This window comes from Panthera pardus, unplaced genomic scaffold, assembly GCF_024362965.1.
Source record: "Panthera pardus isolate Hobbes unplaced genomic scaffold, ASM2436296v1 HiC_scaffold_17, whole genome shotgun sequence".
Taxonomy (NCBI): Eukaryota; Metazoa; Chordata; class Mammalia; order Carnivora; family Felidae; genus Panthera; species Panthera pardus.
In genome coordinates, this window is record NW_026526732.1 from 37,139,396 (window position 1) to 37,283,574 (window position 144,179).

Sequence of the window (144,179 nt, forward strand, 5' to 3'; positions counted from 1 at the left end):
CTGGCCTATTCTCAGGACTAAGAGATTGGTTCCCTTAGTTACTCCTTAGATGAGCAATCTACCAACTCAGGAGAGGTTCAAACCTGCTTATGCTGGGAGTCCCAAGGTGTTAAAATATTTCATAATATTACCCAAATTCTTGAACAGATTTCCCAAGGTCCCTGAGATCACTGACGCCTTTTTACGGCTATGGACTGGATTTCAGGCCTACAGAATTATTACAGGATTTGCTACTTTAATCTGGATTAGATGTGCAATTTCTGGTTTGCAACAGATATTGCAGATAATTTCTGGTAGAGCCCTACCCGTGTCATTTAGTATATTAGCTATCCAGGCAGTTAGCCTCCTCATCATGAACTCTGAAGCTATGGCATCACAAAGTAGATTGTAGGGTAAACCCTGATAGTTGTGTTTTATTTTTCTTTTTTGTAATGTAAGTGCCTGACCTAAGCTTTGATTGAGGAAGCATCCACTTCAAGTAGGGATACCTCCAGCTAGACAACTAGGTAATACATCAGGCCCCCTACCCCCACTGAACCTCCTTTCTTTTAGTAGAGATCTTGGTTGATTTCAATAACTGACCATGTGGGCCTCTTGTTTTTGTTTTTTTCTTTTCTTTTCCCATGCTTTAAATTCTCTCTTAACTTTTTTTTCACCAATAAGGAGTGATCCAGTGAAACCCCTAGGTCTCCATCCTTGATCTCAGTAAAACTATAACCCCAGGTCTGTGACTTCTTTCCGTCCCCCCCCCCCCCCAATCTCTCTCTCTCTCTCTCCCTCCTTCCCCACAACCTCACCATGTGTCCCCAGGCATGCCATGTGCTATCCAGGACTTATGAGTAATAAAGTTTTTCCCCCCAAAGTTTCCTGACAGTTATTATCGAAGGGCATCTTGCAATCGTAGTAAGAAATACAGGGCTGGTCCAGCCACACATTGGTTATTGATAGGCTGGGACTGGCACAAGACAACTGGTTAATCAGGAGAGAGGAGAGGAGCCTAGGAGTTGCACTGAATGCTGTATGTATGTATGTATGTATGTATGTATGTATGTATGTATTTGAGTTTATTTATGAGAGAAGAGAGAGAGAGAGAGACAGAGAGAGAGAGAGAGAGAGAGAGTGTGCACGTACATGTGCACAAGCAAGGAGGGGCAGAGAGAAAGAGAGAGAGAGAATTCCAAGCAGACTCCATGGTATTAGCACAGAGACTGACATAGGGCTCGAATCCACAAACCATGAGATCATGACCTGAGCCAAAATAAAGAGTCAGATTCTTAATCCAGTGAGCCACTGAAGCACCCCCAGCTGAATGCTTTAAATGGCAGAGAGGATTTGGACAAAATCTTTAATAGTCCACTGCTACTGGATTCCTGGAGCTGCCTTCTTCCCTCCTTTCTTGTATTCTGATTTTTCCGTTTGATTTTCTGAGATATGTTCATTGTCTTCCAACAAACTCTCTGGTTTGCTTATTCTAGTCAGAATTGGTTCCTGCTGCTCCCAGCCAAAAGAAACTTATGTATGATGTTACAATTGAGATAACTTGATGTAAAAGAAAGATACATTCCTTGGAGGTTGCACGGTAGAATTAACATTCTCTATTTTTCAGTGGAAGCTTGAGCCAGTCATTGTGTACTATTCTATTGGAATATTTTGATTGTTTCACTATCAGATCCCTCACTAGACCAGTAGCCTCATGAAGAAATGGAAGATTACTGATTTGCACACCAATAAATCCCATGCACTTAGCATGAGGCCTGACATTTACTAGCTGTGCCAATCTTGTTGAATAAAGCAGTTAATAAACTAGATACCTTGTCATCCTTACCACATTACATTGGGCTAAGTTCATTTTATATTGCACCATATAACTACTATTTTATCTTTATTAAAAAATTTTTAATGTTTATTTATTTTTGAGAGAGAGACAGAGAGAGACAGACAGACAGACAGAGCAGGAGCTGGGGAGTGGCAGAGAGAGAGGGAGACACAGAATCTAAAGCAGGCTCCAGGCTCTGAGTTGTCAGCACAGAACCCAATGCAAGCAAGGCTTGAATTCCTGAGCCGTGAGATCATGACCTGAGACGAAGTCAGATGCTTAACTAACTGACTAAGCCACCCAGGCGCCCCTATTTTATCTTTATAATTTTAGGGCTTCCATTTATATCGTCTTACAATTTTCTTCTAATAAATCTTAAACCTAAGCCAACTCCTTTGTTTCATAAGGCTAAATTCATTCTGAACCCATTATTGTGAGCATAAGATCAGGACTTTACTCAGAAGCTGAGTTTCAAACATGAAAAATGAAGAAAATAAAGTGTAGGTTAACAAAAATAATGAAAATGTAACTTGAACTACAGCCAATCCAACAAATTATTCCCTCTGGTCTATTCCTCCATGTGAAAAAGAAGGGAGGACCCTCTGCATCTGAACCTCTCAGTCTGTGGGAAACCAGTTGTCTGTTGGAAGGCATCTAGTATAATTAATGCAGTTCGCAAAGTATTAGAATCAGTAATCTCACATCATCATGGGCTTGGCTGAAAGGCATCAGTGAGGTTTTTGTCTGGTGAGTGATGTGGGTCTGTATTACAACAGCTGTGGAGTGACTGGATCCTTCTTTGCTTATGTATAAATGTCTCTTTCCTTCCAAGATATAACATATGTAAATATCTGAACTAAGGATAAGGGTTCTGAATGTGAGTGATGGTAAATGTTTACAACTGCTTTTTGGTTGGTGAATGAAGAGACAAAAATGAACACCCTGATTGTAATATTTGCTGATTTCCATTTTGTACATTGTTTCAATCATGGACATTTTCCAGATATCAATATGATATCAACTAGCTCATAAAACTACTGACTATTAATCAATTAGCTCTCATAAACTCCAGCACACCACTGTTTCTCCTCACAGAGTGTTTATCACATATCTCAGCCCATTATGGAGTTTGGTTTCATTTACCAACACATGCATACTTCTATCCATTTATAAAACTAACATTTATGAAGTGTCTTGTGACACAAATTGGACACAAAAAGATTAACCCTACCCTCTAAAGGTTAATAGTCTAAAAAATGGAACAATATCCCATGCTCTTGCATAGGAAGGAAAACTATTTTTAAAATGTCAATACTACCCAAGGCAATCTACAAATTCTATGCCATACCTATAAAATAACACCAGCATTCTTCACAGAGCTAGAACAAACAATCCTAAAATTTGCATGGAACCAGAAAAGACCCCGAATAGCCAAAGCAATTTGGAAAAAGAAAACCAAAGCTGAAGGCATCACAATCCCAGACTTCAAGCTGTATTACAAAGCTGTCATCATCAAGACACTATGGTACTGGCACAAAAACAGACACTCAGATCAATGGAACAGAATAGAGAACCCAGAAATGGACCCATAAACGTATGGCCAACTAATCTTTGACAAAGCAGGAAAGAATATCCAATGGAATAAAGACAGTCTTTTCAGCATGTGGTGCTGGGAAAACTGGACAGCGACATGCAGAAGAATGAACGTGGACCACTTTCTTACACCATACATAAAAATAAACTCAAAATGGAAGAAAGACCTCAATGTAAGACAGGAAGCCTTCAAAATCCTCGAGGAAAAAGCAGGCAAAAACCTCTTTGACCTTGGCCGCAGCAACTTCTTACTCAACACGTCTCCAAAGGCAAGGGAAACAAAAGCAAAAATGAACTATTGGGACCTCATCAAAATAAAAAGCTTCTTTGCACAGTGAAGGAAACAATCAGCAAAACTTAAAGGCAACATTGGAATGAGAGAAGATATTTGCAAATGACATATCAGATAAAGGGTTAATATCCAATGACATATCAGATAAAGGGTTAATATCCAAAATCTATAAAGCACTTTTCAAACTCAACATGCAGAAAACAAATAATCCAGTGAAGAAATGGGCAAAAGACATGAATAGACCCTTCTCCAAAGAAGACATCCAGATGGCCAACCGACACATGAAAAAATGCTCAACATCACTCATCATCAGGGAAATATAAATCAAAACCACAATGAGATACCACCTCACACCTGTCAGAATGGCTAATATTAACAAGTCAGGCAACAACAGATGTTGGCGAGGATGCGGATAAAGAGGAGGTCTTTTGCACTGCTGGTGGCAATGCAAACTGGTGCAGCCACTCTGGAAAACAGTATAGGGGTTCTTCAAAAAAATTAAAAAATAAAACTATCCTACGACCCAGCAATTGCACCAGTTAGTATTTATCCAAGGGATACAGGTATGCTGTTTCGAGGGGACACACACACCCCAATATTTATAGCAGCACTATCAACAATAGCCGAAGTATGGAAAGAGCCCAGATGTCCATTGATGGATGAATGGATAAAGAAGATGTGGTATATGTATACAATGGAGTATTACTCGGCAATCAAAAAGAATGAAATCTTGCCATTTGCAACTACATGGATGGAACTGGAAGGTATTATGCTAAGCAAAATTAGTCAGAGAAAGACAAGTATGATATGACTTCACTCATATGAAGACTTTAAGATACAAAACAGGTGAACATAATGGAATGGAAGGAAAAATAATATAAAAACAGGGAGGGGGACAAAACACAAGAGACTCTTAAATATGGAGAACAGAGGGTTACTGGAGGGGTTGTGGGTGTGGGAGATGGGCTAAATGGGTAAGGGGCATTAAGGAATCTACTCCTGAAATCATTGTTGCACTATATGCTAACTAACGTGGATATAAATTAAAAATAAATAAATAAATAAAATAAAATAAAATAAAATAAAAAGGGGAAAAACAATGCATTAAAAAAATAAAGATTAATATTATAACAGAGACATATTTTGTGGGTGTGTATGTGTGTGTGTGTTTAATTCCAGTATAATTAACATACAGTGATATCTCTTATGTGGATCCTGAGAATCCACATAAGGTTGGGGTTAATGGGGGGGTGGGAGGGAGGGGAGGATAGGTGATGGGCATTGAAGAGGGCATCTTTTGGGATGAGCATTGGGTGTTGTATGGAAACTAATTTGACAGCAAATTTCATATAATAAATAAATAAATAAATAAATAGATAAATTCAACAATGCAACAACAAAAAAACATACAGTGATATATTAGTTTCAGGTGTAGACTATATTGATTTAACAGTTCTATATATTACTCTGTGCTCATTATGATAAGTGTACTCTTAATCCCTTTCACCTATTTCACCCATCCCCCCCACCTCCCATCTGGTGACCACCAGTTTCTTCTTTATATTTGGTTTGGGTTTTTTTGTTTGTCTCTCTTTTGTTTGTTTATTTTGTTTCTTAAATTGCACAGGGAGTGAAACAATACGTTGTTTGAGTGAATATGAGCAAAACAATATTTGTCTGATTGACTTATTTCCCTTAGTGTTATACACTCTGGATCTATCCATGTCATTGCAAATGGCAAGAGTTCATTCTTTTTTATGGCTGAGTAATATTCCATTATATATCTGGATATAGATATAGATAGATATCACTTCTGTACCTATTTATCTATCGATGAACACTTAGTTCACTTCCATAATTTGGCTATTATAAATAATGTTGCAATAAATATAGGGGTGCATATATATTTTTAAGTTATCATTTTCATATTCTTTAGGTAAATACCCAGTAGTAGAATTACTGGATTATATGGTAATCCTATTTTTAATATCTTGAGGATCCTCCATTCTGTTTTCCAGAGTGACTGTACCAGTTTGCATTCCCACCAACAGTGCATTCCCCTTTCTCTACATCCTTGCCATCACCTGTTGTTTCTTGTGTTTTTTATTTTAGCCATTCTGACAAGTATGAGGTGGCATTTCACATATTTGATTTGCATTTCCCTGATAATGAGTGATGTTGAACATCTTTTCATATGTCTGTTGGCCATTTGCATGTCTTCTTTAGAAAGATGTCTGCCCATGCCTTCTGCCCATATTTTAATTGGATTGAGTTTTGGGCAGTGAGTTCTATATTCTTTATATATTTTGGATACTAACCCTTTATTGGATATATCATTTGCAAATATCTTCTCCCATTCCATAGGTTGAATTTTGTTTTGTTGATTGTTTCCTTCTCTGTGCAGAAGATTTTCATTTTGGTGCAGTCCCAATAGCTTATTTTTTTTCTTTCCCTTGCTTCAAGCAATACATCTGGAAAAATATTGATATGGCCAATGTCAAAGAAGTTACTGCCTGTGTTCTCTTTTAGGATTTTTATGGTCTCAGTTCTCATATTTAGGCCTCTAATACATTTTGAATTCATCTGGGGGGATGGTGTAAGAAAGTCATCCAGTTTCATTCTCCTGCATGTTGCTGTCCAATTTTCCCAACACCATTTGTTGAAGAGATTGTCTTTTTCCCAATGCATATTCTTTCCTGCTTTGTCGAAGATTAATTGACCATAAATTACGGGTTGATTATGGGTTTTCTATTGTATTCTGTTGATCTATATGTCAATTTCATTGTGCCAGTACCATAATGTTTTGGTTACTACAGCTTTGAAATATAATGCTAAGTGAAATAAGTCAGTCACAGAAAGAAAAATACCATATGATTTCACTCATATGTGGGATTTAAGAAACAAAACGCAAAGGGGAAAAAAAGAGACAGAGAGAGGCAAACCAAGAAACAGACTCTTAACTATGGAGAACAAACTGGTGGTTACCAAAGGGGAGGAGGTGGAGGATATGAGTGAAATAGATGGTGGGGATTGGGAGTGTACTTGTGATGATGAGCACTGGGTGATGTGTGGAAGTGTTGAATCACTTTATTGTGCACTGGAAACTAATATTACACTGTATGTTCACTGACTGGAATTTAAACAAAGACTTTTAAAAAAAACCCTCAAATTAATGTGCCAGGTAGGAGAAATAGTTGTTGCCTCAACGCTACGGGCAAGATCAGTTTAGTTCAATCAAAAATAAGTACTTTGTTATATAGAAGCCATCTTCAGCCCTGGGGCTACAAAGTTCACTCTTACAGAGGCTCAGTCTCTGAAGAGTTTGCAGATACTTATATGGTCAACTTGCTTCCCGGTGGAGGTATGCTCTGTTGTGTTTTTCTTACACATATATATTAAACACTACAGGTAGCAAGAAACTCTCCTTTCTCTACCATTCCCACTTGTATTTCTACACTTATCCATCCTTGGGAAAATTATACCCAAAAAGTGTACATTAGTATCTTTTATTAGTCTTTGTTAAAAAAGAATTATAAAAGGTTACCAATAGCCAAGAGAGAAAATTATGTTTTTGTGGTCATTATTATCTCATTTGTAAGTTTTTATCTTGATAATGGTTCCACTCCTTCATCATTGCAAAATGTACATATTTTACAATGAACTATGATGATTTATTTCTAGGCAACAAGTATTTATTAAGAGCCTACGATATCCAAATTTGTACTAGATATTATGTATTTAACAAAGTGATTAATAAATATGTTCAAAACAGTCAAGATGAAAAGCAAACAAAACGCACAATTTGAATATCATTCTACATGCAATGGTCTGTGATAGACGCAAGATAGAGAAGTTTCTGCGTACATATTAAGTAAAATTTCAGGGCACAACTTGGCATTAGTCTGACAGTGTAGCATTTCAATGGACAGTGAAAACATGGTAGACTTCTCTGTGTGGAAGAACAGGATGAGCAGAGATTGTGCAGGAAAGAGGAAAGAAAGGGAGTGGTCTCCCTGAGAAGTATATCATGGAATGAGGAATCATGAGCCACTATAAACCAGGCAAGAGGGATGGAGGAGAGTGGGTACTAGCATTACACAGTGGTTAACAGCCTCAGTTCCGCAGCCATGTAACTTAAGTTAAAGTCTTGGAGGCTAAAAAAAAAAAAAGACCCTGAACTTCAGGCTTCTGAAAGATCATAAAGGATAATATTTCACTTAATTAATTTTCAAAGAGGGTGGCAGTTATATTTTCTGTTTCTGTCCTGCTGTCTAACACATAAGTTTTTACTACATTTACCTAGACAAAAGCACTTGGTGAATAATTTAAAGGCAGATGGCAGACATATTTTCCCTACAAATATGGCTTTTTTCCGGGTATGATATTTTCTTTTCTGAAATTCAATTTTTGAAGATTTCACAAGAAGCATTTCTAAAATATAAATGATGAGAAATAAAACACCCATGTTTCATCATATTGATCTCTGAGCTCTATTCTAAAAGTAAATGAGTTCTAGTTGCTTATGGCTTGTGTGCCCAAATATGATCTAGCCACAAGGTCAAGAGACCATGTAGTACTCGTGTGAGGAGTCAGTAGCTGCTTATGCAATGTTCCTTCAGGGATAACAGGAAGGATGCCTGTCACCTAAATCAACTCCTTTATCTAGACTGACTCCTGATACCCTGACAGAGGAAGAAGACTTTTATTTTAAAAGAAAGAAAGAAAGAAGGAAAGAAAGAAGAGAAAGAAAGAAAGAAAGAAAGAAAGAAAGAAAGAAAGAAAGAAAAAGAAAGAAAGAATTTAAATGAAGATGCTTTGTGCAACATACGGAGTTGGTTTAAGTTTACTTCAAGGTATAAATGAATGAGGTTGATTCAGCCATGCCAGTTAATACTCTCTTTGCCCAGGGAAAGTCTGCATAGTATATGTCAGTGTGGAATAGCAATAAATCACAGGATCACTCAAATTCTCAAGATTATAGTCTCTGGCCTTTAATAAGCATCATTTCTTAGATATCAAGGATTTCATGCTGTATAGGAAGAGAAAATGTCATATAAGGAAGAATCTAAAATGGATTGACTTTTAGATTCGATGTCTACTGCTGCAAAAGTTAATTATAGGTGGTATCTAAAACCACACAGGTTTCAAACATATCCCATATGGAACCATTAGTAGACTCCTTTAGGCAAAAGAAACCAGGGGGCAGTTCAATAGAAGTAGCAGAAGGAGGATATGATAAGTTATGATAACAATAATACCTGTATATTAATCAATTTGGCAACTATTTATCATATTTAACACATTTAACACACATATAGTGTATATTTTATGGGCAACACTTGTAGTTTAAGTAACAAATATCATATGCCTTTAAAACTTATTCATGACCTTTGGACACTTTTAGCAATCTAAGGAACTTATTAGAGATCTTTTAAAAAGATAGTATGGATATTTTTTACTCTTAAGATTTTAATTTTACTCTTAAGAGCAAAAGCTCACTCTACAAGAGAATGATTAAATAAATCATGCCATTTTCACATTATAAAATATTGTGAGGCCAACAATCATGTTCTGAAAACTTTTAAATATTATTTTTAAAGGTTATGATTTAATGTTAAATTTTTGAAAAATGAGTATTTTACATATGTGACCATTAAGGTTTGTAAAAAACAAAAATCAAATGATAGTATTGCAGTTCTTTAAATTTTCCACTGCCAGACAACAATGGCTTCTATATTTATTGATGGATCAACATTAATACTATTCATTTAGGTCACACAGAGCAAATCTATTTGAACTTCTCTGCCATTCAAATATTTGAAATGAGTACAGAGAGCTACCAGATGATCTGCCTATTCATCCTCAACCCTATCAAAATGTCAATCTTCTCCAAGTTAAACATTCCTGGTCCCACTAGTCATTTCCTATGTGACATATTCTATTATTTATTTAATGTGTATTTACATTTAATGTTTGCTATCTGCAGGCCTGTTGTTTGTGCTTTACAATGGTAAGTTGAAACAGCCCCTAAAGTATTTGGTGGTCTGGGTTATCAAGAGATTTGGGTTTTAAGGACAGGACAGAAAAAACAAATAACACCTGGAATCGTTTCAGGTAGAAAATTAAATTGGAGTCCTGCCCTCCCTCTCTCACACAAAACTGTGGTCTTTGGAGGGCAATGCTTTCTGTAAAATGATAAATGAGGCCAAATTTGTACAGTCAGAAACTGTATCTATCTTAACTGTGCTATGAGTCAGGAAAAATTCTCCCTTGAGAATTTGTAAACACAGGCATGATTTGAGTAGTCTTAGGAATTTAAGTTAAACCACTTATGTGGCATAGGAAGTGCCAAGCTGAGAAATAAATTACAGCTGTCCCCACTGGCAGAGCTCTGGGTACCTGGCAGAATATTCTCCCTAAAGGGCTTAACTTTAAGCTCTCTGAAGCCTAAAAAACAAGCATATCAAACCGGCCAAACATGGGAACTTACATCTCAGAATTATAAAACTCACAAAATTAGAATGTTTAAATGCTTGAAGAAATAGAAAGAAATAAAAACTAAGCAATTAACCAGATATTTTGCTTCCAAATATTGGCAGATTTGAAAAGTAAACCAACAGAAGTTGTAGAAAACATGTAATCATTGAATTTAAGCATTCAATGTGGTTTAAAGAACAGATTAGATGTAACTTATAAGAAAAATTGGGGAACTAGAAGACAGATTCAAATTAATTTTCTAAAAGATTTTACACTAAAATTTCACACAGAAGAATGAATATGAGAGAGATTAAGGCACATGAAGAATCAAATGAAAAAATATATGTATGTAAGAATATATACACATGTACATGTATATGTGTGTTACGTATATTATATACATACATATATACATATACACATTTATATATATGGATTTATATGGTGTTCTAGAAGAAAGAAGCAAATAGAAAAAGGAAGAGGAAATATTTGAAGAGATAATAGTTAACAAAATTTTATAATTAATAAAAGAAAAACCTCATCATCAGAATAAATAAAGGAATATTCTTCTACAGTATATCATAGTAAAAGTAAAGAAAAGCAAAAACAAAGAGATGATATTGGAAACGGTGAGAAGAAAAAGATTACCTACAAAGAAATAACAATTAGATTCACCGCAGACTTCTCAATTTCAACAATGGAAACCAGAAAATTTTCAAAGTACTGCCACAGATTAATTTCAACCTGTGATTATATACATAGATAAACTACTATTCAGGAATGTGAACAAAATAAAAACATTTTAGAACAACAACCAATAGACCCTCAATAAAGGAAATTCCAAAGTATATTTCAAAAAAAAGGAAAACAGTCTCACAAAAATGGTTCCAGATAAGGGAAGGAGTCATGATGAAGAAACTAATAAAAATAAAGGAGAGGATAAATCTGTCTTAAAAAAAATTGCATAAAACGATAACGTCTAACTTGGAGCAAGAAAAGATGATATAGCAAAATAAGTGGACAATTATATGGTAAAAGTTAATCAGAGCTAGCTATATGTAACATTTATTATAATAAAAAAAAGAGAGGGGCGCCTGGGTGGCTCAGTCGGTTGAGCGTCCGACTTCAGCTCAGGTCACAATCTCGTGGTCCGTGAGTTCGAGCCCCGCGTCAGGCTCTGGGCAGATGGCTCGGAGCCTGGAGCCTGCTTCCGATTCTGTGTCTCCCTCTCTCTCTGTCCCTCCCCCATTCATGCTCTGTCTCTCTCTGTCTCAAAAATAAATAAACGTTAAAAAAAAAAAAAAAAAGAGAAATAGAATTTAGAATTTCCAAGTCAGCAGGGAGGGAAAAACAAAAGAAGTTTTTTAAAAACTACAGTAATCCAAAAGAAATTCAGAATGGTGAAAAAAAGAGAAACATAAAAATCAAGACATACAGAAAGCAGAATATAGGAAAAATTTCATATGAAAACCAGTGAAGGACAGAATAAGAATGGAAATCTGGCCTTTCATGAATCATAGATGCAAAAATCACTGTGGAAGTATCAGGAAACTGAATAAGCAATGTATTTAAAAATTTATATGTCGTGATCTAATTGAATTAATCCCAGACAAGAATGCAAGAACACTTTAGCACTGGGAAATTTACTAATAGAGTTTAGCATGTTAATGTATTGAAGGAAAAAAGTTATCTGATCATCTCTTTAAATGGAGAAAAAAGCATTAGGGAAATCCAACGTTTATTATCACAATTCATAGCAACTTAGGAACAGAAGAAAACTTCTTTCCTGATAAAAGGAATCTACCATAAGCTTACAGAAATTTACCACACCTGATAGTGAAGTGTCAGGTTAATTCACATTAAAATCAGGATTGAGACAACTATGCTCACTATCATTACTATATTGAATAACATAAAGAAAACCATAGTAGTGCAGTTAGACAAATGAAAGAAATAAAGGGAAAATTAAACAAATTGTGGGGCACCGGGGTGGCTCAGTCGGTTGGGTGTCCAACTCTTGATTTCTGGCTCAGGTCATGATCTCATGGTTCATAGGACTGAGCCCTCATTGGACTTGGCACTGACAGCATGGAGCCTGCTTGGGATTCTCTCTCTTCTTCTCGCTCTGCTCCTCCCCCATTTGTGCGTGCACTCTCTCTCTCAAAATAAACATTAAAAAAAATGAACCAAATCATCATATTTGAAAATGTTTGTATAAAAAAAAAATCCACTGAAAATTATTTGATTTGATCAGATAAAAGCACAGTAACTGGATATGAGAGTATATATAGTCTTTAATATATAATTATTATATATTATTATAAGTATATACTTAATATACATTAATATTAAATTTAATATTAATTAATTAAGAACACTTTATTGGAAGATATTTAAAAAAAATTTTTTTTTTCCAACGTTTTTTATTTATTTTTGGGACAGAGAGAGACAGAGCATGAACGGGGGAGGGGCAGAGAGAGAGGGAGACACAGAATCGGAAACAGGCTCCACGCTCCGAGCCATCAGCCCAGAGCCTGACGCGGGGCTCGAACTCACGGATGGCGAGATCGTGACCTGGCTGAAGTCGGAAGCTTAACCGACTGCGCCACCCAGGGGCCCCATATTGGAAGATATTAAAGAAATAAATCAAGTACACGAGGAAGAGACTCTGATATACTAAAGCTGTTTATTTTTAAGTGAACTCTACCCATAACATGGAGCTTGAACTTACGACCTTGATATTAGGAGTTGGATGCTCTACCAACTAAGCCAGCCAGGTGTTTCAGCATAGATGATTAGTGCATATCCTAACCTACACATTTAATGTGAACTCCTTTCAAAATCATACCCAAGTTTGTTATGCAACTTCACAAACTGGTGTGAAAATGTATATGTAGCAGCTAATGGCAAGAACAGCCAAGATAAATTTGAAAAAAAAAAAAACACAAAAAAAAACCAGGATGGAAGGATTTGCCCAATTATAAACAATGCTTATTATAAAGCAATAATAATTGAGACAATATTGTGTGGCCTCAGAAGGAAACAAAAGACCAGAGGAACAGAAGAGTAAGCCTAGAAACAGAACCACACATAAACACAAACTTCATATATGACAAATGTCATTGCTAATCAATAGAGACAATATAGACAATTCAATAAATGGTGCTATACAATTGGTTACAAATATGGAAAAATAAGTTATGTCCACATGTCATATAAACTCCTAAATATGATAAGGAAAAGCATAAGGATTTTAAGAATGATAAGAGACTACTTTATGACTTTGGGACAAAAAAGAATGTTTAAAGAAGTTTGACTTATTTAAGGAATGAAAAAATAAACCACACACAGGGACAAGACATTTTCAGCGTAAGAGGAGCCCAGGTCCTGGTTAAAACCCTATGTGTGATTATTCAGGCCTGACCACAGGCAATTACCAAGACTTTTCCTGACAGGCCTCATGGAGAAGCCTGCCTTCCCCATACCAGATATGTGCACCTAGCTCATTGTGGCCTCTGAAGGGAGCTGCAGTCAAGCACTCAGGCCCCGCTGAGTGGAGCTCCCTGAATATTTGCCTTCATTCCTAGGTCTCAGTATCCGAGGCACTGGGTGGAGGACTTCTTCAGGTGCTTCTGCTGAGTCACCTTGTCAGGGAGAGGAGGGGAAACCTCCTCTCCCTGGGAGAGGAGGGGAACAAGAAGACACTTGTTCTAGCTCTTCACCATAAGCCTCTGTCCATCCCAAGATTCATAAAACTGCTGGAGCCTTTGTTTGATTCTCTCTCCACAGGAGGACAACACCCATGTCTAGGTGGATCTACCTGACCCTTAACTGATGCACTTTTGTCTGGGAAAAAATAGAAGGTGAGTGAGGAGTCAGTGCTTTCTCCAGTTGTAATCCCTTGCTTATATCACAGCAGTAAGTCACTAAATGCCCATCTTTCTCATTTTGGGGTTCTTGTTTTAATTGGCTACTCTGATATCTGATAGTTCAGCTCACTCTCTCTCCGAGCTCAGCTGAGCTCCTGACAATACATAACTGATAAATGGTTAGTACCCAGAATATAAAATGCTTACCTACAAAGCAGTAAAAGAAAAAATTAGGAAATGGGGAAAGAATACAAAACAGTTGACAGAAAGAAGAATGGGCTGTAAACATATTAAAGATATTTAAAATTTTCACAACTATGAGATACACAAAAGTTAGAATTTGATAATATAAAGTGTTGGCAAGGATGTGGATAAGTAAGAAGCCAATATGCTGATGGTAGAAGTGTAAATATGTACTAAGACTTTGGAGGACAAGAATCCTAGGTGGTCCAAGGTACAACATAAGCACCAACCAACATCACAAATCTTGTAAATAGTGCACTCTCAGTTACATGGCAATTTGAAGAAGTAATTTATGATTAATCAAAAGAAAACCTCACAAATGCTAAGTTTGTGCTGCCAGGAAATCTCATCAATCCTTATTTGTTTGGTTTATTTTCTTATTTCTCCTCCACTTAAGGCATTGTGGTTATCAGTTTAATTTGCTATAAAATACAATTAATGTTTCTATGCTTAATTTGGTTTAAGTCGAAGGAGGGGTAATCAGAGGCTTTTTACTTTTCATTGTAATTTTATTAAAGTAACCTAAAATTATTGCTCAGAACTCTTTATCTTTCAACAAAGATCATCCTATAATCACCTAAGCGTTTGGTATTGCCATTAGTTTACTTAATTCATTATAAAGAGATGCTTCTTGGATATGGATTTCAAATTTGATTATCAATGTATTATCATCTAACTTTCAGTGTTCCAGGTTTCAAAGTGTAGGAATGAGCATTAAAAATTTAATAAAAATACTTGAATTCCTACTGAATAGAAGGAAGTTTGAGCTACAAAGAATCTATATCAGAGTTTTTCCAAATTTTACTATAAACACCCAAACAGATGGGTTTTTCATAAATGATATATTAAATGAATATAATTTCTTAAGCAGAATTGATTGCATAATTAGCAAGGAGGAAGAAATTAAAGGAAATTGCATTTAGTGGGATGAAGACAGTCATTCTTTGTTGATGAAATTCACAATGAACAGTGTGTGTGTTTATCAGTTATGGAGTAATCTGCATGTACTAAAAAATACTGCATCAAAACATACGATATCAAAACTATTTTAATTGAGGGGCACTTAGGTGGCTCAGTTGATTAAACATCTGACTCTTGATTTTGGCTCAGGTTATAATCTCACGGTTTGTGAGTTCAAGCCCGTTTGGGCTTTGTGCTGACAGTACGGAGCCTGCTTGGGATTCTCTCTCCCCCTCTCTCCTTGTCGCTCCCCTGCTCATGCTCATTCTATCTCTCTCTCTCTCAAAATAAATGGATAAACTTTAAAAATTTTTTTAAATATTAAAAAAAACTATTTTAATTGAAAGGAAAAATTACCCAAACACTATACTAAGAAAATATAAACATACTTTTCAGTCTTTGTTGGATGAAGTAGACAGAAATTAGAACTGTAGATATTCTGATAATATAATTAATAAAATTTATTAATTTCCCCAAAATTGCACCCTACCAATAATCTACTCATTTTTTAATAACCATGGAAAATTTAGAAAAATTGATTACTGGGCCACAAAGGAAGTTTCAAATTACAAAAAACATAAATGGCATAGGCCATATTCTCTGAATACGATGCAATAAAACCAATGTAATAATAAAAATATGAACAAAAAGTATCACTTAAAAATTGTAAACTCTGAAGATTCATAACATTTTTCATCCAAGAAGAAACAAAACTTGCACTTAAAAATTAACAATAGAGGGGCGCCTGGGTGGCTCAGTCGGTTAAGCGGCCGACTTCGGCTCAGGTCACGATCTTGCGGTCCGTGAGTTTGAGCCCCGCGTCGGGCTCTGTGCTGACAGCTCAGAGCCTGGAGCCCTTTCAGATTCTGTGTCTCCCTCTCTCTCTGCCCCTCCCCTGTTCATGCTCTGTCTCTCTCTGTCTCAAAAATAAATAAACGTTAAAAAAAATTAAAAAAAAAAATTAACAATAGAGAGCAAACCGAGGGTCGATGGAGGGTGGTGGGTGGGGGATGGGCTAGATGGATGATGGGTATTAAGGAAGGCACTTGTTATAATGAGCACTGGGTGTTGTATGTAAGTGATGAGTCACTGAATTCTACTTCTGAAGCTAATATTGCCATGTATGTTAACTAACTAGAATTTAAATAAAAATTTAAGAATAAAATTAAAATTAAAAGTTGTGATTCTTTATGAACATACATTCTTAAACCCTTAAATAAAAATTACGCAAAATGAATTCAGTCACATGCCAAAAGTAATACACTTATTATTTTAAGTGGCTCTAATTAAGAAATACTAGATTAATATTAGAATGTATATTCATATAATTAATTCAATCAATAAATCAAAGCCAAAAATATATAATTATCTCACTACAAATCTAACAAAATTCAGTAAAGTTCAATACCCATTCTGATGAAACTCTTCACAATAAAATAAAAAGTTATCTTCTGTATATATTTATTAGTATCTATATAGCATTCCCATATCTGGTATTAGCAAAGTATTTTATTGTAGACTAGCCCTCTTACTAAGAACAGCTAGAAAAGCTGGTTAAAAATACAAAGTGCATGAGAGATATGCGGTACAATGATACTGCTGAGTTATTTGGCTCTGGGTTGTGAGGTGAGCTCACCTGAGTTCCCTTCTGAATCCCACCCAGACACTCTGCATGATGGCCACAAGTCTCTCCACTCAGATAAGAGGAAATGTAAGGCATGTACTTCACTGAAGTAAAGCAGCGCACACTCCCCTCCGCCCACTGTGCTCAAGAGAGGGGCAAGAAAAATGTTCACCCCATAATCTGAAGACATTTCAAGATGCCAGAATAAACCCAAGCCTGCCACACAGATCTGAGACAGATCGAGTCACAAGTCTCGTACAATGGAAACTGATATTCACCACTGTCAGCAGTACATTTTAAAAAATTACCTAAATATTCTAGATAGAACATCTGGAAAGTTTCCTCTGATCTGTAAAATGCATGCTATATCTAAATTTCTTTCTTTTTTTTTACTTTTAGGCATTGCTGCATAAAACTGCCAGTGTTATTAATGCATCTCCCTCTGTTATTCCTTGCTTTACTAAATATGGGAAGATTAGAGACACAGGTCTTTAAAAGAAGCAAATGTTACTGTTGAAGGATGAACAGTTCTGCCTTTCCCTTTCCTAATGCGGCGGGTGCCACAGGCTTTCCACAGAGGAATATGTGCAAAAGGATGAAAGAAACAAACAAGAGCTAGGCCCATTGAATGTTCAAAAAACCAATGTACAGAACAAACAAAACAACACAAAAACTTTCTCCAAATTTTAGGAAATATTTTACCCTAATCAAGAGCTCTTGGGGAGCCTGGGTGGCTCAGTCGGTTAACTGTCTGTTAATTTCAGTTCAGGTTATGATCTCATGAACCGTGGGTTCAGGTCATGATCTCATGAACCGTGAGATTGAGCCCCCATCAGGCGCCACACACTAACAGTGCAGAGCCTGCTTGCGAGATTTTCTCTTTCCCTTTTTCTCTGCCCCTCCCCCTGCTTGCACACACATGCTCTCTCTTGCTCTTTCTCTCAAAATAAACTTAAAAAAAATTCTCAAAGTATGTGGCGATCGTAGACTGAAATTTTCATACTGTTCAACTGTGTGTCTTTTGTCTTCCTAAACCATTCTGGTATGTAAAGTTTTTAAGTTATTTATGTTTTTCCCCACATCGTCTTTCATGTCCAAAAGCCATAAATAAGTTGGAAATAACAAGTGTACGTGGATCCAGAAGTTTTATATTTGTCATCTTCACACGGACTGCCTACTTGATGAACCCAAATGCTGTTTGTACCCCCACCCCCACTGCATTGTAGGCTGTCCTTACCTGTGTTCCTGTTTCTGTCTCATGGTTCTGAGGCAAATGGGACTGGGGCTTCCTTGTTTTGTTTTAACAGTCCTTATTCACTTCTTTCATGTTTACATCATCCTGATAAGTGACAGCTTTTAGATTTATATCTTTTTTTCTTCTTCCCTTCTTCTTTCTCCCCTTCCCTCCTTTCTTTCCCTTCCTGCTTCCATCCTTCCTTCCTTCCCCTTCCTTCTTTCCTTCTTTCCTTCCTTCCTTCCTTCCAGCCATTAACTATATCACCTGGGCCCAGTGCTGAGCTTTTTTATTTTTCTTTTGTGTCAATTCCTCAACATCATTGTTTAAATTCCACCAAAAAAAAAAAAAGAAAAAAAAAAAAAAAAGATGAGCATTGAAAATGGAGACACAGCAGTGTTGTTTAATGGCCTACATATTGCTCCAGTATGTGATCTGAAGAGACTTGAAATTAAAAGCATGATAAGCTCAAGCACATATTAAATTAGGATAGCTTGTTCTTCATAAAATCTAACCACAAGTAAAAATAGAAAACCTATGAGAAATTTGACAGTGACATATTGAGGGGATGAAAGTTTTTAGGTTAAGATGCAATGACTTCATAAGTGAAGATCAATTGAACGTCCTAACCAATTTTTGAAAGGAATTTAATTTAGTTTGATCTATGTTTATAGAAGGAAATAAATGCTTCGTACATTGGATGTGTAAATTAAGGAGCATAGAGTTGGCAAAATCAATACACTATACATTATCATTAATTTAGAGTAGAAGTGGAAAGATGGAGCAGGAGATGGAGCAGGAGATGGAGTGGAGATGGACAGGAAGAAAAGCAAAAAGAAGAGGAGAAAAAGAATACTAGATAAACAAAAACAGAAACGGAGGCAGGATAGGGTAGGGAAAGAATGAGGGCAAGTATTTTGTTGAGCTGTCTAAATCAGGCACTCTGTTGGTGCTTTGTTTGTTTTAATGTAACCCTCATAGAACCCTGAGAAGTGGGCATTATTAATTAGGCATTTTTATAGATAGAAATGATCTTATGGGTAAAGTTGAGAGTGGGATCTAGATATGGATATTTCACCCTCCCCATCCTTCTGCCTTTGGGATCTGCCCACCAAAGACAGCCATTCTGCTCTTCTGGGTCTGGCAGAGTTTCAAGAAAAAGGCTCAGCCTCTGTGTACCAAATGTGCTGTAGCTGAATCAGAACCATGTGATTCTGAGGTCTGTATCATGAAGCCAGTGTTCAAATACTCGTAAGCCTCATCCTTCAAAGTAGAATTTTCATAATAAAGGAGATATTTGCTCTCTCTATCTGAATGATTGCTCTTCCGTCCTCCTTCACTTTCTCACTCCCTTCCCGGGCACTACCGTACTCCTTCTCTCTCAATTGATTCTGAAATGAGGCTGCAAAAAAGAGGTGTTATGGATGGATCGCTCTGCATCCATGGATACAGGATGGATACTACTGCAACAACACTGCATAAAAAAGAACCACAAAATCTCAGTGGCATACAGCAATGAGCAGTTATTTCACTCCTGGATTCACTGGTCAGATGGTATGGCTCTGCTCCCTGAGTTCATTTTGAAGTCTAGGCAAAAGAGTCAGCAGCTGCCCACAGGAAGATCTTATCCCATGTCTTTTGAGATTCAAAAGGGCAAACCCTCCTTCTCAAGTACATTTCAAGTTCCTGCCTGCTTTACATCTACTCTCATCCCATTGGTCAAGGTAAAGGAGATGGGGGGAAAGGCATAATGAGCAGGGGAGGGGCAGAGAGAGAGGGAAAGAGAATCCCAAGCAGGCTCCCCACTGTCAGTGTGTGACTGTCAGTGCTTAACTGACTGAGCCACCCAGGCATCCCTTGAATATATATATATATATATATATATATATATATATATACACACACACACACACACATATATGTATATATATATGTATATATATATACGTATGTACATATATACATATATATAAACGTATATATATTCAAGGAAATAGCAAGGAGGTGGGTGCAGGGAGAGATAAAGAATAGGGTCACTAATTCAATCTACCACACTCTAAAATCCTTACAGTCGCCATCAAGAAAAACAGAGAAATGCATGCAGTTTGGTAGGCATTGAAGTGTCTTTTAATTCTCCCTGCTTCAGCTATACAGCTTCATTTCCACTTCTCTGCATGAACCATACTACGGGATACTTCATAGTATGATACTTTGTACATTCTCTTCCCTATCTGAAATACCTTTCTCTCCACTCCTTAACCTAGTAAAATATGACTACCCTTCAAGACTCAGACTCACATGATACCCCCAAATTTAAGTATTCCATGATTTCCTACCTTGGGATAATTTGTAATTATAAATCTACTTCCTTTACTACATTTATAGTTCCTCAAGGCCAAGGACTATATATGTAAATCATGTTTTTGCCTGTATCAAGCATTATGGTGTTTTAAAAGAAAACAAAATGTTTAGTCAGAGTTTTTGAGATAACTAAATGTCCATTATATTCTGCTGTTCATTTTGGCTGTGGGTATCAAAGTTGGTTAGTCTGGAAAGTAACGAATTTTGAAACAGCTTTTTTATTCATGTGGTAAATATTTATTCTGCCCTCAAGATGCCCAGATCCGATGGGCAAGATGCCCACCTCCAATGGGAGGTGACAGATGCTTTGAGGAGAGAAAAACTTGATGGCACATCTTATTCATTCATTCATTCATTCATTCATTCAACAAATAATTATTAAACCCCTTTTATCTGGCAATTACTGAAATATAGGGGTGAAGGAGACAGACATGGTCTCTGCCCTTATGAGACTTAGACTTTGGCTAAGAAGACAATTATTAAATATACATTCCCAAGTGCACTGAGCTTCATAAGGAAGTCTAAAGCATTTTGGGTGTGTGTCAAGATCTAATCAGGAAAACAAAAACCACCTGAATTCTTTTTCAACTTACTACAGTTCATGCTCAATGTTACTTTAGTTCCAGGTGTACAACACAGGGAGTGATTCAACAACTCGATATGTTATGCTATGCGTACCACAAGTGTAGTAGCTACCATCGGACACCATAATACAATGTTGTTATAATACCATGGGCTCTACTCCTTATTCTGTGCATTTTATCTCCTTGACTTATTCTTGCAGAACTAGAAGCCTGTGTCTCCCGCTCCCCTCACCCATTTTACCCATGCCCACACAGCTCTCCCCTCTAGCAACCATCAGTTGGTTCTCCGTATTTATGAGTCCATTTCTGCTTTTGGTTTGCTTATTCATTTGCTTTTTTTTTTTAGGCTCCACATGTAAGTGAAATCATATGAAAAACCACCTGAGTTTTTAAAACATCAGGATTAAAAAAAACGTTTATTTAGTTTTGAGAGGGAGAAAGAGCACACAGTGGAAGGGCAAAGAGAATCCCAAGCGGGCTCTGCACTGACAGTGGCAAGTCCAATGCGGGGCTCAAACTCACAAACTATGAGATCATGACCTGATCTGAAGCCAGATACTCAACCAACTGAGCCACCTAGGCTCCCCTAAAACAGCAGGATTTTGTTGCGGGGGCACGGTTACACAGGTGATGAAAGACTGAGAACCCCAACAGGACACCCAGGGCATCCAGAGGCTAGCAACAATAGCAAACCATTATCTCCCCTATCCCAGCCTGAAGGGACAAAAGCAGAAGGCAGCATTATCAGAGCACAGGGGCCAGTGTGGAACCACATCAGGCTACCAGTCAAGGCACTGCTGTTGAGGGGATGGCACAAAGTTTGCCTTCCATCTTCCCCTCACCCTTCAGTTCTCCCCAGGATTTGACCCTGGCAATAAACCAACTGGCAGGGGAATTCTTTCTTCTGTAAACTAGAGCCAGACCAAGAAAGGAATTTGAGGACAAATTGGCCCAGGACCTTTATAAGGAATATAAAATAGGAATTAAGAGTATCTAAAGTAATGCTGGGAATATCAGTTTTGAAACCTCCACTCACTTCCTACCTCTTCATCAGCCTGGCTGTCTAGCCACACAGTCAGAAATGTTTGCTGGCAGTCTTAAAATACCCTTTCTTCTTTTCACTCAGACATAAATCTGAGCAAAGAAAATAAAGTGAGGTAGAAGAAACTCTCAAAGTGGTATAAGAAATCAAATGAATTTTTTTTAAAGTATATCTTAGTATTCCATATAGATACGCAGAAGAAACATAGGCTTTACTGAAGCACTGTGTAGAAAACAACCCACAAGATTTTGGTTCAAATGATAACTTTTACATTTAGAAGCTGGGAGGCCATAGGCAATTTATTTAATCAATCTGACCTCAGTTTCCTTATCTATAAAATGAAGTCAGTAATATCTCCCTTGAGATGTGTTGTGAGGATTTCCAAAGAGACTTAGAGGTTATGGCGGGGGGGGGGGGGGGGGGGGGAAGGGGGAGGGTGGGCTTATACTCAAGTTTGCACGAGAAGCAGCCATTGCCCACTTTGCTACTGTCACCAATTAGAATTAATGTATGTTAACCACTTGGGGACACAGTAGGTGCTCAGTGAACAGTTACTTTTCTTATGTTGATAAATCATTAAGTAAACCTTTGTGTGTAGTTTATTCATTTGGAATTAGGTAGATGTTGAAAGGAAAATTATTTGTATTGTCATCTTAATCTTCACATTCATCTATTTACTATTAAACTAAAAAGTTACGTAGGAAAAAAATCCCCGACTCCTTGGTTTAGTCTGTCATGTCCTCCTTCTAGACAACTTGGTTCAGTTTGTCATATCCTCCTCCTAGACAATTGCAATCATGTCTTTTTTCACCACTGGATTCTCAGTGGTCAGGATAGAGCCTCCTAGGACATGAAAGGCGCTAAAATCGTGTTGAGATACTGGCTTCACTTTAGTAATTGATTGCTCAACAGATAATTCTGAAATAATTAAGTTGCTGATAGCTACAGTTCAAAATTTAACAATTGCTTCCCAACATGCCTTTATAGACGAAAGACTGAAGCTACCATCTCCAAATTAGAGCAAAGGCTTTATGCAAACAGAATGTTCACTGGGTGACTGGTCAACTCTCAACTGAATTCCTCAGGTGACAGTCTAATTCTACTGAATAGGAGCTTACTATAAAATTCAAAAAGTTATCATTCCAATAGGCAAATCTTAAAATAATAGTTGACACTAAATAAGAATTTCTTCTTGGCTATGTTTCTTCTGTGTGAATCAGAAAGACTAAAATTTTAATACTAAATGAAACATTATATCTTTGTGTCAAATGTTGAAATAATTTCTACATGTAATGCATAATTTTGAAAATTATGTCTTCCTTTCCAGATCTCCCAGTTACAAAACATCCCATATCATCTTTTTGTAACTCTAATACTAGGCTGAGAATTCTGTCTTTGACCTCTTGCCATTACAAGAATTTCATAAGATCAAAAATGACTCATCAGAAAGCCTTGTTTTATAATTCCTCAAGCTCCCTATTTCCAAAACCTTTTATCTCCATTTTATTTCAGTCTGTCTGATAGCTCTGAATTTCTCCACTTTGAAGACTAAATCTCAAGGCTTTACCTCTATGTAGATTCTTTCTTCCAGCTCTGTTTCCTCCCACATTTGTTGCACTTAAGCCTTGCCATCAGATAACCACTGGTTTCCCTTTCCCTTTTGGTGTCTTTCAACACATTGGAGTGTACTTTGGCTTTTTTTTTTTTTTTTTTTTTTAATCTCTCTGGTTAGTCTAATTCCATGCTCCTTTCAGCTCTGCTCTTCTGTCTAGCATCTTTGAGTCCCTAGGCTCTTTAATCTTCCACTCACTTACAAAATCAATTCATAACCCTTGATTATTGTCATACTTGCACTCTTCACTTCTTTTCCTTACAACGTCTAATGTTACTGGATGCCAAGATTGTGCTGACTGGATCTATTCAAATTCTTGTAATTTTCATCTCAATTTCAGGAAACTTTTAATTCATTTCTTGTGGACACATAATCATGTTCCCTATAGAAACCTTAAAAAGTGTTTTTCTCTCCCTCCCTAAGTCTCCCAGTCCCACAATGGCCTCAGTGGAAACTTTATCTCATTTAACTTCTGTGGTCTTTAACACGCTGAGTCTATTAATTCCTGGGGCATCTTTATGACATGTCTATATGCGACTTTTCTCAATACTGCGTGATCAGAGGTGATCAGAATTTGCGGTAGTGGCTGAGGAGAGAAGAGCACAGGTGAACTGATTTGAGAAACTCCCTTGTGTGGTAGGCATTGTTGATGCCAGAGAGAAACAAGGAAAGAGATACCTAAGAAAATCAATCTGGGGTCAGAGCAATCATCATAAACTGCCTTCAGAACCACCTCTAAAATGAGGCCCAGCTTTAATCGTGTCAAAACTGTGTAGCAATTTATGTCCGAGGGAATGGTAAAAACAATACAGTGGATCAGCTAGCAATGAAAGGAGTCAAACATCTAAGTGTGATCAAAGAAAGAGGCAGTCAAAGAAAGCCCTTCTAAAACCATTTTCATTCCAGGTAACCACAAAAGATGTGACCTCTCAGGAGCAACATCAGAGGCTTTAAACTAAAATAGTGCGACCAGTAGTTAAATAAACAAGCAAACTACAATAATAAGCACCAAATGGGTAGGGGAGAATCATATCCAGAGTTGCTACAATATATTATATAAAATTAAAAAAAAATTATACATATGATATGCAAAGAAATAAGAAAGTTGCCCACACACAGTTTAAAAAAAAAAAAAAAAAAAAAAAAAAGCAAGCAATAGAACTTTGAGGGGGCCCAGATGTTGACCATAGCAGACAAAGACTTCAAAGCAGCTATCATAAATATATCCAAAGAACGAAAGGAAACTATGTTTAAAAATTTAAAGAAAGCATGATGATAATGTCTCATCAAAGAGACAATATCAAAAAGGAGAAAGACATTATTTAAAAAAAAAAAAAAAAAAGATGGAAATTCTAAAGTTGCAAGTAAAATAACCAAGAAAAAAAAATCACTACAGAGCTCAACCAGCTGAACTGGTAGAAGAAAGAATCAGCAAATATAAAGAAAAGCTGATAGATTACACAATTAAAAAAAAAATGAGAGAACAAAAAGAATGAAGGAAAAGTGAACAGAGCCTCAGAGTAATGTATGACACATTAATCTCACCAACATACTTGTATTGGAATTACCAGGAGAGGGGAGAGGAAAAAGCAAGCAAACAAAACCACAAAAACTTGTTCTAAAAAATAATGCCCAAATTTCCCATATCTGATGAAGAACATTAATCAACACATCCAAAAGGCTCAACAAACTGCAGGTAGGGAAAACACAAAGAGAGGTATACCCAGAAACACCAGAGTCAAACGCTGAAAGACGTTTTTGTCTAAAAGACATCTTTATCTAAAGAGGAAATATGAAGTAGCACAATGAAGCTTAAATAAAGGCAATGTCAGATAAATAGAAATTGAAAGAATTCACTGTAAGAGAACCCAACTATCAAGAAATACTTAAAGAAATTCTTCAGGCTGAAAACAAGTGATCTCAGACAGTAATTCGAAACCATATGAAAAATAGCAAAGACGTAGAGTACTGGTGAAATAATTATGTAATTATAAAACTTTGCATACATGTATATTACTTCTCCTTTCTCTTCTTAATTGATTTAAAAGGTAGTGATATAAAATTATATATAAGTGTGTGTGTGTGTGTATTGTTGGGCCGATTACATATAGAAATGTAATACATTTGCTGATAACAGCAAAGAGGAGATTGGGGAATAAAGTTGTATTGGAGTAAGGTTATGACTTTTCTTCTCCCAGCTTCTCTAAAAGGCATACAATTATGTAAATTAACACTTATAACAATGTATTGTTGGGTTTGTAACATTTATAGATGTAATATGTATAATAATGGCACCACAAGGCAGGAAAAAGAACTATATAAGAGTAATATATCTATATGGTACTGGAATTAAGTTTGTATAAATCTGCAGTAGACTCTGATAAGTTAAAATATATATGGCAAACCCTAGAGCAACTACTAAGGAAATAACCCCAAAACAAACAAACCAAAAAATTAAGAGGATTTTTGCTTTTACCAAAAAAGGGTGAAAGGTAAAAATGGCATTCAGCATTGGTTTTACAGCGAGCCTCCTAGAGGAAGCATGCGGTCTGAGCAGTCAGAGTCACACTGCCAAGCTCTGTCCCTGGGAACCACACTCAGCATCTTAGCGTCCAACTGCTATCTTTGAACCGTATCTGTGAATACCTGATGTGGGGCATGAGCAAACGGTCAAGACAGAATTATTGAGACATTTTTGGTGCAAAATAAAAAGGTGCTTTTATTACAGCACAGGGACAGGACCCGTGAGCAGAAAAAGCTGCATTTTTGCTATATGAATCTGATGGTTATATACGCAGTGCTCAAGGGGCAGGGGACATGCGCAGGGAGTATTAGATAATAGATATCTTGTTCGAATTTCTACTCATAAAACTACTTTTGCAAGATTTCTCTGGTGCTTTATCATTCAGCTCGATATGAACTATTGGTGAGATGTACAGGCAGTCATGAGAGAATGTAACAACCAGTACATATTTGATTCTTATTGGACCTATATTGTCAGGCTATATAGGTCAGTCTTCTATGCTACAGGTGAACATTTTTCTGCTTCTTTTCTTCATCATTTCCTCCCTGATCAATTTTTTAGTCCTTACATCTTTAAGATTGTTGAAAGGCAAAGGGTTCATCTTTTGTAACTTCGTCAAGTTGATAGGGGTTGTAGAGATGTCCCTACCCAGGGACTGAAATTAGTTACTCTCTTACCCTACAAGAAACTGTTATGGTGGGCCATTACTGTAGAGCCCAGAGGGGACATCGGGATGAATTTGTTTTGAGTAGGATCGAAGGAGTCAGGAACTGCTTGCTTGGCAATAGGAGAGAACCAAGCAAAAGAGACAACACATTAGAATTATTATTAAAATGAAAAATAAGAGGAGCAATGAGGTGGATGATAGCCCACCTCCTGACCAGGAATGTAACCAATTATCAAGTGACAATGCAGTCATTAGGAGCACCAATTTGATTCTTTGTATCAGTAAGTAAACCTGTTACATTTTAGTTATAATCTAGAATACAGACACAATATTCTTCTTTAACAATGGCAGATGTTCCTCCTCATGCTGCTGTTAAGATATCTAATGTCATTCTATTTTGTAGAATCGATTTATGCATTAGAGTTACTTTAGTGTTTAATAACATAATGCTATATTGAGAGTCATTTAAGGCCTTAATGTGTATTTATCAAGGGCCTCCATGTGCCGTATGACATCTTCTAAATGTACTGATGGAAGAAAAATAGATGTCAGATGGTCACACCAATGGAACGTGGATCTTGTCCAGCATTGTCGTGAGCCCATCTGTGGGTTGGCATTTTCAGTTAAAATTTTGATAGTTTGAGGATAAGAAAAAGGACTCTTATGGCCTGGAGAGTCCCATGTAACATTTATCACAGGTCAGCAAGAAACACTTTTTTTTTTTTTTTTTTTTTAGTAATAGAAATATCCTTTTATGTCCTGGTATTGGAGTGATCTGTCATATTGGCTACGTATTGATATAAATAAGGCCAATCTATACCTTGTAATGCAGAAACCCACCAAGGGAGGTCTGAAGTGCTTGATGTGTGCAATAAGCCACAAATCTAGCATGAAGACTGGTTTTGTAGCTTACCATGATGTGTCCACTGTAAAGAGTTACCATTTATATATGGTATACATGTGGGCTAAAACTTTGGATACATTAGCAGAGTCATCTGGGATATATACACATTTAGTCTCAATATTAGCATAATAACTTTTTCTTTGACTTGCATTCAGAATATCAAGGGCCATTAAGTTTTGGAGGGCCACTTTTCGAATTTGTGGCTGACTTCATTTTGGGTTTGGATAAAGGTGGCCGCTATATGTTTGGCTTTAGCCTCTACTTGTAATTTTACATCAACAGAGGTGGCTCTCAGGACAGATATGATTAAAGGATAAAACCAGTGAGAAGGCTTCTTTCTCTGATGTCTAACCTTAACAATATTCTAATTATGAGGAATCACGGGCAAGTGGGAGATGATCTGTTCCAGGAGATAAGGACATCCCCAAGTGTATTATCCAATCCAAATATAAGGAGGCTGGGGTCATCTATTTTTTCCAAAGTCCATAGTTAACCCAGTGGAGTGGGGTATGCTCTGGCTTTTAAGGAGCGATTTTGTTATCCCAGCCACATAGAATTAATCAAGGTGACAGCGAAGTTACCCAATTGTTGGAGAGTCCATCCCATTGTCCAGCTATTTAAATAACCACATGCCCATGGGGTCCCTTTTATTATCCCCACAGAGTAACAAGCAGGAAGACTATCTATATATGAGCTATTATGGCAATCTCTGAAGTTTACCTCAAGTTGTCTAGCTTATGCTATTTAATCAAAACTAGAATCTAACATTCATAAGGATGTGTTATTGGAACACTTTTCTCTAAATTTACCCTTATTTCCCGAGATAACCAAATCAAAACTAATTTGTAAAACAAATCCACTTTAAATTTTTTAAATGTTTATTTATATTTGATAGACAGAGACAGAGACAGAGACAGAGAGAGAGAGAGAGAGAAAGCACAAGTGGGGGATGGGCAGAGAGAAAGGGAGACAGAATCTGAAGCAGGCTCCAGGCTCCAAGCTGTCAGCACATAGCCTGATGTGGGGCTCGAACCCCCAAGCTGCAAGATCATGATCTGAGCCCAAGTTGGATGCTCAACCAACTGAGCCACCCAGGCACCCCAAAACAAGTCCACTTTTAACAAACTTGACCTAATTATTTACATAAGCTCAGGAATAATAGTGGTTGATCAGACAGATCCTTTAAAATATGTATTGCTGGGAATCTTTTATAAGGAATCTCTAGATTGAACTTTCAATAGACTCCTAAGGCCAGAGCCAAGCCAAATACTTGTCAAACTTGTCTGCAATACCTATAGATTTGGGTGTATTCATTCCTTTTCTTGAGGTCCCCTAAATATCTTGAGGTTTCTGCACCTGCCAGGAAGTGCCATTCTTTACTCCCCTGGTAAGGCTCCCAGGAACTCTGTAAGTAAGGTATCAGGCTGACATTTCAAAGGGGGTTCTATTGGCTCCACAAAGTCACCCTTAGTTCCTTAAGGCTGCCTGGTCATATCTGAGTCTACGCATGTCTCTCTCAAATATGACATTCCTGTCAAAGCCTCGGTAATATAACCAATGTTTCCAAATGGTGTCCTGTTACTAGGAGAGTAGATTCTCACTGAACTTATGCAAATAATTGTAATTGCCACAGAAGAAAGAATACTCACTGAGAGTTTCTGAATTCTGGAGGGTTCATGTAGGGAGACAAGTTAGAGGTTTCAATTTGTTTGCAAAGGAATATTTTATCATATTTCTATACGTCACAGGTATCATAAGAGAAAACTTCCTTATTCTGGAAGAGAATACATTAGAGAAACAGCAATGTTTCAAACAAGAGTCATAAAAACTATAATCATCTTTCTCAATTCATTTAGTCTTATGTTAGTAATTTTTGTTCAGTTTGCATGTAGCTGTCCTATTAGTTCAGGAAATTTAACCCAGTTCAGTTTTATTATGTTAAACATATCAAATACCTATACTAAAAAAAAAAAAAAAGTCATTTACATGAGTCTCCTTGAAGACAAAACTCACTGGGCAGGAGCATCAGGGCAATAACTATAAATGACAAAAGAACCTCAGAAATGGACATGGCTAAAGACTGATATGAAGAGTTCATTATAATGCAGCTGACAGAAATATGGTTCTGTGATACATAAGACTTCAATAATCAGAATATCAAGTGATGACCTTATGTTAGGACATATTAAAACTTCAGGAATTTTATATATTTTCTTGAATAGTTATAGCATTTACCTATACAATATAACCAATGGTTTATCATCATTGGCTTGATAGTGCTTAACACACCAAGTAAGACTAATTAGTCAAAAAGACTCTATTTACCATTTAATCTTAGGAAGTTTGTTAAAAAACTCAAAGTTTTAAAGCACATGCCTAAATAGGATTACAGATCATTATAAATTTAATATTTATATTTTTAACGATGGTGGCAATAAGGGATTCTACAGAAAGTTATATAGTTGTTAGCAAAACTTAGCTCCTTTAACACTGAGAAGTTTTAACTTTCCTAAGTAACCAAAGACCTGAAAAGACAAAACACAGAAGCTTTAGCTTTCTAGGCAGATAGAGGGGAGAGAGAGAGGGAACAAAAATCTAGGTGCTTAATTTCAATTTATTTTGTGCATCTATTAACAAGATGTGTTCTAGGTATCAGAAAAGGCTATAAAAGAGGTTATTTTTGGGGTCTGGGGATGCTAAAACTTTTTTCACAAATTAATGGTATTGTCATTTTGGCTTATGAAAGGTTTCATGATAAAGCTCTATTTTTTTGTTGTTGTTGTTATTTAAAAGCTTTATTTTGAGACAGAAAGCATGAGCAGGGGAGGGACAGAGAGAGAGGGAGAGAGAGAATTCCAAGCAGGCTCTGTTCTGAGCCCAACACAGGGCTCAAACTCATGAACCTTGAGATTATGACTTGAGCCTAAATGAAGAGTCAGAGGCTTAACCCACTGGGCCACCCAGACACCATGGTAAAGGTGTTTTTAGATAGTGGGTAATTATCTGTACTAAAAGTATTGATTGTAAAACATGATATGGGGCAAAGGGAAGAAAACAGTTTAACAGTCAAGTGGAGGGGAAGAATAACTGGATATGTATTTTATGAAAACAGATGACTAAATAAATTATCATCCAATATTTGTTGGTTGAGCCAGCAGTTAGAAAAATAACTAGGTACTGACATGCTAATATTACAGGACACTACATTTTTGTTAGTGGTTTGGTAAAACCATTGTTGTAGTGAAATGTATGTTTACACTAAGTTGTGCATGCAAGTACACTGAAATGCTATACATACTGATGAGCAATCAGAATACTACTGGAAAATAAAAAAAAAAAAATGAGGAAGACTAAACCTTGAGGTAGAAAACTTTGCCTTTTTTATAGGATATGGGAAGCAAGTACAGATATTTTGGTCTCAGCTCTCCCAGCTCCCACCTTCCTGTCCTGTCAGGACACTGAAATAACTTCTTTTTTTGTAGTTTAGCCTCAAAGTAGATTCCAATTTATCAGGGCCAATCACAAATGTACACATACGGGTATGTACCTATTACTGTCACCAGCTACACCCCAAGACTTGGCCTTTACTGCTCACCTGATTGTACTCACTAACCTTTGTTTTATATTTTCCCCTAAGCTCTTCTTTGCAGCTTTCCTCTTTACTCAGGCAAATGAAGCATGAAACCACCCCCAGGTGATGGCGACTGCCCTGACCTCCCACTGGCCCAGACCACCCAGACCATTTAAGCTAAATCTGACTCAGCCGCCTCAGAAGGACCGTGAGATGATCTCTCTGGAATGACCCACAATCGCCTTTACCTCATTATAATACTAAAATCTCCACCCAAGGAAGAGTCTTAATTTCATTTACATAACATAAAAGGATCCTTGTAATGCAAGCCTCCTTTCCTTAAGGCACAAGTTTGACCTTAGGCTTCCCTATCTAAATATTCATTTTAACCCTAAACAAAAGGAATCCGTTCACTCTATCTTGGGGAGGTACAGCTTTGGAAGCCCTTCCCCACGATCTCTTGATTCCCTGCAAATAAAAGCTTTCTTTGTGTCACAACTCAACCTGGTGCAGTTTCTGACTCACCAAAGAGCAAACTCCTATTGGCTCAATTACACTACCAAACAACACTGGACACCTGGCTGCAAATTCCCATTTTCTTCTATTACACTCCTGTAGCTGTGGGTAAAAAAGCACTACCTAATCACAGTCAGAAAACAGAAAGGCTGTTTTACTTGTTAGCATATTAGTCATTGGTACTGAAAGTGCATAGATGCCATCTTTTTATGCCATCTTCCTTGAATCTTCACTAGTTGCCAACCTTTTTTTCCCTCCTCCAAATTCCCAAGGTTTAAAAACTTTAAATCATTCTTATCTCAACTTGTTGGTAAATTCTGAGAAATGGCAAGTGACTAAATGGTTGGCAAAAAGATAAGGCATGAGATAGTATCATCCCTCAAAGCACATTTGTTTTAACTTAAGAAAGATACCATCAGTGAATCTATACAGAAATGTCCAGAGGCCAAACCTCTTAGCCACAGCTGCCAGCCTTGGAAGGCTGCAGTACCATGCATCCATATACAGAACTTGGGCAGTACCACATACCCACATGCACATTTATGGCATAAACAGTGAGAGGCCTGAGAAAATTAAAACTTAAAAGCTTAAGTTACGGGAAACTGAAACCTAACCAAGCTTAACCAGCTTGTTCCGCTTCTGTACAATTGCTTGGCGCGCCCATGTATTCCTGATCAATCATTGTTGCCTGGCACATCCGTGTATTCCTGATCAATCATTGTGATACCCGTACCCCTGGTGGTGGTCTGACCTAAAGGCAGGAACCAATCGAATACTGTTAAGTGTCCAACTTTAAACACCAACCAATCGCAGCTCTGTAACTGTGGAAAATTCCTGATTTCCCCATGACTTGTTTGTACCTGTCTATAAAAGGGGTGTAAAAACCTCTCTCAGGGCCTCTTGGCGTCACCGGCAACGGGGGCGCAGAGGTCCAGGTTCGAACCTGCAATAAATGACCCTTGCTGCTTAGCTTTGACTCTGGACTCTGGTGGTTCGTTTTTGGGGGTCTCTTAGACTCTGGGCATTTCATTAGCACCTATATCTAATATCTAATTATCCCCACTCTACAAACTATTTCTTCCTAATCACCATTTAATCAAGCAAATCTCCTGTTCGACAAAGTGCAATGGCTTAGGTTGCTCATTTCATATTAAACTGGAGTTAAATACTTTCAGTATTTGGACTTCTTCCCATCAGTCCAAACCTGGGTTCCCACTTCTTCCCTACCTCCACATCTCCATACCTTAAAACTTGCTTATCTTCTCGGCTTCTTGGTACATTCTGTTCCGTTCACCAGACTGTTCCCTTATTTTACTAAGATCTACCTTCAGTTCCTCCTGTTTGACAAAATGATCCCCATCCGGGTGAAAAATGACTTTCCTTTTAAGGTGTCTTCCAAAGAACATCCTGTCTGGGCCATATGACAGGTAATAGCACAGAATGCTAAATTTGTTGAGCTTTATGAAGGCCATGTCACGAGCAGGGCATATGTTGAGTATTCATTAAAAAAAAAAAAACCAGAAACGTTTTCCCCGCTCAATAACCCATAAAAGTTGTTTAAGAAGTAACACCTTTTGGTACCATCCTCTCTCTCCCCTTCTTTCCAAATTCCCTAAACCGGCTTTCTTTCTCTTCTACTCTTCCCATGCATGCCTACGGGGAGACTGAAAACGTGGAGTGGAGTTTGTGGGCTGCACCAACTTTTTTTTTTTTTTAATTTTTTCAAGGTTTATTATTTTTCAAAGACAGAACGTGAGCAGGGGAGGAGCAGAGGAAGAGGGTGACAGAATCTGAAACAGGCTCCAGGCTCTGAGCGGTCAGCACAAAGCCCGACACGGGACTCGAATTCACAGAGGACGAGATCATGACCCGAGCTGAAGTCGGTCGCTTAACCGACTGAGCCACCGGGCGCCCCTCGGCTGCACCAACTCTTAACGCTGTGTCTCGGAACCGAAAGCGCGTAGCAGGCCCATTAACCTCCGGCTCGCTCAGGACCTAAGAGAGGGCCCACTCAAGCCCGCCACCACGCCGGGAAAATGGGGCGCTTCCTGGCGGGGCGGGATTCTCCCGCAGGAGAAAGGAAAAAGGCGCGCGTGAGAGAGAAGGGATGCGGAAGAATCTAAAGAAAACGAGAAGAGGTAGGACGGTGAGAGAAGGGATGCGGAAGAATCTAAAGAAAACGAGAAGAGGTAGGACGGTGAGAGAAGGGATGCGGAAGAATCTAAAGAAAACGAGAAGAGGTAGGACGGCGGTAACGGGAGGGCCTGAGGCGGAACCAAGGGGAGGTTCCGGCAAGAGGGAAAGGGTCGCGGGGGAGCGGATAAAAGGGGGCGGGAAGCGGAAGAGGGTCGTGGGGGAGCGGAAAAGGAGGTTGCCTGCTTCGAGGCGTACTGCACTGCGTGGCTGTAGGGGCTGCCCTTTAAGTGTCATCTAGGACAGGACTCTAGCTTGTCGCTGAGTCATGGGCTTTAACGCTTCTCCGTACGAATTACAAGCGGGGACCCGCCCGGGCTCACTGGCGCGTGCCTAGTGACGCCATTGCGGAGGTCCACTGCCCTCTGCTGGGCGTGGGGACGCAGTGCCGAGCGCCGCTGACGGACTGCGAGGTGAAGGAGGGCACTTGGGAAAAGAGTAAAACTTTACTAAGGGTTGTGGCAAAATAGCCTACATTAGCGTTTTCAAAAGAACGGGGAGACATGATTTCAACGCACTAGTTTAAATTCTAAATACTTTTCAGGCATAGACAGGGTGGGTGATGTTCCCTAGGACTTCTGGATTTGTCCTGTGTATTAAATTATTTTGCTTAATTAAGACATTATTTGTTTCGTCCAGCCGACTTTTCAATAACAACAGAAAAATGTCCAAATCATTTTTGGTAAGGGTTCTTTAATTCTAAAATACTTTTGAGCCTCGAGAATCCTTTTAATGCTACACCACACACAAGGGTCACAAATGTAGGGGATTAAAACCACTGGTTACTTAAGTAACTTAAGTAACTTAAGTAACCAGTATGGGACCTTGAGAAAAAAAGTGTATCGACCCCGCCAGCTCCCTTTCTTTTCCAACTCTGAGAACCTCCTGTTTACCAACTGTTGGCTCTAGGTGCTAGAGATATAGAGATAAACGGCCTGGGCAAGAATAACAGAGGACCCCTTTTGTGAAACTTTGCACTCTATTGGAGGAAATAAGCTTTGGGGGAAGATGTAATTGTGACGTCTACTGGGAGAGGGAGGAGCATAGCAAGAAAACAGCTGATCCTTTCTTGATCTCCCCTTCCCGGATCTGAAAGAGAAGTAGTTAATAGTTGCATTTCAGGAAGAGAAACCAGCTTGTAAGAATGGAGTTGAAACAGGGTGAGTGACGGGAATAAGAAAGTGGATAGTTCTTTTGTGGACAGATTCTTAAGCCTCCTAAGGCATTATGGATTCTTAATACTTGTTTGCCAAATTATTATTGTCTTACATTATTTGTCAAAACCATTCTAAGCGTTGCAAAGGCCTTGCTTTCCAAAATCCCGTGGCAACGTCGGTTAAACGAGTAATTACGTGGGGGGGAAAAAAGAATATAAATGCTGTGCAAGCAAACAGTATTTTATGTAGCCTAAGTATTAAAGGAGATGACTAGGAGTTACTCTGCGGAAGTGAAAAAAGAATATAAATGCTGTGCAAGCAAACAGTATTTTATGTAGCCTAAGTATTAAAGGAGATGACTAGGAGTTACTCTGCGGAAGTGAAAAGTGTAACAGGTGAGGGATCACATATATAGACGTGAGGAACAAAGAGAAAAACCTGAAGGATTTGAGAAACTAAAAGTTCATTTTGGCTGTATGAAGAGGTGTGTGTATGGTGGCATGTGATAAAGCTCAAAAGGTATATAATGACAGTCTCAAGTGAAACCAAAACTTGAAAAACAAGTCATGTTTGGACAGTCTTAAATAGAATCTTTCTGACTTTTTTGTTGTTTACCACCTCCCTCGGGCTAATTGTTTTCTTATTAAGTATGCATTTGTGTTAATTTTCTGTATTCAATAAATGCAGCAGATGGTAAAACGGGTTACAGATGGCTTTTAAGAGAAAAGCTAGCTTATTTCCTGTGCAGGGAGGGGAACTATTTGATCCTTTGCAGAACTTTAAAAAACAGTTGGAGAGAGTAACACATTTGATCTTGGACGTCAGGACCTTTCTTCTCTTTGCCTTTTCCAGCGGCTTGGTTGTGAGCTCATTCCACTGGTCTAACTCTGGCAGGACAGCAAAATATCCTTTACAACAAGTTTTAAACATACGTTTTGTCATGAATAAAGTTTATAAAATCGTAAATTCCTCAGAACTTTTCCATTGCCTTATGATTCTGGAACAGATCCAAAATGCTGACTGTTTAACTGCATCCTTACACAGAACCTGAATCTCAACCCTTGTTCGTACACATATACTTTCAGACACTATAGTATTTTCATAGTGGCTGATAATTTATCATCTCCTTAGCACTGAACTCTTGTCTAATTTGGTCTTAGAATTTAGAATTGGGATGATGTATACATAATAGGCTATTACCAAATTTCTAGAATATGATTTCTAAACTTGAGGTCAGCAAACCTAGTAGGCTTAAGCAGTGCCCTCAAGTTTTTGTGTTACTCTTCTGTGGCACAGACAAGGAAATATGAAGAGAGGAGAGAAAATAAGGGAGAGTTAGGAGTGGAAGAAGGATAGGAATGGGGAAGGAGAGAAAAAATGTTAGTCATATGTATGTTTAATTTTGTAATGATTTAAAGTAAGGAGGTAATAGATCTCATGGCATCTATGTCAATTGCCTTTGTGTTGTTAGATATTGGAGAGGTAATAGATGAGGATAGAACAGGCTCCTTACAAGAGAGAAGATGATATATTGTTTATTGATTTTATTATCCCACAAGAATAATTAAAAATGCTAATGGTTTTGTAAGCCTTATTCCTTATTTTCTAGTTTAACTCTTTGTTCTTTTCCCTAAACAGAATATTGTGGAAAATACAGGCAAATTTAGTTTTTGAAAATAGCCATTGAAGTCCTTATCAAGTTTTGGGGGGCACTTTTTTAAATGCTGAAGTCATGGTAAATATGGAAAAGATCAGGACCTTTGCCTCAGTTGAATTTGCCATTGGGTTTCTGTTCTGTATCTGACATCCCCAGGAGCAAAGCATGCATAGAGCAAACTGGATATATTGTATTTGACTCTGACTGTCTTATGTAGGCCTTTCAGTTTTGTGAACTGACCTGACAAGTGATCTTATGAGCTTATTTTCCCTAGACTGGAGGCAGGCCCAAGGAACCCTGAGCCCTACTGTATTTGATCTTCTTCAAATGGGACAAGATAAAGGCAAAATCCCAGGTTCCTTTTATCACATAAACCTCTTAGAGAGAGAGAGAGAGAGAGAGAGAGAGAGAGCGCGAGCGCGAGAGCGTGAGCGTGCTCAAGAGAGAGGGCGCAGGGTGCTTGTGTGTGCAAAAGAAGGGAGAATAGAAAGAACTAAGCAAATCCAAAATAGCAGTCCCAGGGCGGATAGTTTCACTTTGGTTGCCTAGTACACAGAGCTATAGAACACTGAAAACCAATATTCTCCTTTGGAAGGTGAAGAAGGGAAGGTGAGGCAAAATAGGTCAAATCTCAGGTTCCCCATTTAAGTTTGCCACAAATAGTTACTAAGTATTCACTTCAGTATCACTGTGTAAATTGCCTCTCATCCTGAGAAAGAGAATGTAACAGGCCAAGCCCGCCTTAAGATTCTTCTTGTGAGAGAAATCTTGTTACATAGTTAAAGAACGAAGACTGTTACTAACCAGCTCCTTGTAAGATACGTATTACCAACTGCCCATACTATTGATAGGTAATGTCTTACTATTCATTACTTAACTTCACTTATTAAAAAGTGTTAATATTTTTAATGAAACAATAGAAATTGTGTTGTATGCAAACCCATTTTGTAAACATGAAAAGAAAATCATACCTTTGTGCATTTGTAACTACATATCCTGGACTTGGCATTTCCTAGAAAACCAACAGTGAAATAAACTTTTTCTATTTTGCAGACAGAGATCTTATATTTAGTTTAGAAAATGATGGTTAGGTACTGTCATCCCTTCACAGTAATAACCACATTAGGGGTCATTTAGTTCCACAAATATTAAATATATAGCCTCTGTGTGCTAAAGGCTATGAATAATATGCAGTCCTGCCCATAAGAATTTTTTTATTTACTGGAGGCAGGAGCTGCATTTCTAACTCTTTATTATGTAGTTTCTGGTTATACATTGATTTTTAAGAAATATCACTATCTTTAATAAGGACTCTTTATTAATTGCCAAACCGGCCAGAGACCAGGTACACCTATGTGGTCGCTCATGCAATACTTGTGTTCCTTGTGTAGTATCTTCTATGTAAAGAACTAGAGTATTTAAGAAACTAGTTTTGAAATTGGCAGTTTAGAAGATTGGGAGAAATTACTGGTAAAACCAGAGACAGCCCCAAAGTTTGGAATGATATCCTTCAGTTAAAAAAGTTTATTGAGAAATGTAGCATACATGCATATAGTGAAAAATACATAAAAAGAGTTTAAAGAACAACAACAGAAGATGGATACCTACGTACCCATTACCTAGGTTAAGAAAAAAAAACCCATGTTCTGAGACCTAATGTGTTAGGTGACTCAGGCAATAGCTTTCTTCATTTTTAATGTTTTCATTTATTTTTACTCTTACCAACTATAATACAACTTGAATTTCAAATCATGAAACAAAAATAATCTTTTATGGAAATAACATGAACAAAATTGCTGCACAATTTCATAACCATCTCATAAATATTTGATTTAATCAGATAGCCTATATATAAAATATGTTCTTGTCCATTCAAAAGGCTTGTGTTTCTATCTATGGAGTTACATGAAATAATGTCTCAAGTTTTAAAGGTTTTTATAAATTGACAATTCATTAAAAAATGTATATGTATTTGGAACAAAAGTAGAGAGTGAGAACTTTGAGAACTTTTGTGTTGTTTTCAAAATTTGACAAAAGGTAAACTTTAATTGTGAAAAGGAAACGTGGGCCCTGTTTTGTTTTTTTCTAGATTTGTTTTGCGGAGAGAAGAGGAACTATACAATTTTTATGCTAACAGTTTAGTAATAACATAATCTTCTGAAGAAATGATACTCTGAAAATATGTAAAATGAGAGTATTTTAAAGGTGGCTCCCCTGTCAATATTTCGGCCATAAGACACTGCAAAGAAAAGCTGGTTTATATTTTCTTTTGGTTACTCCCCAGCAAAATTAGGATATTGCCTGATTTCTGCTGTGCTTCTGCTTAGAATTTTAAAACTTAGAATGAAGTGAAATAAAATATCATAATATTTTATATTTAATATTTTTTGATCCATTTTTGCCTATAGAAAATCCTTATATTTCATACTAAAAGTTTACTGGTGAAGAAGAAAAACTCTTTTATGAAGTTAAGACTATATTTTAAGTTTGATGTAAATCTCTAATAGAGCTTAATGAAAAGAGGGACTTTGTTCTGTTTTCAATTAGATAGTTGAATTATTTTTGCTTTTTATGTGCATATTTTGTTTCTTTGATAAAACTAAAAAATTTTTGAGGGTAATGTTATGCCCAGAATTCGTGATCCCCAAAGACCACTAGGGAGCCGAGTCCGATGCAAAAGCAAAAGAACCATTATTCGAGCTAGCTCGAGCTCAATCCCCTACCTGCACCGACGCAGCGGTGAGATACCAGGGAGAGAGAGCGAGTTTCAAAAGCACAAAGGTTTTATAGGGGTCTAGGGGCAGTTGGTGAGGTAATGGCTGTGGCCTCAGCCGATTGGCTGGGGAAGGGTCGTGGCCTCGGCCGATTGGCTGGGGAAGGGTTACTGGGCGTGTTTTGATCAGGAAGTTTGAATGGGTGAGCGGGAGGTTACTCAAGGGGAGGAGGCGCCGTCTGAGGTGTCTGTGATTTTCCCGGAAAAGGGGTCATGTCGGGGACATAGTCATTCAAGGTGGAGAACACAGAACAAGATGGAGTCGGCCGGCGTAGGCCCGCCCTTTCAGGTAAAGTTACTTTTTTTCTCTTTGAAACAGTTAGCAAAGGGGAAGTCATTAGTAACTCAGTAAATACCCATTTAATCATTACTAATTATACTTTACCAAATGCTTTTATCATATGTAGGTGTTTATACATTAGGATTCCAGTCTATGAATTTCTTTTTGTTTTAATTTTTAATTTTTTTTTTTAAGTTCATTTATTTATTTTGAGAGAGAAAGAGAGTTCTGTGCATGTTCAGGGGAGGGGCAGAGAAAGAGGGAGAGAGTGAGAACCTCAAGCAGGCCGATGCTGTCTGTGCAGTGCCTGACGTGGGGCTCGATCCCATGAACTGAGACCATGACCTGAGCCGAAATCAAGAATTGGATGCTTAACTAAGTTACCCAGGTGTCCTAACTTAGGTTTTTATTTAAGTAATCTCTACACCCAACAATAGGGCTTGAACTCATGACCCTGAAACTTGGAGGTCAAGAGTTGCATGCTGTTCTGACTAAGCCAGCCAGGTACCCTCCCCACCCCCACCAATCTATGAACTTCTTGGCCACTAAAACCTTCACATGGAAAAAAAAAAAAAACAAAAAAAACAAACAAAAAACCTTCACATGAGTGTGGTTTCCTTAATGGCCCTCATTGCAACGAAACTATTCAACTACTGCCCACCCCCGCCCCCACTCTGGCCTTTTTTTTTTCTTTTTCTTTTTTTTTTTTTAGAGTAGGCTCCATGCTCTTTGTGGGGCTTGAACTCATGACCCTGAGATTCAGAGTTACATGCTTTATGTGCCCCTAACCCTTTTTTTATTTTTTATCTACTTTAAATCTGGAAAAGAATACTATCTTGGTTTAAGATATCTTAATTGCTAATCTTGTCGAAACTTGTCTTTAGGAAAGCAAAGAACGCCTCACAACTTTTTTTCTTTTGCATTCTTGAGATTTTTTTTTTCTTTCTTTTCTTTTATACTTACCATGCCCTAAATTCATAGAGAATATGTTCCAGCAGCTCAGGCTCCTTTTCACTGGTTCTCACCAAATGTGCTTCTCTGAGTGGAGCAGGCTAGCCCTTGAGTTGAACCCAAGTACCTTTCCCTTTGGCTTCCTTCTTTTTCTGATCATTTTCCTTCACATGCCTTAGGAAGTTATTTTGGCTTTTTTTTTTTTTTTTTTAAATGTTTATTTCTGAGGCAGAGAGAGAGCATGAGTGGGGGAGGGGCAGAGAAAGAGGGAGACACAGAATCAGAAGCAGGCTCCAGTCTCTGAGCTGTCAGCACTCAGCCTGATGCCAGTCTTGAACTCATGAGCCACAAGATCATGACTTAAGCCAAAGTTGGACACTTAACCGACTGAGCCACCCAGGTGACCCGGAATTTGGTTTTTCTACAAGTACCACTGGCCTCTAGACTTATACCTGGATTGTGGTGTTCTTTTCTTTAAAAAAAATTTTTTTTTAATGTTTATTTACTTTTGAGAGAAGGAGATAGAGCGTGAAGGGGAGAGGGACAGAGAGAGAGAGGGAGACACAGAATTGGAAGCAGTCTCCAGGCTCTGAGCTGTCAGCACAGAGCCTGATACGAGGCTCGAACCTACAAGCTGTGAGATCATGTACCTGATCAAGATCATGACCTGAGCCGAAGTTGGAAGCTTAACTGACTGAGCTACCCAGGCTATTTGCCCAATAATTTTATTGCAGTGTTTAGCAATCAGTATAAGTCAGCTGCAGCCCAACCAAATAATTCCATTTTTAGATATAGCCAACAGAATGCATACATTAGAATAGATAGATTGAGGTGTATTCATATAAAATACAAAGAGTAATGGACTGTTTAGACTGTAAATACATATAATAATAATGGATGTCACAAACATAGTTGAAAAGGCACAAAATAATATATGCTATTGAATATATATAAAATTCAAAAATAGAAAAATGAATTTAGGGTATTAGAAGTCAGGATAGTTGTTATCTTTGTTTGGAGTTGGACTGAGAGAGGACACAACAGACCTGAGTTTCATGTTCTGTTTCTTGGTCTGGGTATTATTGACTTAAGTGTTTTTACCTTATGAAACTTATGATTTGAGCTGTATCCTATGACTTGTTTACTGTTCTGAATGTATGTTTTAGGTCAACAAAAATGCTTACATAGGGCAAAAAAACCTATGGGCTAAGGTGAGATTGCCCAGGATGTATATATAAAGTGAGAAGAGTGACAGAATGCTGAGGAGCAAAGAAACCATGCACATATTCCTATTTCTTTCCCCATTTTCCTCAGTTTTTCCTATGAAAGCTTTGCATAAGGTAAGGATAATGCTAAGAATGAAACTTCTGTGAGAGAATGGGATTGCCCTTGTAGCATTTCTGCATAGAGACTGTTTCCAAGGAGACACTGGACAATTTATTCTTAGATTTTGCAAAAGTCAAAGAGTTGGAGGAAGAACTACTATCATGAGAAAGACTTACCAGGAAGCAGGAGATGGTGCTAAACACAGAACAGCAACATTTTTCTAAATCTTCCTAGTGTATTGGATCCCAGTCAGTGCACTGTAATTATATCATCATCTCTCAGTGATATACTGAAATGATATACTTTGTGAATTATTTGGTTTGAGGAGACAAAACAGAAGGATTTCCATACCGACCATCTCCTCGGAGTGCTTTTACGAGTGGGAAAGTACTCCCAATTAAACAGAAAGGTCTATCACTAAAACCTATTAACATACAATATTGGAAAAGTGTTCATCTGGACCACTGCGTACTTCTTTCTGTTTTCCAGAAATGGCAAGAAGTCTTTTGAAGACATCATCTTTATCTGTGAGGACAAAATTACTACATCAAACGGGATTGTCACTTTATAATACATCCCATGGCTTCCATGAAGAAGAAGTAAAAAAAAAACTTGAGCAGTTTCCTGGTGGATCCATTGACCTTCAGAAGGAAGATAGTGGTATTGGCATTCTTACCCTGAACAATCCAAGTAAAATGAATGCCTTCTCAGGTATAGAGATCTTTCTTTTGCTAAAGAATGACACTAAATCTAAGCTGCTATCACATATTTTTATCTCTAGTGACAATTCTTGAATGTTGTGGTACTCTTGGAACACATACACTCACACTGAAAACGCTAACCATCACTTGAACCAGGAACATTTTTTATTAATTGTGAATATTTTAATCTTTTTAAAAAATCCATGAATACAGATGTTGATAAAAAGGAAACTTGGAACTTAATCTTGCACTTGGCAATGTATTGCATCATTTCCTAACTCTTAGATACTGGTAAGTACCTTCTGTTTGCCAAGCAGCATTCTTGGGCATGTAAGAATTTCCTGTTTAAGGGACCTGAAAGTCCAGGATGTGGTAATTTGTAACTTTGTGCCAAAGCTCAAATTTGAACTATGCTATTGTGATGTTATGCAAGAGCTGAGTAACACTGCTGACTCTAGCATTTCTCCCTGTTTCAAGATGATTTTGGCAATTTTTGTCTGTCAGTGATGTACCTTGTGTTCCTTGTGGGTTGTTAAGAGCTAATAAATAACCTTGCTGACTACCCAGTCAAGGTGACTTCGGCAATTTGTCTGTTATGCCCGTCATGGAGGGTAAATTATATTCTGTAGTATTTGAAATACTGAGCTTAAAAATACCTCTATAAATTTTCATACCTTGAGACCTAATTTAGTAGACTGTAAACTTTGTAAGTTAGTCATGGTGGGTCTTTAAAACACAAGATAACTTTTCTTTTCTCTTATCATAATTCAGAGATGTCTCTCTCTCTCTCTCTCTCTCTCTCTCTCTCTTAGTGCTATCCAGTAGAAGTATACACAGATGTGAACCACATATGTAAATTTAAATTTTCTTGTACCATATTTTTAAAAAGTAAAAGGAAACAGGTGAAATTAGTTTTAATAAAGTACTTTATATCCCAGTATATTAATAGTTCAACATGTGACTCATATGAAAAATTATTTATATGTTGTTTTCCCTTTTTTTATACCAACTTTTTGAATGTGGTGTGTACTTTACACATAAATGCACATCTCAGTTTAGACTAGCCACATTTCAAGTGCTCAGTAGCTAGATATGGATGGTGGCTACTTTATTGGACCATGCAACTCCATACCCTCAATTGGTTCAGAGAATAAAAGCTAATTTTAATATTAACCTAGGAAAAGTAAAATTAGAAAAGACTGCTCTAGAAAATTAGATTAATAGTCTAATTTACTACTGAATAAGTACAAATAATTTATATTAGTAAAGATTTTTATTCAAATGGAAACAAATACTAATTTGATGGCTGATGTTTAAAATGAATACAAGCAGAGATGCTTTGACTTGGGTAATGGTGTTTGGTTGACTTGGTCTGGGAGAAGTTGAGTGAGCCCCACACCACACAATTTTCAAACCTCAAGGCTCTGGTTTGAAAATTACCCAACCAGCTACTCTTTAAGCTTTCTTCTAACACTTAATGCTTAGTTTACCAGAGTAAAAAAGATGAGTTCAAGATTAACTACTGGTATAGATGTCTCATACTTAAGGCCATTTTTTTAGAAGCTTAAATATTAGGGATGATTGAAGGTCCATATTTATCTATATAGATTTATTCTTGTGCTAAATGACTGTGTTTTTTATTTATTTTTATTTTTATTTTTTTGTAAAATGCTACTGGACTGTATAAATTTTGAGAGCAAGAACTATATTTATAAAACACCTAGAACATCCTTGGGAAGGGCTACTATTTTAGTTAGGTCATAATTAGCAGTTGGAAAGGATTCTAACTTTCTATACATGTGGAATCTACTTGTGAATCAACAACATTAAAATTTATTGTGGAACTACTTCATTACTGGTTACTTCAGAAAATGGCAAAGAAAATAATAGTTCTTGATATCCTGGGGTTTATGTTCCAGAATAGTATACATAGTTTAATGGGGCCTGTATAGTAAGTTTTGGAACCTTGTGATACAGAGTCTTTGCCAGTTTTAACCTTCTGTTTTGATCTTTATATTGTCTTCTAAAATATTTTCTTACAAAGAGTAAACTTAATCATGTTGACAGCATTATGAACTTTATGAACTTGGAAGACCACCACAGATAAGAGTTATAGTCCTTCCTATTCCCATTTAAAATTTGTTCATTATAAAGAAACTCCAGTAGAATTTTGGAATGATATCAAGGTAAAAATGTAATCTATAAATTGATGGTTGGTAGGCATCTTATTGGCAGCCTATGAAGTACTTTCAGAGTATGCCTTGGGCTACTCAGAGCATAGTCTGTCAGCTGTGGAACAAGATGCTATGTACTATCCCTTTCCTGAACTAACATCTATTATAATAGTTCTCATGTGAGTAGAGTAGGAATATTATACTTTGTTTTGTATACCATATACCCAATAGATTGTAAGATCTCAGTCTTCTGGAGCAGAACTATATTTGAGTTAGGAATATAGGCATAACTCTTGTTATGAGCTTGTTGATTTTAATAATGCTTGTTGAGCTTGTTGCCTAAGACAACACGTACTATTGTGAAGTCAGGACTATATTTGATTTAAAAAAAAATTTTTTTTTTAATGTTTATTTATTTTTGAGACAGAGAGACAGAGCATGAATGGGGGAGGGCCAGAGAGAGAGGGAGACACAGAATCTGAAGCAGGCTCCAGGCTCCGAGCTGTCAGCACAGAGCCCAACGCGGGGCTTGAACTCACAGACCGTGAGATCGTGACCTGAGCCGAAGTCGGAGGCTCAACCGACTGAGCCACCCAGTCGCCCCAGGACTATATCTGATTTTTACCTAAGGAATAATTTTTTCTTCCCACCATACCCTTATTTATTTAATTTTCTTATTCCTAGGACATGTCTGATATATTCTCATTTTCTACCTAGCTATGTATTTGTGTGATTTCTTAATTCAGACAGAGAAAGAAAAAGATTACTAACATTGTAAACTTTGAAAGCAGTGGCTGTCATGTATACCTCTTTTGTGTATACCCCATGGTACCAACACAATAGGCATTTGATAGATATTTAGTAAATATTTATCAAATGTAGGATCTAAGAGTCATGTTTGATGCCTGATGGCTTTAAATTATTTCTGTTTTTCTGGTATCTTATGTACTTTGATTCGTCTTCTTCTCTGTGGCAGGAGTTATGATTCTACAACTTCTGGAAAAAGTGATTGAATTGGAAAATTGGACAGAGGGGAAAGGTCTCATTGTCCATGGGGCAAAAAATACTTTCTCCTCAGGATCTGATTTGAATGCTGTGAAAGCACTAGGGACTCCAGAGGCAAGTATTCTATGAATTGTGCACTAGATTCCACATGCGTGTCAGATATTTATCACTGAGATATTGATGTTTTACATATGGTTATTATGATAGCTATCATCATAATGATCAGGATAATATTAAGAGGCTTCCAAGGGTCAGAGGTTTTAGTTTTCTTCTTATAGATTAGGTTGCAATATTGTAAAGTAATGGAGGGGAAGAAAAGGAAGGGCAAGAAGATTAGCAATTACTAAAGCCCATTAAAACCAGCAGGAATTTGAATTCTTTTAAGTGGAAGACCCTTAGCATCTCATGATGAGGAATTTTATATGAGGTACATATATAAAGTACCCAGCAGTGCTTTGGCACGTAGTAGGCTTCAACAAATGGTAATGATTAAAACATTTGCTTTTGAACTGCGCTGATAGGAAAGGAATCCTAATCATCTTCCATTGTCTTTCAAGGAACCTAGGAACTTCCACCCATATCTCCTAGGTTAAAAAAAAAAAAGGTGTGGTGGGGGGGAAGGAAAAGGAAAAATTTAATCATTGCCATTTAATTATAGGTTTGGGCTGTATATAGGTAATGATGTTTTATTTTTATTTATTTATTTTTAATTTTTTTTTTTATTTTTTATTTTAACGTTTATTTTTGAGACAGAGAGACAGAGCATGAACGGGGGAGGGGCAGAGAGAGAGGGAGACACAGAACTGGAAGCAGGCTCCAGGCTCCGAGCCATCAGCCCAGAGCCTGACGCGGGGCTCCAACTCACGGACCGGACCGCGAGATCCTGACCTGGCTGAAGTCGGACGCTTAACTGACTGCGCCACCCAGGCGCCCAATAACTTAACTTCCTAATAGCTTATTGTTGAGTGGGAAGCTTTACCGATAACAAACAGTAGATTAACACGCTTTCTATGTCATAGTTATTATATACTGTATTCTTACAATAAAGTAAGTTACAGAAAAAAAGCATTATTAGGAAAATCATAGTGGGGCACCTGGGTGGTGGCTCAATTGGTTGAGCATCCGACTCTAGCTTTTGACTCAGGTCACGATCCTAGGGTTGTGAGATTGAGCCCTGTGTTGGGCTCCGTGCTGAGTGTGGAGCTTGCTTGAATTGAGTGTGGATTGTGCTTGAGATTCTGTCTCTCTCTCCCTTTGCCCCTTCCACTCAACCTGCTTGGGCATGCTGTCTCTCTCTAGGGTAAAAAAAAAAATCATAAGAGAATACATATTTATAGTACTGGACTATAAAAAATCCACATGTAAGTGGACCCATGCCATTCAAACCTGTGTTGTTCAAGGGTCAACTGTACTTCTAAGAAATTTGTTTTTTATATATTCTTAGGAGATCAGAATTTGGGATAACAGGTGGTGTATCTTATACTTCTTTCCCCCAAATTACCTTGAGTAGAACTTCACACTCTTCTGGGGTATGTAATATGACTCTCATGTCCAAGTCTTTGCTAATATCTCATGCAGAGCTCAAGGAGCCCTAGAAGGTCAACAAAATCAAATACTACATCATTTGCATTTCTAACAGCATCAAAGAATTTTAAATGAAAACCTCATAAAAAAAAAAGTTGGGTGTATTTTTGGCTTTGTTGCTTTCTAAGTATTTCATATATAATACATTTACATTATAATGTGTTTATGCTTATTCTTATTTAAAGGATGGAATGACCTTATGTATGTTCATGCAGAACACCTTAACAAGATTTATGAGGTAACGTATCTTTCTTTTTAAGATATGATTTCTAAAAAAAACAACAACAACAAAAATAGCTCTTATTTGTTCTGTTTTGCACCACTTAAAAAACTTGATTTTTAAATTATATTTATTTTAATGATGAACTATTTATTTGTGCCATCAAGGAGAGCCATTTAATTAAATGTTGGTGAAGTATGCACAGTTAACTAAAAGATAAGAGAAGGGAGAGATAAAAAGAATTTAAGACATAGCACTTTTCCTGAAGAGCTTATATTACTAGCTATATTTAGGCATAGCCATGGGAAAGTTAAATACTGGTATTGGAGCAGAATAAGGACACTGTTCAGGAGATGACACATAAAGATTACCTCATATTCAAAATTAGTAGAACGTATGGTGAAGTGGTGTATATCCAGAAGAGAGAGGAAAAACCCTATGGATTGGTGATGGCTTTTACTGATTTCTGAGGAAAATGGATTCACTTTGCATCTAGATGAAGAAGAAAAGGGAGAAAATTCTTCTTGGCTTATCACTATGCATTTGGGGTTACAAACTATGACGTTTTGGCTAATTAGCTTTCTACTTCTGTATTCCAAATGTAAATAATTTAAAAATTATAAAAAATAAAGAAATTCATGTTATTTAGCATATTTACTAGTTGGGCATCAGTCTGTATTTGGTGCTCTTCATATGTGAGAGCCTAGAAAGAATAATGGAATCAAAATATTATTCTAAAATACTGTCTTTTCATAGTTTTTGTACCACTTCACCTTCCCTTCGCTATTATTTGAATTTTTCTTAGAGAAATCTTAAAAGTGTTTTTAATCCTTTGTATTTAGAAGCATAATCTGTTAATAAATTTCCCATTACTTTAGGCCTGCAGGTTTGCGTTTTGGTTAGAACCTACAGAATATTCCATACTTTCAAGGCATTTTATTTATTTTTTTATTTTTAATTTTTTTTTTTCTTTCAAGGCATTTTAGATTTATGTTTTAATATATATTCCTCCAGGAGTGGTTCTTTGCAAAGAGAAAAGGTGAAGAGATTTCTTTTTACCACAGACCCATTCCTTTCCATAGAATTAGATATTAATCATTACAGTGAGTAATAAAAAGACTTTTGATAAGAATCTTTATAATACAGTTTTGGAGCTCAGTCTTCTCTACCACATTTCCTCCCTTTGGATATAGCCTTAAATTTTGCCATCTAAAACTTGACATCAATACAAATGCAGTAAGATAAGGTCCCATTGAATTACTCCTGATTGCCAGCTGCTGAGAAGTTGTAGAAACTGTATATTATATTTAAAAAATTCATTTGGAAGGAAGTCATGATATATAGTTACAAAATACAGTAATGTACAAAAAATATAAAGTATATATATCATGTATAGTATATATTATACTTTATAAATTTTATTTATATTACATATTATATATTTGTAATATGTATAAAATATAGTTAATAGCTTAAACTATATAATGATTCAGGGAGGTAGTATGATAAACTTACATAGCATTTAGTATGAATTATTATATCTTAAGAATTAGACTGCTTTATTCGTCATGATATACAGGCTCAAGGTTCCACTATCCTTTGAGGTGTGTTACATAGTTCAATAATTTGTTTCTACTGTAGTTCAAGTTTTTCAAAAATAATATTTGTAAATTAATATTGAAATGAAAAATATTAACATCCATTTTTCCTTTTTCCTTCAATAAACAGACTCCCTTTAATAAGCGTTGCACTGGTTCAAGGTCGGGCATTGGGTGGAGGAGCAGAATTTACTACAGCATGTGATTTCAGGTAAGGTGAAAATTGCTTTACTCCCTCCACAAATATAATCAACATGCTCAAATTTATATTTTGCTTGAATATAAATATTGTATATATTCTTAAACAAGATGATCAGTTAGTGAATATTTTCTTTTTGTCTGTTATTAAAGTAGATAATTTTAGTCAATCTAGTATAATAATAACTCTATCATTACTTTATTACTATACATTTCAAAAAGCTAACAAATGATTTTGAGCAAATGAAATCCATGTTAGCAAAATTCCTAGGGAAGGAAGTCAATGAAATGTATGAAACTTTAAGATTCAAAAGAATTATACAGAGAAAAATATAAAACTAAAAAAGAGAAAACAGAATGGAGAAAGAGACACTGCTTTTTCCGATAGTCCTCTTACCAGTAGAGGGAGGTTCTCCTTTTGGTGATGTGTAGTAACTTTGTGGAACTTTTGGACTGGTTAGGGAATGAAATTAGGGAAAATTATTTGGGACCAATAGCCCTCAGTTTCCAGAATTCTTTTTAATATTGGATAGCTATATTTTATAGGAATGATGTTCTGTAGAATCTAATGCTTTACTTGTGCTTGAAACTATGTTCTTAGTTACTATTCCTAAGACCTACTAGCTCAGCTATAAGGAGAACCATTATAATAGTGTTCTTTGATCTGTACAAATATGGAAGGCAGTATATATAGCTTATATAGCAAGCATAATTGGGGATAAAATGGCAAAACAGTAAAGAGCCCGAGCACTGGAGTCAGATAGACTTAGGTTCAATCCCAGTTTCCCACTTTTTTCTATAGTTGACCCTTGAATAACCTGAGTTTGATGCACGGGTCCACTTATACAGGGGTTTTTTTCAATAAATACAGAACAGTATTGTAAATGTATTTTCTCTTCCTTAGGATTTTCTTAGTAGCATTTTCTATTCTCTGGCCTACTTTATTGTAACAATACAGTATATTCATACATATAACATTAAAAGTATATGTCAGTTGACTGCTTATGTTATTGATAAGGCTTTTGGTCAACAGTCGGCTATTAGTAGTTAAGTTTTGGGGGAGTTAAAGTTCTACACAGATTTTTGACTGCATGGAGAGTAAATGCTCCTAACCCTCACATTGTTCAAGGTTCAACTGTATTTGACTTTAAATAAATAACTAGTTTATCTAAGTCTCAGTTTCTTTATAAAATACAAATAATCTCTGCTAAATATTTATAAATGATTTAATGAATATGTAGATGTTTAGCATAAACTTAACCTAGGTACACATTGATGTACACATGATATTGATTAGATTATAGATAAGATTGCCTTACTACTCTTACACTTTTACAGAAATGCCAGTGTAGGAATATTTTGGCATAGTTTTTTTTTTTTTTTTTTAATTTTTTTTTTTTTAACGTTTATTTATTTTTGAGACAGAGAGAGACAGAGCATGAATGGGGGAGGGACAGAGAGAGGGAGACACAGAATCCGAAACAGGCTCCAGGCTCTGAGCTGCCAGCACAGAGCCCGACGCGGGACTCGAACTCACGGACCGCGAGATCATGACCTGAGCCGAAGTCGGCCGCTCAACCGACTGAGCCACCCAGGCGCCCCTGGCATAGTTTTAAACTTACTAATTCTCTTTTCACTAGGGATGCTTTTCAGCCGTAAGGCTAATCCTGGCCTCACTCTTTTTTTCCTATTCATTATACACCTGATGCTGGAAGGAAAATGTTGGAGCATACACTAAGAGGAGACTTTCATTGTTTAAAATTTTTACTGTCCCTTTCAGATACTAAAGAAAAAGCATTGCTCCCTGGCACGTGGTGTGGTAGACTAGAGGAAAAATAGTTGAGGTGACTAATTCAGATCTTTTGTTCCATTTGAGTTCTGTTTCTTTGAATCACAAATTTTCATGTTTTCATAGTTCAGATTCCTTTTTTTTTTTTTAAGTTTTTTTTAAATGTTTATTTATTTTTGAGAGAGTGAGAGAAACAGAGTGTGAGCAGGGGATGGGCAGAGCTGAGGGAGACACACGATCTGAAGCAGGCTCCAGGCTCTGAGCTGTCAGCACAGAGCCCGACGCAGGGCACGAGATCATGACCTGAGCCGAAGTTGGAAACATAACTGACTGAACCATCTAGGTGCCACTAAAGTTCAGATTTTTTAAAAAATTAAAAAAAAAATTATTTTTAATTATTTTTTTTCAAAGTTCAGATTCTTAAAGTATATAAGCTAAATCTTATAATCTATCTACTGTACTAAAATGTATGAAAATAGTCATGGTAATATAAAAGATACTCATCAAAAAGAAAAAACCTATAATTAAAAATACCTAAAGATGTATATTATTTAATCAAAGACTTTTTTAGCCTTCATTTTAAGAAGTTTTAAATCACTTTTGTTGTGGTATAATTTACATTCTATACCGTGTAACCATCTCTACAATCCAGATATAGAACATTTTTACCAACCCCACATGTTTGCATGTACCATTTCCCAGTAAGTTAGCACCTTAGTCCAAGGCAAACACTGATCACCTTTTTACTCTAAATTAGATTTGTTTTTTTGGTTTATTTTTAGCATTTTATATAAATAGGTTCATTTAGTATGCTTGCGTGTGTGTCAGGCTTCCTTCATTCAGCATAATTATCTTGAGATTTATCAGTTATGTATCATGTATCACTACATCATTCCTTTTTAATGTTGAAAAGCTTTTTATTGCATGGATATACTACAGCTTGTTTTCTTTCTTTTTTTTTTTTTTTTTTTTAAGCTTATATATTTATTTTGAGAGAGACAGAGACAGTATGAGTCAGGGAGGGGCAGAGAGAGGAGAGACAGAGAATCCCAAGCAAGCTCCATGCTGCCAGTGCAGAGCCCGACACGGAGCCTGAACTCACAAAACTGTGAGATCATGACCTGAGCCAAAACCAAGAGTCTGACACTTAACTAACTGAGCCACTCAGGTGCCCACTACAGTTTATTTTCAAGATTCACCTGTGTTATTCCATATTATTGGTGGTTTATTCATTTTGTTGCTTAGTAGTATGGCTTTCTATGCATATTATGTATTATTATTACTATATATTATAGGTAAAAGTCTATTTATATAAGTCAAATATATAGCATATTTTTGTCAAATAGACATATTGTGAATATTCTCTCAGCCTTTTTATTTTGTTATTAGTGTTTTTCAAAGAGCTGAGATTTTTAATTTTTAAAATATTTTTAACTCTCAGTTTGTAATAATTACAGACTTATGTAAAACTTGCAAAATTTACAAATTCCTATATAACTTTGACTCAGTTTTTCCAGATGTTAATATCATACATAACCACAGTACAATTATTAAGCCAGGAAATTGATATTGTTACAAAACTTTTAACTCATCTATAGACCTCATTTGAAGTTTTTCAATTGTCGTACTAATGTCTTTTTTCAAGTCCAGGATCTAATCAGGCATCTATTTTGTTTGATGTAAATATAGTCATCCCAGCTTTCTTATGATTAACATTTCTGTGGTATATCTTTCTCTGTCGTTTAATTTTATCTATCTATTTATTTATTTATTTTTGAGAGACAGACAGAGCATGAGTTGGGGAAGGGCAGAGAGAGAGGGAGACACAGAATCCGAAGCAACCTCCAGGCTTAGTACAGAGCCCAATGCGGGGCTCGAACTCACAAACCGTGAGATCATGACCTGAGTCGAAGTTGGATGCTTAACTGACTGAGCCACCCAAGCGCCCCTGTTCATTTACTTTTAAATGTTTATTTATTTTGAGAGAAAGAGATAGAGAACAAGCGGGGGGGGGGGGGGGCAGAGAGAGAGGGAGACAGAATCTTAAAACAGGCTTTGCACTGCCAGTGTGGAGCCCGATGTGGGGCTCAAACCCATGAACTGTAAAATCACAACCTGAGCTGAAACCGAGAGTCTGATACTTAACCAACTGAGCCACCCAGGCTTTCCTGTATTGCATTGCATTGCATTGCGTTGCGTTGCGTTGCGTTGCGTTGCATTGCATTTATTTATTTATTTATTTATTTATTTATTTATTTAATGTTTATTTTTAAGAGAGAGAGTGTGCGCACAAGTAGGGGAGGGGCAGAAAGAGAGGGAAACACAATCTGAAGCAGGCTCTAGGCTCTGAGCTGTCAACACAGAGCCCGACACAGGACTCAATCTCATGGACCGTGAGATCATGACCTGAGCAGAATTGAGGACATTTAACCCACTGAGCCACCCAGGTGTACCCCCCAGTTTCCTTTCATTTTAACCTATGCTATATGTAGTTAGTAGACATTATATATTTGAGTGTTGTTCTTTTTTTTTTTATCCAGTCTGACAATCTCTGTCTTTTAATTGGAGTGTTTATACCATATATATTCATTGTTATTGATATAATTGGGTTTAAATCTATCATCTTGGTGTTTGTTTTCTGTTTGTCCCGTCTTTCTTACTTTTCTGCCTCATTCTAGATTATTTTTTATATTCCCATTTTATCTCTAATAATCACTATACCATTTCAGCAGTCTTCAAAGCATCTTCACCAGGAATAGGTTCAATCTCAAGAAACCACTTTCTCTGCTCATCTGTAAGAATCAGCTCCTCATCTGTTCAAGTTTTTTATCATGAGTTGCAGCAATTCATCTTTAGGCTTCACTTCTAATTCTAGTCTTCTTGCTGTTTGCACCACATCTGCAGTGACTTCGTCCACTGAAATCATCCATGAAGTTTGGAATTAATGTCTTCCAAACGCCTGTTAATGTTGGCATTTTGACCTCTTCCCATGAATCATTAATGTTCTTTATGGCACGTAGAATGGTGAATGCTTTCCAGGTTTTCAATTTACTCTGCCACACTCTATCAGAAGAATCACTGTCTATGGCAGCATTAGATTTATGTATGAAATGTATTTCTTAAATAATAAGACTTGAAAGTCAAAATGACTTCTTGATCCATAGGCTGCAGAATAGATGTTGTGTTAGTAGGCATGAAATCATTAATCCCATAATTTCCATCAGAGTTCTTGGATGACTGGCTGTATTTGTCAATGAGCAGTAATGTTTTGAGAGGGATCTTCTTTCCTGAGAAGTAGGTCTCAACAGTGGGTTTTAAAATATTCATTAAACTGTGGTGTAAATAGATGCGCCATCAGCCAAGCTTTGTTACTCCATTCATAGAGCACAGGCAGAGTCGATTTAGCATAATTCTTAAGGGTCCTAGGATTTTTGGTGTGGTAAATGAGCATTGGTTTCAAATTAGAGTCACCAGCTCCATTAACCCCTAACAAGTGAGTCAGCCTGTCCTTCGAAGCTTTGAAGTTCTGAAGCTCTTTAGGTTCGAAAGCCCTATATGGCATCTTCTTCCAATAAAAGGCTGTTTCGTCTACATTGAAAATTGTTTTAATGTAGCCACCTCCATTAATTATCTTAGCTAGATCTTCTAACTTGCTTCAGTTTTTACATCAGCTCTTGATGCTTCATCTTACATTTGTATGCTATGGAGATGGCTTTTCCTTAAACCTCATGAACCAATTGCTGCTAGTTTCAGACTTTTCCTCTGTAGCTTTCTCCCTTCTGTCAAACCTCTTAGAATTGAAGAGAGTTAGGGCCTTGCTCTGGGTTAGGCTTTGAGTTAAGGGAGTGTTGTGTTTGGTTTGATCTTTATCCTGACTACTAAAGCTTTATCTATCTTGGGGTGCCTGGGTCGCTCAGTTGGTTGAGCGTTGGACTCTTGATGTCAGCTTGGGTCATGATCCCAGGGTTGTGGGATAGAGCCCTGTGTCGGGCTCTGTGCTGAGTGTGGAGCCTGCTTGAGATTCTCTCTCTCTCTCTCTCTCTCTCTCCTCTCTCCTCTCTCCTCTCTCCTCTCTCCTCTCTCCTCTCTCCTCTCTCCTCTCTCTTTCCTCTCTCTCTCTCTCTCTCTTTGCCTCTCTGCCTCTCTCTCTCTCTCTCTTTCCTCTCTCTCTTTCCTCTCTCTCTCTCTCTTTCCTCTCTCTCTCTCTCTTTCCTCTCTCTCTCTTTCCTCTCTCTCTTTCCTCTCTCTCTCTCTCTTTCCTCTCTCTCTCTCTCTTTCCTCTCTCTCTCTCTCTTTCCTCTCTCTCTCTCTCTCTCTCTCTCTCTCTTTGCCTCTCTGCCTCTCTCTCCCTCTGTCCCCTCACCTTCTGCCCCTCTCCCCTGCTTGGGCTCACTCTCAAATAAAATTAAAAATTAAAAAAAAAAAAAAACCCTTTGTCTATATCAACAATAAGGCTGTTTTGCTTTCTTATCTTTGTGTTTTCAGTAAGTAGCACTTTTAATTTCCTTGCAGAACTTTTCCTTTGCATTCATAACTTGGCTAACTGCTGTAAAAGGCTGTCATCTTATCTCAGTTTTTGATATGCCTTTCTTATTAAGCTTTCTAACTTTTGATATAAAATGAAAGACATGAGACTCTTTCTTTTCACTTGAACACTTAGAGGCCATTGCAGGATTATTAATTAGCTATTGTCTCTCTGGGAATGGGGAGGCCCAAGGAGACGGAGAGAGTTAGGGGAATGGCCAGTGGGTAGTCAGATCACATAGTATTTATCAATTAGTTTGCAGTCTTATATGGGCATGGTTCGTGGCACCCCAAAATAATTACAGTAGCAACATAAATCACTGATCACAGATCGCCATAACAAATACAGTAATGAATAAAAAGTTGAAATATTGCAAGAATTACCAGAATGCAACACAGATATGTAAAGTCAGCAAAGCTGTTGGAAAAACAGAGCTGATAGACTTGCTGGATGGCAAGTTTGCTATAAAGCTTCAAATTGTAAAGGTCACAGTATCTGCAAGGTGCAGTTAAAACATAATAAAATGAGATATGCCTATATATAAACATATACCTATACAAATATATATAAACATAAATACCTAGTAAAATATATTATTAGAAAAATGAAACAGAAAACCAAGACATGAATTTCTCGAATTGTAGTGTCTGTCATATATAGGAATATATATATTTCTAAAATACTGAAAAATATTTTCTCTTTTTTTGTATATGCACACAAATACATATGCATACATATATACATTTTTTTTTACTGGTTGGCTTAGAGTTAATATGATGCATTTTGAACTTATCATAGTCCACCTTCAAATGGTATTATGCTACCTTACATCAAATACTAGAATACTAATATACTCCTATTTCCTTCTCCTGTCCTCATGCTATTGTTGTCATGCATTTTGCTTCTATGTATCATAACTTCACAAATTATTATGCGTTTAAGCAATCTGAATTTTTAACTTCATGAATGAAGAAAATTGTTTCTTTAACCAGAATTCTCCTATATTAGATATATTTTATTCTGTATCATTTGAATAGTTTCAGAACTTAATTGCTTATAAAATAACTGGATCTGTATTCATACCCAGATGATATTTACACATTGCACATTGTTCTTCTAGTTTTTTGAGAATGTAATGAAAGCCAGGAACCCTATCTTTGAGGAAATTTTGCATAAAATCTCATCCATGGATCCTTAGTTTAGAACCCCTGTTTTTGAAGTATATATTTCTACACGTATGCTGTTCACTTTATCATTACCTGTTTTGTATATTTCTTCTGACTACTGATGTAATTTTGGTAAGGCCTTCACATATTTTGAGTTTGTTTATATAAAACATAATATTGAGTTTAATGACTTATTATAAAATGGAAAACTATGTAACCATGATATAAGTCAAGAATGGGAACATTGTCAGCACTCCTGAACTCTCCTGCATGCCCCTTCTAAGTTACAGCCCCCTCATTCCCATGTAGGGGCAACAGTTACCCTAAGTTTTATTTATATATTTATATAAATAAATAAAAAAAAATAAAAATATATAATTAATATATAAATCAATCAATCAATTGATCAATTATATAATCAATATATTATATAATATATATTATATATAAATATATGAAAATAAATATAAATAAATATATATTTTATTTATATTATAATTATTTTCTCTTTTTTAATCAAATTACTTCATACTTTCCTTATTTCCTAAGGAAATTAACTCTTCTGTAGCTGATATGTTCTGTTTTATTTTCTTTTTGAACTTAGTATAAATGGCATCGTATAGTAATAGAAATAGTGTTAGGAAAGAGTAAGTTTACTTATGTAAAGTATTAAATTATTTAATTTTTCTTCTTTTTTATAATTCATGACTCAGTTTCCAATTTATCAGTTGAAATAGATCACTTTGTATTCACATAAATATATATATTAAAATAGTTTTGGTGTATAAGATAATTTATAAAGATCTTAGCCTTTTTGAAAACTAGCTCTTGTTTGGGGAGGAATCGTGTGTACTGTGAAAAATGGTCATTTCGTATGACAGTGCCCTCTGCTGTCATCAGTGCAGATTGCATTAGGATACTACATTTGATTCTGTAGGAGGAAGGGTCTTGGCTTTATAAAGGACAACGTGAGATTAATTTAAAATGTTCTATGTGTGAAAGGATTAAATACTTTTCTCACTTTATCCTGAAATACAGGTATTTGTGTAATACATAATTCAAATATGTAATTATATATGTAACATATTTAAAAGTACATGTTTAAATATATAATTTAATACATTTAAGGAATTCTAAGTTATATGTGAATGTGCATTATTATACTTAAAAAGCCTTTATATAAAAGTAAGTACAAATTAAACTTTATAGATATCCTCTGGAAATAGTGCACTCTTTCATGTAGAGCCTGGTGTTCATCTTTAAGCATTTTTTAGACTTTTGCATTATCCTTCATAGTCATTCCTGATCTGTGTTTGGGTGTAGTTAGGGTTTAGGACAAAAGGCAAAATCACAGGGAAAACAATCACAGACTACTTAGTCCTTTAGTACTGCTAGTTTGCCTTGTTTGCTGTCCCCTAAATGAAGGAAGTGTTCTGTGTCCTGGGGTCTTGCCCTCATCAGATAAATCTAGTAATATACCTGCTACATTCACCTTGCCAATGCAGACATGTTCATCTGTGGATCAACTACTTGGTATATACAGGCCCTCATATTAAATTGCATTCATTTGAGTCATTCATTAAACATGTTTAGCACCCAAGAGACTTGTATGCCTTAGGATTTTGTTTCATTTTTCTAGTAATGTAGTTTTACCTCATTTTACAAAATTGTTGATTCACAGTTGACAAGGAGTTGAAAAACAAATGGTAGAAACTGATCCTTCACAATAGAATTTTGAAAAGCATTGTCTTCAGCTGTTCAGCCCCTTTTAACCTACACACCGAGAACAAAAGCTCTTAAAGGTTAGAGGCTAATAGAGAGTATTGCATACTGAACTACCTTACTAGCCACAGTTACAAGGAAGCCGTAAGTCAGTATAAGTGTATAGCTGATTTTCCTCCCAACTTTATCAGACCCTTGTCAGTTATTCTCTATGACAAATTGCTTTAATTATTATTCTAAAAATATCTATGTGTTCCAAAAGAACACCAAAAACTTTCATAGCATTCTTTTAAAAGATAAGTTCCTTCCTTAGGGTTATATGTTTAGCTTGTTTAACTTTCTTACCTTGGAGAATTGCCTAGAATTCACTCAACTAAGATTTTCGTCCCTGTTGCTGTTACTACCATGGGAAATATTTCAGAAGATGAGAGATACACTGGATGTGAATATTCCAAAGAAATTAGCTCATGCAGCATTCTAGCATTATCCTGCCCTCTGCTCCCAACCCTGTAAGCACCCGTTGCTGATACTTATAACAAATTAATATTTCAGAATAGTTCAGAAACATTCAGGTCTACTTGGCATATGTAGACCCTTATATTAAATTGCACTCAACTGAGTCATAATTTTCATATAAAACATTCTTAGAAAAAATGGCTTTTAAAAAGCATTTTAAAAAATGTTCATTTATTTACTTTGAGGGGAGGAGGGCAATGAGGGAGGAGAGAGAATCCTAAGCAGGTTCTGCACTATCAACGCAGAGCCTGATGTGGGGCTTGATCTCACGAACCGTGATATCATGACATGAACCAAAATCAAAAGTCAGACATTTAACCAACTGAGCCACCCAGGTACCCCTTAAAAACATTTTTAAAAGCAAAGCATTATGAATTAAAAATTGGCATTCCTCAGTGCTTGGAATCTGGTCATTCAGAGATTATGTTTCTTTTTTAGTTACAAAATTGATGTAGGGAATAAAAAGCTAGAACTGTGATAAAATGATTTGCTTCTAATTTTTTTTTTTTTTTTTTTAATTTTTTTTTTTTAACATTTATTTATTTTTGAGACAGAGAGAGACAGAGCATGAACGGGGGAGGGGCAGAGAGAGAGGGAGACACAGAATCGGAAGCAGGCTCCAGGCTCTGAGCCATCAGCCCAGAGCCCGATGCGGGGCTCGAACTCACGGACCGTGAGATCGTGACCTGAGCTGAAGTCGGACGCTCAACCGACTGAGCCACCCAGGCGCCCCTGCTTCTAATTTTTTGCTCTGTCTTGACTAATTAAAATATTTAGATTGCAATATAAATTAAGAAAATACTTATTTGCGTTATTAGTTTTCTATTGCAGCCATAACAAATTACCACTGATTTAGTGGCTTAAAACAGGATCGGTTTGTCATCTCACAAATGTAGAAGCCTGAAGTCCAGCTAGGCCGACTGGTTTCTGTAAAGCTGGTCACACAAGGCCCAAATCAGGATGTTGGCTAGACTGGAGACTCTGGGAGAATCCACTTCCAGGCTCATCCTGATCACAACTGGCAGATTTCAGTTCTGTGTACTTGTAGGACCCATGTCCCTGTTTTCCTTGCTGACTATCAGCCAGGGACTGGTCCTTACTCCTAAAGGATGTCTGCATTCTGCATTCCTTCTCATGTTTTCCATGTGGCTCCCTGCAGCAGCGGCAGGTTGAGTTTCTCTCATACTTTGAATTTTTCTCATTTACCTTACTCCAGTTGGAGACAGTTCTCTGCTTTTAAGAGTTCATGTGGTTAAATTAAGAGCCCATTCAGATAACCTCCCTCTTTTAATGTATGTAATCTTAATTACATCTGCAAAGTCTCTTTTCTTGTGTAAAGTACACATGCACTGGTTCCAGGGATTAGGGCATGGACGTCTTTGTGGGATCATTCTGCCTACAACATATCGGCTTGGAATAGAGAATATAGGTCTCACCTTTCACCTCTTTGAGGACCAATGAAAATTGGTAACCTTGTTATTCTTAGTTACCTTTGTAAACTTTTTAGTTTTTAAACTTTTGTTTAGATACTGTTTAGAAAACTTTAATAATGATAGTTCCTATATGTGACAAACTGATAAAGTTTCACTTATACAAACATTATTTTAAGTGTAATTATAATATGGTTTCTTAGATTGGTTTTAAGCTCAAGATTCCAGAATGTGTTTTAGGAGGTACTTAGAACACGCATTCCTTTATTCTACTTTCTGTCTTATTCCACCTCATTCATAAAAGGGCGGAAAGGAGAAAGAGAAAAGAAAAAATCCCTCAAAACTACCCTAGAAAAGAGAAAATGACAAAGTCCAACTGCTTGGCTTTTAGCATCAATTTTTATCAAGTAAGCATGTAAATATTTTAATGACATGTCTAATATTTAATTTTTGTTATTGAATTTGGTGCAAGACAGAAACTAGAATTGGGTTTTTTGTTGTTGTTTGTTTTTTTCTGGTTTGGAAATAATTACAAACTTACAGAAAAAGTTCAGGAGTGATACCGAGAATTTCCCTATATCATTCACTTAGATTTACCAGTTTTTGACATCTTAATGTTTTGTTTTTATTTTCTATCTCTCCTATATGAGTATGTATGTTTATATATATATGAATGTGTGCATATTTTTCCTGAGAAATTTGAGAGTAGGTTACAAATATCTTGCCCTTTTAATCCTTTACACACATACACACACAGAGACATGCACATAACTATATATATTGTTAAGAACAAGAATCTGGTCTTACATAACAACAGTACTGTTGTCAAAGGCAGGAAATTTAACCTTGATGCAATACTTTTATCTAATATACTATCTATACACCGATTTTGTCAATCTGACAATAATGTCCAGTGTAGCATTGTTTTCCTCCATTGCAGGTTCATGTACTGCAGCTAGTTGTCAAGATCTCATCACTTTCCTTTAATCTGGAAGAGTTCTGTAGCCTGCCTTTGTCTTTCATGACATTGACATTTTAAAGAAAACAGGCCAGGTTTTGCTTCTTGTTTTTTAATAGATTGTTTTTTCATCTTGAGGATTTCTGATATTTTCTCATCATTTGATTCAGGTTATGTGTCCCTGGATACTATCTCTGCAAAAGTGATGTATTCTCAGGGTATCACATCTAGATGCATACAAGTGGTTTTTCTGCCCATCATCAGTGATGCTGACTTTGATCATACTGTCCAAAGTGTTTGGTTTCTCCACTATAGATGGCTTTTTCCTGCCTTGCCAGCTAATAAGTAATCCTTGAGGGATGCTTTAAGACAAGTCTAATACTGTGTTTTTCACCAGACTTTCTCCACTAGATTTAGCGTTCTCTGATTACTCTTTCCCAAGCCATCTTTACTATGATGGTTGCTAATTTGTATTTTTCTGACCCTGTCACTCCCTTGGTATGTATCAGTTGTCATTTGACTCTAAAGAAAAGCTCTCCTTTATCCCATTCTCTACGTGTGTGTTGTGTGTCTGTGTGTGTATATTTATCATCAGTATGGGATAATAGATTTCCTCATTTTCAGCAGTTTATGATTCATTACTGTCCTTGATTGTTTTGATGCTTAAATTGTCCCGGATTTGGCCAGCGGGGAGCTTTTTAAGCTGGCTCACATATCCTTTTGATGTGCTCCATCATTCATTCATTCATTCATTCATTCATTGGTTTGAGTACTTCCTTAACTTTCTGAGTACAGGCATCTTATATCTTCCTCTACCTGACCCTAGATTCAGGCATGTCTCATAGGAGTACTTTTCTCCCTTCCTCTTTCCCTCCCCTCCTTTCCCCTCCTTCCTTCTTTCCTTACTTTTAGCATTGGTACTTTTTTGTGTGTGTGTTTATTTCTGAGAGAGAGAGAGAGAGCAGGGGAGGGGCAGAGAGAGAGGGAGACATAGAATCCAAAGCAGGCTGCAGGCTCTGAGTTCAGCACAGAGCCCGATGTAGGGCTCGAACTCACGGACTGCTAGATCACTGACTGAGCCACCCAGGTGTCCCAGCACTGGTTCTTTAAAGTAGGGAATAGTATTTTTAAAAACCAAGATCTAGATGCCTGGTGTTCTCATTGCTACTGGCATCTTTGTGGACTTTTTTAGCAAACAAAGCTAGGCCATACATTAATTAATCCATTTATTTATTAGAGATCATGAGTTTATCCTTGATATCTCCCAGTGCAGTCTGTTCTCACAAAGTTTGGTCTTCTCCCATTCCATATTGTATCTCCTGCACCACTGGTCCCCTGGCTCCCAGTTAACATCACCATATTTATTCATTTGCTTGATCTTATTATATGAGGTAGTTTTAGAATTGTTGTGTCTATACCACTATGAAAAGTGAAACTACCTAAAAGAGTTCAAGATTTGCCTCTTAGTGTTTGTTTTTTTTCCCTAGACTACAGATACACAGATACATAAAGCACTGCACTGTGTTCAGAAGTTACTTAAATTAGTTCCCTGATGTTTTTCCTTCTTCAATGTGGTTATGTTATTCATTTAAAATGTTAGTTCATTTAGTTTTTGTTTTCAGTTTTCAGTGTTTTTTTTTTTTTTTCTTCCTGTCCTTCTTGATTGAATTTTATGTTTTTAATATGTACTCTGTTGTAATGAATAACTGTGTGTACTTTTTCGGTGTTATTAATGTTATATCTTAAGGATAGATTCTAGAAGTACTGCTGAATCAAAGGTTAAATGAATGTTTAGTTTCATTAGATATTGCCAAATTCACTTCCATAGGGAATAGACCATCCTTACATTTTCTATAGTCTGTTTGACTTAGCCTTGCCGGCAAAGGCTGCTGTTAAACAGCTTTTGAATTTTTGTTAGTCTAATGGGTGAGGGTAGTATTTCAGCATAGTTTTAACGTGCATAATTCTCTTAAAGTTAAATTGGTCACATTTTCATATGGTTAAGAACCATTTTTATATCTTTTTTGTGAATTATTCATGTTTTGCTTATTTCTCTACAGGATATTTGGCTTTTTCTCCCTTAATTTTATAAGTTCTTTATTATTTTTTTTAAGTTTACTTATTTATTTTTGAGAGAGCAAGCTGGGGAGGGACAGAGAAAGGGAGAGACAATCCTGAGCAGGCTCCACACCATCAGCACAGAGCCCAACCTGGGGCTTGAACTCACAAACTGTGAGATCATGACTTGAGCCAAGACCAAGAGTTGGCCACTTAACCAGCTGAGCCACCCAGGCACTCCTAAGTTCTTTAATATTAAGGATATTTGTTATTTTTGATGATATATTTTTTATATAGTTGTCCAGCTTGTCTTTGTGTCTTTTGACTTTGCTTATGTTTTGTTGTTTGTTTTTGCCATGCAAGTGTTTATTGTCATCGTGTTTATCCATCTTTTTATTCCATTTGGATTTGAGTACTTTTTAAAAAGCCTTTCTGTATGTTCAGGCTATAGAAGAATTCACTCATGTTTTCTTCTATTACTTGTATAGTTTTGTGTTTTATATTTATATATCTAATCCATTTTTTAGTTTGTTTTTATGGAGTGAGTAATGAATCTTATTTTCTCTTTTTTTCCAAATAGCTATCCATTTGTCTCAATACTATTTCTTTAAAAAGGCCTTCTGTGGATATAACTGTCATATCATATACTTATTATATACTGGATTTATCTTATGCTATATACTAGATATTATCATATACTAGATTTCCACTTGTAGTTGCATCTGTTGATAATAGATTTGTTCTGTTCCATTGGTCTGTTTGACTATTCATGTACCAGGATTCATGTACTATTTTTATATATTTTTAAGTATGTTTAATTATTTTTAATATGTTTTAATGTCTGATAACAGGGCTGGTCCCTGCTCATAGCTTTTTTTTTTTTCATTATTTTCCTTGCTATTCTTGCATGTTTATTTTTTCTGTTGGACACGTCCTATCAATTGTCTACCTCCAGAATAAAAACAGGTGTTGATATTTTTATTTGACTAACATTAAATTTATCAACTAATTTAGAGAGAACTGACATCTTGATAAAGTTGAGACACATACTAAGAACAGGAGATGTCTTAATATTTAAGTCCGTTTTTATGTCTCTTGGGAGTTTTATAATTTTCTTAATAGATTTTAAAAAATATTTAAGTGTAAGTATATTTCAAAGTATTTTGCTCTTGTTGCCGTTGCAAACTGAGTTTTCTCTTCCTTTATGTCATCTAACTTCTTATTTGTCTATTGGATGAAGGTTATTTTTATGCTAATTTTATATGCTGCTAACTGAATTTTTCTGTTGACTTGGTTTTATCAATTCTTTAATTTTCTTTTTTTTTTTTATGCTTATTTTTGAAGGAGAGAGATAGAATGTGAGAGGGGCAGAGAGAGAGGGAGACAGAGAATCCAAAGCAGGCTCCAGCGTCTAAGCTGTCAGTGCAGAGCCTGACATTGGGGCTCGAACTCACAATCTGTGCGATTGTGACCTGATGAAGTCAGTCACCCAACTGACTGAGCCACCCAGGCGCCCCTGATTCTTTAATTTTCTAATTGTACTACAGAGATACTTTTGCTTTGTCCCAATTATTATTTCTCTGATAGTTTTTTATTCTTATTGTTATGGTTAATACCTACAGTACAATATTAAACAGTAGCGAGAGATTTGCCATCCTTGCTTTGTTCCTGACCTTTGTGGACATACCTCTATTGTATCCCCTTTAAGTAAGATGCTAGCTTTAGGATTGAGGTTTATATTTGTATATAGATTCATGCTGAAGAATTTTCCTTCCGTTTTTAGTTTTTCAAGAGTTTTGAGGTACTGAATTTCATCCAAGGACTTTTCAGCATCTATGAAGATAAATGGTTCTTTTTATACCTATTAATATGATTAATTATAGTAATTGATTTGTAACCAGTTAAAGTATAAGCCCCTTTTAGAGTGTATGATTTTCTTAATATGGTGTTCAAATCTATTTGATAATAGGATTTTTGCTTTGATATTTGTATTTGTTATCTATTTTTGAGTAATAAATCTCCTTAAAACTTACAGCTTAACACATAAACATTTATTATTTCTAGGGATCAGGCGTATGTGTGTGGCTTGATTGGGTGCCTCTGGCTTAGGGTCTCTCATGAAGCTATAATCAAGATACCCAGGAACCAACTGAGGGAAGATTGATTTGAAGCTTACTCAAGTGGCTATTGGCAGGCCTCAGGTCCTCACTGACTATTAGCTGGGGATATCAGTTTCTTGGGCTTGCCTGGACTTGCCATGGGGCTACTTACAACCTGGAAGTTTGTTTCCTCCAAATTGAGGGTTCTGAGAGAAAGAGAATAGATAAGATAGAAACCCACAGTCTTTGTAACCTAATCCTGGAACGGAACATCCCATGTCTTTTACTGTATTGTTTATTAGATGACAGTCACTAGGTCCAGTCCAGTCAAGTGGAGAAGATTACATACACAAGGGTGTAAACACCAGGGGGGGCAGTGATCATTAGGGATCATCACAGAGACTGCCTACTAAAATATACCTAAATAATATTGGTCTAATTTAATTTTTTTGTGCTATATATATCAGATTTAGGTGTCAGTGTTATACTTCATTAAAAGAATTGGGGTGTTTCTTCATTTTCTATCTCAAAAACAATATATGTGGCATCAGAACTACATGGTTTGTAAAGATTTGGTAAAATCTTCCTGTGAAACTATCTGGGTTTGGTACTTTTTTGCTTTCAATGAGTCCAGTGGCATTATAATTCTTTTGTTTTTGTAGTTCTTTAGTTTTGTTATTTGCTTGGAGGCCCTGAGTTTTCTCTGTCTATGAAGTCTAGTGCTTTATTAGGATAAGTCTTAGAATTGATTCTTTATAGTCAGTTTCCCCAGGTATTGAATGAACCCTTTCAATAGGTAAATATTTGTTGTTTCATTTCCAGTTATTCATATATTATGTCTTCTTTGCCTATTTCTCTGACTCCTTTTTCTTTTTTTAATGAATTTCATTCTCTGGGTTGTTTTCCTGTTTTTCTTCAATGTCCTGTATTAAATTTTTATTCACGCTTATTCTTTTATTTCTTTTTTTGAGTTCAATCAACTTTCATTTATTTTATCTCCTAGCCCCTATTTTTTTTTTTTTTTTTTTTTTTTGGGTATGTGTGTGGGTCCATTTCTAGTCCTGTTTTTTAAATTTCCTTTTTTCATGCAACTGTGCTACTTGAAGATACTGAATTCAGTTTGGAATGACCATTTTTCTTTCATGGGTTTTCTCAGGGAGGGAGGTGCTTTTCATCAGCTGAAATGTTTGAATTTACATGTTCTGCTTTATTCTTACAGTAGCTTTTTATAGAATTAGCTTGATATTTTCTATTTCTGAATAATTTGTGGCTAGGATCCCTAATTTGAGAGTGCCAGCTTCTCACAGTTTAGTTTTGAATGGATGCATTAGTGATACAGTGGAAATGAGAGAGGAGTTGGCATGATTTGTATCTCTTTTGTTTTTACAGAATCTTTATTTTTCCCCTCTAATTTTTTTCTTTTATTTCTCTGAGGGTTTCACCTCTTCTCTACTTATCTGGGTCTTCTTTGGAAGCTGTGCTTATTCAAACTATCCATTTTAGCCTTTCTCACTTTCAGATTCCTTTTCTATAGCCAGTCCTGTGAACCACCAAATCCCCAAGTTGTACTCAGTATTTTAGAACATAGTGTTAGATTTTCTCATTCTGGGGGTGATTTTGACTGTACTTCCTCAAAGTCTTCCATGTCCCTCTCCTGTTTTACATGGATTTCTTAAGCCCCCTCTTTATCACTTTGTGCCCATCGGCTTTCAACGGCAGCAGGAAATCGTTTTTGTAATTTGGTGTTTATTTCCGTACCTGATAATTTCAAAGATGTAGTATTCTCTGTCTCTGAGTAATCCTGTTGGCATGGTTTTCTTTCACTCCTTGCTAATTTTGTAATTTGGGGGAGGATGTGTGGAGAGATTAGGAATCACTTGGCAGCCATTTATCTTCCAGACCAACTCCTGAAATTTTAGTTTTTAAAACTTAGCAGATTTATCAGTAGAGTTTTCCAAACATTTAGGAAAGAAATAACATCAATATTACATACATTCTTTCACTGAAAAGAAGAAGTTATAATTCCCATCTCTTTTAATGAGTGTAATATTTATTCCAAAACCTAGAAATGACATTATAAGAAAGCAAATTATAGGTCAATCTCATAAACATAAATGTAGAAATCCCAAACAGAATATTAAAAAATTTAATCAAATGATAAAAATGATAATGCATCACGACTACAAGGGGTTTATTCCCAAAATGCAAGGTTGGTTTAATATGCCATATTAACAACAACAACAACAACAAAGGGACACAGATCATTACAATCTGACAGATGCAGAAAAAGCATTTCACAGATTTCAACATCTATTCATGATAGAAACTCTTAGCACCCTAGGTAGGAACTTTCTTAGTTTAATAAAGGACATTTACAAAAATCCTACAGCAAACATCTCATAATGATAAAAATATTGAGGGGCACCTGGGTGGCTCAGTCGGTTAAGCAGCCGACTTCGGCTCAGGTCATGATCTTGCGGTCCGTGAGTTCGAGCCCCGCATCGGGCTCTGTGCTGATAGCTCAGAGCCTGGAGCCTGTTTCAGATGCTGTGTCTCCCTCTCTCTGACCCTCCCCCATTCATGCTCTGTCTCTCTCTGTCTCAAAAATGAATAAATGTTAAAAAAAAAAATTAAAAAAAAAAATATTGAAAGCTTTCCCTCTGACATCAGAAACAAGGACAGTACTGTCACCACTTCTGGTCATCATTATACTAGATATCCTAGACAGTTCACTAAGGCAAATTAAAGAAGTTGTAAGGATTGGATTATAAGAAATAAAATCTTATTCACATATGACATCATTGTGATCCAAATGAATACATAGCTAATGTATTAGAACTAGTAAGTCAATTTTCTAAGTTTGTTGGCTTCAAGGTCAATAAAAAAGCATTTCTATATGCCAAGCAGCAAACAAATAAACAACAAAATTTAAAAAATAATACCATTCAAAGTAGCATTAGGAAAAAAAAACCTAACGCCTAGGAACAAATCAAAACAAAAGGTATGTCAGAATTCTGCATTGAGAGCTAGAAAACATTACTGAGAGAAATTAAAGAAGACCTAAATGGTGGAATAGAAATATACCATGTCCATGGAATAAAAGACTCAATGTTGTAAAGATTCAGTTCTCTGCCAAAATAATCCACATAATCAATGTAGTTCCAGTAAAAATTCCAGCAAATTGGTGTGTGAGTGTGAGTGTGTGTGTGTGTGTGTGTGTATGTGTATGTGAATTGACAGCCTCTAAAATTCATATGGAAATGCAGAGTACAAAGAAGAACTAAAGTGGTCATGAAGAACAAAGTTGGAAGGTTTAAAATACCAGAGAGCAAAGTTTAAACTACCTGTTATGAAACTAAAGTAATTTAAACAGTCTGCTATTTGTACATACAAGGGTAGAAAAATTGACCAGTAGAGTTCAGAAACAGATCCAGAATATATGGTTATTTAATCAAAGATGAATGTGACACTTTTAGTACGTTAGGAAAGTATGGTCTCAAAAAAAAAAAAAAATTAAAAAATTAAAAAAAAGGAAGGAATGGTCTCTTTAGTGAGTATATATATATGTGTACAATCAATTCAAGATGAATTGCAGGTAGAAAAGTGAAAGGTAAAACAGTGAAGCTATTTGAAAGAATACAGGAGAATATCTGGTCTTGAAGTAGTCAAAGATTTCTAAAACAGGACACAATAATCACTAACCATAAAGAAAAAAATTGATGAATTAGACTGTATTAAAGTTAATCAAAAACATAACTTCTATCAAAAACATATCTAAGAGGATGAAAATGCAACCTGCAGAGTGAGAGAAGATTATCTCCATATTTATATCTTACAAAAGACATAGCTAGAATATATAAAGAACCCCTTCAAAGCAATAAGACAGACAATCCAGGGGCACCTGGGTTGTTCAGTCTGTTAAGCATCCTACTTCAGCTCGGGTCATAATCTCACAGCTGTGAATTCAAGCCCCACGTCTGGCTCTGTGCTGACAGCTCAGAGCCTGTAGCCTGCTTCAGATTCTGTCTCTGTCTCTCCGTCTTCTCTCTCCCACCCCCTCAAATATAAATAAACATTAAAAAAAAAAAAAAAAAGACAACCCAGTTAAAATAAATGGACAGAAAACTTGAACTGACTTTTCAGAGGATATCTGAATAGCCAAAAAAAAAAAAAAAAAAAAAATAGGTTAAAAAGCACTGAACTTCATTAGCCATTAAAGAACTGAATTAGAATCACTACTTTTCACTGTGTTCCCACAAGAAAAGCTAAAATGAAAAAGATGGAATATATCAACTGCAACTCTCAGAAACTACTGATGGGAGTGTAAGTTGGTACAATGGAAAATGCCCAGTATCTACTAAAGTTGAATGTTACATACCCTATGTCACAGTAATTCTCTTTCTGTGTATATGTGGTTGATAGAAATTATGGCCTTCCCTAAATGTCTATATCCTAAGCCTTGGAACCTGTGATTATATTACATTATATGTCAAGGGGGAATCAAGTTGCTGATGGATTATGGACTTAAGGTTGCTACTCAGCTGACCTGAAAATAGGGGGATTATTCTGGGGGACTGGGCCCAGTGTAACCACAAAGTTCCTAATAATGCTAGAGGGAAGCTGAAAAGTTCCAAGTCAGAAAAGGAGGTTTACTGACAGAAGCAAGATCAGAGTTGATGCAGTGTGAGAAGGGTTTAACCCATCAGGGCAACCTTTGAAGATGGAGGAGGATGGCCATGAGCCAAGAATTGTGATCAGGCTCTAGAAACTAGAAAAGGCAAGGAAATGGGCTCTCCCCTAGAGCCTCCAAAAGGAATGTAGTCCTACTGAAATCTTGATGTTAAACTAGTGAGACTTGTTGGACTTTAACCTACAGAACTGCAATAGATAACTAATGTAGTATAAATGCAGTAGAAATGCCTACAGTTGTTTATCTACAGACACATACTAGAATGTTCATAGCAGTACCATTCATAATAGCTAAAAATAGGAAACAGTCCTAAAGATCCTTCATCAAATGGAAGGGAGAAATCAGAGTAGACAGAGTTAATTGAAATATCTTAATGGTTCATGTCATCACACTATGATAGTCTGATGAATTCATTTTCAATATAGAAATTACCTGCCAAAGTGATATTGACCAATTTAAGACCAGTGTTGGGTAGTCAGGGTGCACTGTATTTTGAGATACTAGACATAAAATGGAAATATTACTTCATGCAAAAGTTTACTATTTGATTAATATATAGAGTATTTATTAAAATTTAAATTGTGGGGCACCTGGGTGGTTCAGTTGGTTAAGTGCTGACTCTTGGTTTCAGCTCAGGTCATGATCTCATGGTTTGTGGGTTCAAGCTCCCATGTTGGGCTCTGCACAGTGCAGAGCCTGCTTGAGATTCTCTTTCTCTCCCACTCTCTCTGCTCCTCTCCCTCACATGCCCACTTTCTCTCAAAAAAAAGTTAAATTGTGCATGGAAATGATTCTCACCAACTTCAGGATATTAGCTGCTGCTGGAGACAGAAAGAAGTCAGGAAGAGAAGGCAAAGGGATGAGAATAGAGTTCAGAAATAAATGTGGCAAAATGTTAACATCCTTAAAATCTGGGTGGTGGGTACATGAGTGTGTTATTTTCTGTGTATTTGAAATATTTTGTAATTTGAAAAAGTTCTTAACAGAGTACAGGAATTAATATTGTATTAACTGTGATATATACCTTTTTTTCCCCACATTCAGTCAGGCCTTAATTAGATTTCTGTAACATGTTGTTCTTTAAAGTGATAGCAGAGAACCAATCATGCCTTTATATTCTGGTTTCACTAAGTTAATATTGGAGAAAAAAGTCTTGTTTGGGGTTCTGGAACTTTGTAGGTGTAGTGTCTTCATTTCTGAAATCTGGATTCCTTAACAGGTATTAGAGTCCTTTTAACATTCACCTAAAAGTAGTAATGCTATAGTTCCAGCAAATCCTCATTTTTTCTTCCTTTTTTAAAGAAGAATTTAACATTTATTTTTGAGAGAGAGAGAAAGAGCAAGCAAGCGAGGGGGGGTGGAGGGGCAGAGAGAGAGCAAAAGAGACACAGAATCCAGAGCAGGCTCCAGGCTCTGAGCTGTCAGCACAGAGCCCGTTGCGGGGCTCGAACTCATGAACTGCAAGGTCATGACCTAAGCTGAAGTCAGACATTTAACCAACTGAGCCACCTAGGGACCCCTTATTTTTTCTTCCTAATGGAGACTGTTTTCCCCATAGAGTCTTTACTCACTAACAACTAGAACAATGGAACAAAAAGAATCCTTGGATAGTTAGCAAAAGAAGGTGAAAGGTGAGAAGTGGGTGATGGTGGTGGTGGGAGCTACCTGTTGCAGGGCTGTAAGAAAAATGTGTGAGGGCTGGAAAATTAATAGCACAGTGGAATGCAAGGAAAGTCAGGCTAAGTACTTCTATTATGCATTTAGGTGATGTAGTGGACAGAATAGCAGCACCTCCCCCCGCAAGATGTCTGCCCACATTTTGTTCTTCCTCAGAATTTGTTACACGTTGATCCGTGAACAACATGGGTTTGTATTACATGGGTCTACTTATACCTGGATTTTTCACAGTACTGTAAATGTATGTACTCTTCCTTATGGTTTTCTTAATATTTTCTTTTCTCTAGCTTACTTTATTGTAAAAATATGTAATACATATACAAAATATTTGTTAATTGACTATGTCATTGGTAAGGCTTTTTGGTCAACAGTAGACTATTAGGAGTTAAGTTTTGGGGGAGTCAAAAGTTATACATAGAGTTTTGACTGTGTGGAGTCAGCACCCCTAACACCCATGTTGTTCATGTATTAACATTTGACAGAAGAGAACTTGTGGCTGTGATTAAGGTTCTGGACTCTAAAACAAGGAGATTATTCTGGATTATCTGGGTGGACCCAATCTAATCATATGAGCCTTTAAAAAATAAAGACATGAGGCAGAATGGAAAGTCAGAGAGATGAGAGGCATGAAAAGTCTTTGAAGATGGAGAAAGGGGACCTCAAACCAAGGAAATGCAGGTTGCGTTTAGAAGATAACAATTCCCCAACTGAAAACCAGCACAGAAATAGGGACCTTAGTTCTAAAATTGCATGGAACTTAATTTGGCCAACAGTCTGACAAAGTTTGGAAGTATATTAGTGTCTAGAGACACCGAAAGGAAAGCAAGTCTTGCCTACATGTTGATTCAGCCTTGTGAGACTAAGCAATGGATCCTCGTTGAGCCATGGTTACCCAGACTTCTGACCTATAGAATTGAGGTAATTAGTGTTGTTTAAGCCACTGAATTTGTGTTATAGCATCAATAGTAAATAATACAGGTGATGATATTTTAAAAATGTGCTTTCTGATTATAACAGGATATGTGCTCATTCTAGTAAATATGAATCACCTGGGGATTTTACTAAACTACACAGTTCTGTTTTCATAGATCTGAGGTTAAGCCTTGAGATGATGCTGATGTTGCTGGCCCACACAACCACACATTGAATAACAAGATTCTAGATTATCTTTAAAATATAGTAATGTGTAGAGTAAAAAATTAAAGTTGTTATCATCCAAAGATAACTAGCATTAATGCTGTGGTGTGATTTCTTCATGTCTTTTTAAAATAGACATTAATTTTCTATTAAAAAAATTAGGATCACATGGTATATAGTTTAGAAAATGGTAGTGTTCCTGTATTATTAAATTAAATATGCTTGAAAACATGAATTTAATAAGTATAAAATATTCCATCAATATGGATGTACTAAAATATTCTGCTTTGGTTGTTTCCAACTTTTCTCCATTATGATTAATGCTATGATAATTACCTTATAAATAGTGCTTTTCCACATTTCAGATTATTTCCTTAGAATAAATCCTGCAAGTAGTTCAAGTACTTAACCAAAGGATATGAAGATGTTCTAACTTTTTCATCCAAAGTGCCAGGTTATCCTTCAGGAAAGATTCTGCCAATTTATATTAATACCAGCTGTATATGTGTGTCTGTTTGAGAGCATCCTGTCTTATAGGAGTATAATTTTTAATTTTTCATAAATTTTTTTTAAAGTTTATTTATTTATTTTGAGAGAGAGTGAGGAAGGGAGGGCAAAGAGAGAGGGAGAGAGAGAATCCTAAGCAGACTCCACGTTGTCAGTGCAGAGTATGATGCAGAGCTTGATCCCATGAGATCATGACCTGAGCTGAAATCCTAAGTCAGACGCTTATCTGACTGAGCCACCCAGGTGCCCCATGAATATAATCTTTTAAAACAGCTTTTCTAATTTTGATAATCAAAAATTAAATTTTATTTGAATTTGCAATTTTAAAGGTTTTTGGTAATTCATAAATTTTCACATTCATTGGTGTGTGTGTGTGTGTGTGTGTGTGTGTGTGTATGTGTGAATTGTCTGCATTTTCTTTTCCTGGTTTTCTTTGGAAGATCAAAGATTTAGCTGTTTATACAGAATGAAAAACATTTTTATTCCTATATCTCCCTAGTGAAATAAAATTCTCACCTATGCAGTTTAGAGTCTGCCTAATTTGTTTCCATTCTTTAACATTGTTTTCATGAATGTAAATAAACCTTAACCCAAAGTATTAGCATTTCTAGCTGCTACCCCTTAGTTCAAGGTGTATTACAAAGAAAGGGAGCTGTAAGCATGCTTGTCCCAAGGGAGCTAGGTAGGTAGTAACCCTTTTCTTATATAAAACGCAAAATATTTATACATAACATACACCCACTTGCAAAGAGACAAATGTGCATGCTTGTGTGCACGCACTCATAGACACACACACACACACACGCAATATCCCAGATCTCAGAATAATTACAAAGCAAACTCCATTTTTGATGTGGCAGTGCCTGTTCTCTGAATATGAGATATCTACCTCCGGAAGCAGTCACATTGCCTGTGTTGGCTTGTTTTGTACTTACCAACATTATTAGGTGGAAATTCTTTAGATCCTGTAATATCAAGAAAATTCACCTCTGAGCAGGCTAAGATTACTGACTGAATATTAAAATCAGAGTTGATGTCCCAAAATATTTTCACATACATGAATACAGAAATTCACACATTCAACCATATACTTTCTTATTCAGGCTGTCTCTGCATAAAATAAATGGAGCCTCATGAGGCCAATCACTCGAGGGTAGGAATCCTGAGAATAGGGGAGAATCTTTGGGTTCTTGCCTTCTCTTTTCCATAATATGTCAAGAGATGTGAGGTCAGGTAGAAAGTAGGAGGGAGAAGGTGCCAGGAAGATAAGTACCTGTGCAAACAAGTGCTTATGGTCAAGCCTGGACTTTAAAGTATTGTGATCAGAGGTGCTGTTGCTAATTATATACGTTTTACATACCACATTTCCACATGTCACCACAATTTGCTTTATTGGCTTTGGCTCTTAATATGCACTGTCAAAGGACTAGCAGTTTCTGGCACTAGACCAAAGTTTATTTAAATTGATGATTCCAAACTTTAAATTTATGACATCATATTAGTTTGTAATATGAATGTTTTCTTTAAAACTTTAAAATATTTATGCTTTTACTTATATTACACAGTATTCCTTAAGCTAATATTAGATATATGTCTATTTAAAAAAAAAATCAACTTGGAGTCTTTTGCTTCAGCCTTATCTGTAGTAGAGTACAGTTATTCTGCCTTTATCTGGAAATAAAAATTGTAATATAGGGGCACCTGGCTGGCTTGGTCAGTGGAGTGTGTGACTCTTGATCTTGGGGTTGTGATTTGGAGCACCACATTGGGTGTAGAGATTACTTAAAAAAATAAAACCTTTAAAATAATTGTATATATTTTGTAGTCTTGTTAACAGATTTGAGGAAGGATAGTATACCATCATTTGCTGGGCTTCATGGTATAAGTATAGTTCTTTTACTTTCAGTACTTTAAGGGTCAAGTCATTTTCATCCAGGAAACATGATACTACTTTACTAGCAGAAACACTACTGTCATTTGTAGTGACCTATCAATGCAACCAACTTAATAAAAGCTAGTACACATAGAGTTTAATATATGTCAGGCACTGTGAGGCTACAAAATATAAACAACATTTATATTCCAAATAAAAGTATAAATAATACTGTTCTCTACTATGGATGTGGCTGAGGCCGATGTCACACTTTTTTTTTTTTTTTTTTTTTAAACAAATATGGGTGCCTGGGTGGTTCAGTTGATTGAGCTTCTGACTCTTGATTTTGGCTCAGGTCATGATCTCATGGTTTGTGGGATCAAGCCTTTCTCTCTCTTTCTCTCTTCTCTCTCTGCCCTTCCCCCCGCTCGTGTGTGCTCTCTCTCAAAAAATGGATAAACTTAAAAAAAAATCACAAACACAGTCACTCCTCTAGGACTTTATTTAAATGAATTGTGGCATACATATTGTAAACACATTTCGTATATTAACTTAATATTCATAATAATTCTATGGCATAAGTACTATTATCATATCTATTTTATAAACAAGCGTACCGAAGCCCAGGGATTTTAAGTAATTTAATCTTCCTCGTCCTTTTTATACTGTGACTTCTTCTGTGCTGTATTTTACAGGGTGTAGTATGCAACCAGTCTATTGGGAAAGCCTGCAGTCTGGCTCAAGTCTATGCACTTCACATCAAAGCCTAATTGTCTCCCAACACAATTATTTGTTTCTCAATTCTTTATTGCAGAGTTCACTAAAAGTACCGTTATTTAGAAATAAACAGTTCTTAAAATGTATAACTTTTACTAAAAAACTTATTTAAGAAAAATTTAATTGTTTTAAAATTGTTTTTCTTGAATACATTTGTTCAAAGGCCTGGAACTTAACAGTCAACTTATTAGAAAGTACTAGCACATTGAACAGTCCTTTCAGGTGTCAGGACTGACTTTGTAACACCTGCCACCGGTGTTAGTTTTTCTCATTACGGGTAGTTTACTGTTGCAGCCATACAATAATGAGGAGTGTTATCTACCTTTGATTAATTTCCTCATCTCCTGTCTGAGGTGTCACAGGAGATTTTGAACATTGCCAATAATAATTATACTAATAGAAGATACTTTTAATTCTTTTGTCAAAATAAAGGAGTTTAATGTCATTTTATAAATTGAGTCTGCTGTAATTCATCAGAATTTTAAGATTTAGGTCTTCCAGTTTTCCATGTAGATTATTCCCTACAGTAAATTACATTAACAGGTGGAATAACTGCATCTACATTCTAGAAGTAATTAATTAGTGTATAATCCTGTAAGGTTGATTAGGAAGCTGTTTCTATTTTTGGATATATCTTGTTGATTGGACATTTTCCTTGTAGGTTATGGTTATCAACATTTAAAGTTTTATGTTTAAATGTTAATTTTTGGGTTAATGGTCTTGTGTAGGTTATCATCTGAATGTTCTGTATTTCTCTTTCTGTTAGAGTAAACTACCTTGTGTTCTTTTGCCAATAATTTTTTTGGTAGTATTTACTAATGTGTATTAAATGTTGGGGCACCTGGGTGGCTCAGTTGGTTAAGCATCCAACTCTTGATCTCTGCTCTGGTCATGATCCTACTGCTCATGAGTTCAAGCCACACCTTGGGTTCTGTGCTGTTAGAGCCCACTTGAAATTCTCTCTCTCCCTCTCTCTCTCTCTGTCCCTACCCTGCTTGTACATGCTCTTGTGCTTTCTCTAAATAAATAAACTTCAAATGTATATCAGTACACAAACAGATCCTAGGCATATGTAAAAAATGGATATTGGGGTGCCTGGGTGGCTCCGTTGGCTAAGCCTCCGACTTTGGCTCAGGTCATTATCTCATGGTTTGTGAGTTTGAGCCCCGCCTCAGCCTCTGTGCTGACAGCTCAGAGGCTGGAGCCTATTTTCGGATTCTGTGTCTCCTGCTTTCTGCCCCTACCCCGTTCACACTGTGTCTCTCTCAAAAAATAACCATTAAAAAAATTTTTTTTAAATGGATGTCAGAGTTTGATCACAACAGGTAGGTTTTACAAAGATTACCTCAAGATTTGTTAGAGTTGTAAAATATGATTCAAAATGGCATACCTCATCTTGTAAGATATGGCAAAGGAAAAAAAAAATACATGGTATAAAGTTGGATTCTTCTTTAGAAGCAGAGAACTCCAAATACAAGCAAGCTTACATAGATAATAACTTTTATTGTCATAAACTCATCTACATTTTCCTAACATTTGGGCTTTAACCAACTTTTATATGTTCAGCTGAATCTAAATGAATTTATTTCCGACATAATCCTTTTCTGTATTGTAGGCACAGTTGAGCCAACATCCGTGTCAATTCTAGGATATAATTTAGAACCACGACGTACTCAATTTATGCTGTGAAAAGTTTTATCGAGTTGTGTTCAGTATTTTTAAAAAATTTAATGTTTATTTTTGAAGGAAAGAGACAGAACATAAGCGGGGGAGGGGCAGAGAGAGGGAGACACAGGATCCAAAGCAGGCTGCAGGCTGTCAGCACAGAGCCCGATGAGGGGCTCGAACTCACAAGCTGTGAGATCATGACCTGAGCTGAAGTCAGATGCCCAACCGACTGAGCCACCCAAGTGCCCCGAGTTGTGTTCAGGATTAACAGCATTCCTGTCTCTAAGACTATTAGACATTATTTCTATGATTTCTATTCCACTTTAATTTTTGACATTGTTTTCTGTTTATTACAACAAGGCAAGTACTCTCAGTTTTGGGGTTAGATTCAGATTCTTAGGAGATTTGTTCCTTCTTCCCATTTAAATTCATTGAAAACTATTTTCAGGGCTGTTTGCCTCTAAAAGCAATTGTTCATAATTGAGGCAGATTTTCCCTTGTAGGAATTCACAGCTGTGAAGAGAAAGTTCTTTTTCCCAGTGGGTTACTAAATAGGCTTTTGTGAGAATTTACTGGAATATTTTTCCTGATGAAAGAGTCAAAGACTAAGAGTCTGTTGTTCTTGGTGCTAATAGAACCAGAACACCTGCAGCTGAGCATTTACACTTTGGAAAGCAGAACTAATGTAAGGTCTTCTTTTATGTAGGGAGTAGTTTGAAAGCAATAATTTTTCTTAAAAAATTACAATTCAGACATGATCTTTGTTCCAAATTAGAGGTTTTAACAGTGAAAGCTCATTGAAGTATGCAGTCAAAATAAAACTCACATACAGCATTTCCTATGTAGTATAGCTTTGTGCATTCTGCTAATGTACACATATTTAATTGGCAAACATGAAGCCTTTTACTGTGTCCACTGATTTGTGTTAATACTTCCCTTTCTTGTTCCACTTTGTTTCTTAATCACCCAATTCATAAAAACCCCATTTGGGGAAAATGCATCCCTGCTATAGGAAATCACTACTCAACCCAAGCCACTGTCAGCTTTCTTAATGGCATCTGTTTCCATCCTAGTCTCGCTTCTCTGTGTACTGTGAGGTTAAGAGCACACATAGCTAACCTTCCTGTGTTTAAATTTTGGCTGTTACAGTGGCATGGCCTTGAGTTGAGCTATTTATTTCATCTCTAGGTGGCTTCAGTTTCCCTCTGTAAAATGGATATTACTGTACCTCATATGCTTTTTCCATCCATATCCTCATTGTGTAGTCCCTTGCCCCATTTTTTCTTTATAACACTTATCCCCACTGGTTCTATATCGTTCAGTATCTTTCTCTCCTAACAGGAATGTAAACTCAGCACAGGGTTTTATTTTGGTCATTGTTGTAGTCCCACACCTAGACAACCTGGCATAGGTGGTGCTTAGTAAATACTTGCTCAAAGGCTGTATATAGATGCTGCGTTAAGAACCAATGTTTTCCTGACAACTACTGACCTTACTTTTATTATGCACCTTTTTTTTTTTTCTTTTTCCCATGGTATGACCCTGACATTTCCTACTCCAGTATTTTTACTTAATCCAGGTTTTCTCATTAGGCCACTATTCACTTTTAAAAGATAATCTGGGCTTTTAGAAATAAAAACTAAATTCTTATTTTGCAAAGTAAAGGATAAGCAAGCACAGTGAAACTGCTGATACTATTTTCAAAGGGAAATATTCAGTACTATGTAGTAAATTGAACTGTATACTTATCCAGATAGTTTGAACTTTTAGTTTTTAATATAACAGATCTACCTACCTATAATGATCCATGGACATTTCAGATCAGATAATGAATAATACTTTGAGTAAAGCACATATACTTACAGTTACATATACTTAGTTACAATTAAGTTTTCTTTTTTCTTTTGCAGATTAATGACGCCAGAGAGTGAGATAAGATTTGTCCACAAAGAGATGGGTATAATACCAAGCTGGGGCGGTGCTACCCGACTAGTTGAAATAATCGGCAGTAGACAAGCTCTCAAAGTATTAAGTGGGGCCCTCAAACTGGATTCAAAAAAAGCTTTAAACATAGGAATGGTTGACGAGGTCTTGCAGTCTTCAGATGAAACTGAATGTCTAGAAGAGGCACAAGAGTGGCTAAAGCAGTTTATCAAAGGGCCACCAGAAGTAATTAGAGCTTTGAAAAAATCTGTTTCTTCAGGTAAAGAGCTTTGTTTTGAGGACGCATTACAGAATGAAAGAGACCTTTTAGGAACAGTTTGGGGGGGACCTGCAAATAAAGAGGCTATTGCTAGGAGACGAAAATTTGATACATAATTTTTAAAAGTATGACGTACTACAAGAAAAACTCCAATAAATTAATAATTATAAAGTTAAATATTAACTAGGAATACCAGAATTACTTCGAAGGCTACACTTAGTATTTGATTTAATAATTTTTTAATATCTGAACTCATTGACCTAGTTTTCAGTATATTTGGGTAATTATCAAGTAATGTAGAACATTTGGTTAAAATATACAACACTTTTGGCTTAAAAATTATCAATTCCATAGTAGTTCTTAGCCTGTAACAAAAGACCAGTTTTTGAGAGGAAAAACCTCTCCACAGAACCTATTCCTGGATTATTTTTCATGGTGTCTGTTCAGTCTTATCTGGAAATAATTTACAAAAATAACAGTGAAATTTGCACTAAAGAACAAAAGTGGAAGAGGGGTCAGGGAACAAGATAAGAAAAGGTATGATCATTTTCTTCTGCCTTAATCAGCGGTAATAGGTAAAGAATTGGGGAGAGGTGCTTGGCTGGCTCTGTTAGTGAAGCATGTGACTCTTGATCTTGGAGTTGTGAGTTTGAGCCCCATGTTGGATATAGAGATTACTTAAAAAATAAAAGAATGTTTAAAAATAACTGGAGGAATGCCTGGGTAGCTCAGTCAGTTGAGCATCTGACTCTTGATTTCAGCTCAGGCCATGATCTCATAGTTCTTGAGGTTGAGCCCCCTGTCCACAAAGAGCCTGCTTAGGATTCTCTCTCCCTCTCTCAAAATAAATAGATAAACTTAAAAAATTTGGGGAATTGGGGCACTTGGGTGGCTCAGTCGGTTAAGCATCCGACTTTGGCTCAGGTCATGATCTTGCAGTTTGTGAGTTCAAGCCCTGCGTCAGGCTCTGTGCTGACAGCTTAGAGCCTGGGGCCTGCTTCTGATTCTGTGTCTCCCTCTCTCTCTGCCCCTCCCCTGTTCACGATCTCTCTCTCAATAATAAATAAACGTTAAATTTTTTTTTAAATAAAAAAATAAAATTTGGGGAATGGCTTTTTTTTCCTATGGCTCTTTTAAATAAAAATGCTCCCCACCTTACCACCCTACCAAATTTAGAGCCTTACTGCATATTTTAGTTTCTATTTTAAATGATCTACTAAACAACCATAGCCATCATGTGGAAAGTCTACTGACTCTACAAAATTGGCCATGCATTTGTATGCCCTGGGATTTCCGAACTAGTAAGTAGTACTGTTTAGTTTACATAGTAATACAATTTAACTTTACATCAAAATGTCCTGACATCAAAAGGACTCCTGATGCATCACTGTTACATTCGCATTTTATATCAGATTTCTATTTTTTTCTGAAAAGTGGCTAACCTTTCTTTTTTAGAACTAGCTCTATTTTGAAAGTACACTTAATAAAAATGCACAGCTCAAACTTTTATGATCTCAATGACACAGGCTTTAAAAGTAAGTCAAAGAATGAAGTCCCAGTTCTAACCTATCAGAGCAAGGGATAAAAGATAATTTCAAAGTAGTGGCAGTTTTTATTTGCTCTTGTAACATTCAATTCATACTTGGAAAATCATATTAAAAGTAACTTGCATAGGCTTCAACATGATCCTACTGTTCTGAGTTAAAACACTAAGACAAACTCACACTACCTTTTTTCAGAACCAAATTCTGGATTTCCAAGTTAACCCAGGACTTCCTATCTTGCCATAGAGTCTACATTTTGTGTGAAGTGAATTTGTGTCTACTAATGCTGTTTACAAATAATACAATTTAATCCATTAGTGTCAGGCCACTAATGAAGACTGGCAAGGAAAATCTAGTATGGTCTCCACTACCAGTTATGTAAGAAATTTAAGTCTCACGGGCTGTAGATTTAATTCCATACACACTTATACCGTGCAATTGCTTGTAGATTCTGTTTAATTATTCTTTATGAATAGAATAAATCAAACTTCAAGCAGGTGACTAAGCTGAATACCACCACTCCAAACCATCACCTGTTTATTAACCTTTGGCCACTAATGTCAAAATGTTTCCATCCTCTTTCCAAACTCAAACAACAGACAAATTATTTTTGATAAACTCTAGTATTTATTAAATTATAAATTCTGTAATCAAAAAGAAAAATGCAGATCAAGAGGAACCCCAAACTACAAGGACTAGACAGCAAAGCCTATGGGAAACGCCATGAAGTATGTTACAAGATTCTGAAACATAAGTTATTAACTGTTTTCTTTACATTTCCATTTCAGTAACTTTACTATTTAATAGTTGTTATTCATCTATTTTAAAATTCCAAATTCACATCTATTTTCATATTAATTAAGCTTCCTGTTCATACTGATACCAGACATCTCATAGGTGCCAAATTTTAGTCATGGTTTTACGTCAATCCATGCAGGAAAATAAGACACAATGCAAGAATAAGATGAGGACTGTTAATGCACAGATAATACACACACACTGGCCAAAAGAACTGAAGAAATTTTAAAAACCTATAAAACAGACCTCAAAAAAACTGGGTTATTACTAAACAACTCTCAACTATTAACGCCCGAGTTCCTTATATTAAATAAATTCCTCAACAGAGACATGTTAAACATTTTTATTACAGGTCTGTCCTCCCCATACCCCTTCCCACCCCAACTCCCAAAATGCACTACTAGGGATGAGTATAATGTTATGTGGGCATAAATTTACAGATAACCATTTTAACCTTGAAGAGTTTTTTATTTAAACTTCAGTTACTGTGCACTGTCCATCAGGCCTTCTAGATCTGACACCAGCACTCACTGTTCCACCCCCTGCTACTGACAGATCAGTTCCTGATCGATCAGATACTGTGTGGTTTGCATTAGGAACCAAAAGTCTCTGTTGGGTCAAGGAGTGTTGTGCAACAAGCGCAGATACATCCTCACTATCACTACTGGCATCTGATTCAGTTTCTTCAATGGAGGTATCTGGTGCTGGTACCCTGCCTGAAGATGGTGATTCATGATCTTCTTCTCCTTCCCCCCTATGACTCCTTTCAGCTATGCTGTCTCCACTGAGTTGTAAATGAGCAAAAGAGTCTTCCAGAGAAGTGCTTGCATCAGGGGATGGTGTTGCAGGGCTTGTTAACTGACCATCTACTGATGTTAGGGGCCTTACAGAAGACACTAGAGGCTGAACAGAAGCTCCACTCTGTGCTGATAGACTGTCCGCTCCATCTGCAGAGCTCTCTCTCGCTAGGTTTACAGTATTAGCGTCACAGTCCAGCCTAAGTCCGGCTACTCCCTTCTTTGGTATATCTATTATATCCCGCTTAATCTTCCTGCGACGTCCATGTTCATTTCTCCTGTATTGAACCATATTTTCAAGATCAGCAACATACAGAAACCCGGCAATTAACATTTCAGTGCTCTTTTTACCTTTGGAAAAAGCATCTTCCAACTCTCTACTAGTGCGCTCATCATACTGCCACCACCCATTTCTTCCTTCATAATACCATGCATATTCACCATTTCCTCTACTCGCTGCCTTGAGTTCTTCTGGTGACAATAAGGTTGGCTTGTCAAGGAAATCTTCGGGAATTTCTTGTCGACAGAGGGCACATCGCTTTCCAAGCCATGAAGCTCCCTTTACGCACAGATAGCAGAAAACATGCTTACAAGGGAGACTGACTGGGTGAACACATGTTTGCAGACAAATGGCACATTCAGGGACAGTTAGAGAAGGTGCAGTATTAGAACAGGACTCATTCGCTTTCCTGTTCGTAGGAAGCATGTTTATTGAGTGATCAATTTCACCACAGCCAGCCATCCTAAGAAAATGAAAGAAAATACATGTGATATTAAAACTGTGTTTCAACTAATACTGTAATTCAACAATTCAGAAAAACACTTATTAAACACCTACTGTATATGTGTACTACATACCAGACAATGAGGAACAAAATAAAAGAGAAAAAAATCTAACTTGTGTAGAAAAAAACTTTTTGATTTTGTTAGGTCATTAATTTTTACACTGGCGCGGGGGGGGGGGGGGGGGGGGGACAAAGAGGCACACAAGTAAATGTTAAGCCAAAAATAAATACAACCACAACCAAAATATAGATTTTAAATAAATATACCATTTCTATTCAGTCACAGAACTTATAGATATAAGTAAATGCAAAGATTTAAAAATGTAAATTCCATTCTAGACTGACTTTTCCAATCAGTGTAGAAAGCACAGAGAAAGTGGCTAAAAGTAATTTAGATTACAATTACAGATGGTGACAATTTTGTAGCCCTTTACAATATTACTAAGTGGTAGCTTTGCAAATGCTGCCATATATTAACATACTTTGGTACCTGACAAGTAGACCATATGAAATTAAGATTAAAACTGAAATCCTAGAACTTCTCTACTCCTGCTGTATATTTAAAAACACTGGTAAACCAGTCATTTCATTTCCCCTCCATGAAGCACTCTTCTTGTGATGGCCTTTCCTTGTTGCCTTTTTCTAAACCATATGCTCTTGCTTACTCGTTCAAGATGATCTCATCTACACCCATGGCTTCAACAGTTACTTATAAACAAATGACTCAGTAATTGGTATCACCAGCCCAGGTCTCCTTTCAGCCCTAGATCTAGATTTCTAATTGTCTATTTTAGAATTCTTCCTGGATGTTTTGAGGGCAAAAAACCCCTGAACACATGATCTGTTCCTTGCTTATTTACTCCCTAAAAGCTCCCCACTCCTGATGACACCATTATTCATCTGCTTTTTTAAGCCAGAAATTCATCATTCAAACTGCCCTTCGCCAGGTCTTCTCATCCAAAACATCAGCAGGTCTTATCAATTTTATCCTAAGCATCTCCTGAATCCATCTACTATACATTTCTACCCTTCCCTCACCACCCAGTAAACACCGTTTATGAAATTACTGAATATGCCTTGTAATTGGTCCAGCCTTACCTCTTTTGCTTAAAAAGCTGATTTTAGGATAAAGACCAGGATCTATGTGCAATGGTCCCCACCCCACCACCAGCCTCATATATTAAACTTCTCCTTGATCAAGCTTCTAGCCACAATGGCTACTCCCTCCAATAAAAGGTTTTTTTCTCTGTATGAACATTTCTTCACTTCCTGCCTCCCATATCCCCCATGGACCAACTACTACTCATCTTATAGCCCTCTTGAGAAACCCTCCATGACTAGGTCAAATCACCCTATTTCTTTTTAACTGCTTACTAGCATGTATTTCTCATTCCTAGCGCTTATCAGAATTGCAATGTTACGTTTATGTGTGTGACTATTTTGTTAATGTCAGTCTTCCCCATAAGCAGGTGGGCTTTTTAAGGGTAGGAAACAGGTCACTGTTGGCTCGTCTCTGTATTCTCATACAAGACCAGGCAGATAGAGAACACTCAAATATTAGCTAAGGAAATGAATAGGTTTTTCAAAGAAGAATATAATACACCATATTATAAAACATGTTTTTGGGTTTTATTTTACTTTAAATAACATTAAGTTAAACCATCTGATTGATAAACTTTTTTTTAAAGCATTTACTTGTGTATACCTTGGGAATGTATAAAAATTGTTAGTACACTTAAAGATCAGCCCTGAAGCAGCATACTGAAAACTATAATGAAAAATTGCAGATGGCCAAGGGAGAAAGGATAACTTGAATTAAGGCAACTGTTATACAATGAAACCAACCTAGATAAGAACTCTAAAAACCTGAGTCTCCCTCTCCCTTATTTTGTACTCTTCAGCACTCAGTTAAACCCACAGTCTAAATTTCCTTACCTACAAATCAGTTTATAAAAATTAGGTGAGAATAGCTAAAAAAAAAACTCCAAAAAGACCCCACAAAACACTTTACTAAGTGTTCACTAAAGCTTCATTCACTAAAGCTCCACAAATGTTAAAGCCAAGAGAAAACGACTTGAATATTGTTGTCCTAAAGCAGGAGAGGGGGGAAAAAAGGGACAACATTTTTCAAACTGGATGTATAGGGCTTAAATACTGACATAAAATTTGTTAATTTCTGCCTTATTCAGATGAGCATTTATTTAAAAACTATTATAGTCCATTTATAATGCTGAGTATTTGATGGATCTAAAGAAACACACCTACTTTGTTAAATAAAAAACATTAATGCAAGCAAGCAATAATCACAATATGGCCTAATTCTTGCAGTAAAGTGTTAGATACTTATTAAAAGTAATAATGAGAGGCAGATGAGAAGATGGACATAGGCCAGAAAGTTTGGAGTGCAGAGCAGTGGAAAAGATTAAAGGCAGAGACATGTGCACAACACTGAGTCAAATAAGCAACTGAAGAGTAAAATGAAGCTGTAAAAGTAATCAGAAGCCAAACATGAAAATCTTTTTGTGCCCTGCTAAGGAAACATCTGATTTTATTTTATCCCATGGTACTAGGAAACCACAGACATTTCAAAGAGGAGAGAAAATGATAGAGGGAGTAGACCAGTAGTTAGTAAACAGAAATAGAGGTAAAAGATCTCACAGTGATTGGCAACCATTAATTAACTGCTGCTTAAAATGAGTGACAATCTCTACCATTTGATTCTGTGTTTTAAACAAGGAATATTTCAAATTTTATCACCATGTGGATCTATGCTTTTTTCCAAAATTAAGCATTCAAAAAAGGGCACAGTGGTTACAAGAGTAGTCAGTAAAAATGTTTATGCTCATCAAAACTTCAAAAACAATGCTCCTAGACTTTCATCACATCCTATCTGTCCAACAATCCATTCTCTTATTGCTTTTCTGTGTCCTTGGTTCCTCAATAGGCAAGGTTCAAAATGACAGCAAGTTGTTGAAAAGACCTTACTTAAATAGAAAAGGAAGCAACACATAAGCTCAATAGAAAGAAATGATCACTATGAAATATCTGATTTCCAAACTTTGTTTCAACTTTTAATTACATTTCCAATCAACTCCTTTACCAGAAACTCTAGTTACATAAAGTGCAACTTTTTCCCAACCTATGGTAAGTTCTACCAAATATGAACTCTTCATATGTGTTAGGCACTTATAGAAGCTTCAAAGTATTTTGAGATAAACTCTCACCTTCAAAGACCTTGTAACTTAACAATCTAAACTGTAAGTGAAAGCTCCTGCTTCTCAACTGGTCAGTTAATGCTCCTCACCTATTTCCCCTAAAAAGAACTGACTGTGCATACCACATCTTGTTAGGCTCTCCACAACTCATATGTGTTTCTTAAATACAAAATATCTTAGTACTTCCCAAAGTAGTGAGACACAGAGTACCACATATTTCAATTACATTTGGCAAAAGAATGAGAATACTTTTATCTGCTCCAGGCAACCGTACACTTTGGTAAGAGTCTGTATACATTACTTTCAATTCTGCCAAATATAACCTGCACCTAATGTACCTATAAGAGGTTTTTAAAAAATCATACTCACGCTATGCTTCTGAATCTTCAGCTTTCTCCTTAGTAAAACGGGGATAATTCATGTTCAATTCAAAATTATTGTAAAGTGAATACATTAAATGAAAGCATAAAACTGTATTTGAAAACGTCTTTTAATTCATCAGGTCCTATTGCTACACTTAACTTTTTGGTAACAAAAAGAATTAAAATTAGCTACAGAATGGAAGGACAAATAATATGTATCTTCTTACATCCCTTTCAATTTAGGTTAAAGAAATTAGTTGTCAGTGAAATTCTTTTTTTAAATTTTTAAATGTTTATTTGAGACAGAGAGAGAGGGGGGAGGGGGAGAGAGGGAGAGAGAGAGAGTGTATGAGTGATGGAGGGGCGGAGAGAGAGGGAGACACAGAATCCAAAGCAGGATCCAGGCTCTCAGCTGTCAGCACAGAGCCCGATATGGGGCTCGAACTCAGGAACTGTGAGATCGTGAACTGAGCCAAAGTCAGACACTTAACTGACTGAGCCACCCAGGCGCCCTAGTTGTCAATGAAATTCTTGATTTTTTTTTTTTTTTGTATTTCCATATTTATTTAAAGCCTCATTAAGAAAAAGAAAACAGGGGTGTCTGGGTGGCTCAGTCAGTTGAGCGTCTGACTCTTGATTTTGGCTCAGGTTATGAACTCATGGTTCATGGGAGCAAGTTCAGTGTCAGGCTTGGGTTCTGTAAGATTCTCTCTCCTTCTGCTCATCTCCTGCTCATGCACACACAGGCTTTCTCTCAAAACAAACAAAAACAAAAACAAAACAAAAAACCCCCCAAAACCAACAAAAAAGAAAGTCATCCATCCATTTTGATTCTATTCATAAGACAAAATGGAGAAATGGGCTAATACTCATCACTACTTAGGAAAAAAAAAAAAGTATATATTCTTGAAGACATGAAAATGAATGAACACCCAAATTAAACTTGTAGGGAGAGCAGACAGAAAGGCCAACCACAGAACCTTGGAGTATTTCAGTATTTACAAGTGAGGCAAAAGAGCCTGCAAAAGATGTTAAGAAATGTCAGAGAGAGATGGAGAATAAAGAGACCACCACCACCACAAAAGCCACAAGGGAGACATTTGCCTAAAACAAGGGTCAACCAAGGAGAGGACTTAAAAAAAGTTAACTATTAAACTCATGGCATATTTCTACTTTTATAGTGAAATGTATGGTGCAAAAGTTGTGAGCACCATACACAATTAGCTATTTTGATTTCCCAGAGACTATCAAGCCTCCTATCAATAATTTTTTACTCAGTCAAAACAACTTTATTTCCCCTATTCCCAAAGACTGTAGACAACTTTCTCCAATCTCTTAAGAAATGTCTCAGATTCCTTTATCATTAAGAAATTAGGTAAGAGTGAATCCTTACAGTTTATCTTTATCTTCACTCTACCTTGTCATCATTCCTCTTGGCTCAGGTTGGGGTATAGTTAGTTGTTTTCAAAGTTGACTCCTCAACTTCTGTTAATACCATCCCAATTCCCTCAAGATTTTGGTTAATATTCTCTATCCTTAAATTTCAAAATCAACTACCATGCTTTTAGTCTAATGGTCTCTTTTGGTCTCAATGTATTTGATTCCATTGCGCTGAACGATAATGACCAGCAACTATTTTTCTAAAACTTTATACTATTCATTTCCTTGATGGTACTCTCTCCCAATTCTCCTTTCTGTTTCATTGTTTTCTATCTTTTCCAGCTGCCCTTAAGCACCAGTATTCTTCACAAAGGTTCTATGGGTGGACCCATTTCCCCATTGCATTCTATGTCTAGACAATCTACTTAAGATTTCAAAATTATAGATATACCACCATGATTCTCAAAATCTAATACCCAGAACCATTCCAACTATATTTCCAATCTGTATTCAAAAAATCTACCTCAATATTCTCCAAGGACCTGATATCAAACATGACTAAAACCAAAGTTATCTGTTCACCTAAACCTGCGTCCTTGTCCTTTGTTTTCGATCTTGGACAAAACTTAGATCCATCCTCAATGCTCCCTTATTCCTTGGCCACTTCACTTCTCCATGACAGAAACTTATTTAGAATGTGTCCCCTTCAAATGCAAACTGGTGCACCTACTCTGGGGAACAGTATGGAGGTTTCTCAAAAAACTAAAAATAGAACTGCCCTACAATCCAGCAATTGTACTAGGTGTTTACACAAAGTATACAAAAATACAGATTTGAAGGAATACATGCACCACAGTGCTTACAGCAGCATTATCAACCATAGCCAAACCACTGAAAGCCCAAATGTCCATCAACTGATGAAAAGATAAAGATGTGGTGTACATATACATACAATGGAGTATTACCCAGCCATCAAAAAGAATGACATCTTGCCATTTGCAATGACATGGTTGGAGCTAGAATGTATTATGCTAAGTGACGTAAGTCAATCGGAGAAAGACGTACCATATGATTTCACTCCTGTGTGGAATTTAAGTAAACAAAACAGATGAACATATGGAAAAGTGGGGGAAGAGGAGACGGATACAAACCACAAGAGACTCAATGATAGAGAACAAACTGAGGGAGGCAGGTGGAGATGGACTAGATGGGTGATGGGTATTAAGGAGGGCCCTTGTGGTGATGAGCACTGGGCGCTGTATGTAAGGGATGCATCTATTCCTGAAAACAGCATTGCACTGTATATTAAAAAAAAAAAAAAAAAGTGTCCCCTTCATTCCCAAAGCCTATAACCCTAATTCTGGCCTCTTGGACACACGCTTGTACAAAATATTAACCTTTCAAGAGGTCTCTCAGACTTCAATCCTTTCTCCTTATCTTTTCTCAGTTCAACCATGTCAAATTAGTCTTCTTTCCAATCTTCAATAGTTTTCTACTGCCTACATAATCAAATCCAAATTCCTAAGCACTGGCTTTCAAATACATTGACACAATCTTTAGAGTAAAACAGACTTAGTTAAAATCCTGGCTCCGTCATTTCTTCTCACTACACTAACCTAGAAGAGCATATCTCAAACTCTTCCGTGAAAGTAAGAATTAGCTGGTGAGTTTGTACAGATTTGAGTTAAAGCCTAAAAATCTGTGTGTTTAACAAGTGCTCCAGGAGATAATTCTCAGAGAAATTTGGAAAATGCCAACCCATGGCAAATGACTTCATCTCTCTAATTCTACGTCTTCACCAGTAAATGAGCTACTACCATTTTTCATAATGATTAAATCTAATAATCCAAGTAAAATACCCAATAAGTGCCTAGCAAAATAGTAGGGACTAAATAAACATTCACTCCCTTTACTAACTTTGAAGTCTCTTTCTCCCCACCCTACCCCACTTTGCCACACAGGATTGCTTCCTGACTCTCCTAAGATGCCCTGATATTTGGGCAACTGTGCTCCTCCCTCATTCCCTTGGCTTGAAAAATACTTCCTAATTTTCTCAGCTTGTTAAAATTCTATTTATTCTTTAAGACCAAGCCAAAAGTTCTTTTGCTTACCCTGAGCCCTTCAGGTGGACTAAATCCTCTAAGTTCCAAAAGCATTTTGTTGTTACCTCAATATGGCATTTTTCTCACTGTTTAATTAATAATTATAAATTTTAATTAATAATTATAAAATTATGTCTCACTTATTAGACCATAGTCTAGTTCCTTGATGGCCAGCACCTACAATATTTGACCTACAAGATTAAAAAATATTATATGTATATAGACAGATAACATATAAACAGGATTAAATAAAAAATATAAAAAGATATAAAAGACAAGCAAACATTTCTAATAAATCTTTATAAATGAACAATGTCTTGCAATATTAGTACGTGATGCCTAATGTCACACGATCACAACTGAGCCAATAGTTCTCTCTCACTGCAGGATTGTGGGTGATCATCTCCCATGCTTGGTCCCAGGCTGTGGTGTTTGGCAGAAGTAAGTGATTTTTCAGAACATTAGAAGGTGCCCACAACTAGCACTAGTGTATTTTTTGTCACTTCAAAGCATCTATGGACAGTCCTTTTGCTTTTCCATATAAGAGTAAGCTTAGGAATGCTTTGCCTCATTCTAGGTCAGGCTGCCTGCAGATATAGACCCTTTCCTCTGTTGCCTTATTGCCAGTTACATTAAACACAGTATATGACAAGAGTGTATTAATACTGTACTGTAAAAAAGATTCCACTGAGCCAATAGATAGCAGTGATTCCTTCCATCAGTGACAGTGAAAGTCATCCTACACAATAACCCTCCTCTCTCTTGTCTCTCTCACACCAGACATGGGAGTTTTCAAAGGTAAGTGCAGGTTAATTTATTTTTCTTTATATTTTGTATTTTATTATTTTGTATTATATTACGGTATTGTGATCATTTTTATATGAATATTTTTGGCTTGTGGAACCAATCATCTTGAGTTTCCATTATTTCTTATGGGGAAAGTCGCTTTGATATACAAGTGCTTTGGATTACAAACACGTTTCCAGAACAAATTATGCTCGCAAACCAAGGTTTTATACTGTACTATGTAAAGAAGAAGTAGAACCTAAAAGACCTGGAGATCTTTCCAAATTTTTTAGCATGCTATAAGCAAATTCTTTTGTCTTCAGTTTCATTCACTTTTACAGAAATTTTTCCTGATGAGATTTCTGGATATCTACATTAGCAATAATTTAATGAGAAAAACATTGTTACCTCAATAAAATATCTAAAAGTCAATACAAAATGCTCTTTTTTTTTATAATTAGAACTAAATATGACATATACTTGGCTTAGTGCATTTTATTAGTCCATTTAATTTACTGCATCCTTGGGAAAAACCACGATGCCACACTTACGTTTCTACTACAGATCCCACAGTTGTCTGTCACAAAAATAAAAGACCATCTTCACCAGCAGTCAAACAGTTTGCAGTATTTTCTCTTCCACTGTGGGTTCATTCTGTGCTGCAAAAGAAATTATTTCATCAACTTCTATAAAGATTAAGATCAATAAAATTAGTCACTTACATATGATACTTTCATTTAACAAAATTCAGTGGCAAATCTTATCTTAAAAATGAAAAAATTTCAAGACAAGGATGCCTGCTTTTACCACTGCTATTCAACACAGCATTGGAAGTGCTAGACAGAGCAATTAAGACCAGAAAAAGATATGCAAGGCAAACAAATTGGTAAGGAAGAAGTAAAATTATTTCTATTTGCAGAGATAGTAAAACTATTTCTATTTCCTATATAGAAAATTCCAAAGAATCCTCAAGAAAACTACTAGAGTTAATAAAAAATTTAGCAAAGCTGCAGGTTACAACTTCAATATACAAGTCAGCTGTGTTTCTGTATCTAGCAGTCAACAATCCAAAAAGGAAATCAAAAAAGCATTTTACAGAATGCTCAAGACTTCCATTTATAAGCATCTAAAAGAATAAAATGCCTAGGCATCAACTTAACCAAGGAGGGGAAAGATTTGTACACTGAAAACTACAAAACTGCAGAAAGAAATTAAAGGAGAGCTAAATAAATGGAAAGACAACTATAACAGATTGGAAGATTGAAGATGACAATACTGCCCAAACTGATCTATAGATTCAACATAGTTCTTTTTTTTTTAAATTTTTAAAAAATATTTAGTTTTGGGGGGGTGGGGAACGTGTGTGCAAGCAAGCAGGGGAGGTGCAGAGAGGGAGACACAAAATCGAAAGCAAGCTCCAGGCTCTTCTGAGCTGTTAGCACAGAGCCCGACGTGGGGCTTGAACTCACAGACTGTGAGATCATGACCTGAGCCAAAGTTGGACACTTAACTGACTGAGCCACCCAGGTGCCCAGAGATTCAACATAATTCTTATGGCAATTCGAACAGCCTTTTTTGCAGAAATGGAAAAGCCAATCCTCAAATTTATATGAAATTGTGAGAGGCCTAAAATAACCCAAAACAATCTTAAAAAAGAACAAAGTTGGAGAACTCACACATGCCAATTTCAAAACTTATTACAAAGCTAACAGTAACAAAGTCCATGTGGTATTGGCATAAGAACAAGGCAAATATGCCAATAGAAGAGACAGTCCAGAACAAACTCATACTTCTATGGCTAATTGATTTAAAAAAAAAAAAATTTTTTTAATGTTTATTTTTGAGAGAGACGGAGACAGAGAGATAAGAATGTGAACAGGGGAGGTGCAGAGAGAGGGAGACACAGAATCTGAAGCAGGCTCCAGGCTCTGAGCTGTCAGCACAGAGCCTGATGTGGGGCTCAAACTCAGACTGTGAGATCATGACCTGAGCTGAAGTCAGACCCTTAACTGACTGAACCACCCAGGCACACCTATGCCTAACTGATTTTTAAAGAGGTGCCAAGTCCATTCAAGGGGGAAAGAACGGTCTCTTTAACAAATACTAGGACAAGTGATTTACCACATGCAAAAGAAGGAAGTTGGACCCCTACTTCACACCATATACACAAACTGACTCAAAATGGACCAACAATCTAAATATACGAGGTGAAACCATACAACCCTTAGAAGAAAATAGAGTGATATATATCTATGACCTGGGGTTTGATAATGGATTCCTAGATATGAATGACACCAAAAGCATGAGCAATAAAAAAAACAGATACATAAATGAAAGATAAATTGTGGACTTCATCAAAATTAAAACTTTGGGGCATACAAGGACATTGTCAAGCAAGTTAAAATTCAACCTACAGAATGGGAGAGAATCTTTACAAATCATATACTGATAAGGGTTTAATATCCACAATATATAAAAAAAAATGCCTACAACTCAACAAAGAAAAAAATATTTTTAATGGGCAAAAGACTTGAACAGACATTTCATCAAAGAAGATATCGAAATGGCCAATAAATACATGAAAAGATGCTCAGCATTATTAGTTATTAGGGAAATGTAAATCAAAACCACAAGTATTGCCACTTCACATGCATTAGGATGGCTACAAATTTAAAAAAAAGGAAATAATAAACATTGGTGAGAATATGAAGAAACTGGAACCCTTGTACACTGTTGATGGGAATGGGAAATAGTGGAGCCACTGTGAAGTTTGCTGGTTCCTCAAAAAAGTTTTGCCATATAACAGAATTACCATATAATTCAGCAATTCCACTCCCAGGTATATACCCCAAATAATTGAAAACAGGGACTGAAACACATACTTGTACACCAACGTTCACTGCAGAATTATTCACAAAAGTCAAAAGCTGGACACAACCCAAGTGCCCAACAACAGAAGAATGGATAAACAAAATGTGGTACAAATACAATGGAATATTATTCAACTACAGAAAGAAATGAAGTTCTCATACATACTATAATATGGATAAGCCTTGAAAATATTATGTTAAGTGAAATAAGCCAGACACAAAAGGACAAATGCTGTGATTCCACTAACATGAAATATTGAAATTAGACACAGAAAGTAGAGAAGTTACCAGGGGCTACAAATGGGAGAGTTATTGCTTAATAGATACAGAATTTGTTTGAAATGATGACAAAGTTGTGGAAATATACAGTGGTCATGTTGTACAACTGTAAATGTAATTAATGGCACTGACTTGTACACTTAAAAGTGTACTGACTTGTATACGTTATTTATATTTTACCACAATAAAAAAATTTTTAAAGGGAGACAAGTTCTATATGGACAAAAAAGTCCATATGGAATTTATTCCATAGCCAATGCCTTTTTCCAAGGAAGTCATGTGTGAAAAGACTAGGCCATCACATTAACCAGGACCTCCTGCTGCTTCTACGTATATCCAACTTTACAAACATTAAGCCAAACTTATGCAGGGAATCCAGAAGAAACAAACAAAACATCATCTCAGCTATTAATCCTCTTTCTTCTCATTTAGTAAGTGCTCATTCCACTTCACAATACCCAGTGCAGGAGGCATATCATACTACACAGAACTCAGAATCAAGTATACATGATGACGAAAGAGTTAGGCCAAACCTCACAATAAAGAATTGAATTCTTTCAGTTCCATGTGCCTTTCATAGTACAGAGGAGTTTAAGTATTTGAAGACAAATATTTTTAATACATAGCCTTTAAATACAAGCCAGCTTGTCCCACCAAATGTTTAACAGAACAAACAATAATCTTTTCAGAACCAGAGGATTTTCAACTGTTAAAAAAGAGTTCCTAAATTACCTTTTTGTTTTACAGACTTTGGAAACTGAGTCTTTACATTAAATGGACTCCATTGTCCTGATCACCACTCCTACCCCCCAACCCTTTCACTTTACTTTCTAGGTGCCTACAACTTTCATGGTACCACAGGAGACTCCGTGTCTCTCTTGCAGGCTACTAAAAACAGAAACTGCCCATTTGCCCACACAGGACAGGAAGAAACATTCTAACATTCTAACATCATCACTCTTAATGAAAACATTATCTCTTTGAAGTCTCTACCACTGACTATACAATCCCCTAACAGCAGTTCTCCTTAACCTTTAAGGCACTGACTTAATTTTCACCGTTCATCATCCTCTTTGCCAGTAGACATGGAAGGGTTTAAGCCCAAGAATCCCATGTCAAGTGACAGTGATGCAGGTAGTGCCTCGAATACAGGTAGAACAGTGAGAAACACTGTTCTGTTTTCAAATCCTAAAATCTTACATTCAATGAACTTCACCTCCTTGTCCCTCCAGCAACGAAGTATGATGTGTAACATTTGGAACTGGATGCCACCTAAACTGCTGCCTCTCTAAAATCTTAATCTCACTCTTGGATCACAAACTCACGTGTTCCCAGCTAACTTATGCTCTCATTCCCACACCTGTTCTTTAATTTCACAAGGACCTCCAGTTTCTTGCCAGCCTCTTTTTCTTTATCCAGCTGCCAGTCTCAATTCCTTTCCTGCCCATTCTGGAGCTCCACCGTTTTAACTTATTAACAGAATCCTTGGCTCTCTCACATCTCTCATCTGCACATTCTCTACAAACCCCTTTTCTGAATGAATCTTAAAGTGACATCTCAGCTTCCATGCTTTAACCAACAAATGCTGATGGGAGGAAAAAAACCCAGAAAATTCTTTTCCTCATCCTCTATCCAACTAACTGCACCAAATTCTGTCAACTTCTATCCCAAACACCTTCGGAATCCTCTACTCTCTTGCCATTGCTAATGCCCTGGTTTAGACATATATCATCTCTTACTTGAACGACTGTTCAGCCTGATTATTTTGCTTCAGTAAAACCCCTCAAATGTATTCACTAAGCCTCTGAATGATATACTAAAAAGGCAAAATGGGCCTCCCATACACAAAACCCTATACTAGCTCTCCAGCCTATACCATAAAGGCAAAGCTCCTAAGAACAGCATTCAAAGGCTTTAATGACCTGAAACCTCAATCTCTCTCTAGTCTTCTCTCTCACTACCACTCTCACAGATTAATAATATAGTTACACCAAATTATTCGCACTTCTCTAAACCTCCCTTTGTAGTTGTGTACTTCCTCCTCTGCTATAATCTATCTCTTTTATAGCTTATGAATGCTACTACCATTTTTTCTGACTACGTCCCCAAAATGGTTCCCTCCACGATATTTTGTACATTCTTCTATTACCAAACTTATCATATATACACTGAAATTATTTGTTTGCTTTCGACTGTTCTATTAAACCATGAGCCCCCTAATGATAAAGACTGTTTTCTATCTCTGAATGGCTAGTAATCTGCCAATCAGTTTTTGTTGACTTGAAGTGATTATTTCTTGGATGAAGGAAAAACTTCCTAAAATAACCACTGAGAGAAATAAAATATTGAAAAACTAAATTAATTCACGTAACACAACATTTCAATTCTGTGAACAAGGCATCCAGCCACAAAAAATATAAAGATACCCAAGTTCTAATCATTTCTTTCAAGAACTTAAAACATAACACAGGGAAGTTACATTTACAAATTTAAGATTAGAATCATCTTTATATCTTTTGCCAAGCACACCGTTTACCTAGGCTTTGTTCACTGTCAATGAATCTCCAGAATGCAGATAAAAACCCAAGAATAAAACCGGTTTAAGTAAATCTTGCAAGCTACAGTGACTTTTCCAATTCCTATATCCCATGGATAATTTTCCAGGTGGACTCTAAATGGATAATAATGCTTGGGAGAAGGAAAATAAACTAAAATCTATGTAGTATTCTAGATCCTAGTTATGCAAACTGTGTTCCCAACCAACTATACTAGCATTTACCTGGGAGTCCCTTAAAATGAAAAATCTGGAGCCCCATTCCATACCTACAGAATCAGATCTCCAGGTGGCTCATATGCATACTAAAGTTCATGAAGCTCTAGATATCCTCAAAACAACTGTGAGACAGGACTATACACATTTTATACATGAGGAAACCCAAGCCCATAAGGATTAATCCCAAACCACAAAGCTATCAATACTGGGGAGCTGCAATTCATTCCCAAGGGTACCTTTAAAAAAATCTTTTCTTCAGTGTACTATATCTCAGAGAAAAGGTCTAGAATAGCATTAGATAATGCTGTTAGATAACAATATGATGCAAGCCACATTTGTGTGATTACAAATTTTCTATTAGCTACATTAAGGACAGAAAAAGGAAACAGATAAAATTCATTTAAATAATATCTTTTATTTAACTCAATATATTTAAAACATTACCATTTCCACATGTATTCAATATAAAGAAGTTATCCATGTTTTTTACATTGTTATGTGTGTGTATATTCTTTGTAATTTGGTGCATATTTTAAAATTCTAGCACAACTCAAACTAACCATGTATCTAGTGCTCAACAGCTCCATGGGGCTAGTGGGTACCATAACTAGGCAATGCCGATTTAGAATGTTTTGCATATTAACAATTTTTAAAAATACAAAACTGGCAATTTACTATCAGAATCGTTGAATAAAGAAAATAACTCCATATTAGTTTACCCACACCTCTGCTGGTACAGATAAAAAAGAAAATTGCATAGTTTGTTGTAATCAAAATTTACTGTTTCAGTGACAATAATTCTGCCAAACTGATCCATCCACTATAACCTCAGAATTATAATGCCAAATGGGCACAACATAGGGCATAGCATGTAACATTCAGAACAGTCATGTGTAGTAGTCCTCAGAAAACTTCTACATTTGAAACCAAAGACTTTTTTTAAATGAGGGGCGGGGGAGGATTTTACTTTCAGTTAAACATGTAAGATTGAATAGTGTAATTCTAACTATACGCCAGAATTAATTTGGCAAACATAAATAATTCAAACATACATAAATCTCACTGCAATGAATGATTTGTAAATTATATGCCAAACTCAATATAATTTATGAATTACTACAGTAAAATTTACCACAGTATTCTAATATGCAAATACCAATTAGTTAATGGGTTAAGGTTCTTTCTCTAGGTGAAAATTTATACAGAAAAGAATTATTAGGAAGGAAACATAAAGAAAGAAAAGATTTGAAACTATGTTACATATTCCCATCTCTTAACAATTCTGGAAAAAAAAGGTGACACACTAAATTTAAAAATATGTAAGAATTTAGGATTGTCAGTGAATTTAAATTATTTACCCACTCAACCAGCTAGTAAATAAGTATAACTGAAAATGAAGCAATACCATACTATTTATAATTTGTGACCACTCAACAAATTCACACTCCTTATTTGCATATGCGGTTATCTTCTCTGAAAATATTTTAGGATTACAATTCCATTTTCTCAAGTCAGTCACAAAGTCAAAAGAACACATTTTTTTCCCCACATAATAGATTCAAATAAATGACTGTCTTTTTAAATAACTAATCAAAGAAAAAGATAAGCACATTAACTGTATTTGGTATTTTAACCAAAGATTTGAAGACTTCCTGTATTTTTCCAATTACTAAGAGCTAATGTTTAATAAAATATTTTTACTCCTTTTTATGCAAAATACACAAGACAGGAAATGTTCTATATAAAAACTAACAGTGACAGAAAAAAATACTTCAAACCTCCCAACTTTTGGTATACAAATTTAAAAAAAGCAAGGAAAAGCAAAAACCAGTAAAGAAGGAATAGTGTGGAAATTTAGCAGCTACATCTTCATATTTAAGAGTCTCAAATTGAGAGAGCTAACTAAATGCCCTAATGTTTCCATTTTTAGCTTTCCCTCTCATCGGCCTGCTAAAACTGAGCTTACAGAAAGCACAGGTCATACTGGGAAACAAAAGTCTTCAGTCAAAACTCATTTCAACCAAATGGGGGCTAATACTTGACTCTACACTATTTTAAAGAATCATTTCCCTTACTGTTAAGCACTTCCCTTAAAACATCTCTGTATGGCAACCTATGACCTTCACAATCTTCACAGTCAAGCATTCAATTTTTATATTCCTCCCCAACCAAATGTGAGCTTTGCATTTTAATTTAAACAAAACATGAAATATGAATGTGAACAAATATGTTCGTTTAATCTTATCAAACAGAAGCTTCATAGCCTGCAGCCATTTTGTAAATGAGAAAGGCACTGTTGCTAATTATACGTGTGACCTTGGTCAAGTCATAACTCCATTGTTTTAGTTATTTCTCCCTAATCTTTTTTTTTTTTTTGTAATTCTAAATAATTAACAGGCATTTAATGGGTTTTATTTTAATTAATCCAAAAGGTAATAAGCCACACTCAATAGTCCATAAATAAGCACAGGTGGCTGCAGTAGAATGTTAATATAATGGTTTTCATACCCACAAAGATTATTCCTAATCCAGCCTGTTGTTTCACACATGCAGGTTCCTTAGACACAACCAGGTACCAAGCAGGGGGAATGGAAAGAAGGGTCAGCACCCTCTGTTACTGACACTGGAAAAAAAAAATTCAAATATCCACCTGACAGTGTGTCAAGGCATTTCATGCTAGTCAAGTGCTAATACATAAAATATTATTCTCTAAATACATTAGTATTTGCAAACAAACAAACAAACAAACAAACATGGAATACAACCTTTTTCTTTTATACTCAGTCAAAAAATAATTTCTGGATCCTTTAAAAAAAATCTTTCCTATTCTTCTGACCACTCAAATTGGTGGAAACTGAAACAAAATACCTTACCAGTTAATACTTGTCTCCTAAAAGAAAAAAACGCCATTTCCTTTTTCTTCCTTCTAATAATGACCAGCTATTTGGAAAGATAGTTTCCTTGGTTATTATAATCTACCAAGTTTTTAACAACCAGTAAATAACAAAAACCTTCAAATGTTTACTATTATTTTCATTTTGCCCACAACTAATACTGGCCCATTTGAAACATAAATTCTAAATCAAAGAGCAGGCTTAACAAAATGCTCCAGTTTAAGATACACAAGGCAAAAACAAACACATCCAAAATCTATTTCTAGTATGGCTTTCACTTTCCTGGTTTTCTCTTTAAAAAGAGAATTACTTGACCTGTTTTCATGTGTTTTTAGAAACTCGGACACTCAAGAAAATATTTGCTGGTCATGAAAACAGCAAAGCCAACATTACAAGTCCTGTTATTTCTGCGAGTCATTTTCTTCAGGTGTCCTATATTCCACGTCTTTTTAAGAGTCTAAATATAGATTCATTTGCTCAAAAGACAAAAAATCCTAACTCCTCCAATTTCTGTAATTATACACTGCTTTCAATGCCAATATTATACTTTCACATCCTATTTAAAAAGTACACACACTGGAGGGGAAGGAGTGTGGCGATGCACCTGAAATGTCAAGCTACAAAGACAACGCTTTTTCTATCATTTCTTGGCTTTCTTCTTCCGTCAATTCCACCCTGTTCCAATATTACAAAAATATTATTTAAACAACATGTAAGTACTTTCGAAACTTGAAGAGTGTCACTAAAATGGCACGCAGGGAAGGGAAAAAAAACATATACGAAATGGTTAACAAGAGAAAGCGCTAGTTGCCAAAATGTATGTGTAAACTGAAAACAATTTTGCAACCTTCTCTAGACGCCTACGGCAAATAAAATAGCGACAACAATGGAAGACCCCTACTCTTAGACGGGTTGGGGGATAGAGAACTCGCACCCACCAACCAGAACAAAGCCAACAGCCTCCGCTTTTAAGATGCTCTGAGGTTTTCTGTTGTTGTTGTTGTTGTTGTTTTGGCTTCACGGGTATCAAGAGATCTCTTCATTGTTCTGATGCTTTAATAACCATCAAAACAACGAAAACTATGCAGCGCTGGGTTTAACCAAGGCAAGGTGGAGGGAATGCTCTTCCTATTAGGCAAGACCCAGACACTGAGCAGGAGGAGGAGAGAGGGAAGAGAAGGAAGCCGCAAAACACACTCCGGAAAAAGACAAAATGCAGGGACTCTACGCCCTGGCTGCGATCTGACCCAGGGCCAGGGTAGAGGCCTCCACACGGGAAACAGGGAGCAGGAAACCCTTCAAACCATCGCCGCCCCTAAATCTTGAGGCCAAAAAGTCCCCCCGTAGAGGCCTGACACCACCGCCAAGGGGAGAGAAGAGAAACCTGGCTGCCACCAAAGGCGGAGAAGAGGACCCCGGCGGAAGAGGCTGCGCAGTAATGGCCGCTGCTCCGCCTCTCGCACCCGGACCGTGACCAGCTCTGGGCCGTCGCCCTGGGCAGGCGCTGCGACGGCCGCGGACTACGCAGCGCCCGTCACAGTCTTCTTGCCTGTGACAGCAGCCAAGGTGGGGGCGGCGGGAAAGGCTGAACTGCTCCATCCCGCCTGGGTGCAGAGACCCGCGGCCGCGCTGGCCCAAGGGCGTCCACCTACGTACCGGCCCCTGACCCCGCCGCCGCCGCCCCTCTCAGGCCCGGAGCGAAGGGCCGACCCGGACAGCGTCGCGGCTGGAGGTGACGCCGCAAGCCTTTATGCCTTTCCTCGGGTTAGGATCCCGGAATGGCTGACTTTCACCCTTCCCCGCCAGGACTTCACCCCGACTCCCACCTCTCTAGCCACAACCGCGGCCGTCTCGCAGTCTTTTCTCTTCGGCCTCGGAGCCCGCAGCGGCCGGGAACGCGCGCGGCTGTCACGTGACCTCCCGTCGCGTCGCGGGGGCGGGGCCGCGCGGGGCGGAAGTAGCGCCTTGCACCGGGGAGCCTGTGCCAACCCCCTCTGCGTCCTGTTCCCCACGACCCAACCGTGGAGCGAGCTGTTAGATACCTGCTTTTTCTTGCCTTTGGAGACCTGTAGTTTCACTGCCCTGGCCGTTCTAACTGCTTTGTATTGTACTTTACTTGTAATTAGGTGCTGAAGATTGAAAGAATGCAGGCCCACGAGAGAGTTTGGCGCCGAGGAAGTAAGACGCATGTAGGACCAGCAGGTGGTGCTTTTCTGAAACCCCGCTGCGAGATCAGCAGAAGCGGTCGAGCGCCTAGCTGGATTTGGGGGTACAGAGTATTTGGCAAAGTACTACTTGTTCTCTTAACAATAACAACAACAAAAAGGGCCTTATAAGATGTTCTATTTTATTCACCGTCTGAAGGGTTGAGCAATTTAATCAGAAAAAAATAGATCTTAATTTCCTTGGACCCATTTTTCTTAGACTAGAGCATAGGGGAGCTGGAGGGAGAGATTAAGCAGCATAAGAATCTAAAACTAGGGGCGGCTGGGTGGCTCAGTCGGTTAAGCGGCCGACTTCGGTCATGATCTCGCAGTCCGTGAGTTCGAGCCCCGCGTCGGGCTCTGTGCTGACAGCTCAGAGCCTATAGCCTGCTTCGGATTCTGTGTCTCCCTCTCTTTCTAGCCCTCTCCCGTTTGTCCTCCTTCCTCTCTCTGTTCCCCAAAGCCATCCTTTCAGTCACTCCTCTACTTGCCACCCTATTTTATTTTTTTTATTCTCAAAATAGTTAACGTACATTGTAGTCTTGGCTTCAGGAGTAGAACCCAGTAATTCGTCACTTAAGTATAACACCCAGTGCTCATCCCAACAAGTGCCCTCCTTAATGCCCATCACCCATTTAACCCAGCCTCTACTCCCCTCAACCCTTAGTTTGTTCTCTGTATTTAAGAGTCTCTTATGGTTTGCCTCTCTCTTATTTGTCCTATTTTAAATCATGGCACCCCCTATTCCCAGTATTTCTTATTCTCCTCCTTTACTTTTTTTCCTTCTAATACTTAAAGTATGATTTAGTTGGCTTACTCATCTTTATTGTGTGTCTCTGCACACTAGAACATAAATTTCTCCAGGGCAGGAATTTGTGTTTTCTTTTGTATCCTAACTGCCAAAAATAGAGCCTGACACATTAGAGAAACTCTCTCTAAATATATGTTGAAGGAATGAATATGTGCATACACATTTATATCTCAAATAATATGTAAATGAATACAAACTTGTTATTTGTCAGCAATTGCATATAAAGACAATTGGACGTGTACAATACTATTCACCCAGTTTCCACCAGCCACCTGAAAGATAGTGGTGGGTTTCTATCTATGAATAATACAGTACAGCACCTCTTACCATGGTCAGAAATGTTTTGAAAGTGACTGGTTTCCAGTATTTGTTAAAATACCCAAACTTTCAAGTGATTTAAAGAAATAAATCAGAGCCTAACAGATACAGGGTATCTCTGTAATAATGTTACTGTCACTAGCATTCTATTTTGCTTCATTGAATCAGAGATAAAGGAGTTGCAACAGACTGTTAGGAAGTGCCCATTATTCCTAATGCATTATCTGTTTCCCACGAGCGCAGAAAATACTTTTATGAATACCAGGCACCCCTACTTTCCCATAGTATTGCCCCAACACTCAAAGTTGTTTTATGTTATTTGCTTTGTTTAATAATAAAAATACTCATTTTGTTTAGTTAATATCTAAAGACATCCATGAAAACACACATGGGAAAATTATGTGTTACAATGAAAAATTTGTTGAAAACCATCGATGTAACTAGTCTAAGGTAGTGGTTTTCAAGGTGTTTTCTAGTATTCCCTGGGGCCCCTTGAGATCTCAGAGGGTTCCAGAGGTGAAAATTATTTTGATAATAATACTAAGACTCTAGCTGCCTGGTTCACTCAGTCGCCCCCCAACCCATACCCCTGGCCCCTTGTACAGTGGAGTTTTCCAGAGGTTACATAATGTGTGATGTAGCAACAGATTAAATGTAGAAGGAAATATTAGAATTTGACTGTAACAATTAAGCCAGGCTAAAAGAGATTTGCAAAACATAAGATAATGGCCTAAGCCTTTTCTGGGAAAATAGAGGGTTTTTGTTTTTGTTTTTGTTTTTTCAGAAAATATTTATGTGCTATGTTTATACTTAAGAGGGTTATTATTTTTAAATGAATCAATAAATATTTTAAACAGTTGTCAGTTTTAGTTTCTAAGGAACACATATAAACAACAGCTAATTTTGAGTCTTCTATAATTTTTAAGAGTATAAAAGGATCCTAAGACCAAAAAGTTTGAGAACACTGGTCTCGGGCAATTTCATGTCCCCGCTCTAAGCTAGATTTCTTCCTACATGCCAGCAATCATCTGTGGACGCAACTTTCATATGTCTGGAAACAGGACAAACCAGATTCAGAAACGCAGCATTATAGCTAGCAGATGAATACAAATAAAGCCAATGGGAATTTTTGGAACACAAACTTTTCCATCTCAATTGGAGATTTTGCTCCAAGAGCTGATACATAGCTTGGTCTCTGTCCTACCATTTGATGTTGTTCCTACTTACAGTAATCAAATAATATATACTCTCCCAGTAGAAATTCCTTTGTAAGTAATAGTATAGTAGACAGTTTTACTTGTGTTTTTCTTTTACCTAATGTGATAATCAGTGCTTGCTCTTTGACTAGTTCTCCGTGTTCCTCCTGCAGCCCCAGAAGTTACAACTGAATTATGACAACTGTATTCCTGGGAAATAACACAAAATAGCCATTGAGTCACAATTTTACAGTTTGATTGTAAAGTGAGGCATGGCTTTCCTAACTCTGGTTGTATGTACACATGATGTATGTATTCATTTTTAGATGTCTTATATTGACAATATTAGCTATTATCTCCAAAGTCCATGCTTGTTTCATTGGATGACATGACCACTCATTGAAGATAGTATTAAAAAATAAGAATAAGTGCTCTTATTTTTTGACAGAATAACTTATTATTTTAAAGCTAGATGATTATTTTAATAAAACTGAAACTTAAACAATATGCCCTATTATATAAGAGGAAATAGTTTATAGTCATATAGGCAGCAAATATATTTTGCAATATCATATTTTCCTCAGAATGGCTAGGGTTTAGGAAATCAATGTTAAATGGTTTTATAATCATGCATATTTGGGATTTTGTTTGTTTATGGAATTATATCAATTATCAGTTTAATAAAATTATAACCTAGAACCTTGAAATATTTTTCATAGCACTATATCAGTCAGGGTCTTGTTTGTAAAATAGAAACCACATTACATATTTCAAAGGAAGGGAACATAATGCAGTGAATTGGTTGCAAGTTTTAGAAAACTGGAGGAGCGAAAGAAGGAAGATAAGGATACGATGAAATCAGTAACTAGAAAGTTGCTAGCTCTCCTAAGGTCGAAGGAGTAAAGGGCTTCCTGGTGTTCCCAAGACCTACTCACATGTTCCCCAAGGCTGCTGGGGCACGTCTGTCTGAAGTGCTGCAATAGCAAGCCAGGAGCTCATAAGCTCACCGAGGCTGCAGGGATCCAGGAACTCATCACCACCAGGACTTACCTACCTACCCCTGCCACTGCTGAGACAGGAACAAGGACAGAATCACCTCCCTTCCGTCTCCTATTTGCATTTGAGTGCCTTCCATTGGTACAATTACCCAGGAAACTAACACTCAGTGGATTCTGGAAAATTATTTTTTCCAGCCCCCTTAGATATCAAGCAGAATATAAAAGTGCCAGTGTGAGGCTGGGCATCAACAGACAAGGTATTGGCTTCCACTCTACCTAGTATTGAGTTTCCCCTCTTGTTCTTCCTCATTGTCCTATGAACCTTCCATAAGAGGTCCATGAGATTCTGGAAAACACTACACTATTCTTGTAAATGGAGCATGAAACTGGACTAAGTTGGTGAGTATATACTAACCCCAGGCTAATGCCTAAGACAGTGCTACTGTGTGGAATTCTGAGACTTTTGCAGAGAGCTTTGGGACACAGACCCTCTCCTCCTTTGGATAGCATGAAGTGCAGAGGTCACACCTTCGGCTGCCTCATCCATATTGTTACTCTGAGGAAAACCAGCCTGAGGTTGAAACTGATGGGGAGAGAACAACTGGGCTGAGAAAATGACCGAGGCCTCACTGAAGCACTTAAAGGCTGCCTTTTCTCTGAACTTCTCAATTATGTAAGCCCATATGGCCCCTATATTGTTTTAGTCAGCTTGAGTTCACTTTTGGGCAGTATTTTCAGTAAGAAACATCCTGGTACATGATACAGTTCCTAGATCTGGCAATGAACAGTCCCATACTTTAGCTACAAACTTGTATTTCTGGCTCTCACACTTTCTTATCTACACTAAGCCATTAGAAATAGGTGGCCTGAAAAAAAAGTACCTGTTTTGCACAACTGATATCTTTCAAGCTTTGATAAAGTACATAGATTTTTTAAAAAGGTAATGAGAACAAGGAGAAATTGCATGATATTTTAAGGTTGATCAATAGATATACAATAAACTTTATATCCACAAGAGAAGAATATACCTTATATTCAAGGGCCCATATAATCATTACCAAATAGGAAAAAAAAGAAACTCAAGTACTTAGACTACAAAGAATATTTCAATAAATTTCTCAGGTCATATTTTTGCTGTTAATGTAATGGAACTGGGTATTAATAAAATCTTAAATGGGAAAAAATTACCTATCATTTCAAAGTTTAAAGTCTCTAAATCTTGGGCCAACAATAAAACCAGTATTATAATTTGAGACAACCTTTTTTTTTTTTTTTTTTTTTAAGTTTTTTATTTCTGAGAGAGAGCGAGAGAGAGAGCACAAGTTGACGAGGGACAGAGAGAGGGAGAGAGGGAGACACAGAATTCAAAGCAGGCTCCAGGTTCTGAACTGTCGGCACAGAGCCCAATGTGGGGCTCAGACTCACAAACTGCAAGATCATGGCCTGAGCTGAAGTAGAACACTTAACCAACCGAGCCACCCAGGCACCCCTAACTTGAGATGATCTTAAAACAAGAATAACAAGAACACAATGTATCAGCATTTTTTTTTTTTAATATGGGCAAAACTTACCAGAGAAAATTTCATAGTCTTATAATTTTCTATTACTAAAAATACAGAATCTTTAAAAAGGACACGGGTAGAGGAATAAAACCCTAAATATAATCAAAGTAGAATTGATAATCCAAAAGTTTTGTTTGATTTAAAAACAAATACACAATCGAACAGATAAATCTTGGGCAAATTTTAACAAAAGATATAAACTACAGATACATATTAAAAATGAAAAAGAAAAACAGCCATAGATGTAGAGGAAGATAACATTACTAAGTAACACTATACTAATAAATTAAAAAAAAAAATTCCAGTGACATGAGTAACCTGGAACATACTAATCTTTGTACATAAATTTTTCATATACTTTGGACTAACTGTGCTTCTACATGGGAACCTGCTATGGTTTGTGTCCCTGCAAGATTCAAGTTGAAATCCTAAATTCCCAAAGGTGATGGTATTAGGAGGTGGGGACTTTGGAGAAGATTAGGTCATGAGGGGAGAGCCCTCATGAATGGGATTAGTGCTCTGGTAAAAGATTCCCACAGGACTCCCCAGCCCTTTTGCTTGTGGAGAGATCTGAGACTTGGAAGAGGTTCTCACCGAACCATGCCAGTATCCTGATCTTGCCTTACAGCCTCCAGAACTGTATTAAATTTCTGAGCTACCCATCTGTGGTATTTTGTTATAGCAGCCCCAGTGGACTAAGACAAGTCTCCCTGGATCTGTGGTGGTTCCTTCTTGTCAATGATGTCTCAGCTTAAAGGTTACTTCCTCAGATTTTTTTTTTTCCTGGCTGTTGATAATTCCTCAACATCCCTCAGCCTGTTACTCCCTACCATACCACACTCTTTTAAAAAGAATTTTCTTTTAATGTTTATTTTTTGAGAGAGAGAGACAGAGAGACAGAGTGTGAGCGGGAGAGAGGCAGAGAGAGAGAGAGAGAGAGAGAGAGAGGGAGACACAGAATGTGAAGCAGGCTCCAGGCTCCCAGCTATCAGCACAGAGCCGGACATGGGGCTCAAACCCACAAGCTGTGAGATCATGACCTGAGCCAAAGTCAGACACTTAACTGACTGAGCCACCCAGGTGCCCCTACCATATCACACTCTTAATGTCACCGGAATATTTTTTATTCCTTGATAATGTAAAAATTTATTTCTTGGTTTATTATCTGTCTTTACTTCTGAGAATGTAAGTTTCTTGAAAATAGGGGCCTTGAACACCTTTACAGCCCATGGCTCATAGAACAGAGGTACATAGTTGACATCAATGGAAGTCTTACTTATTCTCTACAGAAAATGTAGTATTATGAAATATCCGAATAAAAATCAAAAGTGAATTACTAGAAAAGTAAAAAATAGCTCCATTGAAAACTTTTAACAAAGTAATTTTTTAGGAAAATAAAAATGACTAGAATCACAAGGCCTATCCAATAATCATGAGATTACTTCAAAAAATAGTTCAAAAAAATGACAGTTTTACTGTTGAGCCCTTGCAAACTTTCATAAATAAAAATTCTCCATGTTACATAACATGTTTGCTAGCCCAGAAAGTGATGACCAATTATTCAATTACATATTTAAAACACCCAAAAGAATAAATTTTAAAATTCTTACAACTAGAAAAACCTTAAGCGAAATATTTAGAAACAAAACAAATATATAAAAATTTAAATATTTTTATTAAAGTATTAAAGTAAATATTGTATTAAATATTAATATTGTTTTAAAAATTATTTGAAGTAAAAAGCACTCAATTTGTAATTAAAATTCCAAATCAGAATCTGGATGTTATTGGAGGTGGATGTTACTCTTAAATTTACCCAAATAATGTGGGAAATAATAGACAGCTGCTAGTATACAAGTGTATAGGGTTTGATAAAGGAAGAATAAGAACTTAATAAGAAAAGCTATGTTTTCAACACTTTTGTGGGAAAATTGCCTACCTGGAGGAAAAAATATATTACATCCAACTCTTATATGATAAAGTAAATATTGCAAACTGGCTACCCTTGTACTGTAACTGGACCACAAACTATACTGTTTGTTGCATGGTATTTTAAAAACCAGAAAATTTTTCAACAAAATATAAATGTTTTTAAAAAAAAGCCACGAAGAAAAAGTAAATGAGAAAATTTAGCACTACTGGACTCACATCCCCAGATGGCAGCAATTGGCACGAACAGAGTAATGGCCCCTGGTGCCTTGCAATTTGGCACAATTCTTTCTACCTCCTGTTTTATGCCAGTTTGTCTCATGAATCTATATGAATGGCTCCAGTCCTGCAGGCATTTGAAATTAAAAACTCCAGATGGGTCAAGTGTTAGATATAAAAGATAAAATCTTGAAATAAATTAGAAGAAAACACAGGTATTTAACGGTTCTTGTGAACTGGCCTAAGCCAATTTGATTTTGTACAACTCTTCAGTTATTTTTGTTAGCTAATAGTAGTCTCCAAGGGCTAGAGGCTGGTGAAGATTAATTACTTCCTCAACAACCTCTCTCTCAGTTTATAAAGAACGCAATTTTCAGTTCAGATTCTTCCACACATGCAGCCATTGATCAGATTGTTATTAGTAGGCAAATCACCTTATTAGGGGTCAAGTCTCGGTGCCATCCCTGAGCAAACGGATATAGGGTTCCCTTGATTTTTGTATACTGCTCAACCAAGAGCAGAAGGCCTCTCTGAAATTTTTATCCCATGTACCTATCTTAAATGCCATTAGTTTCATCAATAAGAATCCATCTCACCAACAGATACCCTTGTCTATCATTCATATGTTGATTAGCAAAATTCCTGGTGGTGATCAGAAACTAGCTGAAGCACTCATACATAGTCTTAGGGGAGTGGCCTTTCTGACCGAATGCTAGCTGATAACCCTTTAGATGGGAAGTTCTGATTACAGCAAATGACTACACATAATATGTAGCCTAAAGCAAGTTAGCACATACCTGATAGCATCAGGTATGTCCATGTCAGCATCTTTTACTTATTTATTATTATTTTTATTTTTTTAAAATTTTTTAAGAAAGAGAATCTTAAGCAAGGCTCCACGCTCAGTGCAGAGCCTGACTCAGGGCTTGATCCTATGACCCTGGGATTATGACCTAAACTTTAATCAAGAGTTAGTCGCTCAACTGACTGAGCCACCCAGGCACCCTAACCCAGTATCTTTTAATGTGAATTATAGACTCATAATATTGGTCTTTTGCAGGGAAGGACTTTCCAAGCATGAAAGAAATAGAAGAAATTATAGAGGAAAAGAACAGTATTTGCTGCCATCAAAATGGGAAACTTCTGAAAAAAAAATAAAAAAATAAAAAAACCACAAAAAACGGGAAACTTCTGTACAGCAAAAATACCTTAAAAAAATTAAATAAAGAATGAAAAAGTGTTGGAAATATTAGTAGCAATTATTTCCTAAGTGAAATATACATTATGTTTGTTACATATACATATGTACACATATGTACACATTTATATATATGTGCATGTGTTTCTGTTTTCTTATCTGTCTTTTTATATGTTACCTTATTATGCAAGAATGGTTACATGGATTTTCACTAGATGGGTAGATACATATGCTTGCTCTGCAGTAAGCAGATTCTTTCACTAAGCAGATTCTTTCACTCCGGCGTGCTCATCTTGCTTCTATGCTGTGTTGCTGCTGCTCAATCTTTCGACTGTTTCTCTGCTGGCCACAGACCATCTACAGATCGCCACTGAGGAAACTCCATCCTGATCTTAGGCAAAGAAACCTCATGTGGTCCAAATAACTGGAGTGTTTTGTTTTGTTGCTGGAGAGGGCATCTTTTTTTTGTTTGTTTGTTTTGTTTTGTTTTGTTTTCACCATGTACCAGTTATCGACCACTCACTCAGAGGTACCTTCCTTGACATGGGAGGTTTCTACATCTACCATCATGGATACTAGTAGCTTACCTTTCTTCATTGTTGTTGCTGTTTCATTTCGCAAAGCAAACAGAGATTCCCAGCAGCCACCATAGGCGGGTGTAGTTCTAAAATAACACCTTGGGGTCAGCATAATGCTTCCAGCTCCGTAGAGTGAAGAAGGTTCCCTTCCTTTCCTAGACAGGGGTCCTACTCATTTTCTACTCTCCTATTAACCACTGCCTAGAATGGGTAATCTTGAGAAAAATCCTTCCTCTTATATATAAAAAAAACACCACAGTCTTGCACCAAGTTTCAACTGACAATCACAATGTCATTGTTTTACGTTGGTACGTTTCCCAAAACCTGTGTTATTTGGTCATGCAGTGGACATCTGGTGTTTATGGCTGTCAAAAATCCATTTCCTCTTCTTTTGAAATGGTGCCCTGAACTTACATTGGGAAAACCACTCCTTCACTATTAGATACAACCATGGAGTTATTAATCAAGATGTCCCCATTTCCCCTGGCCAAGGGATGGACATGTGACCCAAGCTATACCAGTCAGATTCTTTCCTCTCCTTGGAATCTGAAGCTCACATGGAATGTGGAGAAAGGTGGAAAAAGCAGTAAGGGATGATCAATCCCATCTGGCTGTGACTGGTTGTTCCTTTCTATTTCCCCATAGATACTTTGACTCCTCACTTTTCCAAGAGTGACTCTGAGATTGTGTAAAGATGTCCCATAGTCTTCAATCCTCCATATATTCCCCTGTGCTTCTTAGGCCGCGCTGATCTTTGTTTCTTGTACTTAAAGAATCCCAAATGATACAAGTTCTATTCATGGTTGCATTTTTATGTAAGTATGATTTTTCTCCAAATGTCCTGTTACTTGGGTGCATCTATCTATGAGGAGAATTCCGAATTGATCTTACTGACACCATTCTTCCATCTGGTCTACTTTTCTCTTGAGTTGCTGGATCTATTCACAAAATGGGGCTAAGATCAGATCGCACCTGTAATATGGTTATTGAGGTCAAATGACTGTCATGACTTACTCTCTAATTATAATACTTTCATTTTTGCTTTTTATTGCTACAAATCAAAAGCAGTCTTTGAATTACTGATGGGAAGAGAAGAGAATAAATGAAAGCAATGACAGTGATGTGGGGGGGTTCTCCTTTCCCCTCTTGTTGCCACCGGAAAGGAGTGAATAGGCTAATGCAGGTGTAATTGAGGCTGAGGTTTCTGAGTTCTGGGGTGAAAAGACTGAACTTATCTTTGAGGAAGACATTCCCTTGTTTTGTATCAGACTTCTTAAAAATGTCTCTTTAATCATATAGATCTAAGGCAAAAACCTGTGAATGTGTATATATATATATATATATATATATATATATATATATATACATACATATATACATACATATATATATATATCTGGTACAAAGCTCCTAAAATCCTTGTAATCTCCTAAGTGATAAGAACACTAGGAACATCTTTTGTTCTAATATTTTATATTTGGCCCTTGTTCCTGACACAGAGTTTCTAAATCCCTTGGAATTTCTCGGGTGATAGCACTGTGTTTTGTTGTAATGAGGTGTTTCACAGTGGACTCCAGGATGGGGACTGGTCACCAGAAAGACCAAGACATAATTAGAAGCTTGGAACTTTCAGCCCCATCACCTATCCTTCAGGAAGGGGGGAGGGAGTTGGGAATGGAGTAAATTATGATCACGCCTACATGATGAAGCCTCTAGAAGAGTCTCAAAGGTATCAGGTTCAGAGAGCTTCCGGGCCGTTGAACACACTGGTGTTGGAAAAGTGGCATACCTGGAGCGGGCATAGGGTCTCAGTGCCCCTCCCATATAACTTTCCTTATGCATCTTTCACATCTGGATGTTCATTTGTATTCGTTATCATATCCTTTTATAATAAATGGGTAAACAAATAAACTGTTTTCCTGAGTTCTGTGAGCTACTCTAGCAAATTAATTGAAACTCAAGGGGATAATGGCATAGGAGTGCATATGAGTGGGGGAGAGGCAGAAAGAGAGAGAGAGGAAGAGAGAAAATCTCAAGCAAGCTCCATGCTGTCAGTGCAGAGACTGATGTGGGGCTGGATCTCACAAACTGTGCAATCATAACCTGAGGCTAACTCCAACATCCAACGCTTAACTGTCTGACACCAGGCGCTGCATGCAATAAGTTTTTACTGTAAGTATGTCCCATATAATATTTGAGAGATACTTATACATAAGAATTATTCTGAGTATTCTCTATTTTTTATTTGCTAAATCTGGCAACCTTGATTTAGGAAGAAATATCTTTAAAATACCGAGTCACCCTTTTCACAAACACTTTATACTCTCCATCTAGTTAGCATTTATATCACTAAGTAATTAGGGTTGTATATCCTGCTTATTTTGTTAGATTTATTCCTAAGTGACTTAAAAATTTTAAGGTTATTGTGAATGAGATCTACTGTTATTGCAGAGGAATCCCACTGATGTGTATACAGTGATCTCCTATTGAATAATCTTCTTGAACTTTATTAATATGTCTATAAAGTGTCTTGAATTTCTGTGTATTTCTTCACAATAATATCACTGAGAAAAGAATGAACTTTCTTTCTTCTGACTGATACCCTTTTACTTCTTTTATTTTTTACTGCACAGACTGGGGCTCCCAATACAAGGCTGAACAGAAGTGGTAATAGCAGGTATCTTTGTCTTGTTCCAAGGAATAGATCTATTATTTTATCAGCATACTATGGTTGTCAAAGGTTTTAATGATAGTTTTGATCAGGTTAAACTTTTTCTATTTCTAGTTTGCTAAGAGTTAATAATAATAATAAAATATTATCATGAGTGGTTATTTAAACTTACCAAAAATACTTATTGTATAAATGCAGATCATCATATGGCTTTTCTCCTTCAATTTATTAACGTGGCAAATACAGTAACCGATTTCCAGATACAAAAACATCTTTTGGTTCCTGGAATATTCCCAACTTAGTCATGGCCATACAGACAGAGACAAATACACACAAGCGCTAGTGGATTCCATTGTTAATACCTTGGCTAGAAGGTTTATATTCCCTGTGACATCAGCTCATATTTTTTCTTATTTATGCCTGATCCTGGACTGAAGGCTATATCAGCCTCATAGAGGAATTTCTTTTTCTATCCTCTGAAAAAGTTTGTATTACTTTAGGTTGATCTTTTCCCTAAAACAATCATTCTCAAACTTCAGCATGCATCACTATACAGATTCAGTGACCTCACACCCACAATTTCTAATTTAGGAAGTATGAAGAGGAACGTGAGAATTTGCATTTCTGACAGGTTCCCAGATGATGCTGATGCTTTTGTTCTGAGGGCTAGACTTTAAGAAGCACTGGTCTATATAGTTGGTAAATCTTATTTATAAAGCCTGATAAGCCAAGTTGTTTCTTTTGTTTTCTTAACCAATGGATAAATTTTAAACTATCAATTCACTATCTTCATGACCTAGTTCTAGTCTAGTTTGCTTTTAGGTCTATTTGGAAAGTGATAGCTCTTTAAGAAATTATTTTTTCCAAGTTTTCATTAATGTTGAAAGAATTATTCAAGACATTCTCTTATAACATTTAAAATTTTTACTGCATTGTGTCCTATTTTCCAGTCCTAATATTATTTGTTTGTGACTTCTCTCTAGTGGTGTGCTAGAGCTGGCTTGTAGTAGTTCTCCAGAGCCAACTCTATGCATCTTTTCCCAATCTGTGTACAGTGACATTGTGTTGGGAGATTAAAATCAGCAATAGTGTCAATATTTACACTATGGAAATCAGAAATCTCACAAACTGGGGCCTACCCCCATTCCAGAGAGAGCTGATTTACCACAACACTCTTTCTCTCCTCATCCTCCCCTCCTTTTTCTCTCTCTTCCTCTGTCTCTCCCATCAATCTTGTTATATATTTTTTCGATTTTATTAGTCTTTTTCAAAAAGATTTTTTTGGTTTACTTGACTGTCTGGTTTGTATCTTTTTTTCTTACACAAATTGATTCTAGTTTTATTATCTTCCTTGTTCTCTAAGATTGCCCTGTTATTTTTCTTTCAAAAAAATTGTTTTAATGATTATTTACTTTTGAAAGAGAGAGAGACAGAGTGTGAGTGGAGCAGCGTCAGAGAGAGAGAGGGAGACAGAATCTGAAGCAGGCTCCAGGCTGCTCTGAGCTGTCAGCACAGAGCCCGATGCAGGGCTCGAACCCACAAACTGTGAGATCGTGACCTGAGTGGAAGTTGGATGCTTAACTGATGGAGCCACCCAGGCACTCTTCCCTGTTATTTTTCTAAGTTGATGAATAGCTTATTGATTCTTAGTTTTTCTAATTTTGTAATATATGCATTTTAAGATACAGAAACTGTTTTAATTATATTGAACAAGCTTTACTATACTGGAGTTTAGTTATAATTCATGAATTAATATTTAATGATAAACACTATCTATTATGCTTTCTTGACTCATGACTTACCTAGAACTGTGGATATATTTTAAATGTCCAGATATCTGTCATAGTAATTTCGATTTATTTATGTTTTACACTGTCAGTTATTGGTTTTCCATTTTGTAGCAGAGTAGTTAAGGAATGTGGTATCTGTTATTAATAGTTAGGCATTTATTGAGAATACTTTGTGGTTCAGAACCTGATCAGCCTTTGAAAATATCTCATTTGAGCTTGAAAAGAATGTGCATTCCCTAACTGTTCTCTAAATTCTTTTCTTGCTCATATCTTTAAAAGTGTTTTTTTTAAATATTAACTATTAATTACTGTGCTTTAACTACCACTTTCTGAAAGAAGTGTGTTAAAATTCTCCACTATGTAAATACTTTGTTACACCTCAATCTTCCTGTTTGCCCTAGAACCCCAGCACCTGCTCATATATCTGGTTGAATACCTGTAGGCGAGGACATCAGCTTCACCTACCCTCTCTGTTTATTGCTTCACTTCTATGTTTATGGCTCCTGGAGTTTTCTTGTTTTGCTCTCAAGCTAAGAGTTATATTAAGCCATTAAAAAATATTTCATCCAGAATTTTCCTTATAGTCCAAGGAAAGCCATCTGTACCAGCTCAGCTTGCTGTTTGTGTGTGCTCTTCTCCTGCTTTCCCATTCTAACATTAATTTCCTTTTACTTAGATAAAAATTCCAACTTGTAGCTTCATTGATTCTTGTCTTCTATATCTTTCTTATTTTTCACTTACTATTTTGTTCTAATCTCTTGGGTTCACTCCTCATTTTTTTGTTATTATTTTGTTCTTAATTTTATAAAAGCATCTAAGACTTGAATTCTCTGTGAAGAATTTTTTAAGGAGAGGTATATGTTTTGAGTACAATTTTCTTAGTTTACATTTGTGGAATCGTTCTTTTTTTCTTCTGTATCTTTTTAGAAAACTCACTGAGGTTTTACTTGTGCAAAATTTTCCTATTGGGAAGTATTCTTGAAAAGACCACACAACTTCTGTAGAACTTAGTCAACACATAGCTATTATATAAATCTTATTAATGAGAATATTAATTTATACCCTATATTAGCAATTTTTCATTTAATTGACCACAATGAACTGAGAATGACACAGTACATTTATTTACTCCGTTTGTGTTTCTGAAATTTTTTTCTTTAAATATTTTGTGTTATATTTTTAATGGTATTTATTCAGATGGTAGTTAAATAAATTGGTTTAAAAAGTGGTATGATTTATAAGAGATGCAATGGTTTATAAAGTTACATGCCTGTTAAATGGTCATTGTGGCTTTTATACTTTATCGCTATATATCACTCTTTTTCTGTAGTTTTTGCTTGAATTATAATTTGTTATTTCAAGATGCCATGAATAAATAAATAATTGCATCAGTTATATTCTACATTGCCCATTTATATATAATGGTTAAGATGACCAATTCTGGAAAGAGGAAGATCATATATACATCTCATATCTGTGATATGATCATTGTGTATCTCTCTAATTGAATGTTCCCTCAACTGTAAAATGAAAATAGGTGTGGAGTTTACTTTATGACATTGTATTAAAATTAAATATTATATTATTATATGTATTATTATGTGTAACACTATACTATATATAACCCTATAGTATCTATCATCTAGGTGTCTAACATATGTATATAGCACTTGGAAGATAGTGAACATTCAATAAATATTAGATCAAAAACTAAAGAAAATTATCCTTAAAGCAGCATTCAAATACTGACAGGTAAACTTTAAAAAACCCAGGAAGCTTAACATATTCCAGTTTAATACCATTGAGTCTGTGACTCACATTGTTAGTGGAAAGAAGTTAGAGGTTTTTTTTTTTTTTTTTTTTTTTTTAATTTAGGCAGGGTATAATTCTATTAATAAATAACATTTGTTTTGTGGTTTAGTTTATTAAGTAGTTCAAATTCTGAAAGTTTTGATTTAATTATGTGAGCATTAGAAAAATATCTTTCAATTTTGAGCAGGATACTATGGTGAAGATAGTGGTAGAGAACAATCTATTCTGCATTGATGGGCAAGAGATCTGACATGGGGTTGAGGATGGGGCCAGAAGGATCAGACAGGAGTTTATTTTAATCTAGAGATATATGATGACAAGAGATCTGAGAGACAGAATTGAGAAAAATAGGATACTTGCCAAGGAATAACATATATCTTGGTGAAAATAACAGTTTCCAGGGTTTCAAAGTAAATCTGTAAAAAACGAAGTCCTTCACACATCTATAAATTCTCAGAACTTTTAAAGGGGAAATTAGTTCTACTTCTATTTAAAAAATAAATATTTTTTCCATTTTTGAGCACATAATTATTTGTTTAAAAATACACTTAAAATTTTAGATGAGAGCTTTCTCCTTCAGTCAAGATGAACTAGTAGGGACCAGATTTTACCCACATCCATTGCCTTAACTTAAAAAAGAGACACATAAGAAAGAAAGGTTAAAAAAAAAAAGAAATAAAAGTTTTCAGATATTGTATAGCAAACAGCATAGGCTTGTGATCCCTGAGAGAAGAAAAGTAAATAGTATGAGCCCTATGATTTTACTAGTAGCTTATATACTGCAGTATATTTATAGGAACCCAAACAGAGCCCAAGAGACTTGCTAAGTTGGTGAGTGAAAAACCAAATCTTAGGGAGGCTGAGTTGGTTAAAATTTGCTGATGGGAATACTGGAGAAGAAAAAAACTGCACAGAAAGAGTTTCAGAGGTTTTCAGAGGTATCTCTTGAGTCTTTAACTGAAAAGTTATCTACATATAATAAGTAAGAGGAAAACTACTTGAGGATCACATAAAGAACCACCATGAAGGAATAAGAGGAATAATTCCTTGAAATAACACAAATTTGGGAATTGTTCATGTTCTTACCTAAATATGTGTGAAAATCATATAATACAAAGCTCATCTGATAGAATTTTCAAAAGAGTATTACCATAGTGGGACTACATTAGCCCTAGACTGAGGGCTACTCTGGACACTGTTCTGATGAACTCCTATTCGCCCTGTTGGTGAAGGAGTGTCCCCCACACTAAACAGTATGAGATTGTCAGACACATGGCATCCAACAATGCACAGAAGAGATTGCCAGCGTTTTATTGGTTACATATACTCACAGCTCAAGAATGGACACCAAGTTCCATGCAGGGCTACATGGGGGTTGCCCTTGGGAGCAAAGTAACCCCAGTGGGAATGTAGGAAGCAGGATTTGTAGTTATAATAGGTTCTTATGAGATGTTGTGATTGGCTTGTTTGAATAAATTTGTTAATGAGATGAGATGTGTTAAACCAAGTACAGTGGAGCAGGTCCAGCTGATAGAGGAACTAACCAGATGGAAAGCCTTTCCCAATGGGTGAAAAGGATATTTCCATTGAGAGCAGGAGAACACATAGCAAGGCCTGTAGGGACCTGTGAGACTCAAAGCATTTGAAATCTTATTTATTTATTTATTTGTTTGTTTGTTTGTTTGTTTTTGAGAGAGGCAGAGAAGGGACAGAGGGAGAAGGAGAGAGAGAATCTTAAGTGGGCTCCCATGCAGGGCTTGATCCCACGACAGTGAGATCATGGGCCGAAATCAAGCATTGAACACTTAACTGACTCAGCCACCCAGGTGCCCCAGCACTTGAAATTGTAATTTTCTATACTACAGCCACACTATAATAAAGTTTAAAAGAAAACTCATAATGATCTGATTACAAGTAACTTATGTTCCTGTTATGTAATTTACCTGTAGCTTATGTGTTATAAGTAACATGCCAAAACAAAATTTAATACAATTTAAAGAAATGTAACACAGCAACTGATGCCATAAAATCCACAATGTCCATTACCAATCAAAATCAAAATTAAAAATTTTCTGCAAATGAGTAAAAAATTGTGACTTACAACTATTAGAAAAATCAATGAATAGAAATCTATCCAGAAATAACAGAGATAATGAAATTAGCAATGACATATAAACAGCTGGTAGAAATATAACCCACATGTTCAAGAAGGTAGAGCAAAACATGAAATGATGAGGTGAAAATCCTTTATAGAGAAGCTATAAAAATGGCTAACATGGAACTTCTAGAGAGGAAAAATACAATATCAGATATGAATAATGCACTTAAGAACAGACTAGATACAGTAGAAGAAAAGATCAGTGAACTTGAAGACATGGCAATATAAACTATCCATAATGAAGCATAGGGAGGTAAAAATAGATTGAAAGAACCAAGAATCAATGTCCAGTAAAATAATATCTAGCATTTTAATATATATGTAATTGAAATTCCAGAGAAAGGGATGGAGTGGAAGAGGGTGTCAGAAAAACATCTGAAGAAATAATGGGTAAACATTTTCTAAATTTGATGAAAACTATAAATCCACTGATCCAGAAAGTTCAATAAAAATTACTCAAAAACCATGTCAAATCATATCATAATCAAATTATTAGAAAACCAGAAAAAATGAGAAAATCTTAACAGCAGCCAGAGAAGAAGTCACATTATAATGGAACATATCTAAGAATAACATCAGAAACCATGGAAGCCATAAAACAGTGGACGGAGTACCATTTTCCAAGCACTGAAAGACAATATGGTCAAGCTAGAGTTCTTTAGCTAGTGAAAATATGTTTCCAATACAAAAGCAAAATAAAACTTTATTTCATATTAATAAAAGTTGAAAGAATTCATTGCCACCAGATACGTAGAACAAGAAATTAAAAAAGCAAAAAACAAGAAACATAAAAACCTTCTTTGGGCAGATGGAAAATTATATCAGAAGGAAATCTGGATTTAAGGGATGAAAAACACCTGATATAATAAATAGATGGAAGATGAATATTTTATTCTTAACTCCCTTATTAATCTTCTTAACGTATAATGACTATTTAAAGCAAAAATAAAAACAATGCCCTATGCAGTTTAAACCATTCATAAAATAACATGTATGACAAAAATAGTACAAAGGATAGGTGGGGGAAATGGAAGTATATGGTTTTATGGCTCTTAGACTATATATGAGTTTTAAAAAGTTATTTGAAGGTAGACTGTAATGTTGATGTAAATTGTAAACCCAAAAGTAATCACTAAACAAATAAAACGGAGGTAATTAGTTAGTAGTAGGAATAAAATAGAATAAAAAATAATACTCAATTCAAAAGAAGGCAGGAAAAATGGATCAAATTGCAGATGGGAAAATAAGAAAACAAATAGTAAGATAATAGATTTAAACCCCTAAATACTAATAATTATATTTAATGTAAATGGCCTAATACACCAATTACAATGCAAAAATAGTTAGACTGGATTTTTTTTTTAATGGAAAGGCCCAAATATATGCTGTATACAAGATTGGAATTTAAATAGAAAAGAGCAGATAAGTTAAAAGTAAAAGCACAGGAAAAGATAGACCATGCAAGGAAAAATAAATGCCATGCAAAGGCCAATCAAAAGAATGGTGGAAGACTTTTACTCTGGCCAAGAAACAGGGATAGAGTTTACCCACACATAAGGAACAAATAAAAAATTGTATAAATAATATGAAGCAATAATTTCAAAACACTACACATAAAGTTTCAAGGAGAATGACTTCTGACAGATGGGAAACAAATGAGGTGAGTACTATGATATCCTTATCATAATGCTTTTTTTTTTTTTAATATATGAAATTTATTGTTAAATTGGTTTCCATACAACACCCAGTGCTCATCCCAAAAGGTGCCCTCCTCAATACCCATCACCCACCCTCCCCTCCCTCCCACCCCCCATCAACCCTCAGTTTGTTCTCAGTTTTTAACAGTCTCTTATGCTTTGGCTTTCTCCCACTCTACCCTCTTTTTTTTTTTTTTTTTCCTTCCCCTCCCCCATGGGTTTCTGTTAAGTTTCTCAGGATCCACATAAGAGTGAGACCATATGGTATCTGTCTTTCTCTGTATGGCTTATTTCACTTAGCATCACACTCTCCAGTTCCTTCCACGTTGCTACAAAAGGCCATATTTCATTCTTTCTCATTGCCACGTAGTATTCCATTGTGTATATAAACCACAATTTCTTTATCCATTCATCAGTTGATGGACATTTAGGCTCTGTGGCCAAAATGAACAAATCAGGAGACTATAGATGCTGGAGAGGATGTGGAGAAACGGGAACCCTCTTGCACTGTTGGTGGGAATGCAAATTGGTGCAGCCGCTCTGGAAAGCAGTGTGGAGGTTCCTCAGAAAATTAAAAATAGATCTACCCTATGACCCAGCAATAGCACTGCTAGGAATTTATCCAAGGGATACAGGAGTACTGATGCATAGGGGCACTTGTACCCCAATGTTTATAGCAGCACTCTCAACAATAGCCAAATTATGGAAAGAGCCTAAATGTCCATCAACTGATGAACGGATATCATAATGCTTTGAGAGAGTTTCCAGCTCATGAAGGAGGGAGGAAATTGTCAAATTCCTTGAAAGACATTAATTACCAAAGGTCATTCATGAACAAATAGATAATCTAAATACCCCTATAACTATAAAACTTCCCACAAAGACAACTTTAGGCTCAGATTGCTTACCTGGTGAACTTGAACAAATATTTAAGAGGGGAACAATATTAATACCACACACACTGTTCCAAAAATTAATGAGTAAGGAAAACTTCCCAGCTTGTTCTATGAAACTACTATTAAACTGATTCCAAAATTAGGCACAGGCATTCCAAGAAACAAAATTAAAAAAGTAAGAACAATGACTGATCAATATTCCTCATGAGTGTCTTTATAAACGTTCCAAACAAAATTTTAGCAAATTGAGCCCCCAAATACATTAAATGGATAATTCATCATAACCAAATGGGCTTTATCCAAGGAATATAAGGCTGGCTTAACAGAAAATATATCAACGTATTCACTATGGTACAAGCTGAAAACAAAAAGTCATATTGAAAACCCGTCTCAACGAATCCAGAAAAAAAGCACTTAATAAAATTCTACATCCATTCCTAATAAAATATTCAGCAAAGAAAGGACGCAAGAATACTCCCTCAACTTGAAAAAGGAAATCTATAAAAACCTACAGCTAACATAATACTTAACGGTAAAAGAACAAGTATTTTCCTTCCAACTAAGGTAAGGAACATGACATAGATGTCTGATCTTCCTAACTGCATCACTGGAGGAGAAATGGCTTCATTGTGATGGTGTTGCGTATCTGGAGTGAAATTTCCTGTGTATAACTGTGTGTATACATGCAAGTGCCTATGTGGTTATTCCCCAGTGATAGGATAAACAGAATGGTCATACACTGCATGATTCCTTACCAGCAGCCAAAAGAATGCAACTTTTCCATGCTTTTTATTTAATAACTTTTGGTTAACTTAATAATTTATAACTAGTGACTATAGTTTGGATCCCAAATTTCACCCAGCATTAACCCACCTATTAATTCAAAGCCATTTTTTTGAAAAGAGAAAATGATATTTTTAGGGGGGTTAAAGTGAAAAGAACATTGGTCTGGAATCAAAGAACAGAACACTTGCCCAGGTAAGTATGCCCAAATTCCTGAGTCACAAAATAATGGCATATAATAAAATGGTTATTGTTTTATGCCATTAAGTTTTGGAGTCATTTTTACACAGCCATAGGTAATGGAAGCAAATGGATATTCTGAATCTTGGACTTAACTTCCCTTATGGGATGGTTCGTGTCAGTTTCCCTCTTCTCTGTCTCTGAAGATGGATAGTTCCCTTCAAATCACACCAACAAAGCCATTCCTGCAATAGGTAAAGACATGTCTGCCTGAATTCTGGTTCCCAGAATGCTTTAGTTGGCATGTCCCATTCTTCTTGAGTCCTGTTTATTTATATGTACACCCTCTTCCACCTTGGTTTGTCTATTGGTCTCTCTTTATAAAGTTTGCATGCCTTATTTTTGTGTGTGGGTATCATTCTGAGCCTTTTTATATCAATTTCACATTGCCTCTGTGCGATGTGTGTGTGTTTCTCTCTGTTGATATCTTTATGTCTGAGGCTTAATCTTTAAGTATGGGTCAGTTTTTACATATTTAATTAACTTTCCATTTTTCCTTTTCAGTCACTGTTTCTGTGTGTTTGTTTGTTTTGAGAGAGTGCATGTGCAAGTGGGGGAGGGGCAGAGGGAGAAGGAGAGAATCTCAAGCAGGCTCCATGCCCAGTGCAGAGCCTGATGCAGGGCTCGATCTCAAGACCTTGAGATCATGACCTGAGGTAAAATCAAGAGTCAGGTGCTTAACTGACTGAGCCACCCAGGTACCCCAGTCTCTGTCTATTTCTACTTATTTCTCTCTCTCTCAGGACAGGGAGCACAGTGAAGTAGACAGGTAACACATAGACACTGGAGTGAGTCAGATTGCCTGGAACCAGACCTCAGGTGTGCTGCATACTATGTGAAAACCTTGGACAAACTTAGCATCTCAGTGTTACAGCTTTCCCATCTGAAATATGAAGATAATAATAGTTCCCAACCCAAAGAGTTGTTGGTGGATAAATACATACCTACGCACACCACATCTATATCTGTACGTAGATATGTGTACAGTTCACCCTTGAATAACCAACCCTCATGGAGACAATAATCCACAGATAAGTTTTGACTCCCCCCCCGCAACTTAACTACTAATAGCCTACTGTTGACGGGAAGCCTTACTAATAACATAAACAGTCAATTAACACACATTCTGTATGTTACATGTATTATACACTGTATTCTCACAATAAAGTAAGCTATAGAAAAGAAAATGTTATTAAGAAACTCATAAGAGGAAAAAAATTTATAGTACTGTATTGTAAAAAAATTTGCTTATAAGTGGGTCCACATAGTTTAAACTCATCTGAAACATGAAGATAATAAAAGTCCCCAACTCAGACTTGTGGGTGGATAAACACATACCTATAGACATGTGTATATCTATACGTACATGTGTATATGTACATTCCCATATACGTGTGTGTATTCAGATGATACTTGGCCCACAATAAGCACTCTCTAAGCATTAGACATGATTGCAAATTTGATTCTCATTGCGACTCCTTGTCTCCATTCCCTGTCCCCTGTTCTTTTCCTTCTGTTCTTCACCCTTCTCTAGAAAGTAACTGAAATACAAATTTTATTATCTTTGGAATAAATCAATATAATCCAATATTCCCATTAATAATTTTAAAAAGGAATAGATTATGATTCATTTTTCTCTATTAAAAAATTCCACAAGGGGTGCCTGGCTTAGTCGGTTAAGCGTCTGAAGTCGGCTCGGGTCATGATCTCACAGTCCATGAGTTTGAGCCCCGCATCAGGCTTTATACTGCTCAGAGCCTGGAGCCTGCTTCAGATTCTGTTTCCCTCTTTCTCTGCCCTGCCCCTCCTTTGCTCATGCTCTGTCTCTCTCTCAAAAATAAATAAACATTAAAAAGATTTTTAAAAAATTCCACAATTGGTCAACTATATCTCAATAATAAGTAAAAAAAATTCCACAATTAGATAGAAGAATCTTTAAACTTGTATGGACATTAACTTATTTTTTTTCTCTCTTTCCTTTGGTACAAAGACTGAATATATAAAAATATTCTTCATCCAGGCTTAGTTTAGGGAGGGTTTCAACCTTGTATTTTTGTGGTGACATCTGACAGATGCCATTCCTTTGACGGCTAGTAGTTCTGTGGATGAACTTAGAGCCCTGTGCAATTTTTTTTAATTTCTAAAATATTTATTCACTTTTGAGAGAGAGAGAGAGAGAGAGAGAGAGACAGAGAGACAGAGAGACAGAGACAGAATGCTAGCAGGGAGGGGCAGAGTGAGGAGGAGACACAGAATATGAAGCAGGCTCCAGGCTCTGAGCTGTCAGCACACAGCCCGATGCGGGGCTCGAACTCCTGAACTGTGTGTGAGATCATGACCTGAGCCAAAGTCAGCCACTTAACCGACTGAGCCACCCAGGCGCCCCATCCTATGCAATTTCTGATAGATCATCTCCAAGTTTATAATTTTTTCTTCTATTCAAGACAGCATATTTTCTTAGTCCAGGTTTCTTACAAGCATACCAACCCCCAGACACATGATTTGTAAAGGAAGTGCTCAAGGAAGATCCCAGGAAGGAAGTGGGGTTAGCAGGACAGGGAAGCGAAAGAAGGCAGGGAGGCGCTTTAGCCTGCTTTTCAGAGAATGTTAAGTCTTCTGAAAAGTAAAATTCACCTCAGCATTTGTCCTGACTGGAGGAGAAAGGGTTAGGCATTCATATTTTTGTGTGAGTAAGTAATTGGCCAAAGGCTGGGGGAATGGGAGGTACATAAGATCTCAGGCCCTCCCTTACTGATTCCCTGATTTCAAAAGTGCCACATGGGCAATTAAACCCATTCCCTAGGCTTTTCAAAGCTTCTCCTCTGCTCATTCTTAAGCCACAGAAAAGGTCAAGCACTGAGGTAGAGAAGTTAGTATTTGGCAGCCTCAGTCTCTCTTTTCTGAGCCTCTTTTTGTCCCCTCTCTGCGACACCTGTGTACCTATTGCCTTTGTGGTTATCCTCTATCAAAAGAGGAGGAAACTGAATTTTAACTATGTTTTTAAACTCTATGGCATTATGGGTGAAACTGTAAATAGATACTTTCTCAATCCATATCATGCATGATATTCATGTTTTAGCCAATACGAAAGTTGTTATCAACTAGAGATAACACTGGAGATAACACTTGTTGCCAATGTTTGTGGAATACCAATGCTCTCTGAAAACTAACTTTCCTCTTCTCTTCTCTCCTCCCCTCTCCTCCCGTCCCCTCCCCTTCCCTCCTTTCTCTTTCCTCCCTTTCTCTCCTTTCTCTTTCCCTCTCTTCTTTCTTCCTTTCTCTTTTTCTTTTCCCTCCTCCCCTCCCTCTCTTCTTTCCTATCCATCCACCATCCATCTAAGAAAGAGATGGGGCGGGGGAGAGATCATTTCAAGGTTAAGAAGTAAAGCAGGCTGAAACTATTTTGTGGAACAAATCAGAGAAGTCAATTCTCTATAGAAATCAACTGATAGTGAAATTCGAACATGTAGATATAAAAGAAAAAGACTACTCTGAAAATAGTAATGAGGGCTTTTAAGTAAGACATAAATCCCAACGCAGGTGGCCTGCTAAAATCTATCACAGTCATAGAAGAGAATATAAGAAGATTTTAGATTGAGGCAATACAGATACTATTTTTCCTCATTTACACTGGCTAAAGGGGTCTCATAAGCTCCTTAGGAAAAAAGGAATTAAAAGTCAATTTTAGAACTCCACTATACTAGGATATCAGTATCCCACATATATATGCATGTAGTCAGTTGTGATAAAGTATAGGAAAGTGAGTGCGTGTATATATGTATATGTGAACTGCAAAAGATTTTTATGGAAAGAGATATGGCTAGCTAGGACACAGAATCACAAGCACCTTAATTGTATTCTTAACAGGTACCTATACCCACAAATAAAACAAAAACAAATACCATGCAGAGAAAACAAAACCAAAGAGCACTTTATTGCTATGCGGGGTTTGGCTCTCCCTTGGAGAGCTCCAGTGGCTAGACTAGCCTCAACCATATGCTGGTTCTTTTGACTTGGCTAACTGGGCCTAAGTAGCCTAGGATCAAACTCCAGTGGAAGACCTACTTGCTTTCTTTGCTTCTACTTCAAATTTTAAATCTGAAGTCTGGATGTCAGCACTCTTTGAGTCAAGGGAAGCACACCATCTAGCAACAAACAGTGCAAGAACGCAGAGAAAACCAAGAAAGTGTCTTCGGCCCAAGGCATAGTGCAGAACTGGTTGGATTCCCTTCCTGTGTTTTTTGGGTTGGCTGGGAGAGGAACTCAAGGGAGCTCCCTTGCTCTTCTTATGCAGCTGGGTGGAAGAACTAGCCAGGGTTACGCAACATCCATCAGATAAAAGCCCAGCTCAGTTATATGGGGCCAGAAATATAATGTGTCTGAAAATTGTTTTCTTTCCATAAAACTAAACAAATTGCATCTCTTCTCTTAATCAAGAACATCCTTTGTTTCCACAGAGAAATGAAAATTTCTTAAATGGATCTTACTCTCAAATTATTCCTGAAGAAATATTAAAATTCTGAAATGTATACAGAAACACCTATTCTCTTTTTGTCTCTGATTCTGCTACTAGAACTGATGTTCGGCACTTCCAAAGCTCTCCTATGTCAGCTCCAAGTCTAGCAGACCACTGTTGAGTTTATTTGCTCAGTAGCTTTCCTCCTTCCTCATGCACAGCTCCTCTGCCTTCCTGTTTTCATACACTTGGCTCACTTGGGGACTGACAGTGATTGGTCCAAGGATGGAAATATTCCTCAAACTGGGCCAATCAGAGTCCCTTTCCAGGAATCGAAACTCCTTCTATCTCTTCTCTGGTCAGGAACTGTTAGGCATGTTTGAGCAGCTGGCAGGCATGTCACATGTTTACCATAATGAGAAATCCAAGAAGATAAAGCTGACCTCTCCACCCCCTCAAAATAGAGGTGAGTGTCTTGAGAATATTACTATAAATAGAAGACACTTTCAGTGTCTGGTTTATCCTTGAGGATAGTTCAACACCTGTCTTCCCAAAGTCTTGGTTGTTCGGTATTTTTCTAAGTTCTGAGCATTAGATGAATATCTTTTCATCCCCTTTTGCTTAAGCTAGATCAATGTGGGCTTCTGTCACATATATCTGATAGGGTCCAGACTATTGCATCAAAACTTTCATTTGTTCTATTTTTTTTTTTTATCATAAAAAACTGCTATACTACTTCTAACTGGGACTCCAACTTCAAATTCTATACTGGGAACTCTAGTTGATGAGGCCAGCCACATAAAGGTCTCCTTTTGTCTAGACTGGGTTAGCCTGAGTGGCCTAGAACAAAATTGGCCTAGAGTTGTGGACTTTGCCTACTCCACTCAAATTCATTTCCTGCCTTATACCACATGGCAGAGACTGCTGGTTGCCTACTCCAGTTTCCATTTTCCTTTTCTTCCTTGTAATGGAAACTCTGGATTTTAGTTGGAAATAAGCTGCCTGGAAAAAAGTCTTCATTTTCTAATTTTCCTTGCAGCTAGATATGGCATGCAATTGAGGTGAATGAGAAGTAAGCAGAAGGTTTTTGTTTGTTTGTTTGTTTGTTTGTTTTTGTTTTTACAGATTCTGGAAACTTTTCTTAATGGGCAGCTGGCTAACGCTCTTTGCCTCCTTTCTTTTTCAGGTCTTCTTCTTTTCAATTGGCTGTTATGGAGTCCAGCTGGAACTTGACCAGTTCCCTTGGACCATGAGGTAGAAGGAATGAGCTGAGGTCCATGGAACCTGAGTTTATGGCATCATGGAGCCCAGGACCAGCCACAGAACACATATCTTCAGGATTTTTTTTTAAACATGACATAGAAATAAACAATCTTGTTTGAGTCATTATTATTATTATTTTTATATACAGCCAAACTAATTCTAAGTGATGAGTCATTCCAGTTGGATAAAATTCCAGTTGAGATCACATCTACTGGCAAGAAGCATCCCTAAAAAGAGGGGTCTTAGTGACTAGACTGCCACAGATATATCTTAATGGCACCTGCTACAACTGTGGCCCAATACAGTGCTTCAAGCCTCGAACAAAATTAAACTAGAGTTGTTCTTCTTCATTGTAAGTAGAATTTAAGGTAGGCTGATGAAAGATGCTTGAGTTCTTGCTAAAGCCAACATAGTCATATGTTTATGTGTGGTAAAGAGTACCAAATACTCAATTTCATAAATGGGTCCAGTCATTCTCAACAAACATTAATTTCTTAATAATGTTCAGTGCCATCTTCTAAAATTACTATCTGAATAATGCCACTACTCTGCTAAACGCCTTTCATTGACTGAAAGCTCTAACCATATTTAGAAAAGATTGTATCCCTCTAATTTTGGGGGGGTGGGGTGTTTATTTGTTTTATTATTCCAGTACTAGTGATAAGCTCTGTGAAGCCTAAAGCCACGCCTATTTTATTGTCACCACTGCCCAGCACTGTATGCAGCATACAGCAGATAGTTAACAAATATTTAAGTGTATCATAGAGATAGATGAAGGACACAAAAATGTTTGAATTTGAGAAATTCTGGAGGTAACACGTTGCTGAAATGGTACCTAGACTGAACCGATTATTCAATAGAGTCAAGATTCTGGTGTGTCAAAAAGATTAAACCAGGCAGCACTTTTGATAAAATCTTGTTTTAAATGTCCTATTTGCACAGAGTGGGTGTCATGGTATGCTACATTCAACAGACAGAATTCTAAGAGACACCCAGTGACCCATGACCTAGTATAACCTGCACCCAATGAGTGGGTGTAAGTGTGAGTATGATGGGATTTCACTCTTATGATTTAGGTCACTAACCAGTTGACTGATAAATATCAAAATGGAAATTATTCTTAGTGAGCTTGACCTAACTGAATAAACTCTTTTCTTTTTGAGTTTATTTACTTATTTTGAGAAAGAGAGAGTGTGAGTGGGGGATGGACAGAGAAGAGACAGAATCCCAAGCAGAGCCCAACACTGGCTCAATCCCATGAACAGCGAGATCATGGCCTGAGCTGAAATGGAGAGTCAGATGCTTAACCAACTGAGCCACCCAGGAGCTCCTGAATGAACTCTTAAAAGAGTTCATTAAAAACATACAAACAAACAAACAAACAAACAAACAAAACATCAACAGATTCACTTCACCTGGCCTGGAAGAAAGCAAACATCTGCGTTGTGGCCTGACTATGGGAACCATATGGCAAAGAACTGCAGGTGGCCTCTGGTCACCAACCAATGGGAAGAAAATAAAAATAAATGGGTACCTCAGTCTTATACTTGCAAGGAGCAGACTTCTGACAATCTGAATAGGCTTGGAAGAGAACTCTGTGCTCCAAATGATAACAGCATCATGGCCAGTACCTTGAATGCAAGTTCATGAGACTCTGAGATGAGGATCCAGCTAAGCCATGCCCAGACTCCTGGCCCATGGAGAACTTGAGATAATAAATTTGTGTTGTTTTAAGCCTCTAAGGTTGTGGCAATATTGTCATACAGAAATAGAAAATGAATACAAAGACTTTCATATATATTTTGTTTTTATAGCAATATACAGATTTATGTTTATTTCAGTGTCTAGAGATAATGAAACTTATTTCAGAGAGGTTAAACACACTGTCAGTGTTTATCTACCTAGGAAGTGCATAGAATAGGGAGAATTTTAGAAAGGCCCTAATAGCAGGAATAACCTATCTCGTGTGTGCAAATGCTAGAGCTGACTGGGAACTGAGAACTTCAAACCCCTCCACAAGGGGGTGTGATTGCTCCTAGCCAGCTGACAGTAGTGATTGAATATCTTCATTCCAATCAAGGTATAGTAACCTAAGCTAAATCTTTTCAACATTTAATTGCTTACAGATCAACTATTACAGCTCTTTCGGTGCTATTTATGGTGACAGATTTGTATTTGTTTGTACTCTTGGCTTTCTATTCCTATTCTCATTTTCCCATTATTTCATTGGATATGTTTTTTATTGAAATTTCTCTCAATCCCGTATGGCATGAGATGTAATAGGCAGAAAGGAAGCAGAAAAGGAAGGAAGAGAGGAAAGGAGGAAGGAAGAAAAAGAGAGACTGAAGGTGAGATGGGGAGAGGGAATGAAAGAAAGATATGAAAGGAAAAAGACGAAGAGAAGCAAGAAGAAAAGAAAGACAAAAACTACGGAAAGATGCCTTGCACCTCAGGAAACTATGACTCAGGTTAAATGACTTGCCTAACATCAGTTTTTAGATATAATATAGAGGTCCTAAGTATTCTGGCTTTACAATAACCATTGTTTTTTTGTTTTTTTTTTTTTTTTTTTCAGGCTGACATAAACATTTCATTTTCTCATCCTAGGATTTTTCAATCTTTGAAGCAGTGTGAATATTTTCCCTGGGCAAGTCATGAGTCAAGTACCCATTCCACCAACTCTGAATGAGAGTCACCAGCACCCTTCTGTTACCAATTATACTTTGTAGTAGGTTTGGCACTTTTTGCTTTGCTAATAGGAAACTGATTAAAATAAAACATGATGGATTTGGATGAACTTTAATCCACATATGTTCCAGAAATCACATTTTGACTTCAGGATAAAACCAATGCCTTCAAAATTTAGTGGACCAATGAGAAACCAGGACAAAATACAATTTTTGAAAGGAGAAAAGAATGACAAATTAGAAGGTAATAGAAGAGAGAAGGGTTATAAAACAAAGTAAAGAAAAACAGCTTTTTTTCACAATAAATCTTAAAATCCACTTGTATTTATACTGTATTTTTGCAAGCCTTAAACAGTTCCTGTTTGTGACTCATTTATTATGGATGCAATTTGATTTGTACTATGCTTTAGACCATATGGACTATCAGAGTATCGAGAACACACTGATCCATCCAACTTGTCATTATTTTATTGTACAATTTGAGATGAGATTGTTTGGTTCAAATCATTTTTTTCTCCAGGGATCAAGATGGTTTTTGAAAGTGTTGATAATACAATAATGCCTGTAGTTCATTGAGGAGAAAAGTTATGCTTGGAGAGAGAATAAATGCTAAGGCCTTACCCATGGTATTCCCCATCAGTCAATAGCCATTCAATCCTTCTAGTTGCTCTCATCAAAAAATACTGGAGTCATGCTTAACTCCTTCATTTCCTCCACACCCCACTTGTAATGTATGAGCAAATCTAGGAGCTCTGTTTTCAAAATAATTCCAGGATCTGACCTTCTATACCAGCATGGCTGCCACCACCCTATTCTAAGACACCATCTTTTCTCAGCTGCTTCCTTTGTTCCTTTCCCTCTAATATCTATTCTTAGCCTAGAAGCCAGGGTGATTCTGTTGAAATATTAGTCAGATTATGCTACTTCTTTGCTCAAAACTTCCAGTGGCTCCCCATTTATCTCAGAGTAAAATCTTAAAACTCAAATGTCACCTCCCCCAAATCTTCTTTAATCCACTATAAAATCTAAAATCCACTATATTTAAATTTGCCAACTGCCACTCTATCTCCCTCCAGAATGAAGCTTCACAGTGCAGGGATTTTTTTTTTTTGGCATATGTTTATTTTATTCACTGATGTACTCCGAGTACCCAGAAGAATGCCAGGCACAGAGGAAGAATGCACTGATTACTGTTCAAAAAATAAATTATTGACTTGAGCCTCCTCTGAGGAATACAGCAGACACAGTTATCAGACCTTTTATTAACCTTGGTTAAGTTAAATTTTTCTACTGATATTTGGGCATTATTTTATTATCCCAACAAAGAAGTTATCACAGCACAAAGATGAGACAGAATATGGCCATTTAAGGAAATGCAATTAATAGGTTACTGTTGGAATGTTGCAGGTACAAAGAAAAGTGTTTGCAAGAAATGAGGCTGGAGAAACAGAGACCAGACGATGAATTCTCTAACAGGGTCTGCTATAAAGTTTGGATTTCATCCTCAAATGAGTATAGCATGGTTATTGCTAGGGTTCAAGGGACTTGGGGTTCATCAAGAAAAAATAAGCCCATGAAGAGCAGTAACACACAGAAAGCTTTATTGGGCATTGCTTGCACAGGGCTGCATGAGAGGGGAAGTCCCTCACATTATGAGACTGTCCAGGGGCTTCTGAGCAAAGAAGCCCATAAGTATTTACTTACATAGTGAGTTTTTAATAAGTGGAAGTTGTTAGTAAGTTTTTAAAAGCAATGGAGAGCTTTGGGGGAATATTTCAATCGGGAGGACACCTGGCAGCAGTGTGGTTGATGAGTATGACTCCAGTAACTTTGGGCAGACACAATGAGGAATGTCTTGTAGAAAACTACACGGAGAATGCCAGTGTATAACTGTCATCATAGGATAATAATAACAAAATTATGGATTTAAGGAATATTATGTGAAAAATTGACAATTCAATAACTAGATAAATGTGAAGGTTGGATGCAATCTATGACTTGACAAAATGTTTGGGATGTGGTAGTTTCCCAAGATAGGAAAAAAGAAGATAAGCAAATTTCAAGGTAGGAGGAAGATGGGGAGTTCAATTTGGGATGTAATAGGTTTGAAATGTTATATGGCATCCAAATCAAGAAGCTTTGTTTGTTTTTCTTGAACTATCCATTGGCTACATGGATCTGGACTGGACCAGGGTTGGAGATTTAGATGTGGAAGTATTAACAATCAATGGTAGTTAAAATCCTGTAAATGAATGAGATTTTCTATATGGGAGATAAAGGAGGAAAATCAAGAGTAGTTGATGTCATAACAATCATGCAAGGAAATGATTTCAAGAAGATGATAAATAATATGAATAGTAGAGAGGTAGTGAAAGGTAAGAGCTGAGCCATGTCTGCTGCTTTTAGCAACTAGAAAGATGTTTGTAAGACTGGATTTAATGGAGATAAAGTAGCACAGAAACAGTGGTGGAAACAGTCTTAGGAAATGGGGAAATGGAGGTAAGAACATATTGGTCTTTGGAGCAACTTGGCTCTAAGAAGAAAAGGAAAAATAAAGGGATCACTAGGAGGTACAGAGACAAGATGGGACATACTGAAAGAAAAAGAGACATTAGAGATACAGAAGAAAGGAAATATACTGATTTAATAGGGTTCCAAAGAAATGGAAAGATGTCCTTCAAAGAACAGATGGAAGGATTGACATTCAAAATGCAGGACACCCACTTAGCTAACACAGAAAGAGAAGGGGGTAAGTCTAGCTCTAACGGTATTTACATTTGTATTATAGGGAGAGACAGTAGGTAGGGAATGTTCTTGCATGGTGGTCACTATTTTCTTACTAAAGTAGAATTCATTTTTATGAGTGTGATGGAGAAAATCAGAGTGAATGTTTGAAGATGTTATTGTGGGGAATAAGAGAAGCAGACCAGAAGCTTTACTGTGTAATGTTAATAGCTCAACTGGTGGGGCAGACCATGGATTTGTAGTGGCATCAGTCCTCATGGTTGTGACATTTGTTTTCAGTAGCTTGGCAGCCAGATATGAAACTGGAAGAGGAGTGACTGGTTGATCCAAGGCCAGAGTTTTACTAATTAGATGCAGAAGGAGGGTTAAGAGCAAGGACATTGACAGTAATGGCAAGGGAGTTTATTAAGTAATAAATCATGAGCGTTAGTGGACCAGCATTGATAATGATCATTTAATGCCTACTCTTAGCAAGGAGCAATGCTGTGTGTTTTACATAATTTATTTCTTAATCCTCACATTAACTATGATGAGAAAAATGAAGCTGAGCTGAATAGCTGAATGAAATCAGAAGGAGGATGAAAAATTAAGATAAATTAAAGGAACAAGTCCTTAATGAGACTGAAGAATATTATCTGTGGACCAGCACATTGAGGAAGCAGAAAATTTGGGAGATTGTGGAGAGTGGCAATCCAGAAATTATAAATCCAAAACTGGAAGAATTCCGAATGTGGTATGGTCCAGGGTGTCCGAATAGAGGTATATAGACAATGAGGTTGAGGCATTGAACATACTAGCTACACAGAACAGACAGTCATCCAAGATGCAGTAGAAACAGGGGTGAAATGCTGAGCTGCTGATTGGTCTGCTCAAGGCTTTGATAAATGTGCAGCCAGCGAGTAGGGAGTCAGAAAATGGCAGTTGAGTGTAAGTGTAAAGCATGATTATGCTTGATGTCCTGAGTTTCAAGGAGAAGTTAAGCTTTAAAAACAGCAGAAGGAAGTTTCATTCTCTGCTTCCTCTTCCTCCATGAACATCCCTCTCATCCTTGGTCACCCACCAACATTTGATCCTTTCCCTCTTTCATCTGTGTTGCTTCATGTCTGAATTGAATTTCCTCCACTCCTCACTTTCATCTCTCCTAACCCCATACCTAGAATCCAACATATGACCAAACTCTTTGTAAACTGAGCCCTCCATGTCCGTTTGAATGATTCTCTCAAGACAGGGGTGGGCTGGAGAGGGTAGCTGGTGTTTAATCCTCATGTGCTGGGATTCCGTGGCCTCACATTTCCTAAAAAAGCTCAGGGTTGAACTTGAGCAGGTAGTGGCATGAGAATACAAACAAATTGTATTCAAGATTGTATTCAATATTCCAAATTGTTAACGGGATTTTATTATGGGCCTCTGAAGAAATGTGCAGACACTCAGATGAGCTAGTTCCCATGACTTGACCCTAAGGTGAAAATGGCAGCAGCCCTGAGGGATGGCAAGTTGTCCACAGCACTGCTCCTTCACTAGATCCTTTAGGCACCATATCAGATGCATCGCTCCCATTAAGCTTGTGATCAAGTAAAACCTTGAAGAGTTGATTTTTTTTTTTCCTTATGCCAATAGCCATTAACTCTCTTGTTCCTGTGTAGTTCCTAGTACTTTCATGTGGATCGAGGCTTTCTTTTCTTATTGATTGTATCATTTTGGTCCCCATCTACATTCTAGTTTTACAATTTTAATCTTATCCAACCTATCAGTTATTTCTCTCAGCACTGTCTTATTTTTTTCAAATTTAGATAAGCATGCTTTCTTTAGCTCCATCTAAGCTACTGAGATGAACTAACAGTAAAGGATGAAGGGCAAAGACTTTGGTGTGCCATTATAGAATCTGCAGGCTGACATAGATAATTTTATCACTGTTCCTTACACCGAGTGGCTCAGCCATCTAATTGTAGCTGCTTCTGTAAATCTTATTCACAAAAATATCCAGAGAAACTCTGTCAAATCCCTTGTTAAATTAAGATATGGTCTATGATATTTCCCTAATTTATTACTTTAAAAACTCTTACCAAAAAAAGAAAAAAAAACCCCTCCCAAACCAACCAACCAAACAAAAAAATGGACATGACAGGAAAGTGCAAATTTTGAGGTAGCTCCTGATGTCTGAGACGTGTGGAGATTCCAGGTGGCCTGTACGGTCCCTTTTGACAGTAAAGTCTGGCCTTGCTACCACATCGATAGCTTAATACTAGTTTTAGAATTTTGTCAGGTATAAACATACAGCTTTAGTGTAGTCTTCAGAATCTACCTTTGTTCCCCAGGATAGGCCCTGTGATTTAGGCAAAAGAAAATATGTTTTAAAAATAAGGGAATTTAAGAAAAATGAGCATTTTTGAGAAGGTGATAAAGGTGATAATTTTTTTTAATGTACAAGAGATATGAGAAAATTGCTTGCTTTTCTGATCCTTGATACTTGATTTTATGATTTGGGATCTGACTTGAAAACAAGTGTTTCTCTTTTCTTTATTTATTCAGGGGAACTTTGAAGATAGGAGATTTTTACCGGTTACCTATGTTTCAATTGAGCGGAAGACTAAAATTCTATATTTATCATTGGATCTATACTATAAGCATTATATAAGGTTTTTGATTTTAGACATCAAATAAGTTAATGGAGACAATTTAGTTCTATTTTTGCTGAATACACTGAGCACAAGATGCTTCCTATCAGCAACTAAACACATTAATAAAACATCTAATTTTTAATAGCATAGCTGAAAGTGTGCCAATATGTGAAAGATGGGGTTATAAACTATAACAAAATAGAACAGATTTCATTAAATAGGACTGTAACCAGTGGGCTGCCACTGCATGTATTTGAAATAAAGAAAAGCAAGTATGGAAAAAAATGTATGCTTAATATAAAATAATGCTTCATAGATCTTAATTTTTCTTAATTTTTTTTCTAGTAGATAGTCATAAATTGCCATAAACAGTTTTTCTTCTTGTTACTGATTTCATGTTATTCATGATTCAAACACCGGCTTACGACATGACTGAGAAGGCAATAAGGAATCCTTAAAATGATATGAGTAATATTGTTACACTTTATGTTTCTATACTTTATATTAAATATGTATTTTATATATTTTATTACTGTACTTTGTATTTCACATTTTTAAAAGGACTATTACATCCATTTTTTATTGTATCTGTAATTCATTTATAAAGTCACATAAAAAAGTAGAAATTCATGTAAATTTTGGACAAAAGTTGAGTAGGCAATGTTGCCTAAAAGTTGAGAAACTTGACTTAGGTATTAAGGAGGGCAGTAAACATATAGATTGGTTTCAGATAGAAAGACCATTTAAGGCGAATTAACATTGCCAAATGTGTTTTTATAAAAAAGGAGACAGTGAAATAAAGGAGAAGTTAAAAAAAATCATCTTTGAGAATTATGAAATGATATGGGCATTTGAGAGAAAACTGGAGAAACAGATTAGAATGGCAATTCTGTTTAAGTTGGTAATTGTCCACCGTACTTAATACAATATTTTTAGTTGCAGTTTTAGTTTATTACAGGTTTGTGTAATTCTACTCCTTGTCTGTCAACTAGGAAATTCTTTTTTCTCTTTTGCTGTAATGGCTTAACATGCTCCAGTCTAATTTCTGTCTTCATAAAGTGGACCCAAGTAAATCACACCTTGGCTCCAGGCCCTGCTCTGAGAGCTCCTCTTACTGCACCACCAAAATGGTTCCTCTGTTGCATGGCCCACATTTCACATCTGCCATTTCCTACCTCCCATTCTGTTCTCAATACACTGAGTTCTGAATCCTCACAGCTTTTTGGAAACAACTTCTGAAAGATGAGCAGATGACCAGATGAGTACCTGGAAAGATGTTCCAGATCCCAGGAACACAGGGGTCTTCAGATCAATTGATTTTGTTATGGCGTTCGGTATACTCATACCTTCTTTTGATTCTCAACCCCAGTGTCTGTGTGTTACCATTTTCTCTGTTCGTTATTTACCTCTCAGTCTGGCTGTCTCAGTTTCCTCCACCACCTCCTTGGCCTCTGCTCTCTGGTTAAATATTGCTAGTTGTTCAGTCTCTTCTCTTTAACTGTATTCTCCTCAGGTCCACTCACCCATGCCCTCAGATTTATTTATTAGATGATTATTATTCTTCAATCGATATCTCCACATTTCATACATTTTAATCAAGAACAGACTTATATTTCAGATTCCCTTGAGTCCATCTCCAGTGAATGTTTCACACATCTTAAAAAGAACAAAGCAAACAAGCAATTCTACTCTTGCCTGTGGCAGATTCCCTGGGTAGTGAGTGACCTTGCCCCCTCAGGTCCACCAAGAAAAACAAGCGCTTCACTCACCTGCTTCCTCCTACCGGTTTTGTGGCTACTACTTCCAAATGATCCCTGGTATCTAACCCCTCCTCTCCTTCACCTCTTTCTGAGTTAATTCATGCTCTAGCTATTTGGAAGTTAAATAATACAATTTTATACCCATACACTTAAAACTGCTGCTCATCGGAATCTTCTTTTCTTTACTCGTTAAAAAATTCCATCCAGTCATTGCCACCAAAGGCATCTTGTGAGGCAAAAAGAATCATCCCACTGCTCTTCTTAAACTCCTTACCAGACTCATCACTGTTTTCAAGATAAAGTCCAAAGTCTTGTGCATGGCACAGAAGGCTGTTTGTCATCTGTGCTCTACTCATGCACCTCCCTAGTTTCTTGTCAGAGAACACACATGCCACTTAGAGTTCCCCAAACAGTGTATGCTCTTTCATGCCAGACTCATGGCCTGTGGTGCCATGAATCCTCTCCTATCTTGTTTCACTGGCAAAGAACTACTCATACTTGAGAAATTAGTTCAGGTTTGTAGTCTGTAATCATAAGTTCATTTTATATAAGAGGATACCAAGACTCAAAGAACTTAATAAGGTTAGTCTATGGTGGAAGCATTTATTTTTATTTTATTTTATTTTACTGTATTGTATTGTATTTTTTTTTTTTTTTTGAGAGTCTGGTGGTACTTTTGTCTTTACTTCTATATGTTTGGATTTTCTGAAATAAAGTTTTTCTTTTTAAAGGCCCCTCCCACTCTACCCCTGGCTGCTTGATGCATATTGGAACCATGGGACAGGGGCGGACTTCTTCTCGAGGGAGAGTACAGTGAGGTGGGAAGGAACAACGAATGCCCCCACCTCTCTCTGGAGGACTCTAGAACTGGGTTGTTCTTCCCAGTTTTGAAGATGGGAAGGACCCCTACTAGATCCCAACAGGCGCGCAAGCCCAGAAAGCCGGGCCAGGGACATGGGTCAGTTCAGGGTTCATATCCTGGCTTCTGAGCTGCGTGTAGCCCTGGGCTAGCCTCTCCAGCCACAATTTTTAGCCTCAACAGTCTCGGCTGGAAAGTAGGAGCACCTGGTGGGTTGCGGAGAGTGGGGGGGGGGGGGGGGGGGGGGGAGTTGCAGAGCTCACTGTGTATACAGCGCACCAAGCGAGCCACACGCTTCCCGTCATCACATTATCATCGGGACCACCGGAGTGGTGGACCAGTCTAGTTCCCTCATTTTACAGAAAGACATCCCTTCTTGTGGGGTCACTGTGACGAGCCAGGGAGGTATCCCGCAGCAGGGCGGCCCCCTGGGGGCACAGCGAGGAAGGGGCTTCAGGCGCCAAGCCCCAGGGATCCTACTCACCCCCAGCAGCTCCGCGTAGCCCCAGACGTTCTGCAGTCTTGCTCTCAAGCGCTGGCAGAGGAGCTCTTTCTGCAGCCCCAGACGCCACCGAGGGCCGCTTCCTCGGCCCAGAGGCCCGGGGCTGCCAGCTGGCCATGGGACCCACCAGACGTATGCGCAGGGGCCCCAGCAGAGAGCCAGCCCTGACTGGCCTCACCGCCCACCTGTGGTGGGAGGATTTAAATGCAAGTCTTCCTATCTCCAAAGCGTGGGCTCCCCAGACCTATTTCCTAGGGTTCTCCAGTGACTCCATTTATTCAACTTGTTACAACTTGTAGCCTGGGTAAATCTGACCTACCTCCAACTTTTGCAGAACTGTATCTGATAAAAGACAGACTAGAATTTAGAACATCTTTTAACAACTGGTGTTTGGGTTAATCCGAAAAATAAGAAAAAAAGAAAAATATATGTAATAATATGACTGTTATTTTCAAAAGATAATTTTAAAAGGGAAACCGAGTCCCGCATTTTGCTGGTGTATTGTAGGTCATATGTAAGAAATACAATAAACATGTATCTTGGGGAGCAGACAGTTAGTAGATGCTAGGGTATCTCAGACCATGTCTCATCAGTTTTCCTCTGCTAAACACTACTGCTTATGGAAAGAGAAATAACATTTTTTAAACGTTTATTTATTTTTGAGGGAGAGAGAGAGAGAGAGAGAATGTGAGCAGGGAAGGGCAGAGAGAGAGAGAGGGAGACAGAATCCGAAGCGACTCTGCAGGCCCAGGACAGCTCAGAGCCCAAGGAGGGGCTGGAGCTCACCAACCATGAGATGGTGACCTGAGCCAAAATCAAGAGTGGGTTGCTTAAGGGACTCCTGGGTGGCTCAGCCGGTGAAGCGGCGGACTTTGGCTCAGGTCACGATCTCACGGTCTGTGAGTTCGAGCCCTGCGTCGGGCTCTGTGCTGACAGCTCAGAGCCTGGAGCCTGTTTCGGATTCTGTGTCTTCCTCTCTCTCTGACCCTCCCCCATTCATGCTCTGTCTCTCTCTGTCTCAAAAATAAATAAATGTTAAAAAAAAAAATTAAAAAAAAAAAAAAAGAAAGAAGAGTGGGCTGCTTAACCAACTGAGCCAAGAGGTGTCCAGAGAAATAAGTACACTTTTTAAAACCACTTATACAAGATTACATATTTTTACATACTTATTTGACTAAATGAGAATTATTATCCCACTAGTTATTAACAGGTTTATTGCATTAAAAAAAAATCACGATTTATTGGGGCTCCTGGGTGGCTCAGTCAATTGAACATCCAACTCTTGATTTCCATATAGGTCATGATCCCAAGGTCATGGGATTGAGCTCTGTGTCTGGCTCCTTGCTGGGGGTGGAGTCTGCTTGGAATTGTCTCTCTATCCCTCCGCCCCTCTCTCCTGCTTGGATGCTCTCTCTCTCTCTTGCTGTCTCTGAAATTAAAAAAAAAAAAAATCATGATTTATGAACTGGGAACAAGAAATAACAGTATATGAGTTTGGAATAATTTAGCTGATTATTATTATTTACATAAATTAGGCATAAACATTTTTTAGGAGGTATTACAATTTACTAATAAGTTACATAAGTTTCTAGTGCTTCTGTTTCTTTGGCATTGGACATACAATGCTTATTGTGTCACCTACAAAAATACTATCAGAACGTTACAGAAAATAAGCAAAGTGAGTCCTGGGCAAGTACCTATCTAACAATCCTTAAGTGTATTAGCAGAAACTCAAGCATTCCATGTAATTATTTTGCACAGGAAGAGAGCCCGACCAGTTGCTGTAGGGTCTCTCTAAACAATTGAGTGGGATCACTATACCAAGCTGGATGTTTATGAGAAGCACATAAAACATGGTCTTTTTGCTTGTCGTTGCAATGAATAACACTTAAATGTAATAATTACTGTAATATTCTCTTATAATAGAAGTGTTTCATTTTCCTAGTATATTACATTGGAGGTTTTGGTTTCCCAAGGCAAAAAGATGATAGCTTTCTTGTTTACCAGTGCCAATAATAATTAGAGCTAATAATCAACTATTTTCATATTTAAATGTATTGGCTTAGTAATTGAACACTTCTTATCCTAGCATCTAACGGTAGAAAACAAAAGAATTAAAGTATCGCTAAGATTAGCCCAACTTGTGAAAAGACATTGTGTACAGACAGTATTACATTCTTTGGGATTTTAAATTAAAATCAGGATGTCTTTGGTTTGTGTTTGGTTAATCATGGGAAGCATTTCCTAAATATAAAAAAATGAAATCTATACTTTATTAACAGAACTAAGAAAAATTAACACTCTGTGTCACTCCACTATATCCTACGCTTTGGGTCCAGATGTTATTTTGTATTTATTTTGCAATGTCTATTATGACAGTCCAAGCCCTTTTCGTTTTAAAGATACATTGGTCTGTTTATTTATAGAGAGACAGCTTCTCCAAGTGAAGACCGTTTACTCTGGGTGTGAGTTACGCTACAGAGCACTAGAAACAGTGTGCGTGTCTGGGTTTCTCTAGTGTGTTCTCTGTTACTCCTTTCATTTCCCTTCATTATGAGGACTCTTTTTTCCTTTTCATTTTCTTTCTTGCTTTTTCTTTTAATCGTGTAAGGTTTTACATGATTTACTTGTAAGGAAGAGTTGCATTCCTGCAGCAATTACCCCGGACAGAGAATGAAAGAAACACAAGGTAGAATGGGTGACTGTGCCTCCGTACATTGGCTTACAGATCTGGCTCCTGTCAAAGGTGAAACTGGAGATTGTCCCAAGGCACCCAGGTTACAGAGCAGTTAGTTGTGTTTTGATACAATCTCTGGTGTATCTTGAACCAGGCTTAGTACCGGCTGTTGGGCAGGGGGAGTGCGGGGGGGGGGTGGGGGGGGGACGAAGTGGTTGTGTTTGTGAAGTAAAGCTCCATCAAGGTTGTGAAGGCCCCCTGCTGAAAGATTCTGTTATCCTCTTCCTCTATGTGTTGCAAAATAAAACAATATTAAACTGTAACACCAGTGTGAGAAAGTTCAACAAAGTTCTCATTTTTCCCATTGTGACTACTTCCGTACCACTTTGGTCATGTGGAATAGCATTTGCTTTTCAAAAATTGTTTTGTAACATAAAACAGCATTTTTTTTCTCAAAAATTGTTTT

General features: G+C 36.8%; 2 protein-coding genes and 1 long non-coding RNA gene across 10 annotated transcripts; 1 reads left to right on the plus strand and 2 right to left on the minus strand.

Annotated features, from left to right (window-relative positions):
* Window positions 1–11,805: 11,805 nt before the first annotated feature.
* On the minus strand, window positions 11,806–34,000 carry LOC109248518 (uncharacterized). The gene is made up of 3 exons (XR_002072102.2): window positions 33,741–34,000; window positions 29,452–29,576; window positions 11,806–12,333 (listed from the first exon to the last, which is right to left on the minus strand). It is a non-coding gene; the product is annotated as an uncharacterized LOC109248518 (long non-coding RNA).
* Window positions 34,001–34,122: 122 nt separating this feature from the next.
* Window positions 34,123–81,208, plus strand: ECHDC1 (ethylmalonyl-CoA decarboxylase 1). 5 transcript variants are annotated; one of them, XM_053904515.1, is made up of 6 exons: window positions 34,123–34,140; window positions 42,716–42,937; window positions 46,078–46,220; window positions 47,876–47,928; window positions 49,639–49,719; window positions 80,209–81,208. In XM_053904515.1, exons 2-6 carry the CDS (start codon window positions 42,718–42,720, stop codon window positions 80,615–80,617), a joined length of 906 nt encoding a protein of 301 aa, XP_053760490.1. In that variant the 5' UTR covers window positions 34,123–34,140; window positions 42,716–42,717; the 3' UTR covers window positions 80,618–81,208. The 5 variants fall into 5 exon arrangements, with proteins under 5 accessions (XP_053760490.1, XP_019273829.1, XP_053760489.1 ...); XM_019418284.2 differs by lacking the exon at window positions 34,123–34,140 and adding an exon at window positions 34,266–34,480 and having other exon boundaries at window positions 42,699–42,937; XM_053904514.1 differs by lacking the exon at window positions 34,123–34,140 and adding an exon at window positions 34,992–35,242.
* Window positions 81,209–82,649: 1,441 nt separating this feature from the next.
* Window positions 82,650–103,026, minus strand: RNF146 (ring finger protein 146). 4 transcript variants are annotated; one of them, XM_019418278.2, is made up of 3 exons: window positions 102,913–103,026; window positions 92,822–92,929; window positions 82,650–84,383 (listed from the first exon to the last, which is right to left on the minus strand). In XM_019418278.2, the coding sequence occupies exon 3, from the start codon at window positions 84,380–84,382 to the stop codon at window positions 83,315–83,317; it is 1,068 nt and encodes a 355-aa protein (XP_019273823.1). In that variant the 5' UTR covers window position 84,383; window positions 92,822–92,929; window positions 102,913–103,026; the 3' UTR covers window positions 82,650–83,314. The 4 variants fall into 4 exon arrangements, with proteins under 4 accessions (XP_019273823.1, XP_019273826.1, XP_019273824.1 ...); XM_019418281.2 differs by having other exon boundaries at window positions 92,822–92,924; window positions 102,913–103,009; XM_019418279.2 differs by lacking the exon at window positions 102,913–103,026 and adding an exon at window positions 102,743–102,856.
* Between the last annotated feature and the right edge of the window lie 41,153 nt (window positions 103,027–144,179).

Coding starts and splice junctions, on each gene's coding strand:
- RNF146 (XM_019418278.2), bottom strand. CDS start 84,382: ATGGCTGGCTGTGGTGAAATTGATCACTCAATAAACATGCTTCCTACG.
- ECHDC1 (XM_053904514.1), top strand. Junction 42,938..46,077: donor TAAAATGAATGCCTTCTCAG/GTATAGAGATCT, acceptor TCTCTGTGGCAG/GAGTTATGATTCTACAACTT. Junction 49,720..80,208: donor ACTACAGCATGTGATTTCAG/GTAAGGTGAAAA, acceptor TTTCTTTTGCAG/ATTAATGACGCCAGAGAGTG.